The following is a 143,266-nucleotide window of genomic DNA, read 5'->3' as shown; positions in this document are numbered from 1 at the left end:
ACCGTGCAAAATGGGGCATCCTCTATAAGGGGAGATAATGGGGAAATTCAAATTCGATCATGGCTGCCGCCATGTTGGCCAGCATCGAAACATGTGAAGCGGTTATGGGGCCAGTATTGGTCAATTGGGTTCAGAAAATTTCAAGACTTGATTCCATCGAATCGTAGGGAGCGATTCTGATAGAAATAATCTCATTCGATTCAGAAAAAAATTAGCTTTACAATGGTATACCGTGCAAAATGGGGCATCCTCCATAAAGAAAGCATGTGGGGCCATTCAAATTTAACATTGGCGCGATTTGTGTTTGGAACAAGGTCCAGTATTGGTAAAGAAAATTCAGAAATTTTTAAAGATAAATTGCGTCAAATCGTAGGGAGCGATTTTAATGCAAATAGTCTTATTAAATTATATGAAAAATTAGCTTTGCAGCGGCATACCGTGCATAATGGGGCATCCTCTGTAAAGGACTCAAAAAGCATATTCATGCCCAACAAAGGCGGTCTGTAGATTTGGAACTAGTGGAACGAACTTGTTCGTGGACTGGTTCCGGTTCACGAGTTGGCGCCTCCCTTATCAATTAAAATCAATGGGGAACTATAAATCGATTTTCTCAAAATTGTAGGGAGCGATTTGAATGATTTTTGCTCCAGATATACTAGAAAAGGTGATACATCGACTCAACTACCGTGCATATGGGGGCCTCCTCTTAGAGCTTCAGAATATTAAAAACAATTTTTGGTGGTCATTTTTGTATGGGCCGTCAACGAGATTGGCCCACTTTTATCCGATTTTCTCCAAAACGTAGGGAGCGATTTTTATGAAACTTTTAGGAATTACCCTCAATATTTTGACCTATTAGCTGCAATATCGGGCTTTTTGGGGCCTCCTCTTATTTCTGAGCTAGGACCCAAAACAGTGTGGGGGCAATTTTTCAAATGTATTTTAATGGTATTTTTAGGTTGTTGATCCCGCCCAAAGTAAGAAAAAACTATAAATTATTCAATTCTTTACAATTCTAAACTTTATTTCAATCAATTTAGTGGCTAAACAGTAAAATAATTGAAAATAAAAAAATTCGTTGCTGTGTTCCGATTCCACCGTTCCACTTCGACGCTAACTAGGCGATGCTAATTTGACGGACATATAACTTTTCTGTTTTCATTAGAGCTGAAAAAACATCGATGGTGGTACCATCGATAGTTTTGATATTTTGCGGGGTAAACATCGATACTATCGCCCATATCTAAACATTTAAAATAATTCAAAATGAAAATTTGCATTTTCAATATTTTTAGAAAAATTTTCTGAAAGAATGCCCCTATTATACTGATTTACATCAGCATACACCAGTATTCATGTAAAACCAGTATAATAGGAGCATTCCTTCAGAAATTTTTTTCTAAAAATATTGAAAATGCAAATTTTCATATTGAATTATTTACACTTAAAAACACAATTAGTTTCATTTGATTAAACTTAAGAAAGAGCTTTTTAATTAACATGATAATTTTAACATTATTCCTTTGTAAGGAACCAGTTTTTGTAAATAAAGAACAGTTTATTAACAATCTTTGGTTTTAGCGATGCCTGTCGATCTGATATTGTAAGGCCCGCCTTAGAAAACATCCGTTCTGATTCCGTCGAAGTGGCCAGAAAGCAGAGACCCTGTTTAGCGCTTATAGCTAGTTGAGGCATCTATTGTTAATTTTTCTGCAGTTAGAAACAAAATATTTAAAAATAATAATTCTTATAGCATTTATTTACTCACCTCCCAATATTCCAATGGGTCATGAATTTCGTCTATGTTCATCTTTTCGAAGTACTGCCTAAGCTGTATAATGGACTCGACTTTATTTGACCTTTTTCTCAGCTCGATATTTTGTTTAACGAAATTAAAAAGCGAAGATTTTGCTTTGGGGGGTGGTTCCGGAGTTATAGTGGGTTCCTTGGCTTGAGGGAGAGACGATACGAGACGAGATCGTTTTCGTTACCGTTATCGCATTTTTCATGTAGACTTTGGACAAGTCCATTTAAAATGGGCATTAGGACTCACTTTTGAACTCGAAGACAATTGTTTGATTTCTTCATCAAACGGAGCCAAAACGTCTTGAAACATCATTTGCTGCCAACGGCTCCGGCGCCTTGGATAAGCTAAGCAGAACTGGAGAAATGAACTCTTTGGTTAAGAGTATGCGCTCGACCATTTTGAATGCGCTGTTCCAGCATGCGCATAGCTCCTGAATTAGGCTGTATTAGAGGTGGGCATGGGCCCGTGTTTTCGTCGTGGCACGCGTGGCCACTATTTGACAACTATTTGAGTAATGAATACAGTGCAGATACACCTACATATATTAACATTTTGGGAAAATGAACATAATTTAAAACTGTTGCGAATGTTGGCAAAACAAATTCTTAACATTTCCAGTTAGCTCTGCTACAAGTGAGCGCGTTTTTTCATGTTCAACGATCGTCGTACTAGACTTACAAGCTCTAACTTAGATAAAATATTGTTTTTAAATAAAAATATGTAAAATATTAATAAGATTTTCCTACATATACATAAAAAATACAATATGTATTAAGATACTTTAATTTGATTAAAAAATATATATACCTATGCCTATAAAAATAAATAATGTAAATATTATATTTCGTGTTGTGTATATATATATATATAAAACTTCGCTGTCGTGTCGTGTTGGGCCGTGTCGAAAAATTCAGCCCATGCCTCTAGGCTGTATGGTTTGCCGACACCTTGAGTCAGCTTAAACTTTTCATAAGCGATTATGCTGCATTTGAAAAATGTCACAATGCGCTTGCGTTTGGCCAAAACATTTTGAATTTCTTTTATAGAAAGGCAGTCTTTTACAACCAAGTTAAGGCAATGAGATCAGGACCCAGATCAGGACGGCCGAGAACTTTGACTGAGCGCGAACGCAGCCAAGTGAACCGCAAAGTGAAGGTGATCCAAAAAAAACCCGCAGATTGCCGCAGAGGTCAAGAAGGAGTTTGGGAAGGAAGTCCACCCCATGACTGTGTGAAGGGCCCTGCACGAAGCCAATTACCACAGTCGTGCCGCTGGAAGGAAGCCATTGAACTCGGAGGTCAATCAAAAGAAGCTCTTTGCCTATGCCAAGAACTTCTTAAACAAGCCAGTTGAATTTTGGGACCATGTATTGTTTTCTGATGAAAGCAAATTTAATAGTTTTCAATCAGATGGCCGTCAGTAGGTGTGGAGAAAGCCAAGCACTGCATTGGAAAATAAGAATTTAGCGCCAACTGTGAAACACGGCGGCGGAGGAGTCATGGTGTGGGAATGCATGTCATCTGCTGGTGTTAGAGAGTACGTATTTATTGAGGGGATAATGGACAAGGCGTATTATCTTAATATTTTAAAGGATAATTTAAAAGAAAGTGCCTCGAACCTCAATATGCCAAAATCGTTCACTTTCATGCATGATAATGATTCCAAACATTCGGCCACAGATGTGCGGCGCTCAGAGTCTGAGCCACAATCGATCGTTTTTTGTCACTATCGATGGTGCTGGCAATTTTCACATTTCGCGAAAGTTGCAAGAATTCGCGTAAGAAAAAGCCAACAAGTTAAATATTGTATTTCTATTAATAAAACTGCATTCTAGGCTAGCTTAAATTGAAGTTTGGTGGTGGCTCTAAACATGGAGAAATATTTAGTAAACCTCAAAAGATAAGGTAATTATATTTATTCTTTATAAGCAATGTACATTGTGTAATAGTTATTTATTTATGAATACTTAGATGAAAGCACATCAGAAATGAACAGGACAGGTAATCATGAGCTACAGTGGGGAGCAAAAGTGATCCCAGGTTCAGTATATGCATGTTCAACCTCTCATAAAATGAAGCAAACTATTTTTTCTGGATTACTTATTCAATTTTTAAGAAATAGACTTAAATACTACAATAATACAAGAAAAATTGTAAGAGATAGAAAAAAAAGAACAAAAAAAAGGCATGTACTCAGTTTTGCACATTTCATAACACTGTGCGACAACATTTAACAAAATCTTTAAGTTACTATGCCACCTTTGAAGTGATAAGATTTCTATTTTTATGATAAATTTTTATGATAAAAAACGCGCTTTTTTATAAATATTCCGTTAGACTTTTTTAACAATGCTTAAAAATTTTTTTAGCTCAGCTCTATACAAAAAAGTGACTATGGAGCTTGTTACGCGAGGATACCTCTAAAAAAACCAAAAAAAAACAGGAAACAAATTCCATTTTAGAAAAATAATAGTTTATTATAATATATGTATAGTATATATATATATATAATATAATATATATATATTATATATGTACAAAAAAATATTATTTTTTTTTTACTTTCAATAAACTATTTTAATAAACATTTTTTTTTCGCACAGTGTAATTTGCGAAAATTAGTCAGTCTGTGGTGGTCAAGGTGAAAAAAAGACAAAATGTTGGTTACGAAAATGTGTTGAATGGTCGCCCCCGTCTTCTAACGGACTCTGACGCTCGATTTATAATGTCCAACATGAGGAAGGATAAGCTTTGAACACCAACAAATTCTTTTACAGAGTTAAATAAAACCGCAAGTCGATGGACAGCTAGAAGAGCAATGGCTAGAATTGGATATGTCGCCTCTGTTAAAAAAAATAAAGCAGCTCTATCCGAGAAAAATGTTAAGGCTCGGTTACGATTTGCAAAGACACACAAAAACTGGACTATAGAAGACTGGAAACGTGTTATCTGGTCGGAAGAATTCAAGTTTAACCGTTTCCAGTCGGATGGTAAGCAGTATTAATGACATAGGCCCGGTGACAAGCTTCAGATACATCATGTAAAGCAAACCGTAAAGCATGGAGGAAATGTAATGTAACGTTGGGCCGTTGCACAAAATTGATGGAATAATGCGAACTATTTAAACATTTTAAAGACCCATCTTCACAATTTTGTCGATTAGTGTGCCTATCCTGAAGGGAAAATCACTTTCCAACAGGATGGGGATCCTAAGCACACTGCAAAAATTGTTAAAGAATGGTTGGCAAAACAAAATTTTAAAGTCATGGAGTGGCCAGCTCAAAGTTCCGACCTCAATCCAATTGAAAACTTATGGTCAATTGTGAAGCGACGGCTCAGGCAATATCAAGCAACTTTGACGATCTCTGGAGACGCGTGGAGATTGAATGGAACCAAATTCCGAAAAAAATATTATTCCGAATTATAGAGAATCTAGTTAAGAGTATGCCGAAGCGCATAAAAAATGAAATAGATAATAAGGGTCTTTGGACCAAATATTAATTTAATATTTCCTAAGATTTTTTCATAAAAGGAGCAAAACTGAGTACATGCCTTCTGGTTTTGTTTTTTTTTTTCTATCTCTTTCATTTTTTCATGTATTATTGTAGTATTTAAGTCTATTTCTTACAAATTGAATAAGTAATCGGGAAAAAAGTTTGTCTCATTTGGTTCATTGGTTTACGTTTTATGAGCGGTTGAACATGCATATTCTGAACATGGAATGACTTTGTCTCCCCACTGTACATAGCTACAGACATGCGTCCGTTTACAGTTGTAGAAGACACTGGATTCCGCGAAATACTGTAGGCTTTTGATCCGCGCTATAAATTACCATGTCGTAGGACGTTGCAAAGTGTGCTAATGGCAGAACAATTTGAAGACAAAAAAATTAATTGATGAAGATACTGCAGAAAATAGACTTTTGCGCTATTACAACCGATCTTTGAAAATCTCAGGCTAAAGAAGCATTCATTCGATAAGTGGAAAATATCGTCTTAAATTGTTGCTATAGTAACGGATAATGCGAGCTCAACCATTTACTGTGGACGAATTGGACATCCTATTGGATCTTCTAGAGTTACTTTCCCCATTTGAAAGTGCTATGAGGCAAGTATCGTCAAATACATCAGTGACGATATCATTATGTATACCAATAGCCAATGGTCTTTTTCACACTTTGGAATCCCTAAAATCTACAGGTCTGTCAGCCTGCGCGTATTTAGTAAAAAACTCCATAACGAGGCTGTTAAAATATGAAGAGCGTTCGTTGCCACGAATTGCTACGTTAATAGACCATCGATTTAAAAAAAAAGAGGAGGAGGATTCCGAACTCCATGCTGTAAAGCCACCACCACCTCAAAACCGCCAAGCCCTATTCCAATTTATGCAAAAAAATATTCAAGAACTGCCAAAAACAAAAAAGGCAGATGCAATTGTCAACCTACGGCAATATTTTCATTGAAAACATTCTGACATTCATTGAGAATTAAGCACAAAATATATGATATGAAATATACGTTCGAAATTTCTTATAATTTAAATTTTCATAAAGAGCCGCCAAAAAAACGATACTATCGAATTTTCGCTATGAAAAAATTGATCATATCGAATGGCACGACCATCGATAGTTTCCCAGCTGAAGCTCAGAGAGGTAAATATTCGATACCTCGATAGTGCCATCAATAGTTTCCCTGCTCTAATGTGCGCATGTGGCTCGAGCACCTGTAGGAGGAATTGGAAAGAAAGATTAGGAAACATGAAATTTCATCAAAAAATGATTTAAAAAAGGCTTTGCAGGAGGAATGGGTGAACATATTAAATTAAATAATATTATATTAAAAATATTAAATTAAATGTTAGATGTAATAAATAGTATAATTATATTAAGTGTGCCAAGACTTTTTTTCAGACGAAATATGTTCCATATGATTTAAAATTTTAGTAGCTTTAATAATATACACTTCTGGTCTTAGACGCACTCACTTTTATTTTAAGTAAAATGCTATATTTATGATGAAAAACGTTTTAATTTAGATGGCCCCGATGGGTTTCAATATTATTATCACGATTTGCGAAAAGATGAGATATATTTAAATCGCCACCACAGCCGAGAAGGTGAAGTAATGGTGTGGGTGCCATCACGTTTTATGGAACAATTGAGTTGATTTTTATCGATCAGAAGATGAACGGCGATCGCTTCAAAACATTGTTGGAGTCCGTATTTCCAAAATTAAATACTCTCTTTGGACCAATTCCTTGGATTTTTCAACAAGACGTTCATAACGTTCGAGTAGTAAAGTCGTTTATTTCGAGTCAAAACGTTAATATCATGACCTGGCCACCATATTCTCCAGATCTTAACGTAATTGAAACTGTTTGAAGCTGGCTAACGCGGAGGGTATACAAAGGAGGAAAGCAATACGAAAATAAGGAAACATTAACTGCAGCTATTAAACGTGCTTGGAGCGAGATTTCGTTGAAATACATAGATTCCCTGTATTATTCCATGAAGGACCGGATATATGAAGTTATTACTAACAAAGGAGGCAGAGGGTATTATAATTTTGGTCAAAAGTGTGCAACGCAGTGAAGGAGACATCTTCGACCCTATACAGTATATATATTCTTGATCAGGATCACCTCCTGAGTCGATACAAGCATGTCCGTCTGTCGGTTTCTACGCAAATTGGTCTCTCAGTTTTAGAGCTATCGAGTTGAAACTTTGCACACATCCTTCTTTTTCTTGCAGGTAGTACATAAGTCTGAACGACCGGGATCGGTCGACTATATCCTATAGCTGCCATATAACTGATTAATTGGAAATGCCATAGCTTTGGTGTTTTTTAAGTTAGAAAGATGGGACATGTTATATTTGACCAAAATATCTTATGTACCAAATTTCATAGGGATCAGCCGACTATATACTATAGCTGTCATAGAACGATCGGAATGTCATAACTCTGGAGTTTTTTAAGTTAGAAAGATGGGACTTGGTAAAGATTCCATTTTGGGCAAAATAATCTTATTTGGTAAATTTCATAGTGATCGGCCACCTATATCCAATAGCCGCCATATAACTGAACGATCGGAAATGGCACAACTGCAAGGGTATATCAACTTCGGCTCCGCCAGAAGTTGGCCTTTCTTTCTTGTTTTTTTAAATTAATAAATCAAATATTAACACCAACTAAAAATGTAAATTAAAAATAAGTTACTTTTTTTTAAAAAAAAATATTATGTCTAAGTGCGTCTATTCTATTGACCAAGAAAAATGTGCCTTATTTTAAGTACCTTGAAGAAAATGTTTGAAAACATAACTTTACATATTTAAAGTTATTTAAAGAAAACATATTTTTATAATATTTTGAATATTATAATTGAAGTATTATTTAATAACCAAGGTTTTCGCATATTAACTTTTTTCAATAATCATTGAAAAAAAATATAAATCAAATTTGTGTGGAAAGCTGAGTGCGTCTAACCCAGCAGTGTAACAGAAAATGAAAAACTTTTTGAAAAAAAAACCTTTTATTTAACTAAACCAAAAAAAAATGGATTCACTAAGTTGATAGACAAGCCTGAAAATACCATTTTAAGTCGAAAGTTCTAAGTGTGCCATCACTTTAGTGCGGGACTGTAAGTGAATTTTTATCTCCTAATATCTTTTGCATCCTCTTACTTTTCCCTCGTTGTCCATTTTTAAGTAACCACCGAAGCCACAATTTGGATATTTCTATCGAAAAAAAGATAAAATTATTAAATATTAAATTTTCCGTATACAAAATGTGCTTAACTTCTTATTATTTTGCAATCCAACTGAAGAAATTTATTTCAAAACTATCGTGATAGTCTGAAAAATATCGAAGACGGGTACCGACGGCCAACCATCGATACTATCGATAGTTTCATTGATTTTTTGCAGCTCTAGTTTTCATACCCGGTACTCTAAGAGTAAAAGGGTATTTTGTATTTGTTTGAATTTATTTAACAAGGAGAAGGAATTATCTCCGACACCATAAAGTATATATTCTTGATCAGCATCAACAGCAGAGTCGATATAGTCATGTCCGTATGAAGGCGTGAATCTCAGAGACTGTAAAAGGTAAAGTATGTTATCTCTGTGGACGGTAGTCCACGAGGTGATGCATATATGGTGTGCGATATTGACACTATCGATGTTTTCCAGGATTTTTTTCGCAAACTATCGATACTATCGCAATATTATCGAATTATATAAAAATAAAAACTTTAATTTTGTTTTTAAAATAAATTTTTTTAAAGAAAATAATTTCCTTCATTAGTAGCAAACCAGCCGCTAAATTCCTGCGTTAAAAATATTGTTGAAATTTTCGAGATCAAACACCAGTCAGTAATCCACTAATTTTTTCTGAAATGGATGAAAAAGAGGCCAAAAGTTTAAAAGCTGTTTTAAAACGACATTGCACCGACGACCGCAGTTTGTGACAATTGGAAAAAAACTTTTCATCTGAGGCAGAAGGATATGCAATGCAGCTATTTTAAAAGAAAAGAATCAGACCTGCAGAGTGGATGACATCAATATAAATCATTTAGGTGCAATTGTACGATTGCTGGAAGTTTTTGAGAATGTTTCCAAATTTAAAAAAGCTAAAGAAAACTTAAATTCCAATTCAATAGCCAAATTTTATCAAGAGATACTCCAAGTTTGACATAATACCATAACATAGCTTTGTTCCTTTTTCCCCCAACTAATTGAATTCTCACAAACTGAGAGAGAGACCATAATTAAAGATTGCAAAATTATTATAAGTCAATTTCTTCAAGACAATTCTGACCTCAAAAATAATGAATCCCAGTTAGTAGACGACGAATTTGCTTATTATTTCGATGTCCCCTAAATTGAGACAATACAGGACAAGGTGGAACAAGAAATTTCTTGATATTCTAATATTAATGTTGCATACACTACTGATTTTATTGCTTTAGCTTGGTGGCATTTAAATAAGCAATTTTTTCCGCTATTGCACAAAACAAGCTGCAAAATATTTTGCATCCCAGCGAGCAGCGCGGCTTCGGAGCGGACCTTTTCGAACGCAAGAAATTTAATAACAAAGAAGCGTTGTCAAATAGCCACTAACTCAGAAAATATCAACAAAATAATTTTTTTACACTCCAATTTAAATTACTTGTAAGTTATAGTTAATTTAAAAATAAATAAAATAAAAAACCATAAATATAAAGCTTTTCGGACTCGAAGAAAATTCACTGCATTTAATTTGTTTTTATTTCCTTTTATTTACATTTGCAGTTCGAATCATTCGAATGAATCGTCTCTGTTTTCAATGTTGCCAATTCATTCAATTCGTTTCCTTCTACCAGCTATTTGTGCAAATGAGTAAGCGTAAGAGAGCCAACCCTCTCACGCCATGTTGGCTTTGCTCTCAACTCAACTCATTTTGAGCATTGTGCATTAGGGATGTCGGAAATATATCAAAATATCAATATATCGATATATTTTCTCTTAAGAAAAATATTATTATCGGGATATTTTTTGGGCAAAAATAGTCGATAATAATATTTTTGAGTTGGTATTTCCGATATTTAATGTTTGGCCACTCTTAAGCCAGAAAGTGAAAAGAAAAGTGGTGAAAAATGAGTTCGGCAAGAGTTATATACTAGGGATGTGAAAAATATATCAAAATATCAATATATTGATATTTTTTGAGTAAAAATAAATATTTATATCGTGATATTTTATTCTACTGATATATAGAATATCGATATTTTTTAAAGATATATTTTTGATATTTCTTATTGGTCACACCAAGCTGAAAACGAACGAGGACAAGATTGTTTCTAGGCCTTCCATTTACATCGTGGGAGAGCGATCCCCTGGCTTTTTGGATTGCACAATCGGAAACCTTGCCAGGGCTTTCCAAATTAGCAATGGGCTATCTAATTACGCCAGGTAGTTCTGTGCCGGCTGGAGAGGCGGAGAGGCTCTGTCATCAAATGCGTTGTGTGTGACACGAGAAGCCGTATGACAGATCTTCACGTACCACAACGAGTATTCTTAATATCTTTGAAAAATGAATTTTGGTGTTAAAATGTAATTGAAAATATATATATTGATTGATTCTTAAAAATAACTTTGTCTATCTAAATACTAGGCATAAGAAATGTACAGAAATATTCAGTGACTGCACTAAATAAGTAAAATGAAATATTACAATTATAATTGGTTTGTTTTTCATTGTTTAATTTAATAAAAAACAAGAAAGGAAAGCTAACTTCGGGCGGAGCCGAAGTTTATATACCCTTGCAGTTGAGTCGCAGTCCGCTAGGTGGCGCCACACATCTTATATTATTAGATATATAGCGGATCGTATATAGTTGGCCGATCCTTATGAAACTTGGAAAATCAAATTATTTTGCCAAAAGAGGAATCCATTGAAACTCCCATCCTTCTAACTTGAAAAACAACGAAGTTATAGCATTTCCGATCAATCAGTTATATGGCAGCTATAGGATATAGTTGGCCGATCCTTATGAAATTCGACAAATCAGATTGTTTTTCCCAAAATAGAATCTCTACCAAATCCCATCTTTCTAACTTAAAAAACCCCAAAGTTATGCCAATTTCGATCGTTCTATGACAGCTATAGGATATAGTCGGCCGATCCTTACGAAATTTTGTACATAAGATGTTTTGGTCAAATATAACATGTGTAGAAACTCCCAACCCTCTAACTTAAAAAACACCAAAGTTATGGCATTTCCGATCAATCAGTTATATGGCAGCTATAGGATATAGTCGACCGATCCCGGCCGTTCCGACTTATATACTGCCTGCAAAGGAAAGAAGGGTGTGTGCAAAGTTTCAACTCGATAGCTTTAAAACTGAGAGACTAGTTTGCGTAGAAACAGACAGACGGACAGACGGACCGACGGACAGACGGACAGACGGACAGACGGACATGCTCATATCGACTCAGGAGGTGATCCTGATCAAGAATATATATACTTTATAGGGTCGGAGATGTCTCCTTCACTGCGTTGCACACTTTTGACCAAAATTATAATACCCTCTGCAAGGGTATAACAAGAAAGAAAGTTATCTTCGGCCATGCCAATATTCATCAATTAAAATAAACCTAATTATAACACTTTTGATCATAAAAACAACGAAACTCTGATTTCTATATTATTATTTTCAATCAATTTTCCGCTTTTTCCTGTGGAAGCTATATGATATAGTGGTCCGTTTGGGCCCGTTCCGACATATATTATATACTACCAGCAATAGAAAGAAGACTTTTGGTAAAGTTTTATGCAGATAGCTTTCATAATGAGAGACTAGTTTGCGCAGGACGGACAGACCCATAACGAGGCTGTTAAAATATGAAGAGCGTTCGTTGCCACGAATTGCTACGTTAATAGACCATCGATTTAAAAAAAAAGAGGAGGAGGATTCCGAACTCCATGCTGTAAAGCCACCACCACCTCAAAACCGCCAAGCCCTATTCCAATTTATGCAAAAAAATATTCAAGAACTGCCAAAAACAAAAAAGGCAGATGCAATTGTCAACCTACGGCAATATTTTCATTGAAAACATTCTGACATTCATTGAGAATTAAGCACAAAATATATGATATGAAATATACGTTCGAAATTTCTTATAATTTAAATTTTCATAAAGAGCCGCCAAAAAAACGATACTATCGAATTTTCGCTATGAAAAAATTGATCATATCGAATGGCACGACCATCGATAGTTTCCCAGCTGAAGCTCAGAGAGGTAAATATTCGATACCTCGATAGTGCCATCAATAGTTTCCCTGCTCTAATGTGCGCATGTGGCTCGAGCACCTGTAGGAGGAATTGGAAAGAAAGATTAGGAAACATGAAATTTCATCAAAAAATGATTTAAAAAAGGCTTTGCAGGAGGAATGGGTGAACATATTAAATTAAATAATATTATATTAAAAATATTAAATTAAATGTTAGATGTAATAAATAGTATAATTATATTAAGTGTGCCAAGACTTTTTTTCAGACGAAATATGTTCCATATGATTTAAAATTTTAGTAGCTTTAATAATATACACTTCTGGTCTTAGACGCACTCACTTTTATTTTAAGTAAAATGCTATATTTATGATGAAAAACGTTTTAATTTAGATGGCCCCGATGGTTTTCAATATTATTATCACGATTTGCGAAAAGATGAGATATATTTAAATCGCCACCACAGCCGAGAAGGTGAAGTAATGGTGTGGGTGCCATCACGTTTTATGGAACAATTGAGTTGATTTTTATCGATCAGAAGATGAACGGCGATCGCTTCAAAACATTGTTGGAGTCCGTATTTCCAAAATTAAATACTCTCTTTGGACCAATTCCTTGGATTTTTCAACAAGACGTTCATAACGTTCGAGTAGTAAAGTCGTTTATTTCGAGTCAAAACGTTAATATCATGACCTGGCCACCATATTCTCCAGATCTTAACGTAATTGAAACTGTTTGAAGCTGGCTAACGCGGAGGGTATACAAAGGAGGAAAGCAATACGAAAATAAGGAAACATTAACTGCAGCTATTAAACGTGCTTGGAGCGAGATTTCGTTGAAATACATAGATTCCCTGTATTATTCCATGAAGGACCGGATATATGAAGTTATTACTAACAAAGGAGGCAGAGGGTATTATAATTTTGGTCAAAAGTGTGCAACGCAGTGAAGGAGACATCTTCGACCCTATACAGTATATATATTCTTGATCAGGATCACCTCCTGAGTCGATACAAGCATGTCCGTCTGTCGGTTTCTACGCAAATTGGTCTCTCAGTTTTAGAGCTATCGAGTTGAAACTTTGCACACATCCTTCTTTTTCTTGCAGGTAGTACATAAGTCTGAACGACCGGGATCGGTCGACTATATCCTATAGCTGCCATATAACTGATTAATTGGAAATGCCATAGCTTTGGTGTTTTTTAAGTTAGAAAGATGGGACATGTTATATTTGACCAAAATATCTTATGTACCAAATTTCATAGGGATCAGCCGACTATATACTATAGCTGTCATAGAACGATCGGAATGTCATAACTCTGGAGTTTTTTAAGTTAGAAAGATGGGACTTGGTAAAGATTCCATTTTGGGCAAAATAATCTTATTTGGTAAATTTCATAGTGATCGGCCACCTATATCCAATAGCCGCCATATAACTGAACGATCGGAAATGGCACAACTGCAAGGGTATATCAACTTCGGCTCCGCCAGAAGTTGGCCTTTCTTTCTTGTTTTTTTAAATTAATAAATCAAATATTAACACCAACTAAAAATGTAAATTAAAAATAAGTTACTTTTTTTAAAAAAAAAATATTATGTCTAAGTGCGTCTATTCTATTGACCAAGAAAAATGTGCCTTATTTTAAGTACCTTGAAGAAAATGTTTGAAAACATAACTTTACATATTAGTTATTTAAAGAAAACATATTTTTATAATATTTTGAATATAATAATTGAAGTATTATTTAATAACCAAGGTTTTCGCATATTAACTTTTTTCAATAATCATTGAAAAAAAAATATAAATCAAATTTGTGTGGAAAGCTGAGTGCGTCTAACCCAGCAGTGTAACAGAAAATGAAAAACTTTTTGAAAAAAAAACCTTTTATTTAACTAAACCAAAAAAAAATGGATTCACTAAGTTGATAGACAAGCCTGAAAATACCATTTTAAGTCGAAAGTTCTAAGTGTGCCATCACTTTAGTGCGGGACTGTAAGTGAATTTTTATCTCCTAATATCTTTTGCATCCTCTTACTTTTCCCTCGTTGTCCATTTTTAAGTAACCACCGAAGCCACAATTTGGATATTTCTATCGAAAAAAAGATAAAATTATTAAATATTAAATTTTCCATATACAAAATGTGCTTAACTTCTTATTATTTTGCAATCCAACTGAAGAAATTTATTTCAAAACTATCGTGATAGTCTGAAAAATATCGAAGACGGGTACCGACGGCCAACCATCGATACTATCGATAGTTTCATTGATTTTTTGCAGCTCTAGTTTTCATACCCGGTACTCTAAGAGTAAAAGGGTATTTTGTATTTGTTTGAATTTATTTAACAAGGAGAAGGAATTATCTCCGACACCATAAAGTATATATTCTTGATCAGCATCAACAGCAGAGTCGATATAGTCATGTCCGTATGAAGGCGTGAATCTCAGAGACTGTAAAAGGTAAAGTATGTTATCTCTGTGGACGGTAGTCCACGAGGTGATGCATATATGGTGTGCGATATTGACACTATCGATGTTTTCCAGGATTTTTTTCGCAAACTATCGATACTATCGCAATATTATCGAATTATATAAAAATAAAAACTTTAATTTTGTTTTTAAAGTAAATTTTTTTAAAGAAAATAATTTCCTTCATTAGTAGCAAACCAGCCGCTAAATTCCTGCGTTAAAAATATTGTTGAAATTTTCGAGATCAAACACCAGTCAGTAATCCACTAATTTTTTCTGAAATGGATGAAGAAGAGGCCAAAAGTTTAAAAGCTGTTTTAAAACGACATTGCACCGACGACCGCAGTTTGTGACAATTGGAAAAAAACTTTTCATCTGAGGCAGAAGGATCTGCAATGCAGCTATTTTAAAAGAAAAGAATCAGACTTGCAGAGTGGATGACATCAATATAAATCATTTAGGTGCAATTGTACGATTGCTGGAAGTTTTTGAGAATGTTTCCAAATTTAAAAAAGCTAAAGAAAACTTAAATTCCAATTCAATAGCCAAATTTTATCAAGAGATACTCCAAGTTTGACATAATACCATAACATAGCTTTGTTCCTTTTTCCCCCAACTAATTGAATTCTCACAAACTGAGAGAGAGACCATAATTAAAGATTGCAAAATTATTATAAGTCAATTTCTTCAAGACAATTCTGACCTCAAAAATAATGAATCCCAGTTAGTAGACGACGAATTTGCTTATTATTTCGATGTCCCCTAAATTGAGACAATACAGGACAAGGTGGAACAAGAAATTTCTTGATATTCTAATATTAATGTTGCATACACTACTGATTTTATTGCTTTAGCTTGGTGGCATTTAAATAAGCAATTTTTTCCGCTATTGCACAAAACAAGCTGCAAAATATTTTGCATCCCAGCGAGCAGCGCGGCTTCGGAGCGGACCTTTTCGAACGCAAGAAATTTAATAACAAAGAAGCGTTGTCAAATAGCCACTAACTCAGAAAATATCAACAAAATAATTTTTTTACACTCCAATTTAAATTACTTGTAAGTTATAGTTAATTTAAAAATAAATAAAATAAAAAACCATAAATATAAAGCTTTTCGGACTCGAAGAAAATTCACTGCATTTAATTTGTTTTTATTTCCTTTTATTTACATTTGCAGTTCGAATCATTCGAATCAACGTTGCCAATTCATTCAATTCGTTTCCTTCTACCAGCTATTTGTGCAAATGAGTAAGCGTAAGAGAGCCAACCCTCTCACGCCATGTTGGCTTTGCTCTCAACTCAACTCATTTTGAGCATTGTGCATTAGGGATGTCGGAAATATATCAAAATATCAATATATCGATATATTTTCTCTTAAGAAAAATATTATTATCGGGATATTTTTTGGGCAAAAATAGTCGATAATAATATTTTTGAGTTGGTATTTCCGATATTTAATGTTTGGCCACTCTTAAGCCAGAAAGTGAAAAGAAAAGTGGTGAAAAATGAGTTCGGCAAGAGTTATATACTAGGGATGTGAAAAATATATCAAAATATCAATATATTGATATTTTTTGAGTAAAAATAAATATTTATATCGTGATATTTTATTCTACTGATATATAGAATATCGATATTTTTTAAAGATATATTTTTGATATTTCTTATTGGTCACACCAAGCTGAAAACGAACGAGGACAAGATTGTTTCTAGGCCTTCCATTTACATCGTGGGAGAGCGATCCCCTGGCTTTTTGGATTGCACAATCGGAAACCTTGCCAGGGCTTTCCAAATTAGCAATGGGCTATCTAATTACGCCAGGTAGTTCTGTGCCGGCTGGAGAGGCGGAGAGGCTCTGTCATCAAATGCGTTGTGTGTGACACGAGAAGCCGTATGACAGATCTTCACGTACCACAACGAGTATTCTTAATATCTTTGAAAAATGAATTTTGGTGTTAAAATGTAATTGAAAATATATATATTGATTGATTCTTAAAAATAACTTTGTCTATCTAAATACTAGGCATAAGAAATGTACAGAAATACTCAGTGACTGCACTAAATAAGTAAAATGAAATATTAAAATTATAATTGGTTTGTTTTTCATTGTTTAATTTAATAAAAAACAAGAAAGGAAAGCTAACTTCGGGCGGAGCCGAAGTTTATATACCCTTGCAGTTGAGTCGCAGTCCGCTAGGTGGCGCCACACATCTTATATTATTAGATATATAGCGGATCGTATATAGTCGGCCGATCCTTATGAAATTTGGCATATCGAATTATTTTGCCAAAAGAGGAATCCATTGAAACTCCCATCCTTCTAACTTGAAAAACAACGAAGTTATAGCATTTCCGATCAATCAGTTATATGGCAGCTATAGGATATAGTTGGCCGATCCTTATGAAATTCGACAAATCAGATTGTTTTTCCCAAAATAGAATCTCTACCAAATCCCATCTTTCTAACTTAAAAAACCCCAAAGTTATGCCAATTTCGATCGTTCTATGACAGCTATAGGATATAGTCGGCCGATCCTTACGAAATTTTGTACATAAGATGTTTTGGTCAAATATAACATGTGTAGAAACTCCCAACCCTCTAACTTAAAAAACACCAAAGTTATGGCATTTCCGATCAATCAGTTATATGGCAGCTATAGGATATAGTCGACCGATCCCGGCCGTTCCGACTTATATACTGCCTGCAAAGGAAAGAAGGGTGTGTGCAAAGTTTCAACTCGATAGCTTTAAAACTGAGAGACTAGTTTGCGTAGAAACAGACAGACGGACAGACGGACCGACGGACAGACGGACAGACGGACATGCTCATATCGACTCAGGAGGTGATCCTGATCAAGAATATATATACTTTATAGGGTCGGAGATGTCTCCTTCACTGCGTTGCACACTTTTGACCAAAATTATAATACCCTCTGCAAGGGTATAACAAGAAAGAAAGTTATCTTCGGCCATGCCAATATTCATCAATTAAAATAAACCTAATTATAACACTTTTGATCATAAAAACAACGAAACTCTGATTTCTATATTATTATTTTCAATCAATTTTCCGCTTTTTCCTGTGGAAGCTACATATATGATATAGTGGTCCGTTTGGGCCCGTTCCGACATATATTATATACTACCAGCAATAGAAAGAAGACTTTTGGTAAAGTTTTATGCAGATAGCTTTCATAATGAGAGACTAGTTTGCGCAGGACGGACAGACCCCTTCGCAAGGTTATAAAAAAAGAATAAATCAAAATTAACACAAAAAACAATTATTTTATTTATTTAAAAATAAAAACATTTTTTTTTTAATTTTTTAAAAAAATCCAGTAAAAAATACTGGATGTATCGATTTTTTTAGTGATAAATATTTTTATCAAATTGATATTTTTTCAAAAAATGATATATCATCGATACGATATTTTTTAAATATCGTGCAACCCTAGATTTTAATGAAACTGAATTATTTGTCTTTTCCGATGATCTATTGGTCATTCTGTGTTGTGGACGATCAATTGAATCTTCCTGGTGAAAAGATTATAACCTGACTATAATTTGACTTTTTTGAAACCTGGAATCGAAGTTCCATATTGATGTTTCTGAGATAGTGGATACTCTTTGCCTCGTTAATATTTTTGAAAATGAAAATGAAGATTTTTGAAGTTTGGAAAGAAGCTAGCCACCGACTAAAAACTAAAATCAGCTCCGACTTTAAATTTATACATACGTTCGGATAAATCGAAATAACATGTTGACTCTTAAAAAGTAAAGACTTGGTATTACGGAGAACTCGATCCCTGAAACTGTAAACTCAACGCTTCTCGAAGATGATCCGGAATTTCTGATCAGCGAAATACAAGGGACTGGACCTAATAGACCCAATCTGTCTTTAACATTAGAGTTGGATGAGGAAGTTTGGGGATCAATCGCTCCTATCAAAGGAAAAAATATAGGAGAAAGGGATTACAATATCTTTTGGCTTGCTCTCTCCACAAAAGACGCCTGCTAGCAATACAGGGTTCTGTTCCTGAAGTTCTGTTCTGTTCCCGAAATCTCAGATTTTTACAAAACGCCTTACAGAACACAGTCTTTCAACCGTATAAATTAAATTGTCCACATCATAAGTTGGTACATTACATATATGATTTATTCCAATTTATTTTGTAATTTTCATGTTATTTTAACAATTTTTTGGTCAAAATCACAGTATTAATTGACACTACCGGTCACAGTTGCCTCTAGTGAACGATCCTTCTCCGCATAGTTACGCACCCGGACTGGAGAGGAACGGCTGAATGGACGGTCGCTTCTTAACATTCACAGAGATCTGATTGTCACCAGCAGCGTTGCCAATTTGTGGGGAATTCTCCAAAGTGTGGGGAATTTTAAGTTGATTGTGGATTTATTGGGGATTGGCATTATGTGGGGAAAATGCAGGGATTTTTACATTTTTTGACATCTTATTCTCGTCGGTAAATATTTCATCATTCATTATCGACACGACATCGACCTTTTTTAAAAATATTATGTATAGCACATCTCTGTGACAGCACAAAAATTAGACGATGAATAGCGAGCTCACGCAATGCTGGATTGTTGTCAACATGGGCTTGAAGTTCAAAATAACATTGATGATGAATGTACTGGGGTAAAGTGTTTCGTCTGAAAAACGCTGCGGAAGAATACCTGTTTCCAAATATAAAAATTGTTATTTCGTTGTTGCTGATACTGCCTTTTTCTAATGCATCGGTCGAGCGCAAATTTAGTGTTCTTAAGAATTTGAAAGCTGAAAACCGTAATCGACTGAATACAGATACTGTTGTATCATTTATGGCTGCAAGAGAAGGAATTAAAAAATTAGGCGGCAGCGTCAAGTTCAACCCGTCAAACAAAATGCTATCCACAAAAATATGGAAAAGAATATGAATGTTAACTGTTTTAGTTTTTATTTTAATTAATTAAGAATACTAATATGAGTTATTGTCAGCTAGTAGAATGTTGTTTCATTTTAAAAAACCTGTGTGGGGAATCAGCGGATTTTTGTCCCCAAATTTGGGGAATTTGATCCCGATTTTTGGATCCCGATTTTGGATATCCAGAATTTGGTCACCAGTGATCAAATTCTGGATATTCTCGCAAAAAAAATAAGAAGAATCGACATCACTCTGTAAATAGTCTGCCTAATATTAAAGGCAATAGATCATATGCATTAAAATTTCATCGTTTGATTCATGCGCTGTCAATTAATGCTTCTTATATACACACACGTCCAACTTACACTTCTTCAATTTTCAAACTAAATAAAATAGTTCATAAACGAAGATTTTGCGATAAGCGATCTGCACACCGTTATTTTAAGCGAGGATTTTGCTTTGTACTTTCTTACCGCATCTCCGAATATGCTCACACATATGAGCTCTTTTGAGCCTATGCATAGTCCACATAGCACAGTGGCCGGATTGACCGATTTTTTTGCATAAATTCAAAAAATTTATGACAAAATAATCGAATATTGTCTATAGATTCTAAAAGTAGATTGTCCAACTAGATGTAAACAAATAATTTTATATGAATATGTGCAATCCTGAGCTTATACGAGGGCTGCAAAGTTCATTAACCGATCAGCTGGTTATCGGACAAATTTTGGCGGGAATCTGCACACAGACTTTAAACTTGCCTCGTTTTATAATACAAGCACCAATTTTACCCAAAAAAAATGGAAAATATTATTAATGGTATGTAAAATATAATATAGAGAATCCGATTCGTAATCAGTGTTACGTGTTTTTTCTGTGAATTGTTTTCGTGATGTCCTAAAATACTAAAATTTTATTCAAAGTGTCTGTGTATTATGGAGTATAACTAATTTTCTGTCACTTTCTGTCACCATCTGAGCTTGCAGAAGTGTTAATGTATATTTAATCTTTACAACGTAATTAAATACTTTTGCTCCTTTTTGCTCCTTTTTCTACCGTTGTCAGTTAAAGACAAGGTCGAGTTCAGTCACAGCACACTTTTTGAGGTTTGGCAGCGTAGCAATAAAAGCAAAGATGCGGTATTTGACTACATTTTGGAAAAACTTGGCACGCAAAATCTTGACTCCGAAGATATTCAGAACATTATGAAAAAAATAAAATCTTTTGATATATATATTAGCCAAAAACTAGCTAAATATAATAGGAATGTAACTCGCTTTAAAGAAAATAAGGCTGATTGGCTCAATTCTAAAATGATAATTGAATTCAGTGTGACAAGTTCACCTTCAAGCATCCAAAATGTGAAACGGGGAAGACCACAAATGAGCTATGAACATGGAGGTAAACGTCTAAAACATAAATTGGCATCTAACCTAGCCAACTGTGAGGATAATAACACAAGTTTGTTGCTGCACGCAGCTGCAGTTTCAGCAAAGAAAGCGAATGAAAAAGACATTGTATGTGTTTTAAAGAATTCCGTTCTATCGGAAAATGGAGCAAAAGAGGCAAAACGAAAACTATTTGTACCAGAGCCAGTACCCCTAACTCCTGACGAAGCTTTGGCATTTATCCTAGAAAATTCTTTGAGTAAATCTCAATATAAAAATATACGAGACACAAATAGTACTCACTTATCTGATATATATCCGCCTTATGACAAGGTTGTGAAAGCGAAGCTGGATTGTAGGCCTGAGGATATAATAGTTACCGAAGTTTCATGTAAAGTTACTCTGCAAAACTTGCTCAACCACACTGCAAGCAGAATACTACAAATGCAGGAAGATGTACTCAGGTCCTTTAAATCGATCAAAGATCTGATTTTAATTGTAAGCTATGGGTTTGACGGATCTACTGGGCAAAGCATATATAAGCAGAAATTCAATGATCATGAACCGGTTTCAAGCGATCATTCATTGTTTGTCACAACCATAATTCCACTTACATTAAAGGATAATATTGGTACAATATTGTGGATGAACCGGACACCACAGTCTGTAAGGTTTTGCAGACCATTAAAATTGGAATTTAAAAAAGAAACTTCAGAACATATTCTCTCAGAAAAAAAAGATTTAGATGAACAAATAAAAAGTTTGTCTCCTTTTGTACATCAAATTACTGATGACCAAACAGTTTTGGTTTCATTTGATCTTCATATGACGCTGATTGATGGTAAAGTGCTTAATGTTTTAACCAACACAAACTCTTGCCAAAAATGTCCTGTATGCGGCAGCGGCCCAAAGCAGTTTTTGGAGATTCATGACATACATTCACCAACATTTAAGCCGAAACCTGAAAGCCTTCAATATGGTGTGAGCCCACTGCATGCATGGATTCGATTTTTTGAGTTTCTCTTGAACATTTCGTCCAGAATTCATATTTGCAAGTGGCAAATTCGAGATGGAAATGATAAATTAATAATGGCAGCTACAAAGAGGGAAATTCAGGAGCGAATGCGAAGGGAAATGGGGCTAAATGTTGATAAGCCAAAACAAAATGGTAGCGGAAACACAAATGATGGAAACACGGCCAGAATGGCGTTCAAAAATGTCGAATTATTGGCAGAAATTCTAAAGATGGATTTTGATATTTTAAATCGTTTTAAAATTATTCTTATAACCATATCCTGTGAACTTTCAGTTAATGCAGGCAAGTTTCAAGACTTCTGTGATATTACATTTAAATTGTATTTAGAAAAGTATCGGTGGTACCCAATGTCACCTACGGTTCACAAAATTCTTGTACACGGTGCAGATATTATGAATAATTCAGTAGTACCTGTTGGCTGTCTAGGCGAAAGTGCATCAGAGGCACGGAATAAATTTTATAAGATTTATAGGCGATCTCACGCAAGACAGAATTCGAGGCTGAACAACATAATGGATGTGTTCCAAAGGTCCATGGACTCCTCTGATCCTTTATTGTCCAGCCTACATCTGAACAAAAGATTAAAGAAAAATAAAAGTAAAAATCTACCACACGAAGTTATTGAACTTTTGGAAATCCCTATAATTCCTTCAAATTTAACCAGCTGTAATACGACTGAAGATGAACAAAACAACTCCAGTTCCGACTCAAATAATTCATTCTTATTCGAACTGGATGCGGAAGAAAGTTAAAAAAACAGGCACAATAATATTTTATAGTTATCAGATTAAAAACAATAATAAATTTAACAACAATATATATGAAATGTACTTCTTTTACTATCCATGCTTACATGGGGTTTGTTCGAATTTATGGATTTGGGGGCGGCAAGTGTGGGCATGGCCAGATCGAATTCAAATTTTGGCTATAATTTTTTGGTGATCTTAATATCAAATGTGCCAAGTTACAACTCTGTAGGATCATTATTGGATTTTATGCAAAAAAATCGGCCATTTCGGCCACTGTGCATAGCTATGTTTAGTAGTCCACATAGCCCCAAATTTAAATAAACGTCGCTGGTTTGGCAGTTTTTTAACAAATGCAAAATTTAACAAAGTAATATGGAAATTTGCAACCACTTGACTATTGGAAGGTAATAATAAATGTAATATAATTATTTACATAATTAATATAACAAAAATCATTTTCTCTTAATTTTAGGAGCATACAAAGGATACAACTGCCGTAGCGATTTTATCGAAGAAGTATTTTTGCGTACCAGCGTCTTCCTGCGCTTCGGAACGAGCGTTCAACAGATAGTATCCGACAGGAGATGCGCTCTAAAATCCAATATCGTGGATAAGCTCCTGTTTCTCAACAAAAATAAAAAAAAATTATCTCAAATTAAAACAGTTTGTTAATTTTTTGTTTTAACTGAAAACATCGATGTGTTCCCTTAAAAACATCGAAAACATCGATGGCCTCAGGCATCGATTGTTTTCCAGCTCTAGTTGGTCATCGGTGAGAGACAGATGTTTCGTCAAACATCGATGCATCGGTAAAAAATCGATATAAACAAAAACCTCGAAAAACATCGCTAAAACAAACATCGATACTCGATGTTTTCAGCATCACTAATGTACGCGAGGAGACTCTATGTATATGCATATGTATAGTCGAATTAAAAATGTTCTTTATGTATCCGATCTGAATGAATTATATACCAATCAAAAGGTATTGTTTTAATTAAATAGTTTTTGGTTTGGCAAAAATTAGGATGAAAGTAAAAAATTTTGAATCACTTAATTGGGGCTGGTGGAAACATTTCCAGGTAGAAAATTTTCTTTTTTCTTCGCATTTTACTCCTAATTAGAGCTGAACATCAATGGTGGCAGCGTCGATAGTTTTGACATATTGCGGGGTAAACTTCGATACTATAGCGATATGCCCCTATTATACTGGCTTACACCAGTAGGTCATATAAAACCAATATAATAGGGGCATTCTTTCAGAAAATTATTTCTAAAAATATGGTAATCATGCAAATTTTATTTTTGACTTATTTACAATTAAAAACAAAATTAGTTTGATTTTTTTAAACTTAAGAGAGATCTTTTTAATTAACATGATAATTTTACTATTATTCCCTATTAAGGAACCAGTTTTTGTTAATAAAGAACAGTTTATTAACAATCTTTGGTTTTAGCGATGCCCGTCGATCTAATGGACAGAGAAATCAGAGAACAAACACCGAAACCACCAAAATTTGAATATTTGTGTCGAAGAGAGAAAAAATTAGTAAATATTAAATTTTCCGTATCCAAAATGTGCTTACCTTCTTATTTGCTTGCAATCCAAGTAATGGGAATTTTTTGTAATACTATCGTGATAGTCTGAAAACTATCGAAAACGGGTACCGACAGCCAACCATCGATACTATCGATAGTTCCATCCATGTTTTGAAAAAAAAAACTAAATAAAAACAAGAAAGGAAAGCTAACTTCGGGCGGAGCCGAAGTTGATATACCCTTGCAGTTCAGTCGCAGTCCGCTAGGTGGCGACACGCATTTTATATTATTAGATATATAGCGGATCGTATATAGTCGGCCGATCCTTATGAAATTTGGCACATTGAATTATTTTGCCCAAAGAGAAATCTGTACCAAGTCCCATCTTTCTAACTTAAAAAACTCCAAAGTTATGCCAATTCCGATCGTTCTATGACAGCTATAGGATATAGTCGGCCGATCCTTATGAAATTTTGTAAATAAGATATTTTGGTCAAATATAACATGTGTGGAAAGTCCCAACTCTCTTACTTAAAAAACACCAAAGTTATGGCATTTCCGATCAATCAGTTATATGGCAGCTATAGGATATAGTCAACCGATCCCGGCCGTTCCGACTTATATACTACCTGCAAAGGAAAGAAGGGTGTGTGCAAAGTTTCAACTCGATAGCTCTAAAACTGAGAGACTAGTTTGCGTAGAAACCGACAGACAGACAGACGGACAGACGGGCAAGCTCATATCGACTCAGGAGGTGATCCTGATCAAGAATATATATACGTTATAGGGTCGGAGATGTCTCCTTCACTGCGTTGCACACTTTTGACCAAAATTATAATACCCTCTGCAAGGGTATAAATATAGCATTTTTTGTCACAAAAATTGATATCGGATATTTTGGGCTTGGCATGCATGTTCGTCACCGGTATTTAACTCGTCAAGGGGTTTTTATATTATGAAGCGCAGATTAAGTTTGCTTTAGAGCCAGTTAAAAAAGTTTTGATGCCCAAATATTTATATTGCTAATTTATATCTGGAAAGCAAGTTACAGCTAAAACGGGCTATATTCTGATTCCAGGCTTGCAGTATTTTTGAACCCGTAGAACTTTTTGTATATATTTCGGACTATTTCGGATATAGCTATCAGATTTGGCACCTAGACTCCTATGATACCCACGCTGTTCAAGGATGTGTTAAAATTTTTCCCCGCCCCCTTTCGCCACCCAAAATAAAATCTTGATGTAGCGCCACCCAGTCGTGCCTGGCGCTCGCCAAACGCGCATCCCGCGGTAGGAAATAGGAGTGCGCGGCGCACTCCCATCTGCGGAAAACCATCATTCCGATTTACATTGGCGTGGCCGCTTTTCTCACCCAGCGGAGCGAGTATCAATATGCTTGGCGATCGGAAAAAGAAGGCGGTTCTCCCCTACCCGCAAGCTTACCGGCTAGGGGAGATCGGCGCGAAATCTCACCCAGGGATTTTCTGGTTGAAAAAAATTTCCCTTGCTTTTTGCTTTGCTTTTGGTTTTTGTTTTTGTTTTTCCCCAACCATGCCCATTGATTTTTACTAAATTCGAAGTGAGTTGTTTGTCATATTTTTTTATTATTAATTATATTTATTATTTATTAATCTTAATACATAAAACTGAAAAGATAAAAAAAAGAAATAAAAAAAAGCTAAAAATAAATAAATATTAAAAACAAATAAGATTCTTACAAATAAAGATATTGAGACGTCCAAATTTCTAGTACAGCCAGAACTGAAAATATTTGTTTAATGAAATAACGTTTATTCATCATTATCAACACAATAAAATATAAATAATTGAATGAACGGAGCAGTAAACTTACCATTTCACAATAATAAACCAATGCGACTCACTATGAACAACCCTATGTGACCGTTTCGATTTAGGTTGATTTAGCATAAAAACGCTGCACAAAACGCACACTAATTACGCGGGATTATTTTTGTGCTGCCCTCAGTTAAAGTAAAAAATAAATTCCTTATATGAATAATATTTTTCATTAAATATTGAGCTATGTTTAAATTTTGCACTTCAATAAAATATATAACATATATTTAAAATATAGAACATAAATTGGTAAACTTAAATAATATACGTTGAATTGTTCATGAAATAATTTTTTCTAAGTTAAAAGTCCCACGCATAAATTTTTCTAAGTCCCAAGCGAGACGAAAATTTTCTAAGTCCAGTTTTTTGAGAGCGAAATCTATGTTGAGAGAACAAATTCCCTCTCTCAACTCGGGGTGGGTGAGAACAAGGTACGAAAGATGCCTGCCGGAATGCACCGAAACGCTGCTAGCACCGAAAAGTCCGACTGGGCAGCTCTAGTTTTGTAAAAAAGTTTTGATGCCAAGCTATTCCAATGCTAATTTATAACTACAAAATAAAATTCAGCAACATTGGGCCATTTTTAGAGGAGTTATACTTTTTATTCAAATTACACAGGCCAACAGCAAAAAATCTCCACGCATAATTTCACCTGCTCCATAACCTTTAAGCTCCCCTGAACCAAAGTCCAGAACAAACATAGGTTCTATCACCCTGAGATAGAACCTAAAAATCTGAGATTTAAACTTTGGATGAGTATTCCAAAGATATGGTAAATGCTAGATACCATTTTTATAACCTTGCAGAGGGTATTATAATTTTGGTCAAAAGTGTGCAACGCAGTAAATAGACATCTCCAACCCTATAAAGTGTATATATTCTTGATCAGGATCACCTCCTAAGTCGATATAAGCATGTTCGTCTTTCTGTCTGTCTTTCGGTTTCTACGCAAACTAGTCTCTCAGTTATAAAGCTATCGAGTGGAAACTTTGCACACACCCTTCTTTCCTTTGCAGGCAGTATATAAGTCGGAACTATATACTGCCGACTATATCCTATAGCTGTCATAGAACGATCGGAATTGGCATAACTTTGGTGTTTTTTAAGTTAGAAAGATGGGACTTGGTACAGATCTATTTTGGGCAAAATAATCCGATTTGCCAAATTTCATAAGGATCGGTCGACTATATCATATAGCTTCCATATAACTGAATGATCGGAATTGGCATAACTTTTGTGTTTTTAAGCTAGAATGATGGGACTTTCTACGTAAAATCCCATCATTCCACTTTCTACGTAAAATCCCATCATTCCAGCTTAAAACACCAATGTTATGCCAATTTCGATCGTTCAGTTATATGAAAGCTATAGGATAAAGTCGGCTGATCCGTATAAAATTGTGTAGATAAGATATTTTGGCCAAATACAACATGTTTGGAAAGTCTCAACCCTAGCCCAACCTAAAAAACACCAAGATTATGTCATTTCCAATCAATCAGTTACATGGCAGCTATAGGATATAATCGACCGAATAAGAGCCGAATAAGAAATACTCTTGCAGTTAAATAAAAACTTATATTATATTGTATATCCTATGAGAATATTAACAGCAAAATAATTTCCTCAGGGAATTTCAGAAATTCAGGGAATATATTGGTTCAGCCATTTTCTCACATAAAATGAATTCAAATTATATAAAATCTCAGAATATGTGGCTTAAGGGCAGAATAATTCCTTAAATTGTGAAAATAATTTAATTTGAAAATACTTGAGGCACTTTCACGATTGGAATTTTCATCGACTTGCCTTGCACCATTAAAGGCCAATTTGTAACGCAAAACTTTCTGTATGCTCGATTTAATATATTGGTTTATGATTGCCTCTCGATAAACTTTTCGCACAATTTTATTGCCACCATATCGCAGACTCTAACGGGTTTCCTGCAACACACCAGGATATCTCCACCGACTGCATCGGAATTTTTGCATCTTTGAAAAACATATCCTGTCGCCCTTCGACTTCCTGGCAGCCACAATTTTTATGGCTTCCTGTGATGAGTTTAAATAGATGGAAGATACGTCTCCGGAATGCTCATATATGCACCTGTATCCATGGTAATTTAAATTGCCTCCCCGTCTGATTTGTACGGTTACCTGTGCTTTTGCCTGGCAAACTATAATTTTCTGTAATTTCATTTAAAAGGTTTCCCCGAGTGAACTTATGCACTTGAATTTACATTTCTTTGGCCACTAATATCGATTTTTATTTATTCTCCTGTTAAAGAGTGATAGATAAAATATAGTTTTAAAAAAAATTAGGTTTGTTATTTTTTGTAAGCTTTTTTTAACTCAATATAATGTTTAAATTGGTTTTTGCTATTTAAACATATAAACTCTTTTTTTTATTTTTTAATAGCATATATGGAGTGTTTAAAAAAAAATATGATAATCAATCGAAAAAACTACTTTATGATAGCCGGTACTCTTTTATTTAATTCAATGATAATGTTTCTTAGATAATGACTAATTTTTTAACTTGTTCCATGTTTTAAAACTTAAATTATAACCTAACATTTTTCAAATATGGTAAAAATAACGAAAAATTTTTTATACCGTTTTTTTACGTCGACCATTTCAAATAAATATTATTAAGAGATTTGTTAATAAGTTCATAGATGGGTGTATACATGAAAAACTATCATAAGCTTGAAGCAAGAAAAATGGGAAAATGAGAAAAATTAGGCAGTTCTTACATTAAAATTCTAACCACAAACTGAATCTGAAGGGCGAAGGAGTCCCGAGTAAGGAACTCAATTTTGGATCAGGTTCTGGTCTCTTTTTTGGATTTTTGCAACAAATGAAGTGAGAAATTATTTTTATTATTATTTATATTTTTATTACAGATGATGGGGTGGGGTGATGAGTGACACATCTCCTCCACCCCTTGAGGGTGAATCACGTATTCACAAAGCAAACAAACGCCGGAGCACGCATATATAAGCAGGGGCGGAGTGCCACTGCTGAGGGGAACGGTGGGCCAAAAGCCATGAAAAGTAATCAAAAGCCAGGAGAAAGTAATGGTAAACGGGGGGTGTGTGGTGGAGAGGGGGCACGAGAGCTAGGCACGGCAAGGAAATACGAAACATTGAAACAGCCGAGTAAAGTAAATTTTTCAGATGACGCCCATCAGTCACATCATTAAAATCGAGCGTGGCCCTCCGGGAGGCAAGGGTACACGAAGGGGCTCTGCCTAATTCGAATCCTTGCCACAAGATGTGCCGAGTTGCGAAGTGCGGATCCTGCAGGACGAGGAGGGGGAGTTGGGACGAGTCCTAACACACACACGCACATCCCGTCGAGGGAAATAGACAGGGACGGCAATTCTCTGGAGGCATTCATCAATATGCCAAACATGTTTTTTTATCATCAAATGGAAAATGCTTCATTTTCACGTACGAAGGCAATATGCACACGAAGAAAAATGAATCAATTTATCAATTTGGCAATTTCTACTTCATAACGACAATCCAAATAATAAAGGTTTTGTTTTTTTAACTATTTTTTTAATCATTTAAATTTGATATTTAATAAAATTTAAGCCTTCACTTGCAAACAAAATCTTTGAAATTGAAGAGTCGTATAGTAAACTTTGGCATAATAAATAAGTAGCTTGTTTTGATTTCTGAGACTCATTTGACAAAATTGATATGAAACTTTATAAATAATTTCCTGTAGTTCTATAACAAATTTTATATCGTGATGAAATTATATTGATCAGAAATTCCATTTAAAACATCTTAACAAAAATTGGCTTTGCAAGTCTTTTTAATGAACTTTATTAATTAGCCACCATGGATAGAAAAAAAATATATTCAACAGGTATTTAATGAAAACTAATGGGATGGTGGAGTGATTATGGGGTGGGTCCTAATAAAAATCTATTTATTTTAAATTGTTTTCTTTATTAATAAAATTTCATACTCTAATAATAATATTAATAAGAAAGGAAAGCTAACTTTGGAGGAAGCTGAAGTTAAGATACCCTTAAAACTCAATTTCTATACTATAAAATCAATTTCTTAAACAACACATTTGGAAAAAAAACCAAGCTTCTTTCTTCAAAAAGTTCATAGAAACAGACAGTTCACTTATATACGTGCTAATATGCCTCCTATATACATACTTTAAAGAGCCGGAGATGTCTCCTTCACTGCGTTGGATTCTTTTGACCAACAAATAGTAATACCCTCTGCAAGGATATAATAAAACGATTTATTTATTTATAACCTACCCTTCTTTTGTTGCATGTATATTTTATTAACATAAATTCATCTGGGGAAAGTCCTGTATTAACTGTAAATTTCGATTTTTGTAATTATGTTCCAAAATTGTATGTGTACCAACCTTTTGTTTCTGAGTGTGACGTGTGGCAAGTGGAGCGAGGCAAGGGAGCCTGCCACACAGAGAGACGCTAAACGCAAAGAAGGAGCATCAAAGTTGATGGCCACAGGCGGAAATGAGTGAGATACAGGGCCCGTTATTGCTGAGAATTCCGCAGGTGAATTTCCGGTGCCGCCACCACTTTCCACTCCGCTCCGCACCGCCCCTGTACTCGACACTTTTAGTATAATCCAGAAATCGACATTCAGCAGGCAAAAAAGCTGGCCGCTGTCAAAGCCCCCGAACTAGGACTTCAGAGCTTTGGCGAGAGCGAAACACATAAATTGATTACGAGGAAATTTCACAACAAATTCAGAATTTACAATGACGACGCACAACTGTGCCGTCAGGATCCCCCTGCCGGCCATCGAATCCTAACCACCCAGTCAGGGCAAGAGACAAAAGTCGCTGGAAGCAATATATTCGCAGAGCCTTTTGGAATCCGGATGCTAAGAGGTTCTGAAAGCGTCCAAAGGAGCCGAATCAATCGCGACAGCTGTTGAGAAGCTGGAAGAGATTTTACCGCCAAAGGACATTCGATATTTGATGCAAAAACAAAAAAACAAAGTGGCTTTAATTCTTAATATGTATATATATGCTTAAGAACTTTTTAGATTCATAAAAATAAATGAGAATTATAAGAATTATTAAATCTAATTTAAAAATACATTTCCTTCAATTTTGATTGAAGACCAATTATAATATAAAATCTTATTCCTGGATATTTTCAAGTGCATCGAAATAAAACAAAAGCTTACAACACGATAATTAAATAAATTTAAGATAAACCAACGAAGGGATCTTTTAAGTTTTTAGTAAAAATGTACATTTATAATTGATTCAAATTAATAATATAAAAAATAATATATTTATAATGTAAAAGTAATGTAGTATTTTGTTTTTGTTTTTACTAGACCATAGTAATTTTATTTATTTATTTATTGAATGTAACAATTAACTGTTATTTATACAATTATTAAAATTAATTATAATTAAGAGTTAGGCAAATTATTCTAATAGAAAAACAATTCAATTTTGGTAACAACTAAACCGGTGTTCTTGTTAAAGGGTTTACCCAGATACGTAGTAATAACACAGGCCAACAGCAAAAAATCTCCACGCATAATTTCAACTGCTCCATAACCTTTAGGCTCCCCTGAACCAAAGTCAAAATCAAACATAGGTTCCGTCACCCACAGTTTCCGCGGTACACCTAAGAGAAGAAATTGATCAAATTTTACCATATATTAAATTATGTATGCCGTGTATTGGCTATGACCATCATTGTTATACCCTTGCAGAGGGTATTATAATTTTGGTCAAAAGTGTGCAAAGCAGTGAAGGAGACATCCCCGACCCTATAAAGTATATATATTCTTGATCAGGATCACCTCCTGGGTCGATTTAAGCATGTCCGTCTGTCTGTCGGTTTCGACGCAAGCTAGTCTCTCAGTTTAAAAGCTATCGAGTTGTAACTTTGCACACATCCTTCTATTCCTTGCAGGTAGTTTATAAGTCGGAACGGCCGGGATCGGTCGACTATATCCTTTTTTTTTTATCGCGCGGTTCCCACTGCATACGTACAGCCCACCTCCCGCCCAACCGACCGATGGGCGCCTGCCGCATAGGGGAAAATCGAAGATTCCAAAGATAAGTTGAAAAGTTTTTGAAGAGGTTTGCACAGAGCCCTAGCACAGTATTTTAGCACACAGCCTGGTACTCCGTCGGGGCCTGGCGAATAAACTGGTACCTTTTGAAGATCCAATAATATATTGTTTTCAGAAAGAAAGGAAGCAAATATACGATTAGTTGGTTGAATGTTGTAAGCGTATAGCTGATCTGAAGTTTTAGGAGGTGAATACGTTGCTTGGAAAAATTTTGCAAATAAATCAGCAATGGCCTGATCTGAACTCGCTGATAAATTTTTATACGTAAGTAGGAAGGGAAAAGATACATGTTTACGCTTCGTGTTTACAAAGTTATAAAACTGCTTTGGATCCTGAGTGAACTGAATCCGACAGCGGCGAATATAATTTTTATAACGTTCGGCGTTATGCACGGGGAAATTTAGCCGAACTATTAAGTATCTTGAGAAATCTATGCTGCTACAGGTTCTTTTATATTTATTTAAAAGCCTGTCTTTGTCTGTTTTTAATTTTGTTAGGCACCTTGTAAACCAAGGAGGATTATTTGAAGCGGACGGATATTTCCACGGCACACTTAAGTCAAAGAATGTATTTAATGTCAAATAAAATTTATCTAGGATGATATTTATATCAGTGTATGCCAGAATATCGGACCAGTCAAAAGTATCGATTAATAAATTAAGTTTACGAAAATCAGCCTTACGAAAACAACGAATCTTCTTTGATGCGCGGGAAGGCTTCTGATTGACACTAGAATTGGTTTCAATTGAAACTTCAAGCGTAGGGTGGTATGGATCTTCAGGGGTTGAGAGGGGCAAAACTCTGGAAAGTGTGGTACCATCTGGATCAGATACAAAACATAAGTCAAGAAGCCGACTTAACTAATTTCTAACATGGTTGATCTGGCCTAGGGACAAGTCAAAGATGCCCGCCGTGAAATCATGATGGGTGGAAAGTGAGAAGAAAGTTACATTTTCAGTGATTGACCAATTGCGTTCTGGTAAATTAAAGTCGCCAAGAACTACCAGAAGGTCAATATCAGACATAAGATTGGAAACAGACTGTATAGCCGACAAGTGATACCAGTATGTAGGCGGCTCGGAAGATGGTGGAATGTAAGAACATGGAATAAACAAAGATTGAGCAGACAATATGACTTTAGCGCAAATGAATTCGAAATCACCAAACTCTGGTAACTTTACCTCTTCAGAAACGAAATTGGAGTCAATAGAAATTAAGACTCCTCCTCCTCTTCGCAGAGGTCTGTCACGTCTAAAAGTGGTGTACCTACTTGGAAAAACTAAGGAGCAAAAGAACTCCGGCTTTAACCAGGTTTTAGTAAAGACTATAATATGGGACGCAAAGGAAAGACTATCAGAAAAGAGTCTAGGGAGCTTGCTACGTAGACCCCGACAATTCTGATTGGTAAGATTGATAGAAAGATGTTAGTTTTTTGAAGAGTCGGATTGGACAGATGTTGGGAGCTTGACTCCAGCAGGCTTCGAATTTTTTTTCTTTACCTTACTCGGCTGATGCTCTTGTACAAATATGTCCTCTGGCCAGAAGCCAGGCGAACACAGCGTCACAAACATCGGCACTGGCACTCGTATCATGAAGGACATGCGCCTTGAGTAGGAGTATTTAAATTTAATGTCTGCCACTCTAATAACGGCCTTGGTTTTGGCTTTGAGGGGCTTGCCGTGATACAAATATTTGTCTAACAGGTGGGATTACCTGTAATGGTTTTGGTGCCACGGTCGGTAATACCGCGGCATCAGTCCGTTCCGGGGGTCCGGGCGGCGGGTTACCATTTCTAGTGGAAGCTATGGGGGTTAATTTTTTTTTTTTTTTCGCGCGGTTCCCACTGCATACGTACAGCCCACCTCCCGTCCAACCGACCGAGGGACGCTGCCGCATAACGTACGGCTCGAATCGCGGGGATAGATCCGAGAACGTTTAGGAGAAGAGTAGGGGTAAGATATTACGAGGAAGAGTGTTGCATAGATAAGGCGTTTAGTATAAAGGATTTAAGATTGTTAGTGGAGCAAAGTGGCAAGGTGTGGTAGAGACCATTGTAGTCCGAACATAATACCCTGAACGGATCGTGTTGGGCATATGTCGAATTACAATGGCTAAGGAGTAGAGGACGGAAGTTTCTAGTCCTTCTACTAGGAACGTTAAAATTTAAGCGTGTTAGTAAATGCTGACTGTCTACATTACCATATATAAGATTATATAGAAACATAACACCCAGCATCGTTCTACGATTTGTTAATGATGGTAAGTTGATTAATAAAAGTCTACTATGATAAGTGGGAAGGTGAAGATTTGCATCCCAATTAAGTCCCCTAAGGGCGAAAATCAGGAAGTTTTTTTGTACAGATTCTATGTGATCTCGGTGTACTCCATATTGAGGACTCCAGACACACGATCCATACTCAAGAATCGGACGAACCAATGATGTATATAACGTTTTTGTTATGTACGGGTCATTAAATTCTTTTGACCATCTTTTAATAAAGCCAAGCACACCCATAGCTTTATTAACCATGGTAGATATATGGTCGGTAAATTTAAGTTTCAAATCTAAAAGGACTCCCAGATCGTTAACCTGAGTTAATCGTTCTAAAGCGTTCCCATAGAGAAAGTACATAGCCTGGTGAGGACTAGTTCGATAAAAGGACATGAGTTTACATTTCGATCCATTAAGCTTTAGGTTATTTGCAAAACACCAATTTTGAAATTTATCCAAATCGGATTGAAGTCTAGATTGGGCACTAGTGAATTTATACTGAAGACAAAGCTTAACGTCATCAGCGTACATAAGTACGAGTGAATCAGTTAAGGCAAGGGGCAAGTCATTAATAAAAAGTGTAAAAAGTAAGGGTCCAAGATGGCTTCCTTGAGGCACCCCAGATGTGACGCGGACTAGACGCGAGGTAACATCTTTAAAGAAGACACGTTGGGTTCTTCCAGATAAGTAGCTCGAAATCCAGATAAGGAGGTCAGTTGGGAATCCCAAAAGACTGAGTTTACTTATAAGAAGCGAATGGTCGACAGAGTCAAATGCTTTACTGAAGTCAGTGTAAATGACATCTGTTTGTAAGCCATTCCGGAACCCATCCGTGATAAAAGATGTTAGCTCCAGTAAGTTGGTAGTGGTGGAGCGGCGCTTCATGAAGCCAAGCTGGCATGGAGATATTATTGAACTACATAGGTGTTGCAAATGTGGAGTGATAAGTTTTTCAAAAAGCTTCGGAATTGCTGACAATTTAGAAATGCCCCTATAATTGGCAGCGTCGGATTTTTTCCCTTTTTTATGAAGAGGAATAATGTAAGATTCCTTCCACATAAGGGGAAAGATCGAAGTCTCCAGCGAAAGATTAAAGAGTTTAAGGAGCGGTTTGCACAGAGCCTCGGCGCAGTTCTTCAGAACACAGCCTGGTACTCCATCGGGGCCTGGCGAATACACGGGCTTGACTTTAAGAAGACCCAATAACACACCACTTTGATCAAAAGAAGGGCAAAATATAAGGTTGGCTGATTGGATATTATAAGTGTAAGGCTGACCTGTACTGGTGCTAGGTGAGTATGTTGTTTGAAAAAACTGTGCAAAGAGATCGGCCATTGCCTGATCAGTGTTCGCATATGAGTTCTCAAACATAAGCATAGGAGGAGAAGATACATGTTTGCGCTTAGTGTTTACAAAGTTATAAAACTGCTTCGGATCCTGAGTAAACTGAGTCCGGCAGCGGCGTATATAACTCCTATAACATTCAGCGTTATGCACGGTGAAATTGGACCGAGCTACTAAGTATCTTGAATAACTAACTGTACAGCCAGATATTTTATGTTTATTTAAAAGTCTATACATAACGATCTTTAAATTTCCTAGGTGCCTTGTATACCAAGGCGGATTAATTGAAACGGACGGATATTTCCATGGCACGCAAACGTCGAAAAATTTATTCAAAGTATAATAAAATTTAATTAAGGCAATGTTTACATCTTCACATGCCAGTAGATTGGACCAATCAAATTCCAAAATTAACTTATTTAATTTCATAAAGTCAGCCTTACGAAAGAAACGAACTTTATGAGATTTAAGTGTAGGCTTAAGGCCAATTACGTTATTGTTTTCTATTAAAACCTCAAGAGTGGGATGATATGGATCCTCTGGGTTGGAAAGTGGTAAAGTTCTGGAAAGAGTAATTCCATCAGGATCAGAAACGAAACACAAGTCCAGCAGCCGACCTAAAGAATTTCTAACGTGGTTAATTTGCCCGAGTGACATGTCGAACATGCCCGCCGGGAAGTCATGGTGCGAATTCAGCAATAAAGACGGTGAATTTTTAACATTGGACCACCTGAGTTCTGGGATATTGAAGTCACCCAGAGCTACTAGCTGGTCACCATCAGACAGACGATCAAAAACAAACCTAATAGCGTCTAAATGTTGCCAGTATGTGGGCGGTTCGGACGAAGGGGGTACGTAGGAGCACGTAACGTATAATGATTTATCGGACAATATGATTTTAATGCAAAGAAATTCTATGTCACCAAACTCTTGTGATTTAATCTCTTCAGAAGCGAAATTGGAGTCTACAGAAATTAACACTCCTCCTCCCCTTCGTAGAGTTCTATCACGTCTAAAAGTGGTGTACTTACTTGGAAAAACTTCGGAGCTTAAGATCTCCGGCTTTAACCAAGTTTCTGTAAAGACTATAATGTGAGATGCAAAGAAAGAACTATCAGAATACAGTTTGGGAAGCTTACTTCGTAACCCTCTAGTATTCTGATAGGTAAGTGTTAGTGAAGGCATTAGTTTTTTGAAGCTGACGTGGAAGGTTGGTCAGTGGCTCTAACATGTGGGAGTTTCACTCCCACAGGTTTGGTCATTTTTTTCTTCACCGTACTTGGCTGATGTTCTTGGACGAAAATGTTCTCTGGCCAGAAACTGGCGGAACAAATCGTCTTGAACATCTGCGCGGGCACACGTATTTTGAAAGATGACGTATGCCTGGTGTAGTTATATTTAAATTTAGTTATATCTGCCACCTTTATGTCGGCTTTTGATTTGGCTTTGATGTAAGCCGAGAGATCAATCTCAGAAGTATCAGGGGCAAGCCGGGAAACAAATATGTGTTTCGATGGTGGGATCACCTGCAAGGGTTTTGGTGCCGCCGTAACGAGTATGGCAGCATCAGTTCGTACCGGGGGTCCGGAAGCTTGATTGCCCTGTTCGGTGACTTTTAAGGGGGTTTCAATTATTGGGTCTGGTGGTATCACTTGAAGCGATGCCACAGAGGACATATCGGAAAATTGCTCGTTTATGCTGAGATATTCGGAAACCGAATTTTTCCCAGGTCCGGCCCTTGGGGTGGCCAGAGATATGAGCGGCTGCATAGTTGTCGGCTGAATAGGCTGAAGACTTTTCGCCACGGGCACATCACTAAAAGCAGATTTCTTACGCTTTGGAGACTCATTTAGTAGTTGAAGACTACTAAACTGTGTATCTAGCGCACAGAGTTGGTCGTTGATTTTACGAAAACCGCTAACCAGCTCTTTAAATCCACTTTTAGTCTGTCTCATGAACGATCTCATTTCGTCCTGAACAGCACGACAACCGTCACAGCAAAAGTGGAGACCAGACCTACGTGAGATGGCATCCGAAACTGAGGCCGTGAACCCGGCACACTTAGCGTGTAAAACGTTTTCACATAGCCAGCAGTGGATGGTAGGCTGGGATGAAGAGATTGTCTTATTACAAGACTTCAAACCACAGACAAGTTTAAATTCCATTATGAATATATTATTTTTATTATTGACGTACCGTGAACCACTGTGCCAAAGAGTCGAAAAAGGGAGAATAAAGAGGGCGATTAGTGAGAGTTAGTATAAGAGCAAAGAATATAGATAAGAATCTAGTGTGAGACAAAAGAAGCAACACCGTAAAGGATGAAGAAGCAGAGCAGTGCTATGTTTGGAAGAATATTAATAAATTTATTATTTTACCTCCAAATATATCACTGCACACGCGAAGCGAATCGGATGTTTGGGATGAAAAGAATCGGGTTTATGTAAATAAATAAAAATAAACACCGGATTGTTTATAATTATTATAATAAATAAAGATTTTTCAAAACGCAGTGCGCACAAAAAAAACACGTCCGTTCGCTTTAAGAAAAAGTGAGGAAGTTTTGATTCTAAGTTAATTCTAGGGTATTCCTAGGAATCACTTGGAGTGATGCCATGGAGGACAAAGCAGACAAGTTATGCTCTGCTTCGGGTGCTGAATTTTCATTTACCGTCCCTGCTCTTGGAGTAGCAAGGGAAATGAGCGGCTGCATTATTGCGGGAGGATCCAGCTGTCCCGCGATCTCTGGAGCTGCAACTTCACTAGTAGCAGATTTTTTCCGCTTTGGAGATTCATTCAACAGCTGAAGGCTATTGAATTGAACATCCAGCGCACTGAGTTGATCATTGATTTTTCGGAAACCGACGATCAAATCTTTAAACCCACTCTTGGTCTGTCGCATGAATGATCTCATTTCATCTTGGACAGCCCGGCACCCACTGCAGCAATAATGGAGGCCAACACGGCGGGATGTGGCATCCGAGACACATGCAGTAAGGCCAGCACATTTGGCATGTGAGACACTTTCGCACAGCCAACAATAGATGCTGGCCTGGGACGAAGATATCGGCTTATTGCACGATTTTATTAAGCAGACAACATTGTATTCAATTTTAAAATATTACTATTTTCTATTATTTTTTTATTTTAAACAAATTAGCCTTCAACCACTGCCATATAACTGATCCTATAGCTGCCATATAACTGATTGATCGGAAATGCCATAACTTTGGTGTTTTTTAAGTTAGAGCGTTGGAACTTTCCACACATGTTATTTTTAGGTATCTTATGTAAAAAATTTATGTAAAAATTATAGCTGTGATAGAACGATTGGAATTGGCATAATTTTGGTGTTTTTTAAGTTAGAAAGATGGGACTTGGAAAAATTCTATTTTGGACAAAATAATCTAATTTGCCAAATTTCATAAGGATCGGCCGCCTTTATCCTGTAGCTGCCATATACCTGAATGATCGGAATTGGCATAACTTTGCTGTTTTTTAAGTTAGAAAGATGGGACTTGGTACAGATTCTATTTTGGGCAATATAATCCGATCTGCTAAATTTCATAAGGGGGACTACAGTGCCGCTCAACTGAATAGGTTTGAAAATTATTTCTTCTATTTTTATTTCTCTCTTTGTTCCTATGGCATTTGTGCATTCTTTCTTTTTTGTTTTGAACATTCATTTGTTTTCTCATAATATGAAAACAAAAATTTAACGGGTTGTATGCAACGGTAAATCAGAATTTTGCTTTCATCGTGAAATTCGCTAAATGTGTGTTCTATTTTTGGCTCATCTGATTAGGTTGGACAACTTTGACTTCACTTTGTGACTGACTGCGTGATTGAAAACATATAATTTCTTTTGTTTACTTAAATCTAAAGTAATTGCTACAATTTTTTTTTAATATGGGTCGCGGAAAATCTTTAACCGATTTTGAAAAAGGTCAAATTAAAGGCTATATTGAATCTGGCCTAAAACATAATGAAATAGCAAAGAAGATTGGTCGAAGTCAAAACGTGGTAAGCAATTTTCTTCGTAATGAAGCCGATTACGGGAAAAAAATGATAGGAGGAAAAAAATATGCTACGACGGCATCAGAGAGGCGATTAATCCTTCGAACTGCTTCGAATTCCCACCTGTCTGCCAGTAAAATCAGGGATGAATGCGGTGTAAATGCTAGTTTGGCAACGGTAAAACGAGTTATTCGGAGTGCTAAACACTTAAAGAGATTAAAAATAAAAAAAAAACCTCCTCTCAATGATGCACGGAAGGAAGCGCGACTTCGATTTGCGCGGGATCACATGACATGGAACAAGGAGTGGAAGGCTGTGGTCTTCTCCGATGAAAAAAAGTTCAATCTCGACGGACCGGATGGCTACAACTATTATTTTCACGATATGCGAAAAGAGGAATGCTTTTTGAGTCGTCATCACTCCTGTACAGGAGGCGTAATGGTTTGGGGAGCCATATCGTTTTATGGAACTTGCGAGCTGCAGTTTGTTTCATCAAAGATGAATGCAAATGTCTACAAGACTGTGCTCCAAAAGGCTTTTCCCCAGTTTTCCGAAATTTTTGGACCTATTCAATGGACGTACCAACAAGACAACGCCCCCATCCATACAGCCCGGGTTACAAAACAGTGGATTAAGGACCAGAATGTGAACTTGCTCGAGTGGCCGCCATACTCCCCAGACATAAATATTATCGAGAACATTTGGGGACTTTTATCCAGGAGAGTGTATGAAGGGGGAAGACAATTTCAAGACTCGGCAACCCTGGTTGAAGCGATTAAAAAAGCCTGGGCAACTATTTCACTGAGTGAAATTGAAAAATATTACGATTCCTTATCAAATCGAATGTTTGGAATAATTAAGAATAGGGGGGGTCATACCAAATATTAAATAATTCAGAAATAATGTCTTTTATTCTTTAAGTTACCAAGTACCATGAAATATTGCTGTGAATAATTTTTTTTAATAGTTTTGTTGGTCAAACCTATTCACTTGAGCCAAAAATAATGTAGGTTTTCAGCTATGTTTTTGAAAAAAAAATAAAAAAAATATAAAAACCAAACCAAAAAAAAAAAAACTTTTGTATTTTATAAAGAATTGATCGTTTTACTTAAAAAAAATTATTTGGTTTAAATCCGAGTGCTCGTTATGAAGATATTATGTTCTAAGTCTAAAAAAGAAGTCAAACCTATTCAGTTGAGCGGCAGTGTATATCCTATGGACGCCATATATCTAAGCGATCTGAAATGGAACAACCTTAACTGCAAGGGTATATCAACATCGGCTCCGCCCGAAATTAGCTTTCCTTTCTTGTTAATTTTAGTTGGTACACATACATTTCAAAAATGATATGTACTAAAAACAATGATGGTCATAGCCATTGCATGGTCTACATAATTCAATATTGTGGTAAAATTGTGGTAAAATTTGATCAATTTCTTCTCTTAGGTGTACCGCGGAAACTGTGGGTGATAGAACCTATGTTTCTTCTAGACTTTGGTTCAGGGCAGCCTAAAGGTTATGGAGCAGGTAAAATTAGGCGTGGAGGAAAAACAAAGTTGGATATTGTCAGCCTGTGTAATGATAACGCTTTACTTTACCCGATCAATTGTCAACTCTTAATTTCAGTGCTCTAGATTAGACCAGAAATTGGAATAAAAAAATATGTCCAGAATATGAGTATTCTACTTTATATTAATGAACAAATCAACCATCAAACTAAAAAAGGAAACCCCAAATGGAAAAACAAAATCTACGAAATTTTTGCCAAATGCTTTTATTATTGAGGCTCTAATATGGAGGATTATTTTTCCTGGTATGTTTACCAACTGTTGACGTCATACCACTCGGAGTTAGAGCAGAGATTACCGAACTCGCCGTTGCTTCCAGAACTGCAGCCCTGGGATCCGTAGTCGCAGCTCGAGTAAATCTCGCGGCCGATCATGTTCGTGGTAGCGTAGTTGCATGCCACAAGGACCTGGTTCCATCCGTCGCGGTTGTAACGGGCAGCGGCACAGCCCAGACGAGTGTTCCTCTCGGACATCATCACGGTGAAGTGACCAATAGCACTAAGGGTTCAAGAAAGAGAATACAAAAAGTTTCCATTAAAGTGGAATACCGTTCAATAAGATAGGATTTTGTCGAGAATATATATCAAAATTTTTTATTGTGCTCGATGAATAACATCTTGAACTACCTACTTGTTTTCTTTATGAAAAAAAAAATATCTAAATTTTTAATGATAAAAAGTCTGTTTACTCAACAACAAATTTAACTTCTTGACTGACTGCTTGGTCCATTAAATCTAGATTCGTCATCGGGCTTTGACCCTATTTAAATGCATTTTTTGTGACCCGTGAGAACTTTTTTCAAACTTGTTCAATTAACAACCACTAATAAATGAGACTTTAAAATAATTAAAATTGTTATCAAAGGTCTCTACAATCTTTGTATATAAACACCAAGGTTAAAGGTTTAGCCACTTAAACTAAAACCGAAATATTTAAAATAAATATAAAAGATCTCTTTTTATTTGTAATCTTTGTAACTAAGGTGTTGTATTTTTAATTTAGAATATAACTTTTAGTTGTGATTCAGTTTTCAAGGCTCAATTTAAAATACCTTATCTTGCATATAATAGCAAAAATATATTAATTCAAACAAAGAACTAGAAAAATTCGAAAGGCGAGATAACGTATTCATGTGGGAAAATTGCAAAAACTGCCGTGTTGAAAATATCGTCCTGAAATCAAAACTTCTTTCTTTTAATTATTTGTTTTCCCACTACAAGTACCGTGTCGGTAAAAGATTAATTATTTACCCTTGCATGGAATTTTAATTTTTTTTAAATGTTTGTAAAGCAGTAAAAGCATTTAGCATTTTAGCTATTTTCTCGTTTTTCTTTTACTATGTCTAATGTGTCTAGCGAACAAATTAGGGGAAAAAATTAGATGCGTCTGAAAAATAAACTGTTTTTAAATTTGACTTATTATCTTAAAAGAATATAATAAATCGAATATATATCGAAATAATCTTAAGTCAATCACTTTGTATTATAGCAAATATGAAACAAAATTGGGTCGAGCTAACTCTTGTAAATGCTTCAGAAAAGTTATTGTATTGTTTTAAAAATGCAGTCTTAAATTTTAATAGCCTCTTGGCCAAAATTTGCAAAAAACTATTTTCAAAAAATCGGATGGAATTCTTCTTGTTACATAGTCGTTGATGAACAAGCCCATGTCGTTTGGACTTATAAACTTCAAGCTCAACAAAAAATGGGTTAGCTTTAGAAATAAGGATAGATAGGATAGTAATAGATTCTTTCGTAGAAACAAACAAAATTACTTGTCGAAGCGAAGGCTGATACTTCACTGAAATCGCCACTCCACTTCAGCACTTCGGCACTTCAGTAATAATATCTGTGTATTTTTATCTGTGGCACATATTTAACTTCACTACAAAAAAAATTACAAAAAAACGTATCCTAGGCAACTGAACCACTTCGCAGTAATACTTTTGTTATCGACAGGAATTTCAAATCACAATCAAATCGTTTTCACTTACGGTCCACTGTAGCCAGCGGGGTAGCCTCCGGAGATTATGCCACTGTTGGAGTTGTGGACCTCATCGAACCACATCTGGACGCTGTTATCGAGGATGTAGCCCATGTCGGGCAGATCGCCGGAGTAGGCCTGCCACGCCAGGTTCTGCCCGGAGTACTTGAAGGAGTCGGTGTTGTGGCAGCTGTCGTGCACCATGTTGCACTGGCGGACGTTGAGGGAGGCAAGGTAGGCCAGCTCGTCATCCCACTCCATGGTGGCCATACGGCATGCGGCATTATGGTTGGGATCGTATCCGCCAGCGATGTAGTTGCGCTTGTCGTTGTGGGAGTGGACAAAGACCCACTTATAATCGTCGTTGATGTCGATCAGCTGCGCATCTCCGGGGCAGGCGCTGTCCCACCAGTTGCTGTGCCCGCAGGCGATGTGGCTGCCACCGTTGCAGATGTCCCACGAGCAGTAGTCGGTGGCCCGGGACACTCCCAGGACCACCACCATCAGGATTGCGAACAGAGCGAGCTTCATAGTGCCTTCGATTTTCAGCGATTACTATGAATCTCCTCTGTAGACGGTGAGCTTATATGGCTCTTCGAATGGCCACTTATCACCTAAGAGTCACCGTAAATCATTTGCCGACCTAGCCGAGCTCCATTCAAATTGCCGCACATGGCAGACACACAGGTGTAATCTAATCACCGCACTTCATATACGGGTTACTTATTCTGTTCTGTGCCAATCGGTTTCCTCCGGTGGTGTGATGGGAATATTTGCCAAGGTTCCTAACAAAACAAAGCAGGGAATGAATCGTAAGGCTGCAAAATAGGTTTCAAAATATGCTTACATACATGGGCATTACCCATTGTGTTTTCCATGTAGACATCATAGTGCGATTTTATGACCAAGGTTGAATATTTTACTTTTTAACCCTTTTCACAAATCTGGACATAAACCTTAAAAGTTGATATCTTTTTAATAAACATTCAATAATGCAAGATCAGTCTGCCTCCGTCTTCGATCTAGGCAGGACTCTCCCTTATTTACATATTTTTTTTTTATTTGGATTTAAGCCTTTAATATTATAGTTTTCACGCCAAAACCCGTATTATTTTGCGGTGGACGTACAAAATCCACCATCGAGCGCCTCTCTGCTTTTCTTATTTTATTTGTATTTTAAGGAAAACCAATCGGTTCCACCAATATGAGCCGCATTATTTCCTCCTTTACTTTAAGGATGAAACTTAACTGTAGCTACTAGCTTCCACCACAAGCTGCATTAGACTTTCGAAAATTTCGTGGTATAAATAGCATGTAGAACAAGCTTTATGCGTTAAAGTAATCCTTGAAAAGTTTGACGTTTTCACTATATTTTGTCATTAAGAACCCTCTGACTTTTCGGTCTGAAATAAATATTTAGATAAAAAACAAATGCCACCTTTTCTCCTAATTTAGAAAATCTTTTCAATTTCCTCAGGAGATGATCCATGGGTATCTAAGAAGTCATCATCAGTATACATATTGCGTATAATCCGTAGTGTTCGTATATTGTTAAGTATAATCATCACTCACCCTTTATCATGTCAAAGAAAATCAAGAGGTATCACTCTTAATAAAAAGGTTTGCTTAAACTATAAACAAACTAATTTAATTTTTATTACTTAAAGAATAAAAAAAAGTCGGTAATCTAATCATCCAACAATATATACTGGTGGCAATTTGTTTGGTTCTTAGATTTGGATAAGGTCTAAAAATGGCTTCAATTAAAGAATGCTTTTACATATAAACAACAAAACATATTTCAATAACTTTAAAATATTAAAGAAAGTTTCGAAAAGTTCCCAATCCTCATAAAATAATCAAATAGAAATGAGACCGATAATACAACCAAAGGGTGTCTTGGGGTAGGTTGAAACCTATTTCCAGACCATTACCGTCGTCGTGAAACTTGAACCTTATCCGAACTGATAGATTCAATTTATGGGCTGCTTCCTCAGTTCGCAGCGCTCGTGTTTAATTTAGTAAACAGCTCTTGACTATCTTTAATTAGTCACAAATATATGGCCGCCATTTAATTAAAACCACCGGGTTCAGTCCAATCTTTGCAGAAGAGTTGTTGATGATATTCCGAAATATCGATAAATTAGATTTTTATACACTTGCAGAGTGTATTATAGTCCAAGATGTGTAATGCATTGAATCTCTCTTTGACCCTATCAAGTATGTATTATATGTATGTAAACTAGGATCTCTGTTTTAAATCAATCGATCCTTAAACTTAAAAGGTTTAAGTTAAAACACATCCTTCTTTCCTTTGCATGTAGCATGTAAGTGCATATGTAAACGATTTTTTTGATCTGATTGATCGGAAATGACATAACTTAGGCGTTTTTAGAGCTAGTAAGTGTCTCAAAAAACTTTCTATATATCTACAAATCTACTAAATAAGATCACGAGGATCGGCCATCTATATTCTGTAGCTGTATACAATTTGTATTTTATAAAAATGTATTTTTTCTGTAAGATAAAATTCTAACCACGACCAGACAACTACATCCGGTATTTGCGATACGCATCTCATCTGATATTTATCTTATGAAAGACACTACCACTTCACTGCAAGCTTTTCTTTGTTGTTTCAAAGCAGTGGTGGTAACAAATTTAAAATATATGTTATCCGAAAACCTATGTAAGTGGTGATGTGTCCTTAACTAAGTTGCGCACTTTTGAATACATTTATATTACCCTCTCTAAATTTATAATAAAGGATATGATGGAACCCTCTGAACACGGCCGTGCATTAAACTTGAAGACCTAGCCCATATCTTATCTCCCAAACACACAAATCTCTTAGCTGCCGGATATGCTGCCGTTATATGCGTTTATTTTCGAGAAAACTTCCCAATTAATAGAAGAGATTGTTGACGTCGTAGACCTCTTTGGAGCTGCACAGGTACTTGTAGTTGGGATTGGTTCCCGTTGTGCACTTGGAGGCGGGAGCTTTGGGGCAAGAGCTGTACATCTTGATGCCCAGGACGTTGGTAGCAGCGTAATTGCAGGCCATGAGGAAGGCCTTGTAGGGCTTGCCGGACACGGAATAGGTAGAGACTGCACAGCCTACTTCCGTGTTCCGGTCCGCCACCAGGACGGTGAAGTGACCGATGGCCGGACCCTGGTAGTTCGAGGGGTAGGCGTCAATGTAGGCCTGCTTTGTGTAGACTGCTTCGCCGTACCACATATCGACGCCCCACTGTACGTAATGGGTCACGTTGAGGGGACTGTACCAGCCCATCCAGGCCAGGTTCTGACCGGACCAGTCGAAAGCGTCTGTGTTGTGGCATCCATCGTGGCGCATGGCGCAGCTCTTCACATTGAGGGAGGCTAGGTAGGCCAGTTCGTCGTTCCACTTGATGGTAGCCATGCGGCACGCGGCACTCAGGTTGGCGTTCAAACCCCCAGCGATAATGTTTCGGTACTCGTTCGTCCTGTCCACGATGGCCTGCTTCTCTGCGGCACTGAGGGTCAGCAGCGTGGCGTCCGAGGGGCAGCTAGAGTCCCATGCCTACAAAGATCCCATAATTAAATTAAATAATCGACTAAATATTCAACAATATTCATTGCCGCGTTCACACAAAGATCATTTCTAAACAAGAAAGGAAAGCTAACTTCGGACAGAGCCGAAGTTGATATACCCTTGCAGTTTAGGTTGTGCCATTTCTGATTGTTTAGTTATATGGCGGCTATCGGATATAGTCGGCCGAACCTTATGAAATTTTAACAAATAAGATTGACCAAAATGAAATCCGTAGAAAGAACCATCATTCCAGCTTAAAAAACACCAAAGTTATGCCATTTCTGATCGTTCAGTTATATGGCAGCTATAGGATATAGTCGACCGATCCTTATGGAATTCGGCAAATCAGATTATTTTGTTCAAAATAGAACTTAAAATAAATAGATCTTTCTAACTTAAAAAACAACAAAGTTATGCCAATTCCGATCGTTCTATGACAGCTATAGGATATAATCGGCCGATCCTCATAAAATTTTGTACATTTTGGCCAAATATAAAATGTGTGGAAAATCCCAACCTTCTAACTTAAAAAACACCAAAGTTATGGCATTTCCGATCAATCAGTTAGGCAGCTAGTATCAGTATCAGGCAGCTATAGGATATAGTCGACCGATCCCGTCCGTTCCGACTTATATACTGCCTGCAAACAAAACAAGGATGTGTGCAAAATTTCAACTCGATTCAACTCGTTTTAAAACTGAGAGACTAGTTTGCGTAGAGCCAGACAGACGGACATGCTTATATCGAATCAGGAGGTGATCCTGATCAAGAATATTTATACTTTATAGGGTCGGAGATGTCTCCTTCACTGCGTTGCACACTTTTGACCAAAATTACCAAAAATTTTGACCCTCTGCAAGGGTATAATGAGTGATACGCTTCCAAGTTCCAGGTTAATATTTTTGATATAATAAATTATTAAATTGTTCATGATATTTTTTAGAGAAAAAAAACTTTGGTTGTATGCCTCCATGTATGTCTACCACCCGACACCAACTGAAACTCCCTAAACCGATCGATAGGCTTCTTCGTAATAGAAAACTCACCCCATTATTGTCGCATCCCAGGTTTTTAGTGCCGCCGCAGCTCTTTTTGCAGTAATCGGTGGCGGAGACGACCCCCAGGGCCAGGAGGCAGACGATGGTCACAATGGTGTTGCGCATTTCTGTTGCCAGACGTAATTGCTGGCCCTTTCCGCAGCGTCTCCTCCTTTTATGGAAAAAACTCGCCGCCGCCGATATGGGGGAACTTTGGTTGCTCAGTTTTTATCAACATTTGATTAAATATTTGCCAACAGAATGTCTCGATTGTTCCCCAGCTGAGTCAGGTAGTACCCCCCTTGGGTTTGCGGGATGCTCAAACAACGATCCCCCCAATCGTCCCCAAAATACGTCATCCGATTGGAGTGATACACAATTCAACGTCGGCATCGTAATCACAACCGATTGTTTTTAATTCTACGAGAATGGGGGCAGGTGTTATGCCAGTAGACCCAAGTAATACGCAAAACAAGTTGAAAACAAAACAGAATCTTTATTCAATCCTCTGCAGTGAGTAATTTTCCATCATCAGCTCAGAGTAAAACGAATATGCCATTCAATGCTGTTATAGGAAATTGTTTGACTTTTTTATTTATTTAAGAGATATTTTAATGCAAATATTTTGTACCGTTAATCAAAGACGGCTCTCTCTTATGTTTTTTCTCAAGATTTATTTGAAAGCCCTATATTTGATAACCCTTTTCTTTGTAAACCTTATCACTATATAGGGTATAAAAATTCTTTTAAATCCAACAGGAAATTTGAATACCCTTTCAATGGTTAAATGTCGAATTAAATTATTTTTTAAAGATTTTTGATAATATGAATTTCGAAAATATGCCGTTCCGACTTTTATATTAAGGTAAAAAGGTTCCAAGTTTTAAGACGTCTCCTTGACTCCGTTGCACATTTTTGACCAAAATTGTAATACCGTCTGCAAGGGTATAAAAATGAAGCCTAGCACTGAAAATTATTTTATTTATTTTATATTGCTCCATTATCTTAGAGATTGTGTGGTAATAAACAAAAGCAACAGTCTTGTCTGGAGTTTCTAAGAAGGCTCTAGTATTTAAATAGTAATAGTTGTGTACTTCATATTGTTTCTACAGCCCTGAAATTCCCAGGAATTATGAAAGCTATTGATGAATTATGAAGCTATATGTACATATAGATTATAGATGAAATCATGATATGATCATATATATGAATTAATTGACAGTTTAAAACAAGAAAGGAAAGACAAATCGGGCGGCCGAAGTTGTATACCCTTGCATTTAAATGGACTCCAATTGCGTATTATATGCAATTTGGGAAAATCCCAAGTTGTAATTTTCACAATTATAAAAGTTTGCCACTTCCGATCATTTATTTGTATGCAGCTACATAAAATCGCCCGATCCTTATGAAATAGATCGGTCGATCGGACAGTTAACCTTCTTATTTAAAAAACACAAAAGTTATGAAAGTTCCGATCAATCAGTTATATGGCAGCTTTATACAGTCGACCGATCCTGGTCATTTTGGCCGTTCGGACTTTCATTACTTTTGACCAAGAAAGGATACTTTATCCCTCTGCAAGGATATACCTAGAAATCTTCGTATAGAAAGTACCCTTAAATAATGTCCTCAAATAAGAACCGGTTTTGTTATTTCCTTAGAAAAAAAAACTGCGACAATTCACTATAATGTAGTTTATAAGCGAATAAAAATAGTCTGAAGTGTAGTTTCGCATATGCAAATATATTACATAAATACATAAAATAAATATTAATATTAATTGCTTATGTTAGGGCACGTGCATAAATATTTTCCTTGTTTACGCCACACAAATGTTAATTCAACTGAAATCACCTAGAAGGTAATTAAAACTTGCAAAAACTAAGTGTGTTGCTGCCATATTTAATCAACTGTTAACATTTCACTTTGCGAAAAATTTAATTGTGATTTCCATCCGGTTACACATTATATACCTCAGACACCTTGCAGAGTCCCGGATAGTTTACATTGGTGCCCTTCTTGCAGCCGGAGGCCTTGACACCCCTTTGGTAGACCGGCTCACCCACCCAGTTGGTGGTGGCGTAGTTGCAGGCCATCAGGAACCAGTTCATTCCGTTCTCGTAGTAGAATGCGGCGGCGCATCCACAATGTGTGTTCTTCTCCTGCGCCATCGCCGTGAAATGTCCAATTTGCCTGATAAAAAAATAATATACAAAAAATTGGGTGCTGTTAGAATATTTTTTGTTAAGAACTGGTGAGGTATGTATGTATGTACTATGTAGTACTGAATAGAAAGTTATAATATTCAAAATATTTTCAAACTCAATATCATACCTACTTATGTACATATTGTATACATAGTTCTTAAATATTTTCAAGCGTTAGTGATAAAAATAAATGCTTTAAATATATAAATATACATCTATATAATACACCTATAGTATTCAATTACATATATGTATATGTATGTATAAATTCGAAAATATTTTTTTCTAGTAATGGACATACATACATATGTATGTATGTACATGAATTAGCGAATAACTTACGGCCCGGACCAACTGCTTGGATACTTGTTAATTACAGCCATGTTGGCGTCCTTCTTCTCGTTCCACCACATATTAATGGATGCGATGATCAGCTCCCTTACTGTCTTTCCTGACTGGGGCCCCGAATAGCCGTATATGGCCAGGTTCTGGCCACTGGCCTTGAACTTCTTCGTGTTGTGGCAAGCGTCGTGGTTCATCTTGCACTGCTTTACATTGAGGGCAGCCAGGGTTGCCAGTTCGGCGTCCCAGCGCATGGTTGCCATCCGCTTCGCTGCCTTGTACTTGGTCAGGAGTCCGCTGGCCAGTCGGTTCCGACGGTAGTTGTGCATCTTAAGAATCAGCTGCTGATCCGAGGCTCCAAAGTTTTTGGCTGTTGGACTGGGACTGGTAGGACACGTCGATGCCCACGCCTGTTAAGCACAAAACAAAACAAAAATTGCAATTTTTTAAATTGTCACTTTATGGTAAATAGTTCCACTACGAAAGTAAAAAAAAAATGTATCCACATTATGTTTAGGTTTACATTTTACACATTTTTTGCCATTTTTGTAGAATTTCAGAAGAAATTCAATTTACGGACTAAATATCTCAATAGATTATTCAATCTCAATTTTTATCATTCGATAAAAATAAACTGACATTTGTTATACAATTCCCGGTCGATCTTACATCTTCAAATATTTTATACAAAAGAAGAGCAAGAAAAAATGTTCTATATGGTATATAGTTGTTTTTTCATATTTTTATCATTTTAACAATCATTTCATTCTCCTGAACTGTTTTGGGTTATACAACCACACTACACAGCACTATTTATCCAAACACTTACACCATTATTGTTGCAGGCAATGTGCGTGGAGGTGCCACAAAGCGAGGGGTCACAGTAGTTCGTTTGCCCGTAAGCCCAGGACGTCAGGCAAATGAGGGGGAGCAGATTCTGAAGCATTCGCGGCATCTCAATAAAGTTTTTGGTGGAGTGTCTTGTGGAGCGGCTACCTTTTATAGCCAGCAACGGTACTCAACTCACTTCTGAAAGACAGCCTAATTCGACAATATGCCATTGTTCGATAAAAGCGTGTCTAAAATATTTATTTTTTATATTATGCGATTAAAATCAATATTTGCTGGCAGTCCCAACTGTATTTGCAATAATCTTTTGAAACAATGGATCTATGTACATAGGTGTATTCAAGAGATACCTGAATTCGAGACAATCTCATCATCTATAATTTAAATATATTTAGAAAATGTTCTAAGCGAACTTTTAAATAAAGCATTTTTTATAAAACTTTTGAGCAACAGGAAATTTGGATAAGAGGATCAATAAACTTTAATAAAAAACTTTTGGTTTTTTTGTAACGTTATCGTACTTAACTACAAACACACATTGTTATCGTCGGGACGTATGGCTCCTACGTTTCTTTAGCAAACACACAATTTCTCTTAATAATAATCTTTATTAATCCATATGCGTGCCACGAAAAGTGTGAAAAGCTAAAAAATTCGTATTTTTTCCACACGTTATCTTCACCGTTTTTTCCTACCTTTTTTTATAGCGATGGCCAACGCTTTGCCTTCTTTTGGCCGTTACTAACCTATCGATAAGTTTACATATGTGTGCTTATTCTAACAATTCAAATTTAAATCAAAAATTCTATTACGGTGGCAACATTCCCTCCCCCGTAATTGATCCCAGTTCGTGGTCAGTTACCATCCTCCAAGCCGACGTCCAAAACCGCTATCTTCGTTGCTGGTCGTTCCAAAACGCCGTGCTGGGTCTTTATAGTCACTCGTCGAACTTGCCCATCCTTGGCCATCATTGTCTCGATCACTCGTCCTTTTAACCACAAGTTCCTGGGTAGAAGCTCATCTACGATGACTACGATGCTCCCAATGGTTATTGGAGGTACCTTTTTAAACCATTTGGTACGCCTGGTTAATACGGGCGCATACTCTTTAATCCATCGCTGCCAAAAACGGTCCCCGAAGCGCTGAGTCTCAATCCATCTACGCTGCAGATTCATCCCTTCTTTTGGCAGTGGCTTGTATCCATTCGCTGACCCCAACAGTAGATGGTTCTGAGTCAGAGCGGCGTCATCCTCAGTGTCCAGACTTACGAACATGAGCGGTCGCGAGTTGATGATAAATTGTGCCTCCATCAATGCGTTTCTCAAGCCCTCGTCGTTGAAGGACTAATTTGGGCAAATTTTCTTCAAAATTCCTTTTGTTGTCCGCACGAGTCTTTCCCATGCTCCACCCATGTGTGGTGCTCCTGGTGGGTTGAATCGCCACTTTATACCATCAAACTTAATGGTGATCTTATCGTGCTCGATATTTTTCAGCTCCTCTCGCACGGCTTTTTTCGTGGCTCTGATGTTCGTACCATTGTCTGAGAATATTTCCTTTGGCGTCCCTCGAAGCGCCATAAAATTGGAGAGGCACATGATGCATGAACTTGTGTCAAGACTATGGGCGAACTCAAAATGCACCGCGCGCAACGTGAGGCAGGTGAACAGAGCTACCCATCTCTTCTCCTGCGCCTGCCGACGTTCACCAATAACGGGCCAAAATAATCGATGCCTGTGTAGGTAAACGGTCTCTGGAAGCTTCCTATTCTCGCTCTTGGAATCGGTGCCATCTGGGATGGTCTGGGAACTGCACTGTCAACCTTGCATCGTTGGCATGTACTACGCACGGATTTGTACAACACTCGGAGGCGGCTGATGTAAAACGAAGCCTTGATGTCGTTTATTGCCGTCTCGTGAGCGAGATGATGGAACTTCTCGTAAAAGCTTCTCACTATTAGGTTAGTTATCCGGCATCCTGGAGCTAGTATAATTGCGTCTTCGGCTATGTCAATTGAGTTCAGTCTGCCTCTAGTCCGCAGTACTCCATCGTTGTCTAGATATGCGTTCAAACCGACCAATCTGTTTCCTCTGAGCAGCGCCGCTCCCACGGATAGCACTTTCAACTCTTCGGCGAAGGCGATGGCTTGAGATTGCTTATAAAGTAACATCTTCGCCTTGCTCACATGGGCCATCGTCGTGGCTGCTGGCATGTCTTGCTTGGCCAATTTCGCTCATAATCGATCGAAGAACAGGAGTATTAGCGCCACTGCTCTATACAACCGCTGCCAGTTCGAGAAATAGTGCGCATTGAACGTAACCGCTGATCTCGAACGCGTTGTCATCACATGCTTCCGTATTTCTGAAGTATCCATGATGCTCTCCTGCTTTTTCGGTGTTAGCCAATGGCTGGATTCAGTTTTTAGGAAGCCAGGGCCCGTTATCCACGTCTTCTGCTGGGTTTGGTCGGTGATCTTGTAGCTCCGTCTGCTACGTTCAGCTTCGAGGGGACCCACCGCCATTGCTCGGCTTGCGTTGTTTCCAGGATTTCGGCGACTCTGTGCATCACGAACTGATGAAAGTTACGGGGGTCCATAGTTAGCCACTGCAGTACTGTCTTTGAATCCGACCAGTATGTGGCGTTGTCGATTCGGAGGTTGCGCGTGCTCATCACCTTGTGGGCTAAGTTTGCTCCCATAACTGCTGCCTGCAGCTCCATACGAGGAATCGAAAGTGGTTTTAAAGGTGCCACCTTCGACTTCGCTATCACCAAAGAGACGTCGACCTTGTCATCCATTGCTACAAGCAAGTAGCAAACAGCAGAATACGCATACTCGCTGGCGTCGACGAATGTGTGGAGCTCCGTTTGACGTGGAACTGATGTGCCTGGGGAAAAGCATCTAGGCACCTCAAAAATCCTGATCTGCTCTAAAAGAGTTTTTCAAAGGCGCCAGTCTTCCAGAATCTTCTCTGGTAGCTCCTGATCCCAGTCAATATTTAGCCGCCATATACGCTGGAGAAGTATTTTCAGCCCAATCGTCTGGCACGACAAGAATCCTAATGGATCGAAGATCGACATAAGGACTTGCAGAACTTCTCGCTTGGTCGGGACTACCTTCTCTGCCAGAACGTCGCATTTCAGCCTTGAAAATCTGCAGAGAAACTTAAACACATCCTTATGTGGGTCCCACGACATACCAAGTATATTTTCAGTGGTCAAAAATCCACAGGTTTTTGGCTACCAACATTGCCATTACTTTGCATGCTCTTAAGGACTTCTTTTGAATTTGACGACCAGTTGCGGATCTCGAATCCGCCTCTTCGATGAACCTCTATGACTTGTCTGGTGGTCTGGATGGCCTCCTGTTCGTTTCTCATGCTATCGATATAGTCGTCGACGTAGTGCGCCTTTTGGATGGCGCTTAAGGCCAATGGGAAATCTTCTTGATGGGCTTCTGAATTTTTATCTCGAACGAAGTGAGCGATGAATGGTGCGCAACTAATCCCAAAAGTCATAGCCCACATAACATAGGATTCTACTTTATCGCTGCTTCTGTCATACCATAAGAATCGTTGCGAGTGCATATCCTCCTCGCGGATGTTGATCCTGTGAAACATTTCCGCAATGTCTCCGCAAATCGCAATCTTGTTGACACGAAAGGCTTGTAAGACCTCTATGAGTGGGTTCAGGCAATCTGGTCCCTTGAGTAAGTAGTCATTCAGTGCACATCCGTGTGACTTCGCGGCTGCATCCCATACCAGCCTTAGGTTACTCGGCAGATACCATGTACGGCTGTTCTCACGGCAGGTTTCCTCCTTGGGTAGCTTAACCGCGTATCCTTTGTCTAGAAGCTTCCTGACTTGCGCGTCAATCTTTTCGTACATATCAGGTTCCTGAGAGATCTTTTTCTTTATGCAGGTAAGGCGCTTCAGAGCGTTACCGCGGCTCTCTGGCAGTTTGTCGATGCCACTACGCCACGGAAAACCGACTTCGTATTTTCCTGACTTCTCTTGGCAGGTGGTCTCCAATATTTTAACTGCTAGCTTATCTTCGGCTGAATATAGCGTACGTGCTACGAGCGTCTCAAGGCTGTAATGGTCTTTGATGTCGTCATGAAGCTCCTGCCAATCGCAGTCGCAGTGATGCATGACAATGGATCGTTGGGGGTTCGTCGATCCTTGGATGGTCCATCCTAGCATACACTTCGATGCTATCGGTTCGTTCCATTTCCCTTCTCGGATCCTGCGAGGGACTGCTACTAGCAGTCTGCTAGCTTCCAATTATTCGACCCGATTAGCAATGCCGGCTGGGCAGAATAGGACTCTGGCAGTAAGTCTTTCAAATGCTGGAATCTGCTACGCAGTTCTTTCATTTCGACTGTCTTTTTTGGCAGTGCTAGGTTCTGAACGGTCTGGACGTTGTTCAGCCAATAAAATCTATCGGAATTGATTTCTGAGATTTGGACTGACGCTTTCACGGATTCATTCTCAAATCGAGTTGTTTCTGCGGTCCACTGTAAACACATTGGCGCAGCTTGGCCTTGTATTCCTAATCTTTGGAACTAAGGTCACGGATGATCCTTCGTCTAGGAATGCATAGATTTCGATCATCCCGCTGCCATTGCGTAGCTTAACTGGAATGATGGGAAAGAATTGGCTTCCGTAGTTGTCGTCTTGACGACATCCGTGTGAAGTAGCTCATGGTGCCTCCTTGTACATCCGTTAACTCCACAGTTTCCGGTTCGGCATCTATTGCGATGTACTTTGAGGCAGCAGAAACATGCTTTACTCGATGTGATTATCTGCCACCTGTGCTCCGTGTCGAGGTTCAAGAACACCTGACATTGTGGTAGGCGGTGACTGATGTCGCCGCACGCTACGCACCCCTATTGAACTTGCTGCTGAGCTGCTTTCGTTTGGCTCGCGTTCGATCGTGCTTGTCCTCGTGATGGTCCAGGCTCATCCGCCTCTTGCCTTTGCGTTGCGCGACTGTTGTGAGTATTAACTGCGCCTGATTTGTAAAACGATGGCGCCACTACTGAAGATGCTGCCTCTGCGATTTTGTACAACCAATCGCTGAATGCTTTAACTGCTGCTATCCTATCGTCGCGAGGTTGCATTGCCAGTTTAGCTTGTGTTGATTGGGAAGCTTGTCTAAGAGCTCCTTAACCAGCATTGGATTGTTAAGAAGTGCCTTCAGATCGCATGCCTCCATAATCGCGCAGACGTTGCGAACTGCTAGCGCGTACTCTATTAACGCCTCCAATCTGTCTTTGGGTGGTGCCAGTCTTCGCACCTTTTCCACCATTCTTTCTAGGATATGCTCTGGTCTGCCGAAGAACATCTTCAGAGTGCTGATGACATCTGGAACTAGGTTAGGAAGTAGAAGTTTATCCCTAATCAGTTCACGAGCCTTTCCTTTAAGCGACTTTTGCAGACGTAGCATGTTTTCCACGTTAGTGTATCCGGCTGCTGTGGTGCTGTGTTCGAACGTGCTGATAAATAACGGCCACTCCTCCGGATCTCCACTGAATGTTGGAAGATCTTTGGATATAGCTTGCCGGGCCGCTATTTGACTGCTCGTTGGTGAATCTGTAGCTCAAACCATCCCGGCTTCCGGTACATCTGTGGGATTCATCTGCATGAGAAGTTTATACTTTTCTTTTATAAACTTTGCCTCCGATTGCCTTTTCTCCTCTAGCATCTTTAAAAGCAATTGGTTCCTAGTCCTTTCCGGATTTCCTTCCTGCGCGTGTGTGTTCTCTCCGCTGCCGGCCGTATCGATTAGAGTATCGACAGCTAGCGCTTTGTCGTGCGGTTCGGGGGTGGTCATTGCGTCTTCGCGTGTTTGAGGCTGTACCGGTGATCTTTGCATACTGCCGTACGGTGCTATATGGCTGCAACCCGCGAGGCAGAAATCGCAACTCCAGTCCTTGCTCTCAATGTCGTCCTCTACGCCGGCACACTCAAAATGGTACCACCTTCCGCAAACGTCACACTCAACCCAATTTTCTGACGCTGTCTCGTTTTTGTTCTCACAAATTTGGCACACTTCTATGTTCATGCTGCGTGTTCTGACGCGTCTGCATGTATACGTGTGCTTCTTCGTTCGATCTGAGTGCTTACCTAGCTTTTCTTTCTAGGGCAGCCACGCCTTTACCTCTGCCTTGATCCATAAGAGTCCTTTCGTTCCTGTAATCGACGTGATCAACTCGACCTAGCTGTTATCTGCTAGGAATCCGACGCTTTGATCCGTAGGTAACGAAGTTTTTTCAGAACGAGGTTTTATAAACGAAGTTTTTTAGAAATGTTATCGCCGGGACGTATGGCTCCTACGTTTCTTTAGCAAACACAATTTCTCTTAATAATAATCTTAATTAATCCATATGCGTGCCACGAAAAGTGTGAAAAGCTAAAAAACTTCGTGTTTTTTCCACACGTTATCTTCACCGTTTTTTCCTATCCTTTTTTATAGCGATGGCCGACGCTTTGCCTTCTTTTGGCCGTTACTAACCTATCGATAAGTTTACATATGTGTGCTTATTCTAACAATTCAAATTTAAATCAAAAATTCTATTACGGCGGCAACACACATGATAATATTAATTTAGCGATATTTTAGAATGATAAAACGGCCAATTTAATTATTATAACATAAAATAAAGCCAATATTATTGGTTAGATTTGAATTAAATAGTTTAATAAAGGATATTATTATGTGTTACAACAAAAAAAAGCTAAATCATAATAAAATGTAAACTTCATGTGTTTTTAAGGAGACAATTTACACACTATTTGTGTTTTTTTTTATAAATTTTTATTTAGTAAATACTATTTACTTGTTATAATATACCTTTACCTTTTTGATTATCCAATTAAATGTCTGAATGGCTTCTCTTAGATCAATGTTTCATCAATTCAACCTTTTCAATTTATTATTTAAGCCTCCAATGCTAGTCCGGTTTAATACCAGATCAGACCCAAATCCTAGTACATATGTATGTATGTACAGATATCGCAAAACACCATTGTACGCAACACTATGTAACTATCGATAGTATACACATCTGCCCCAAGCGCATGTTCTGTCATAATTATGGCATAGAGGTGGAGAAACATCGATGTTTTAAAAAAAAACATTGATGAAACATCGAAACTGAACTCAATAACTTCAAATTTATACTAGTTATTCGATGTTGCCTATCAACCACATCTGCTTTAAGCCTGGTGCGGTGATCTGATATTAATTCACCTTTCTTGCTGAAAACCCTTTCCAACTCGAATATGAAAACATTCATATATTAAAAATACATTACATTACATATGAAAATAACTAATTAAAATTGAAAAAAGTATGTAACTTTTAAAATCCGTTTTTTTACATAAGTGGTGCGACAAAAACATCGATGGTGGCCACAAAGCTTCGATTTTTCAAACAATTTTAAAAACATCGATGCATCGATGTTTTTTCACCTCTATTATGGCATCTTATCACTGCAGACGGCAGTCCACGAGGTGACGAACTCACCTAATATGTGACGAACTAATTAAATATTACAATTTAAAATAATAACGAATTTAAATATTCATTATTATTTTATTATTAATTAATTTAATTAATTTGTAGTTATTTATAATTTTTTTTAATTTTGCCTTTTCAGCATCAATTTCAGTAAGTTTCCACTTCTAACTCCGAAAGTTCTGGCATCACTGTTTCTAACATAGCGTTTTGCGCACTTTTTCAACTCTGACATGGTCCGCCAATAACAAAAGTTTAGAAGTTGAAGAATTTTCTAATAAAGATGAATTTTGTCAATGGCTTATCAACCGGAGAAAAGGTTACGGTAAGTATTCAGATTAATGATTTATGTCTCAAAATTAATAAATTTGATGTTAGGTGGTGGCCGAACGATTCATTACGGAGTTTCTGCGTGCGGCGACACTGGATCCAAAAAATTGGATGGCCAAAGCGTCGCATCATTTTGTGGCACAATGTTTCCATGTTGTTGGTCTAAAGCTCGACGTTAGTGTGAAGGAATTCAGCCGGACGCAAGATCATCCGTATCCCAAAGTGAATCCCGATTACGTTTTCGTTCCCGTGCCGTTTGTACTGGAAGCAGTGGACTCGTTTTTTGATGTTGTCCCTAATCTGTTGGCCGAAGTTTCTGTGGCCTTGGAGAAGGATTTAAGCCGAAAATCTCAATACGATAAGGGGGACCCGTTCCTTCAACGGACGCACCCAATGACTTCCTACATTCGACTGATCATCAAGTGGAATGGAGTGGTCCATTCGGTATGCAAAGACATAAAGAAGAATAGATATTACTGCGAGCCCCTCACCAGAATATGTAGGTACCGAAGCAAGATATGTTAATTTTTTTCCAAATATGTGTAAAGCAGTAAGGCTTAGTTTCCAACCCTAAAATATACAGTTATAATTCAGGATGTCAATTTCTATGCAAATTAGTTAATAGTTAATTTTAAAGCTAATTAAATAGTTGAGACTTTGCAAAGCCCTGAATTCAGATGCCTTACGAAAGGTCGGTTAAAATTTTTTAGGACATTGACTTGGGTTTTCATATTTAATTAGACCTTTTACTTATCTTTCTCTTTTGTACTAATTTTTTGCTCAAGTATTTTTTATATCTCCATTAGAGAATTGAGGGTTTATATAATATACAACTAATGATTGGGTTTATCTTTATCCATACAAAGCTTTCAGTATTCTAAAAGGTATGTCTAAACTGCTGCCAAGATTCGCCAACTCCTTTGCTGGACTCCAAGGGATATGTCACGCTCTCTCCATAGATGTTCGCCTCGGGATCTTGTAAGTAACTTGTATTCACATACATCGTCACTGATTTTTTAAATACTCGCAGATATCATGAAACCTGTCAACTCATCTTGACTCCCATGTTGAACATGTTTCAAGAGAACTTTAGAACGTTTTGTGGTGTGAAAAAATATGGTATCGACTTTGTCTACTTTGTGTTAACCATTCAGGAAAGACTCGTACTTCCTATTCGAAAAAGAACTTCAATGAACTTAATTTCAGATGAAAGATGATGATTGTTACATTAAGGCTTATGAGTTTCTAAACACAATGATACAGGATTTTTACAAAAAGAAACCGCGCGACGAAAACAAGAACCTTTATTTACGTATATTTACTAACGAATTGATCACAGAAAAGTTTCTGGCTATGCAATTTGAGGACCTTAAATCCAGTCGGTCTAAGCCTCTTCTCTCTGCCATTTTAGAATACTTATTGACGCTTCAAAAGTAAGACAAAATTGCTGTTTTGTAATAATTATATTTAATTACTAAACTTACTAAAACTTAAATTAAGATTGAATCTCGTTGGAAACATTTTTCGTGTATAAATTTAAAAAATTCAACATTTTTCAGCCATGTGGTCAGTACGGAGTGCTTTCGGGACAATTTTCATGAGGTATTGCTTGCGCTGATCTTGCGAATGCCGCGTGCTTCTTCTGGTATTAGTTTACTAGCGGCTAATCTTTATATAAAGTTATCCAAACGAAAGTACAGAAATCACGAAATAGTTTATCATATATTGGAGGCATACATAAAGACGCCGCATGCCACCCGAGAAAATACTATCTACGATTGTTTCAGAGTTAAACTTTCTCGCTACTTAAAAGAACTGATGATTTATTTTCCTGAGCTTCAAAGCTTCGAGTTTCACGCCTTAATACTGACGACTCCAAATGCGCGAATCGAATTAAGCCTAATATCTGCTCAATCCCTAAGCATAATCTTTGAATTGCATATGGCGCAATATTCCATTTCACAGGACTCACGTCAACAGGTGCACCTCATATTGCGATGTTTACCAGCTCTAGTGACAACGCCATCACTCCAAAGTGGCGCGCGGAATATTCTCTACAGTATCTACAGTCTCACTGATTTCCGATTAGTGGCAGAGCACGAAATTGAGGTGAGTTATTTGAAATGAAAATAAATTAACCTACATTGCCCGGTTTTTTTCCAGGCGCTGCGTGATCTCGAACATTTCTGCCTGAACAGATTTCTAACCGACGACACTCTTGACCACTCAGAGTTCCAAGGACTTTTTGGAAACATATCGCTATCTGCTGCTGTAACTGGAAATGAATTAATGCACCCAACAGTAGCAACCACTTTGCGCACTCAGCATGCACAGCTTTGTATCCAGTTGAATGACGTTGATTCGGGGGCCCCTGAATCGACAGAAGTTCTAGAGGCATATGTAAAGAATTTACGGCGCATACACAGCCTCTTATTGTTAGACAAGCTTCCGCATAATTATTACAAAGATATTTGTGAGTCGCTGGCGCAAATTCTGCTGAAAAAGACCTTTCAACATGAAGATTTAAGTAAGATTAGTCACTTTTATGTCTTTTTATGTTTATTAACTTTACTTTGTTATCTTTCACGATTTCAGTTATGTACGGCTCTGAGAGTTTAGCTTTAATTCTCGTCCGGCAATACAGTACAATTGATGTCTTAGACGATGAATCGGGTCTAAGTATATCAGTTCTAGCACAGGAGCTCCTAGAGTTCTGTCTAACTGAGCTTACTAAAGCTAAGGAAGACATAAGGCGGTCGATGTTTCTTTTTTGCTCAATTATCGAACTATATATTGGTCGGATAGACTGCTTAACCCTCGGTGCTGATGCATATGAAGTGATTATAGAATCGCTGATCACACTGCCGCAAACTTTTCTACCTAAATCAAATCCACTCATCTTAGAGTGTATGCCAGATATGTATCATATGTTCCGAGAGCTTTTAAAAGTGGATCACATTGAATTGACAAATAATCGCATATGGAAGATTGTCATGCAATATCAAATGGTGAGAGTCGGTATCTTAATAACTTCCCTATTTGTTACCTTTTTTTATAATTTCCAGCCTGGAAGCACTTTAAAGTATTTGGACCCCGAACTTAAGGAACTTATAATTGTTCTTATTGAATATAAGATCGAAACCTACGTCCATTGTCTTTCAGTTATACTGTTAAAACTAAATAACGATGAAAGAAGTCTGAAACACGCTTTGGACGTACTATCGGCACACTTGAATCTGATTAAAACACACGCCAGTACTTTGGACTCCTGGGTACTTCCGTTAATTATCTTTCAGAAGTCTCTAAATTTACTGATCAAAAGCATTCGCGTCCGACGATCACAAGTTACCGGCTCAAAGAAACAAAATCGTCTTCTGCCACTTAATACTTTTTCACTTCTTATAGAAAGCTTGCGGCTTGAGGCACCACATTTTATGAGAATGTAAGACATTTGAATTTTTCAACGATATTATTTTACAAATTATTGTTTTTAATAGGGCCGAGCTTATGAACATTATTAAAATGGAGTCTTATGGATCCGTGGAAAATTTAGAGATAGATAAGTTTATAATCCATGTTAGCGAGCTCAAATATAAGTGCGAGGATGAAGCCTTGGCATCTACTGGCGATGCATGCTTTGAGGGTAAGCTCTTAGCGTTGCCGGCTGGACCGTTAAATTATTGGCAGCATACTGCTTTGGAAACAATGGAAAACTCTCAACTATAATCATAAGTATCACATGAGGAAAGTAAATTTTATTTTTGTTATTTATAGTTTTCGGTAACAGGAAATATTAGAAAATTTTCCAATTATCTGAATATCTCATTATCTTATTCCAACAATTATCTGAATATCGTCCTCGCTTAAAAACAAAAAATGCATTTTCTCATGGATTCCTATTGTGTAAACTCAGCACACAAATCTTTTAAATTTTCCAAAAGTAGAAGTTTCTGAAATTTCATTATTTTTAAATTTGTTGAAATAAAACTATTAAAACAATATACCGACTTTTTGTTGTTCCTTTAACCCCTATCTAAAAATCTAGAAGTTTAGCTATCATTTTCAGCTGTCAGCATTTGTATTTTTCGAAAAGAGTACCAAAATATGGCCAAAAGTGTGCAACGAATTGAAAAGACAGCTCTGTCCCTATATAGTATACATATTCTTGATCAGGATCAACAGCCGAGTCGATAAAGCCATCTCCGTGCGTTTGTTTTTATAAACGTTTATATCTCAGGGACTCTACCAAAAAGATGGAGCTCTAAGAGTGGCTTTTAGACTTCTATAATAACCACGCAGCTACATTTTTTTTAAAGCTCCAGTATAATGACAAGTTTTGATAGCAATCTATTTCAAAGGCCAATCTATTTCTGGAATACAAAATAGAGTCAAATGCAAAAAAGTATGGAAAAAAATGTGGATTTCTTTAAAAAATTTGTTTAATGAAAAATAGCTTTTATTCTAGTAAGGGTGTGAGGTGGGAGGAGAGAGAAACGGGTCGTATACAGTGAGGTAATTCGACTATAGCCATTCTTGTTCCAAAGGTTTTGTATAATTTATGTATTGTGTTATTGGTTTTTTTCTTTTTAAATTTCGTTTTCTAAATTTTTTTACATTATACTTCATACTATGTATTCAAAAACTCATCCGGGGACTGAATCCTTGCTTGCGAGAAGTTGCTTTTTCACAAAAAAATGTTCGACATAGGTCTCAGCAGTTTTTGTTGTTCGGGAGAAGTCTTACAAAATTAATTCTCTTTAATTAATTAATCTTCCAAAACTAAAGAACTTTCAAAAACTAAAGAAAGAACACCCAGAAATAAAACACATATTGAATACATTTTTGTACATATATAGTAGATATATTATTTTTGTTGACATATTTGATATGTTGCCATTTTATTTATTTAAGTTTAGTAAATTTATATTCTTAAAGTAGGCCTGCCATCCGCTTAGTTGCGTGGTGCGGTGATCTGATATTAATTCACCTTTCTTGCTGAAAACCCTTTCCAACTCGAATATGAAAACATTCATATATTAAAAATACATTACATTACATATAAAAATAACTAATTAAAATTGAAAAAAGTATGTAACTTTTAAAATCCGTTTTTTTACATAAGTGGTGCGACAAAAACATCGATGGTGGCCACAAAGCTTCGATTTTTCAAACAATTTTAAAAACATCGATGCATCGATGTTTTTTCACCTCTATTATGGCATCTTATCACTGCAGACGGCAGTCCACGAGGTGACGAACTCACCTAATATGTGACGAACTAATTAAATATTACAATTAAAAATAATAACGAATTTAAATATTCATTATTATTTTATTATTAATTAATTTAATTAATTTGTAGTTATTTATAATTTTTTTTAATTTTGCCTTTTCAGCATCAATTTCAGTAAGTTTCCACTTCTAACTCCGAAAGTTCTGGCATCACTGTTTCTAACATAGCGTTTTGCGCACTTTTTCAACTCTGACATGGTCCGCCAATAACAAAAGTTTAGAAGTTGAAGAATTTTCTAATAAAGATGAATTTTGTCAATGGCTTATCAACCGGAGAAAAGGTTACGGTAAGTATTCAGATTAATGATTTATGTCTCAAAATTAATAAATTTGATGTTAGGTGGTGGCCGAACGATTCATTACGGAGTTTCTGCGTGCGGCGACACTGGATCCAAAAAATTGGATGGCCAAAGCGTCGCATCATTTTGTGGCACAATGTTTCCATGTTGTTGGTCTAAAGCTCGACGTTAGTGTGAAGGAATTCAGCCGGACGCAAGATCATCCGTATCCCAAAGTGAATCCCGATTACGTTTTCGTTCCCGTGCCGTTTGTACTGGAAGCAGTGGACTCGTTTTTTGATGTTGTCCCTAATCTGTTGGCCGAAGTTTCTGTGGCCTTGGAGAAGGATTTAAGCCGAAAATCTCAATACGATAAGGGGGACCCGTTCCTTCAACGGACGCACCCAATGACTTCCTACATTCGACTGATCATCAAGTGGAATGGAGTGGTCCATTCGGTATGCAAAGACATAAAGAAGAATAGATATTACTGCGAGCCCCTCACCAGAATATGTAGGTACCGAAGCAAGATATGTTAATTTTTTTCCAAATATGTGTAAAGCAGTAAGGCTTAGTTTCCAACCCTAAAATATACAGTTATAATTCAGGATGTCAATTTCTATGCAAATTAGTTAATAGTTAATTTTAAAGCTAATTAAATAGTTGAGACTTTGCAAAGCCCTGAATTCAGATGCCTTACGAAAGGTCGGTTAAAATTTTTTAGGACATTGACTTGGGTTTTCATATTTAATTAGACCTTTTACTTATCTTTCTCTTTTGTACTAATTTTTTGCTCAAGTATTTTTTATATCTCCATTAGAGAATTGAGGGTTTATATAATATACAACTAATGATTGGGTTTATCTTTATCCATACAAAGCTTTCAGTATTCTAAAAGGTATGTCTAAACTGCTGCCAAGATTCGCCAACTCCTTTGCTGGACTCCAAGGGATATGTCACGCTCTCTCCATAGATGTTCGCCTCGGGATCTTGTAAGTAACTTGTATTCACATACATCGTCACTGATTTTTTAAATACTCGCAGATATCATGAAACCTGTCAACTCATCTTGACTCCCATGTTGAACATGTTTCAAGAGAACTTTAGAACGTTTTGTGGTGTGAAAAAATATGGTATCGACTTTGTCTACTTTGTGTTAACCATTCAGGAAAGACTCGTACTTCCTATTCGAAAAAGAACTTCAATGAACTTAATTTCAGATGAAAGATGATGATTGTTACATTAAGGCTTATGAGTTTCTAAACACAATGATACAGGATTTTTACAAAAAGAAACCGCGCGACGAAAACAAGAACCTTTATTTACGTATATTTACTAACGAATTGATCACAGAAAAGTTTCTGGCTATGCAATTTGAGGACCTTAAATCCAGTCGGTCTAAGCCTCTTCTCTCTGCCATTTTAGAATACTTATTGACGCTTCAAAAGTAAGACAAAATTGCTGTTTTGTAATAATTATATTTAATTACTAAACTTACTAAAACTTAAATTAAGATTGAATCTCGTTGGAAACATTTTTCGTGTATAAATTTAAAAAATTCAACATTTTTCAGCCATGTGGTCAGTACGGAGTGCTTTCGGGACAATTTTCATGAGGTATTGCTTGCGCTGATCTTGCGAATGCCGCGTGCTTCTTCTGGTATTAGTTTACTAGCGGCTAATCTTTATATAAAGTTATCCAAACGAAAGTACAGAAATCACGAAATAGTTTATCATATATTGGAGGCATACATAAAGACGCCGCATGCCACCCGAGAAAATACTATCTACGATTGTTTCAGAGTTAAACTTTCTCGCTACTTAAAAGAACTGATGATTTATTTTCCTGAGCTTCAAAGCTTCGAGTTTCACGCCTTAATACTGACGACTCCAAATGCGCGAATCGAATTAAGCCTAATATCTGCTCAATCCCTAAGCATAATCTTTGAATTGCATATGGCGCAATATTCCATTTCACAGGACTCACGTCAACAGGTGCACCTCATATTGCGATGTTTACCAGCTCTAGTGACAACGCCATCACTCCAAAGTGGCGCGCGGAATATTCTCTACAGTATCTACAGTCTCACTGATTTCCGATTAGTGGCAGAGCACGAAATTGAGGTGAGTTATTTGAAATGAAAATAAATTAACCTACATTGCCCGGTTTTTTTCCAGGCGCTGCGTGATCTCGAACATTTCTGCCTGAACAGATTTCTAACCGACGACACTCTTGACCACTCAGAGTTCCAAGGACTTTTTGGAAACATATCGCTATCTGCTGCTGTAACTGGAAATGAATTAATGCACCCAACAGTAGCAACCACTTTGCGCACTCAGCATGCACAGCTTTGTATCCAGTTGAATGACGTTGATTCGGGGGCCCCTGAATCGACAGAAGTTCTAGAGGCATATGTAAAGAATTTACGGCGCATACACAGCCTCTTATTGTTAGACAAGCTTCCGCATAATTATTACAAAGATATTTGTGAGTCGCTGGCGCAAATTCTGCTGAAAAAGACCTTTCAACATGAAGATTTAAGTAAGATTAGTCACTTTTATGTCTTTTTATGTTTATTAACTTTACTTTGTTATCTTTCACGATTTCAGTTATGTACGGCTCTGAGAGTTTAGCTTTAATTCTCGTCCGGCAATACAGTACAATTGATGTCTTAGACGATGAATCGGGTCTAAGTATATCAGTTCTAGCACAGGAGCTCCTAGAGTTCTGTCTAACTGAGCTTACTAAAGCTAAGGAAGACATAAGGCGGTCGATGTTTCTTTTTTGCTCAATTATCGAACTATATATTGGTCGGATAGACTGCTTAACCCTCGGTGCTGATGCATATGAAGTGATTATAGAATCGCTGATCACACTGCCGCAAACTTTTCTACCTAAATCAAATCCACTCATCTTAGAGTGTATGCCAGATATGTATCATATGTTCCGAGAGCTTTTAAAAGTGGATCACATTGAATTGACAAATAATCGCATATGGAAGATTGTCATGCAATATCAAATGGTGAGAGTCGGTATCTTAATAACTTCCCTATTTGTTACCTTTTTTTATAATTTCCAGCCTGGAAGCACTTTAAAGTATTTGGACCCCGAACTTAAGGAACTTATAATTGTTCTTATTGAATATAAGATCGAAACCTACGTCCATTGTCTTTCAGTTATACTGTTAAAACTAAATAACGATGAAAGAAGTCTGAAACACGCTTTGGACGTACTATCGGCACACTTGAATCTGATTAAAACACACGCCAGTACTTTGGACTCCTGGGTACTTCCGTTAATTATCTTTCAGAAGTCTCTAAATTTACTGATCAAAAGCATTCGCGTCCGACGATCACAAGTTACCGGCTCAAAGAAACAAAATCGTCTTCTGCCACTTAATACTTTTTCACTTCTTATAGAAAGCTTGCGGCTTGAGGCACCACATTTTATGAGAATGTAAGACATTTGAATTTTTCAACGATATTATTTTACAAATTATTGTTTTTAATAGGGCCGAGCTTATGAACATTATTAAAATGGAGTCTTATGGATCCGTGGAAAATTTAGAGATAGATAAGTTTATAATCCATGTTAGCGAGCTCAAATATAAGTGCGAGGATGAAGCCTTGGCATCTACTGGCGATGCATGCTTTGAGGGTAAGCTCTTAGCGTTGCCGGCTGGACCGTTAAATTATTGGCAGCATACTGCTTTGGAAACAATGGAAAACTCTCAACTATAATCATAAGTATCACATGAGGAAAGTAAATTTTATTTTTGTTATTTATAGTTTTCGGTAACAGGAAATATTAGAAAATTTTCCAATTATCTGAATATCTCATTATCTTATTCCAACAATTATCTGAATATCGTCCTCGCTTAAAAACAAAAAATGCATTTTCTCATGGATTCCTATTGTGTAAACTCAGCACACAAATCTTTTAAATTTTCCAAAAGTAGAAGTTTCTGAAATTTCATTATTTTTAAATTTGTTGAAATAAAACTATTAAAACAATATACCGACTTTTTGTTGTTCCTTTAACCCCTATCTAAAAATCTAGAAGTTTAGCTATCATTTTCAGCTGTCAGCATTTGTATTTTTCGAAAAGAGTACCAAAATATGGCCAAAAGTGTGCAACGAATTGAAAAGACAGCTCTGTCCCTATATAGTATACATATTCTTGATCAGGATCAACAGCCGAGTCGATAAAGCCATCTCCGTGCGTTTGTTTTTATAAACGTTTATATCTCAGGGACTCTACCAAAAAGATGGAGCTCTAAGAGTGGCTTTTAGACTTCTATAATAACCACGCAGCTACATTTTTTTTAAAGCTCCAGTATAATGACAAGTTTTGATAGCAATCTATTTCAAAGGCCAATCTATTTCTGGAATACAAAATAGAGTCAAATGCAAAAAAGTATGGAAAAAAATGTGGATTTCTTTAAAAAATTTGTTTAATGAAAAATAGCTTTTATTCTAGTAAGGGTGTGAGGTGGGAGGAGAGAGAAACGGGTCGTATACAGTGAGGTAATTCGACTATAGCCATTCTTGTTCCAAAGGTTTTGTATAATTTATGTATTGTGTTATTGGTTTTTTTCTTTTTAAATTTCGTTTTCTAAATTTTTTTACATTATACTTCATACTATGTATTCAAAAACTCATCCGGGGACTGAATCCTTGCTTGCGAGAAGTTGCTTTTTCACAAAAAAATGTTCGACATAGGTCTCAGCAGTTTTTGTTGTTCGGGAGAAGTCTTACAAAATTAATTCTCTTTAATTAATTAATCTTCCAAAACTAAAGAACTTTCAAAAACTAAAGAAAGAACACCCAGAAATAAAACACATATTGAATACATTTTTGTACATATATAGTAGATATATTATTTTTGTTGACATATTTGATATGTTGCCATTTTATTTATTTAAGTTTAGTAAATTTATATTCTTAAAGTAGGCCTGCCATCCGCTTAGTTGCGTGGTGCGGTGATCTGATATTAATTCACCTTTCTTGCTGAAAACCCTTTCCAACTCGAATATGAAAACATTCATATATTAAAAATACATTACATTACATATAAAAATAACTAATTAAAATTGAAAAAAGTATGTAACTTTTAAAATCCGTTTTTTTACATAAGTGGTGCGACAAAAACATCGATGGTGGCCACAAAGCTTCGATTTTTCAAACAATTTTAAAAACATCGATGCATCGATGTTTTTTCACCTCTATTATGGCATCTTATCACTGCAGACGGCAGTCCACGAGGTGACGAACTCACCTAATATGTGACGAACTAATTAAATATTACAATTAAAAATAATAACGAATTTAAATATTCATTATTATTTTATTATTAATTAATTTAATTAATTTGTAGTTATTTATAATTTTTTTTAATTTTGCCTTTTCAGCATCAATTTCAGTAAGTTTCCACTTCTAACTCCGAAAGTTCTGGCATCACTGTTTCTAACATAGCGTTTTGCGCACTTTTTCAACTCTGACATGGTCCGCCAATAACAAAAGTTTAGAAGTTGAAGAATTTTCTAATAAAGATGAATTTTGTCAATGGCTTATCAACCGGAGAAAAGGTTACGGTAAGTATTCAGATTAATGATTTATGTCTCAAAATTAATAAATTTGATGTTAGGTGGTGGCCGAACGATTCATTACGGAGTTTCTGCGTGCGGCGACACTGGATCCAAAAAATTGGATGGCCAAAGCGTCGCATCATTTTGTGGCACAATGTTTCCATGTTGTTGGTCTAAAGCTCGACGTTAGTGTGAAGGAATTCAGCCGGACGCAAGATCATCCGTATCCCAAAGTGAATCCCGATTACGTTTTCGTTCCCGTGCCGTTTGTACTGGAAGCAGTGGACTCGTTTTTTGATGTTGTCCCTAATCTGTTGGCCGAAGTTTCTGTGGCCTTGGAGAAGGATTTAAGCCGAAAATCTCAATACGATAAGGGGGACCCGTTCCTTCAACGGACGCACCCAATGACTTCCTACATTCGACTGATCATCAAGTGGAATGGAGTGGTCCATTCGGTATGCAAAGACATAAAGAAGAATAGATATTACTGCGAGCCCCTCACCAGAATATGTAGGTACCGAAGCAAGATATGTTAATTTTTTTCCAAATATGTGTAAAGCAGTAAGGCTTAGTTTCCAACCCTAAAATATACAGTTATAATTCAGGATGTCAATTTCTATGCAAATTAGTTAATAGTTAATTTTAAAGCTAATTAAATAGTTGAGACTTTGCAAAGCCCTGAATTCAGATGCCTTACGAAAGGTCGGTTAAAATTTTTTAGGACATTGACTTGGGTTTTCATATTTAATTAGACCTTTTACTTATCTTTCTCTTTTGTACTAATTTTTTGCTCAAGTATTTTTTATATCTCCATTAGAGAATTGAGGGTTTATATAATATACAACTAATGATTGGGTTTATCTTTATCCATACAAAGCTTTCAGTATTCTAAAAGGTATGTCTAAACTGCTGCCAAGATTCGCCAACTCCTTTGCTGGACTCCAAGGGATATGTCACGCTCTCTCCATAGATGTTCGCCTCGGGATCTTGTAAGTAACTTGTATTCACATACATCGTCACTGATTTTTTAAATACTCGCAGATATCATGAAACCTGTCAACTCATCTTGACTCCCATGTTGAACATGTTTCAAGAGAACTTTAGAACGTTTTGTGGTGTGAAAAAATATGGTATCGACTTTGTCTACTTTGTGTTAACCATTCAGGCAAGACTCGTACTTCCTATTCGAAAAAGAACTTCAATGAACTTAATTTCAGATGAAAGATGATGATTGTTACATTAAGGCTTATGAGTTTCTAAACACAATGATACAGGATTTTTACAAAAAGAAACCGCGCGACGAAAACAAGAACCTTTATTTACGTATATTTACTAACGAATTGATCACAGAAAAGTTTCTGGCTATGCAATTTGAGGACCTTAAATCCAGTCGGTCTAAGCCTCTTCTCTCTGCCATTTTAGAATACTTATTGACGCTTCAAAAGTAAGACAAAATTGCTGTTTTTTAATAATTATATTTAATTACTAAACGTACTAAAACTTAAATTAAGATTGAATCTCGTTGGAAACATTTTTCGTGTATAAATTTAAAAAATTCAACATTTTTCAGCCATGTGGTCAGTACGGAGTGCTTTCGGGACAATTTTCATGAGGTATTGCTTGCGCTGATCTTGCGAATGCCGCGTGCTTCTTCTGGTATTAGTTTACTAGCGGCTAATCTTTATATAAAGTTATCCAAACGAAAGTACAGAAATCACGAAATAGTTTATCATATATTGGAGGCATACATAAAGACGCCGCATGCCACCCGAGAAAATACTATCTACGATTGTTTCAGAGTTAAACTTTCTCGCTACTTAAAAGAACTGATGATTTATTTTCCTGAGCTTCAAAGCTTCGAGTTTCACGCCTTAATACTGACGACTCCAAATGCGCGAATCGAATTAAGCCTAATATCTGCTCAATCCCTAAGCATAATCTTTGAATTGCATATGGCGCAATATTCCATTTCACAGGACTCACGTCAACAGGTGCACCTCATATTGCGATGTTTACCAGCTCTAGTGACAACGCCATCACTCCAAAGTGGCGCGCGGAATATTCTCTACAGTATCTACAGTCTCACTGATTTCCGATTAGTGGCAGAGCACGAAATTGAGGTAAGTTATTTGAAATGAAAATAAATTAACCTACATTGCCCGGTTTTTTTCCAGGCGCTGCGTGATCTCGAACATTTCTGCCTGAACAGATTTCTAACCGACGACACTCTTGACCATTCAGAGTTCCAAGGACTTTTTGGAAACATATCGCTATCTGCTGCTGTAACTGGAAATGAATTAATGCACCCAATAGTAGCAACCACTTTGCGCACTCAGCATGCACAGCTTTGTATCCAGTTGAATGACGTTGATTCGGGGGCCCCTGAATCGACAGAAGTTCTAGAGGCATATGTAAAGAATTTACGGCGCATACACAGCCTCTTATTGTTAGACAAGCTTCCGCATAATTATTACAAAGATATTTGTGAGTCGCTGGCGCAAATTCTGCTGAAAAAGACCTTTCAACATGAAGATTTAAGTAAGATTAGTCACTTTTATGTCTTTTTATGTTTATTAACTTTACTTTGTTATCTTTCACGATTTCAGTTATGTACGGCTCTGAGAGTTTAGCTTTAATTCTCGTCCGGCAATACAGTACAATTGATGTCTTAGACGATGAATCGGGTCTAAGTATATCAGTTCTAGCACAGGAGCTCCTAGAGTTCTGTCTAACTGAGCTTACTAAAGCTAAGGAAGACATAAGGCGGTCGATGTTTCTTTTTTGCTCAATTATCGAACTATATATTGGTCGGATAGACTGCTTAACCCTCGGTGCTGATGCATATGAAGTGATTATAGAATCGCTGATCACACTGCCGCAAACTTTTCTACCTAAATCAAATCCACTCATCTTAGAGTGTATGCCAGATATGTATCATATGTTCCGAGAGCTTTTAAAAGTGGATCACATTGAATTGACAAATAATCGCATATGGAAGATTGTCATGCAATATCAAATGGTGAGAGTCGGTATCTTAATAACTTCCCTATTTGTTACCTTTTTTTATAATTTCCAGCCTGGAAGCACTTTAAAGTATTTGGACCCCGAACTTAAGGAACTTATAATTGTTCTTATTGAATATAAGATCGAAACCTACGTCCATTGTCTTTCAGTTATACTGTTAAAACTAAATAACGATGAAAGAAGTCTGAAACACGCTTTGGACGTACTATCGGCACACTTGAATCTGATTAAAACACACGCCAGTACTTTGGACTCCTGGGTACTTCCGTTAATTATCTTTCAGAAGTCTCTAAATTTACTGATCAAAAGCATTCGCGTCCGACGATCACAAGTTACCGGCTCAAAGAAACAAAATCGTCTTCTGCCACTTAATACTTTTTCACTTCTTATAGAAAGCTTGCGGCTTGAGGCACCACATTTTATGAGAATGTAAGACATTTGAATTTTTCAACGATATTATTTTACAAATTATTGTTTTTAATAGGGCCGAGCTTATGAACATTATTAAAATGGAGTCTTATGGATCCGTGGAAAATTTAGAGATAGATAAGTTTATAATCCATGTTAGCGAGCTCAAATATAAGTGCGAGGATGAAGCCTTGGCATCTACTGGCGATGCATGCTTTGAGGGTAAGCTCTTAGCGTTGCCGGCTGGACCGTTAAATTATTGGCAGCATACTGCTTTGGAAACAATGGAAAACTCTCAACTATAATCATAAGTATCACATGAGGAAAGTAAATTTTATTTTTGTTATTTATAGTTTTCGGTAACAGGAAATATTAGAAAATTTTCCAATTATCTGAATATCTCATTATCTTATTCCAACAATTATCTGAATATCGTCCTCGCTTAAAAACAAAAAATGCATTTTCTCATGGATTCCTATTGTGTAAAGTCAGCACACAAATCTTTTAAATTTTCCAAAAGTAGAAGTTTCTGAAATTTCATTATTTTTAAATTTGTTGAAATAAAACTATTAAAACAATATACCGACTTTTTGTTGTTCCTTTAACCCCTATCTAAAAATCTAGAAGTTTAGCTATCATTTTCAGCTGTCAGCATTTGTATTTTTCGAAAAGGGTACCAAAATATGGCCAAAAGTGTGCAACGAATTGAAAAGACAGCTCTGTCCCTATATAGTATACATATTCTTGATCAGGATCAACAGCCGAGTCGATAAAGCCATCTCCGTGCGTTTGTGTTTATAAACGTTTATATCTCAGGGACTCTACCAAAAAGATGGAGCTCTAAGATTTTGCTTTTAGACTTCTATAATAACCACGCAGCTACATTTTTTTTAAAGCTCCAGTATAATGACAAGTTTTGATAGCAATCTATTTCAAAGGCCAATCTATTTCTGGAATACAAAATAGAGTCAAATGCAAAAAAGTATGGAAAAAATGTGGATTTCTTTAAAAAATTTGTTTAATGAAAAATAGCTTTTATTCTAGTAAGGGTGTGAGGTGGGAGGAGAGAGAAACGGGTCGTATACAGTGAGGTAATTCGACTATAGCCATTCTTGTTCCAAAGGTTTTGTATAATTTATGTATTGTGTTATTGGTTTGTGTTATTGGTTTTTTTCTTTTTAAATTTCGTTTTCTAAATTTTTTTACATTATACTTCATACTATGTATTCAAAAACTCATCCGGGGACTGAATCCTTGCTTGCGAGAAGTTGCTTTTTCACAAAAAAATGTTCGACATAGGTCTCAGCAGTTTTTGTTGTTCGGGAGAAGTCTTACAAAATTAATTCTCTTTAATTAATTAATCTTCCAAAACTAAAGAACTTTCAAAAACTAAAGAAAGAACACCCAGAAATAAAACACATATTGAATACATTTTTGTACATATATAGTAGATATATTATTTTTGTTGACATATTTGATATGCTGCCATTTTATTTATTTAAGTTTAGTAAATTTATATTCTTAAAGTAGGCCTGCCATCCGTTTAGTTGCATAAACATTCTCAAGCTGCGAGTCCCGCAGACGCCTCTTCAAAATACAATCTGATTCCCGAAAAGTCCAGACAGACTTTTTGGCTATAAGGCCTACGCACCGATAATTTGTATATGTAGATATATGTGACAGATGACTGTCCTTGCGTGCACTTCCTTTGCTGTGCCTTCGCACTCTTGGTTTCATTTGGTTCACAAAAATAAATATTCATGCATGCATATGCGATTTCCTAAATATTTTTTCATCTGTTTCAACTCTATGTACATATACATATTTAGTTTGTATAGTGTCTGCGGCAGATAGACCGATCTGCGCTGTTTGTGTCTTGTTTCTGTTTTTATTTGCATAAGAAGTTTATCTGTGGGCTGTTTGCGGTTTAGCTGTGGTTGTAAATTTTATTGCTTCCGTGGCATTTTAATTGGTATTTAGTATTTCATTATATTCGGCGCTCCTATTAGGGAGACTCAAAAATTTCACACACAAAATATGGATTTATTTGTTTGCATTATCCTAACATTTGCACAGCTGAACAATGTTTGTCTCTCAGTTTTCGCCCGTTTGGCTTCGAATCCGGCAACAATATCAAGAATATTTTATGTATTTCCCCGCCCTAACCTTTAATATTTGCGAATCAAACTCAGGTTCATCATATCGAGTATCCTATGTACAGATCTTAGGCCAAACATAAATATAGTGTACGATTACAATTGCGATTACGGTTACGATTACGAGTACGAATACGATGCGTGTGGCAAATGGCAAATAAATTGGTTTGAAAATTGTGCGGGGACTCTGGGGGCTGAGGGGGACTTAGAGTCGCTCTTCCTCGTCCTCCAGCTTCCTGGGAACCTAATCTAGAAATTCGCAAAACAAAGCTTTGCCTTTTAGCCCGACAGTGGCACAAGATGGTAATCAAACGCTTGGCGTATTAACAGAAGGGAAGCATTGGGATTGGTGTCCGAAAAAGCGGGAGCTTACGTATATTTATAATCTGCTCTTGGGGGCGGGATCTTAACTCTCCTAATCAAGTGGTCTCAACGGTTGGGAATTCTCGGTGTTCAAAAACTCAGCTTGAACTCAAGTCGCAGTCTATGGGCGATTAATAGCCTATGGTCTAGATGGGTAAATAATAATTGTAACACTTAGCTTTATTTACATCATGTCATGCATTGGTAACTGACTACCACATCTTATTCGATTACTTAAATAAAGACTCGTACTTAAATAACAAATAACTAAGTCCATGGGAGGTCGTGGGTCCAAGCGCCGTGGATGTCTCGAGATGCGGCTAAATATCAATCGAATTTCGCAGGGATACTGGAACTCTTATAAGCAATGATTACACAGGTGTTTAGATACAATACACATATGCATTAGAGATTATAGATAGTTATGCATATACTAGGTATATGAATATATTCACTACTGCCACAGTAAAACCATGTTCCGTCTAGTCCGCATTCCAAATACCGAATAGGTCTTTAAGCAGCTGCTTCTCTATCTCTCGTACATAAATATATATATATATCTGTCTCCTAGTCTAGCTTAGGTTTACACTAGGTAGCTCTATTCCTAATTAATAGATACCATTTGCACGTGGCAATAACAACGTTTGAGTTTTTACCGCCTCCTTATCCATAAGTACTTGTCCCCCTCACTCTCCCAGCTCCTCCACGGACTGCACTCTTGCCGCAGTCTGGTTTTGGGCTTGGTTGGGGGCTTGGGTTGCACCTTGTGCCTGGGATGGTGCCTGGGTCTGCTGCTGCATTTGCGAGGACGATGACAACTGCTGGGCCGGCGAGGAAGGAGGCCCAAACTTGCTAGTGATCTTGTGCGAGACACTGACAATGGCCAGCTCGTGCTTGGAGTCCATGTCGCAATCGTAGAGGCCGCTCAGCGAGTCCAGGCTGAGCAGGCGAGAGCTGGCCCGGCTGGACACCGATGTGTCGTCCACGTCCGGAGCGTTGTACAGTGAATTGACGTCTGACAGGGCGCCCTCCGCGTCGGTGAGGCCAGCCTCGTTCAGTAGCGATATGTTCTCCAGGCCGGGCTCATCCGTAATGTAGCCTGTGGACTCGGCGCCACCTGAAAGAAAAGGAATTGATTGTTAGGGTTTTGCGTAAACAGGTTAAGGAAACTTAATGGCAAATAGTATCTTCTGTACAAATTACAGTCTATATATTGCTGGGTTTCTATAAAAAACCCAGTCGAGTATATTAATATTTTCCAAGTCGATGCTTGTGCCATCTAAGAGACAATAGTTGCTAAGAGTCGATAAATGATGAAATAGTTAAGTCAGTGAGATGAGATTTCCGCTAAATTCCTAATAACATATTTTTCTCCTCCTATGTAGCTTTTGTAGCTATGTAATGTCGATTCCAACTTTTAATAACTATTAAATACTGAAAGTTCGAATATGAGTTAGAGTTTTAAATTGGAGAAAAACGTTTTTTCCGACAAAGGTTTAAACTTTTCTGAGGAGAAAAGAAGGATCTTTCAGAAAAAAGGAAAATTGTTTTCAATTTTAGAGAAATTTTAAATAGATGTTTCTCTTTTGAAACCATGCAGAATACGGTTGGAGAAAAGTTTCCCCTTAAAACTATGAGCAATTTTTTATTCAAAAATATTTAATTTGTCTCACAGATATGAGGTTACTAAAAAGATTAAAACCTTTGTTCAAGTATGTATGTTATTTGGAGAAGGAATCCGTCTCCAACCCCATAAAATCTGTCCGTTTGTGTGTTTGCCCGCCTGCCTGTACCAACGCGTGGATCTCAGAGACTATAAGAGAGCTTTAGGACTTTTCATGAAGACTCCTATAATACTGCTATTAGTTCCTTGCAAAATTACAAAAAAATTAAGATTAAGATCCCATCAATGGGAAAAGCATCATATTTACGGGCACCTCCTGAAACTCCTAATAGTAAATATCCTAATAGCTTCTTACCTGTGGCCTCCTCGCGGCAATCGTCGTCCGACCACTCCGACTGGCTCTCCAAGGGATTGGAGTCTATGGACTGGTGGTTCATGTGCGTCGCCCCATACTTCAGCTCGTCGTTTATCACATTCGCCTCGAGGCCGCGATGGCTGCCGTTGGTTAGCGGTGCCGCCTTGTGGTGTCCCTCGTCTCGCTCCTCTTCCTCGTCCTCCTCCTCGTCGTCCTTCAGGTGCGCCCCAACACCCGCCTCCGGCCGCTTATGGCTGAGGTCCAGCTTCTGGACACGCTTTTGGCGCACATCGCGACCCACCTCGTCGTCCTCGAACTCCTCGTCGGCCAGGTTGTCCTCCGTGTCGTCACGATCCTCCTGCTCCTGCATGTGGTTGTAGCGCTGTTGCTGCTGCCTCGTCTGGTGGTGATGGTGGTGGTGGTGGTGGTAGCGTCGCTGCTGCTGCGGCGGCGGTGTATGGCCCGCTCCGTCCAGGCTGTCGTGGCTGTACTGGAGCTCCTTGGATCGCGGCCTCTGGCGGTGTGTCCTCTGCTGCTGCTGTTGCTGTGGATGAGGATGAGGATACGGATGGGGATGAGTTCCTCCGTGCAGCTCCTTGGCAGCTTGCATTTCCAGCAGGGTCAGCACTTGGAAGTGATTGCGATTCTCGTGCAGGATCTCGCACGATTCCGTATCCGAGGTTTGCCTGCAAAAGTCATATCGATGCGATTTAGAAAAATATAAAAAAAAACAAAAGAATCGAGACACAAGGCCATCCACCAACCGATCGTGAAAGCTTTGAACCTACACCACACAATATTGAATGGAAAGTCCCGTCGAGTACAATGATATAAATATTAATAGGATGCTAAGTGTATCCTTCATCATGGTAAAGCAATGCCAATTTCTAGGTTATAACAGGTAACAATGAATGTGGGAAATCCTTGGGAAAATGAGACAGTGTAGTGTTTTGAATGCGAATATTAAAGTGTTAGAATTATAAAACTGAATAATACAAAATAGAATAACATAATATTTATGGCCTGTACAAAAATGTTGGGTTGATTAACAGCCTGTTTATTGCTTAACTTACTTATTTGTTCTCTATATAAATATTGTTGTTAAATAACTCTTCACATATATTGCTGAAATTTTAATTTCCAAACTAAGTTGGTGAATATATTTAAATATTTTAAGCAATAAATACAAAAAAAAAAAATAAAATAAAATATTTTGCGGAGCTAGTCGGATATAAAACTCTGGATCGTATGACCAACATCTCATAACCATGATCATAAGAAATTATAAAGCTTTATATACAACTTTTATGTTAAAACTATTTTAAAGGGTAACACCACAACATAGAGAAATTTTATTTTTTTTCTTAAAAAATAGTTTTACTATCCTAGAATACCGTAAAAGGAAAATTGAGGAGAAAAACAAATTTATTAGGCCTTCATTTTAAATTTAGTGTGGGAGAGCCCTTCCTTCCCAAAGGAAGTTGGAAAGTTTATACGTTTTACTCAAATCACGGTTTTTAAAATTGTCACGCAGAACAATTTTAGGAACAATTTTCAATATTTTATATATTTTTAAATAAGTTTTCACTTCATATTTTTAAATTGACCGCGAATATGAAGTGAAACCTGTATAGATTTTATGATACACTAATCGGGCGATTTTTATTAACGAATAACTTCTCCAATTTTAATTAAATTATTACTTTTTTACGTTTACGTTACGTTTTTCACTAGCTATACTATACTATACATTGGTTACTATGGGGTTACCCCATAATTAATAAATTTCCTTACTTCCTGTAACTTTTAAAAAGTCAGTAGTAGACTTTTTTTTTAGTAATAATAGACTCAGGTGCAGATTTGAAGAACCATAATAGACTCAGGTACAGATTTGAAGAACCAAAGTAAATTTTATATTTTCTTAGTTATTATTCTTGGAATTCAAGGGCTGCGGGTTCCGGACCAAAGACCGAATCTACTCTCGACAAACTGCACACTGGCCACCACTGGACTCAGACTACTCACATTTGGCTCGACTCCGAGGGGTTCTTGTTGCGCGTTATCTCCTTGATGGCCTCCAGGCCCACCGGGTGCTTGGAAATGACGAAGCTGTTGCTTGCGGGCAGCTCCGCCGTGGGATGCTGCTGACTCAGTTGTTCCGACCGGAGGTCTCGGTTGCTGCTCTGGTTGTTGTTGCCGCTGTTGGAGTTGGTGCCACTGCCGCCGCTCAAGTTGCCGTTGCTGCTGCCGCTGCCGCCGCTGCCGTTTCCGACCACCGACCCGGATCCTGCGGTTCCTGCGGCCACATGGCCATTAGTGGAGCTCAGCTTGGAGTTGCTCAGCGAGTAGCTCAACTCCCGACTGCCGTTGCTTGTTGTGTGGTCAGTGGTGCCAGTGGTTCCAGTGGCCGTGGTGGTGGTTGTGGCCGCCAGGCAACGGGCTCGCGAGGATTCGTTGAGTAGACGCTGGAGCTCCCTTTCAAAGGGCGACTTGGTGGCTGTCGGCAGCCCGTTAGAAGCCACTCCGCCGGCACCACCACCGCCTCCTGACAGCGCTTTCTGGTAGTCGAAGCTGCTGCAGCTGTCGCCCTTGGCCTGGGTGTTGCTGTTTGTGTGGCTGGTGGTGTGCTGGCCCTGGCTCTCGGTGGTGGAGCTCTGGTCAAAGTCGTGCAGCTGAGTCATGTCTACCACCGGGGAGGTGGGGTCCACCTGAATGTCACAGGGGTACAGCCACTGTAGCGGGTTAACCAGCCCCCCGGCGGCGCCTCCGTTCCGGTGATGTGCTGGCAAGTGGGGCAGGTGGTGGCGCGGCGAGTCCTCCTCGCATTCGCCCTCACCCTCGGTGGTCTTGGAGTAGCTCTCGTCCGAACTGCTCATCGACGGGGAATGCGGGCGAGAGCTGAGATCATCCGTGGAGGACATCTCGCGGTTCTCCTCCAGCTCCGGCGGCAGTTTCGGCAGCGGCTTCATGTACGTCCGGATGCCCGGCGCCGGATTCGGAACGGGCTTCGGCGGCAGCTGCGGCAACGGCGGCTGCTGCGAATACAGTGCGTACTGGCGCTGCGACGGATGTGCCACAAACTGGTCCTGCCCGGGATTCAGCTGCTGCTGGTGCGACAACATGGTGTTGGGAGAAGTGTAACGTGGTGGCTCATACTTTGGCGCATGCTGCATGGGCATGATCTGGGGGCGTGGTTAGTCGGAGTCGGTGTCGGTGTCGGTGTCGGATGAGCAAGAGATAGATGTGCGGGCATGCAAAGAGCGGACACAGAGAGTTAGACACATTGGTATACACACATATTCAGATATTTGTTGTGGGGTTAATCGGGGGAAGGGGAGAGCAGCGGGGCTGGAGGCTGGGGATGTGGCGGCAGTCACCGGAAAATAAACCATTTGGTTTGTGGCAACTACATTTTTTCGAAACTACTTCAAGTTAGTCTAATTTGTCTAAAATGTATGCTCTTAGTGAATTAATTTGCCTAATAGAACATTTTTAAACAAACACAAAGTCCTGTAAAATAAAATGCTAACTTTGTCTCACATTATAAACTAACTTGCAACTTTTCAACTTAAGTTAGTGTATAGATCTAAGTACCGGTTATCTATGCCTGAAATTTAGATCCTGTGATCCTATTTTATACGCTTATCATTGATTTTCCTAGTTTTAAATGTTTCAACCAACTATGTATATTCTAGGTTGTTTCACTCACAAGCATGTGCCTATTTTATTAACTATGTCTATAGATAACACTAGTTTACACCAAAAATGAACCTCCATAAAAAAGTGTTTTTTATGGTAATTTGGGGTCGGAGAACACGAAAATGACATCCGTTTATTTTTCTTAAGAACCGTTTTTGAGATATTTTTGAAAATCGTGTTTTTGAGGTCCTTTTTCAGTTTTTTGGTAATATCTCATGAAAAAAACTGTTTACAAACAAAAAAAGGATATTGATTGACAGGTATTGAAGTAACGTTTACGTGGATATATAATATGTGCAGATTGAATCAAATCTCTGTAATGCACAAGCGAACAAAGTACAAAAATAGTGTCATTTTCGACCAATTTTGAAAATTTCAATTTTTCAGATCGATTTTTGCCAAAAAAAAACATTTTTTTTTCTAAGGTTTCAATATTTGAGGGAAAAGATTTATTATTTACCAACAATTTAAGCCTAAGATTATCCAAATTGAGTAAGAAGTTTAAAAGTTATAGTAATATTAACATTTTGACATTAACATTTTGGATGCAAGTGCGTGAAGAGAAAATTGATCACAAACGAAAAAATTTGAGTGATAAATGTTTTTTTCGACCTAATTTATGAAGTGTCAAAATGTTAATATTACTATAACTTTTAAACTTCTTACTCAATTTGGATAATCTTAGGCTTAAATTGTTGGTAAATAATAAATCTTTTCCCTCAAATATTGAAACCTTAGAAAAAAAATTGTTTTTTTTTGGCAAAAATCGATCTGAAAAATTGAAATTTTCAAAATTGGTCGAAAATGACACTATTTTTGTACTTTGTTCGCTTGTGCATTACAGAGATTTGATTCAATCTGCACATATTATATATCCACGTAAACGTTACTTCAATACCTGTCAATCAATATCCTTTTTTTGTTTGTAAACAGTTTTTTTCATGAGATATTACCAAAAAACTGAAAAAGGACCTCAAAAACACGATTTTCAAAAATATCTCAAAAACGGTTCTTAAGAAAAATAAACGGATGTCATTTTCGTGTTCTCCGACCCCAAATTACTATAAAACAATCATCAATTTTAAGGTTCACTCGATTACATTTAAATTTGTAAACTAGTGTAATTAAACTTGTGCATACAGAAATTCTATAAAAACATCTTTCAATAAAAGAAGTAAAAGTCTATTCAATAAGATTCTCATGAAAAAATCAGAGATCCAAACACGAACTATACTTCACTATTTCAAGATCAGTATATGATGATTTCAATTTCCATTGCCATGCAATAATATTAACGTGTTCTATGGCTGTCCTACATACTTGTGTCTACTCTATACTTCATTCATTTCAGCAATCATGTTTATGAATAGGAAGTACCTAGCTAGTGCTTTACAAACATAAAAGTCTATTCCGGATCATGAATGTTAGTTACAAAATGGGATGGGGTTTTGGTGTAACTGGTTGGTTGCTTGCAGCCACTTGGAGGCGGGGCAGGGCGTGCTGGTCGGAACGGGCTGTTCAGAGGAGGATCTCCTTGCTCCAGAGCAGGTGTTCGGCCTCTTCACTCACCTTGGCTACCGGCGCGACGCTACTGGCATGCAAAAGCGGTTCGCTCTCCCGGCAATGGCCATAGCCCGGGTTGGTAGACGATGCCGGGTGCTGATTCTGGTTCTGGATCTGGATCTGGTTCTGATGTGGGTTCAGAGTCGGATTCAAATGGAGGTGATGCAGTGGATGATGACCATGCTGGTTATAAGGCGACACATAGGTACGTTCTCGATCGCGTCGCGGCATGATGAAGCAGTCGCCGCCTTGCACCCCGGCACTGCCGACACCCATGCCCATTCCCATTCCCAATGCCATATTCATACCCGTGTTCATGCCCATTCCCATACCCATGCCCATTCCCACATTGAGACTGCCGTGGTGCAGCGGCAGCTGCTCCATTTGGGGATGCCGGCCGCCTTGAGTTGGGTTCTCAGTGATATTAAACTCGCGCAACATTACCGAAGGAACGTGCTGATTCTGGAGTTGGAGCTGGAGCTGGTGCTGGTGCTGGAGGAGGATCTGGTGCTGAACTGGGGGTGGATGAGGGGGGCACGGTTGCTGGAGAGGAACGGCCACCGCAGCCGTTGGGTTCATCGTGGTCGCCATAAAGCCGCCTCCGTTTCCGTTGCCATTTCCCATATGTTGCTGTTCGCCATTGTGTCCATTCTCCCGGATGTTGGGCAGTCCGCCGTTGCCAATGAAGATCGGGTTCTTCTGCAGTTTGCTGTTGAGGCGCTGTTGCTGCTGCTGGTGCAAGTGGTGATGCACTGGCGGAGGCGGTGTGGAGGCAGGAAGCGGCAGGGCTTCGGACTGCTTCTGGTGGTGCTGCAGCAGGAGCTGCTGCTCCTCGCCGCCTCCAATGGCTCCAGCGCTCCCGCCACCACCGCGGACTCCGTATAGGTGGCCATTCTCCTTCTTGCTGTAGGTCTCCGTATTGACGCGGTTCTCCGGGAACTGCGAAGCCTTCATGTAGTAGTCTGGTCCATGGAGACCCTGTGGCAGGGACATGGCGTTCCGCACCTCCCCGTTCAGCGACTTGTTGCCGCTGTCGCACAGGAAGTATGTGACCATGTCGCCTTTGCCCTTCACCTTGATTGTCCCTCGACATCTGAAACGGATCATATTTTATTTAAAGGCAGATTCATACTTATTCCTTTAGCCAGCTCACCGAAACTCAAAGTGGGAGCCCACCAGGCTGTCTACCACCTCCTGTGTGACTTGGGAGTACCCCGGCACTCCGGTGGAATCCATTCGGCTAGCCACGTTCACCGTGTTACCCCAGATGTCGTACTGCGGCTTACGGGCTCCGATCACTCCGGCCACCACTGGTCCAATGTTGATTCCTGCAAAGAATAGTCGGTTAGCAGAAATCCGGAAATTGTAACTAAAATTTTTCAAAGTGATGAAGCCGGGCCCTATGCAAGGATTTTCATTTGCAATTACATGCTACAGGAAGTTCCCGATCCAATATTTGTATTACATTTTATATTATGATGCACGATGAAACGAATTAGCAGATCAAGCAGCAAAGTTGACCAATAAAAGTTCACTAATCTTTACATCAAATGTAAACCCTACAGATATTAAAAGACAACTCAAATCTAAACTCAAGGCCACTATATTAACGACCATTTTAGACAAACCCACCAAAACTGGAATAGACTCGACCAAACTAAAATGACCCGACTACGTCTAGGACACACCATCCATAGCCACCAACACTATCTGAACCAAATTCCAACACCACCTTGCCCTCTCTGCAAGCCAAGCAACTATCTTCCAGAACTCCAACCCGCTACATCTTCTCAATGACCTAAACCCAGAAAACATAAAAAAATACTATTCCTAAAAACAATATAATTATACCAAAGAATCTAAAAATAAAAATATAATAAGACTAGCTGCCTAATTTAAGAAGATCAATGTATAGAATAGAAAACGGTTAAATATTAAGTTAAGACACATACATGTATATATAACATCCCTTAAGCACTAGCAATTGACATAGCCGAAGGGCACCTTAGCCAGCGCCATAAGTTAGTCTAGTTTTGTAAAATGTTGTATCTTTTATAATAATAATAATAATAGTATTATGATGCAAAGATCACATTGTTTATAGATTAAAAAGCCAGTATTCCCGGTGCTTACCAACACGAAGCATAAAGTTGTTGTAGGAATGACTGTTTATTTCCTGAAGGGAGAGTCGCATCGCCTTCACATATTCGATCAAGGCAGTCATGTGTCGACGCACCGAGTTGGGATCGTTGGGCTGGATCTTGTACTCCGGAATGAGGCCAACGACGGCCATGTAGGTGCTGCCCACGGTCTTGATTTTGTCGATTCCCCGGAAGCGGTCCTCCTTGAGCAGCTCGTCAAAGTCGGCAATGATCTCGTTGAGCAGTCGGAGGCACTCGAGGCCCTGGTCCGAGCCATCCATCTCCGTGTAGAACTCGTTGAAGTTGGGCACGCTGGCGAATATGACGCCCACTTTGGCGTAACTTTGATGGTAGAGTTCCTGGTTGGGGGAAGAGTTCAAATCAGTGAAATAAGTCATATACAAGTACAATGATATCCTCCTCCCTGCTGACTCTGGTACTGGGTCAGTAGGGAAGGAACGTGTAGAGAAAAAGGACTGAACGGCGAGTCTCACCATGTTGTTGCGGAATTGCGCATCAAGGAAATGTGCAGCCACATGAGCGGGCAGCAAATTATGCAGTATCCGTTTGTTCGACTCCTGCAGCACGTCCATCTCCTTCTTCTCCTGGGAGGCCTGCAGCTGCCAGAGGAAGTCCAGCCGGGCGGTGCCCTCCACCAGGCGGCCATGCACCAGTATGGCAATCATGAAGATGGCGATGCGGGCCAGTGAGATCAAGTGAAGCGGAATCGAAGCGCTGGGGAGAGTGGGTCAGTGGGTAAGCGGGCTCAAAAACAATCAATGGGCCAAAAATATGCCAAACATTAGCGGTGACCTACTTGACCCTGTTGTCGTAGCACTCGAAGATATTCTGGTGCGACATCTCGATGAACAGTCCGTAGATGGTGCCCATTCCCAGCACCAGCAGCGACTTGAATATGATTGGTAGCCTGTGTGGGATTATCGCCATTAGGTTCTACTCCATAGAACTAGCTAAGACGCGGCACTCACCTCAGAAACACGGACACGGATAGGAAGGCGAATGCCGCCGACAAGGACACGTATTGGGGCAGGGAGCACTTCCGGTGCGAGTCATTCGAGTACGAGAAGAATGGGGGCTCCTGCGGCACCTGTCGACTGGTCCAAGCCGGAATAGTGCCGTTCTCGGAACAGGGGTGGTCGGAAACGCAAGTGAACTGAACGGAAAGGAGAGAAATTTAATTATTAAGCATTTAATTCTAAAAAATTTTCTGAAACCTATGTATTTATAAATTATAATTTATTTTTAATAATTATTTTTTCAACATAAAATTCTGATAAAGATTTCTGATTAAGAAAAGCTTATTCAGATTTATTGATATATGTTTTTCAATTCTTTATTGAAGTAGGATCACATTTTTATTGCCTTTTTTATCTTTTTATAGCGGAATATTTAATCTCAAGATTTTTATGGGTTAAATGCATTCAAAAATTCACATATTACTGTATTCTTACATAGTGTGATTATAGTATAATATTATACATATTATTATATTATCATATTAAAATAAGATCACATATGATAGGAAGAGTGAGAAATCAACATCGAATCTATTTTTCTACTTTCTTTTCTTAATTACAAAATTAATAAAAATAGATCAAGCGTCAAACTTAAAGCTTAAATTGAGAAATTGATTTTGCATTCAAATATGTTGACTTCCACTACCATATTAAATACTATGAGTAGTAGTCATTATTGAAAATAAATGTATCCATTTTATCACCAAACAGACAATTTTAAAATAAGACATTGAAAATCTGAGTGGAAGTTAAAGACAAAATAATTACGAGCTATGTATGTATTTTACAGGAAAGCAACCTTTACTTACCACGTTCACCTGGCCCACGGAGTAGATCAGAATGATGGTGAAGATAGTGATGGCCATGCGCAGAGTGAAGCACTCCGAGATGTCCCAGATGATCCACTTGAGCCGCACGGCCAGGAGGAGCATCAGGATGGCGCTCACCCAGATGAAGGCGGTGAGGAACAGGAGCAACAAGATGAGAGTCCGCGGCAGGGCAGTCACCTGGAGCGCAGCCCCCAGAATAAGCAACAGCAGGGAGCAGCCCATGGCGGTGGTGAAGCCCAGGTCGAAGTCCTTGTGGTACTCTCGCTCCATGTCGCTTTGCCGGAACCGCAGCGTCACCCTGTCTACGTGCTCCGACTTGTCGCAGTCCACCGAGCGGGCATTGATCGCCTGGGAGAGGAAGCGGTTGACCCGGTTGGTGGGCTGGTGATGGGCGGCCACAGAGTGTCGCTTCCGGAAGGGCCTCTTGAACTTGTCCGCCACCTTTGACTGTGACTGCAGATGCGAACAGATCCGGATCCGGCGATGCAAAGGCGCAATTTCAATCGAAAGCCATGCAAAAGGGAGCAGAAAGACAATAGATTGTTAGAGGAGCTTGCTATTCCGGCGTCTTTCTCGCTGGCTGTCGCGTGAACTGGCTGCTTGAGCTAAAGGCTTATACTCTAAGATTGGAGGTTGAAGAAAGAGTTCTACAGATGTTCGGTCGGGGTTATGGGGACTCCAACTACATGCTGGAGGCCGTGACATTGCGCAGCATGCTGGGTGAGAGAGCTGGGCAAGCAAATTCTTAATAAAATTCGAAATACGCCTGAAACATGCATGCTCGTTATTTGATGAAGAATGGAGTAGTACTGGAACCAAAGGGTGTAAATCCTTTGGGTTTAATATTAATTTAAGAAATAACCGATCTTAAAGCGACCAAAACACATATAATTTATCAATTTTCAATTCAAATAAAACTATTTACCTAATCGTGTATTTAAGAATTATAGTTTATAAAGGATACGTAATTGATATATTAATAGTAATTGGAAATATTATACTATTATCTATTTCAACTATCAAGTAAGTACGTACAGGACCATTATATGCACATTTTTAAGCACATTTTATATAGTTTTTTATCGACTTATACCTTCTAAAGACATCTAAGGTTCTATCTAAGATAAAAATATCTCCTAAATACCTTATATTTTCTATTCTGAACACATATATAAATATTTTCATTAATTTAAAGTACCTAGAAGTATCTACAAAAGAGTTTTAGGTTGATTAGACAATTTTGAACCAATTGCCAAAACCTAACGTGATGGAATTCTGAGGCTAGGCGAATTTTGAGGTCTTTTTAATTGGGCATAAGATGGGCTAACCCCCTGAAATAAAATTAAATAAAATAATATTTGGGATTTTATAAAATAGACTACTACAATTGATTACATATATTACTATATTACACTACTATAATAATATTATTATCTCACACCCTATTCTAAATCTATCATATTTTATCGGCAGTCTGAAACCGAAAATTTACAATTGTTTAAGCCTTTGTTTCTAATCATAAAGTTTCCAATAAGAAGATTAATCCTAATATATATAAAAAAATCAATTAAACATTTGGTTGGATATTAAAATTAAACGAATATCTAAAATCAAAACAACAAAAAACTTTTACTGTTTTCCATATCATTTTAAAAACGACTTTCACGGCTCTTGGAAATAAATAAACAAAAAAAATCATGACATTTGAAAACTGGAATTTATCTTATATTTTAGTAAAAACGAAAAACAAAATAAATACACAACGAAGAAAAAAATCATATAATTTCAATTGAGCACAATTTCAACGGTCAATTTAGTATCTTTTTAACAGCTCAGAAACCAACTAGATACTTTTCAATCAATGACCAATTGCAATCTCAGTCACAATCTCTTTCCTTTCAGACTTCAATAAAAGTTTATTTAATTTAAACTAATTTACGGAAAAAAAAGGGCATAAGAGACCTTGTTTCTTAAATATTAACAAAGTCAAAAAAAAAGTCAAATATATTTTCGAAATTTGCATTATCCATGCTCAGAAAATTTATTCTGACAGAAATATAGATTGGAATATGTTTGGGATTGGAAAGAACGAAGAATAAAATAAGTGGCAAATTGCAAATATTTAAATAAATTTATCTTGGAAACATAAATAATTTATAAATGCTATAAGATCCTACCAGAACAATTATTTCTATATATGCTATATGTTCTAAAGAAAATGATTATAAATCATTTATTGAGAACAAACAGGCTAAAAAATAAATACTTTAGTAATGTAATCCCTTTCCAATATACTTTTTAAATATGTTCTTATTAAAACATGTTAGGATTTAAAATTTGCTGTACAGGATTACAATAAAATATTTAAAAACATTTAGAACCAGCTTTGAATTCCAATAATTCCTTGCCTTGAAGTTCGACCCCGCACTGAAGAAACAACCTTTTTCGTGGGAATGCAAAAAATGATGAGAAGCTTGTTTTATTTGAAGTAAAGCCATAACTTATTGAAAAATATGTCGATTGAAGGTGCCTGGAAGCCCTTGAAAAGCGGAACTCTATGAAAGCAATGAATGGACGAACACACTTATGGAACAATCAGACTTAGCACATATATTAAAAACGAATGCGATTGAATGATTGAAAGAACGTGCAAGAAAAACACATGAACGACACAGAGAAACTGAAAGGCTTGAACGATTGAACAATTGAACTATTGAACGATTGAAACAAACGATTGAAGAAAAGATAGGATTGGTTTGCTTTTCTGGCTGTTCTGCTCACTTTATTGGTCTTGTGATCGTGCCTACGTATGCGACTAATCGTACTCGCTGTTGAGTTGGGATTTATGCCTACGGTCACTTGTACACCACTGCCCCCACCACATCCACTTCCACTTCCACTTCCATTTGCACTTGCACCACCAGCACCACCAACTACACCGCCAACGGCGACACTGCCGTAGGCCATGGAATGCGATGGCGGTGCTGCATGCAAAATCTTTTGCAGCCGAATCACCTAGAGATCGGAGAATATACACAGTTTCATGTAAATCTTAGTGAGCATTTCAGTGTTGTAAGTGTTTTTTTATAAACTTATCGTAGTGTCAATAGTGTCGAAAAAATTAAAATAACAGTAGCAAGAGGTACTATTAATCGAAGAACATGGTGCTGTAAAACATTTGATTTAAAGTACCGATGACATTACAAATCTGAGAAAATCGGAAATGTAAAAAAATAGCAACTTTCGAATAATGCCATAAATTCTTTGAATAAGCTTTGTTGTTAATCTTAAAAATTTCTTTAATTTGCTTGCTTTTTTGGGTAAATATTTAATGTGTTTATAGCATAGATGACTATAAAAAGCTTTATACAAAAATTATTTCGATCCTTGAAATTAATCATAAAGGAAGGTTTGAATTAAAATAATTTTGAAAACTTTACACAACATTTTTGTCATGAAAAAACAAAACAACAAAAAAGTCATGAAAGGCTCATAGGTAATGTGAGTTGCTATTTTTAAATGAAATACGATTTTATTGAATTTTTGTAAAAATAATCTTTAAATAATGTATTATTATAAACATTTTCGCAACCTCAGTTTTAGCAGTTATCGGTTTTATCAAATTACTATCAATGTTTTTTCAGCACTATCGGAGCGGTGTGAATAGTTAAGAAAAAAGAATGCATTAGGAGAAATTAAATCTTAGCTATAAAACTAAAATAGGGAGCATATTGTAGCAGCAAAACTGTGCGCAAGCCTACGGTATTAAAAGTCAATTAAATTATAGCCTTCTCAATGCGTTGATACTTTGAAATTTTATGAAACCAAAACCAACTTCAAGTAAACTACTATTAATATACTTTTACAATATTGAATTATTTTAAACTATCAAAATTAATTTATTTAGTTTTAAATAAGCAACTTTATCTAAGACTGTACATACATATATATTACTTCATCTTTATTTAATATATTTAATTATTTCCTTGCTACTTTCTTTTTTTATTTTTTGTGTGCATATAAAATAAAAATCAACTGCCACAATGGGCAGGCATTTTTTTAAACATTTTGAATTTAGGAAAAGACTTCAAGCCTCGTTTATCAATAGAAGAGATAGATATTTATACTGAAAGAATTTCGATGGAGGAGCCATACCATATAATAGATACTATGCTTTTTAGATACTAAGGTTTATAGTTACTAAAGGCATCAAAACAATTTGAATTGATTTTGCATTCGGACAAAATGACAGATGAACGAGGCATATTCCAAAGAATACTTAAAAAATTAAAAGTATTGCTATTTTTTGCTCAATATTCAAGCTTGAAAATGTTTACTATTTACCAACGAGAGTGTAACCTCCAAGCTCTAATGAGAGCTATCGTGTATCTACGCTCGAACGGATTCGTGCTAAACGTATTTGTGTTTTTCCGTAACTATAGTACTGCCTAGAACCGAAAGATAACGTTGTTGTCTCCGCAGCCGGGTCATTTAAGTTAACCCACCTTAGAATAATATGCACGTTGGCGGGTCAATTACTTCTAGAACCAATCTACAATATACGCGCACAACACCGAGGCAAATGCAATCAACGAAACGTATTTAATATGTTTCACACTACAGCAGTTAGTGGCGCAGCACTTTGGACTACGATTGCCAATATTAATATACGTATTAATGCTATTGGAACGGATACATAGTACTTATAAGTCGGCATAAATAAATAATAATTCAAATTCGAATTCAAGGCGACTACGGAAAAGAAGAGCCTAAGATGTACAGAAAACGAAAAACTCAAAAGAGAGGCAACTGAGGCGGAATAACGGTAACGGTTATGTTATCGGTAACGGTTATGCTATCGGTTATCGGTAACGGATTCGGGTTTCGACTGGTGGCAGACATACTTAGACATGGGCGAGGCAAACTTACCGCATCCTGAAATAGAACGAAAGGAAACAAATCAAAATACGAAATTAAAGGGAGATCGGGGGGTTGGGACCTCCGGGATATGGTACTCCACCTGTCAGGCCCTCCATCTGGATCACCTGCCACCCGCAACCCGTAACCCGTACCCCGAAACCCATCATCCGTGACCCGTGACCCCAAAACCAACCCGGACATGCACAGAACTGGAGCTATAGTAACAGAACACAACCGAGCTACAGGAACAGGAACTCTTGAACTCCCAACACAGATACACCCCCCATCCCGCTCCCAGGGCGCCGTTCGGCGGATGGGTCAGGCCACTTACCTTGCGGGATCCCTTTTCCGACACCTGGACACTGCCGGCGTTCGCCTCGCAGGTGCTGCCGCGTGCCACGCCCACCGCTCCGACCCCGCCCCCCAGGGCACCAGCCGCCGAGGGGAAGGACCCGGTGGCGATGTTCGAGAACGGCACTGGCTCCGAGAACTTGATGGTGTGCAGCAGTTGCATGACCACGTTGGACACGTTTCGAAACGACAGCTTCCGCCGACTGCCAATCGCGGATCGGACGCCCAAGGTGTTCAGCATGAGAGGCTAGAAGAGGAATATTAAGAACCATTATTTAGAGATTAAATAAACAATGATGAGATGTAAATATAAAAATAAACCTATGAGATGTAAATATAAAAATACTTTAGTTTAGCTCTTTCATAATAGATTGAAATTGTCAAAATAAATAAATTAGTAAGTCAAAATCCCCCTGTTGGTATTGTAATTCATCTTAAACTTAAGCCCAAAATGGCTATATTCGATAGCTAGCACTCTCCTCTATAATCTTAAAAAAAAACATGTTGAACAAAATTAACAATAGTTGATACTGCTATAGTCAATAAGTCTTGCACTCCACGCCGCTTCTCTAAATATGTTTTTAATGAAATTATTTACAAAATTCTCCTTAATCGTCCACTTAGGCTACACTTTTATTTCTACATATAAACTGAAAAGCTATTGTTGGGGGGGTTGTTATAGGAGTATGGCATATACATATGTATATAATTTATAGTACAGGGTGCTCCATCTTTTGTGTCGGTATGTAAACATGGAATAACTTTGAGAAAAAACACCCGATTTCTATAAGTAATGTATTTTTATTCAGTTTGGTTCCTACCAATTTTTTTTGGGCTAGTTTTTGAAAACAATATCAATTAAGTGGCCACCTTTATTAGCAATTACAAAATGACTCCTTTTTTCTGCGTTTCGTTTGTATATATTTTTAAAATTTGTTTTCGTTTGTAATTTTTAAATTATTTAGAATTTCTATCCATATTATCCATATATAGCTATATTCTAACAAATAAAATATTATCTATCTTATTGAGACTATCAGACCATGATACTGAATTGAATCTTGAACTCCAAGCATGTTCCATGCCTCCAAGGAGGTGCTGGACTCACCTTGCGGCGATGTGGCGGTGGCACGATGAAGAAAGTGTCCACTCCATGGTCACGGAGGTACGAGGATCGCTCGTCTCCGTGGCCGGCCTCCACCTCGTACTCCCCAGAGAGCGAATCCAGGGTGGCCCGCGTAACATGCACCCGGCCGGGCTCCCCGCCCGACTCCATGTGGTTGGCCAGGGTGACGTCGTTGGACCAAACGTCGAACTGCCACTTCCGGAGGCCCAGAACACCGCAGAGCACTCGGCCCGTGTGGATGCCAACGCGCATGTTCAGGATGACGTCAGTGGCCTCCACCACAGTGCTGTGTAAAGTGAAGGGAAATAATTTCATTAAAACGCATGTGGAGGATGCTTGTAAGCCGTAATATGGATTAAAATGTCATAAAATCAGATAGCTGCTATCTTAATGGAATGAAATGAAACAAAATGTTTGAACAAACGGTCTCCTTACGCAATGGCATCGATCATATCGAGTCCCATTTCCACGGCGCACTTGGCATGATCCTTTCGAGGTTCTGGCAGGCCGGAAACGCAGTAGTAGCAGTCACCAAGGATTTTAATTCGCAAGCAATGGTTGTCCTGGCAGAGCAGAATTATATAAAGATAAAATGTTTATTTTAATTTTTTTAAAATTTTTGTGCGTAAATCTTAAACTTCCATTATAAATATTTAAAGTACGTTAAATATTGTCTATCTTGTCTAAATATATTGCCTAAATATATCCATATTTAATTTAGTTAAAATTGTAATTTAGTAATTAATAAAAAAAATAATAATTTTGTTAAAATTCTTATTTTAAAACTCCTAAGCAGATAAGCTTCGTTTTAAGAGATATCTTTGAAAATTCTATTCCATATTTTAGAAGATATCTGGAGATATATTATATTTCCAAGTTTCCAACAGCCCGCACGGGACATTTGTACGCCTTCAAAGTTAAAACAACGGCAAAAAAGAAACGATTTTTCCTGATGAAATACTTAATAAATAGTTTTTTATTAGCTCTATTATTGAAAATCAAGAGACTCGCTTGTGGCTTGTGAGGTCAACCAATTCCAATGCCAATTTCAGCGAGCCCAGAGGATATTGCCTCTGAAATTTTGCCTTTAATGAAATTAAAATAAAAAATTAATTTTAAACTTTCGTGCGTTGAAGCTTCTTTGAAATGGATATGATGCCTTGCGTAGTTTTTAAAATTCTATTTATAGTAAATCGTGCACGGAACAAAGATTTCCATAAACTTATTTGCAAATTATCTTGTTCAGTCAGTGAGATTTTTCAACAACTATCCTAAATCCACTCTAAACAATATAACCAGGATTATAAATTAAACGTTATAATATGTTTTGTTTGCATGCAGATGAAATTGGAAGATCCAAAGATAGACCAATTGATAGTGCGAGTGCAGTGAAATTGGTAAAGAGAGTGAGTCCCGACACAGACTTAGGTGCTAAAGCTCTCTAAAGATAGGCTCGTTGAAGGCGACCAACTACCAACTACGGCAATAAGAACTTGTGACAAATATCTAAACTCAGTATGCTTCATTTAGAACGATGAGTGGCGGCTGCTGCCTGACCCGACATACATACATATCTATTAACTGAACCACTTTTTAGGTGTTTTTGAATTTTACTTTTATAAGACACCTTATAAGGAAATTTGGTATAAAGACAGCAAAAATGTCAATGATATGAAACTGCCCTTGAGCTAAAAATAAATAAAAATCATTTTTTTAATTTTACATAGTAAATGGCAATATTCTCTTGGGCATAAAAGTGGTATGTACTCTGAAACATATTTTAAACATTCTCTTATAAAAATGCACAAAAAAATTCTATTCTATTCTATTATATAAATTTCTATTACATAGAACATTATATTTTTCGATCCTGGAGGACCATTAATACCATGAACCATGAACCAGGAACTCTGTAAAAGCCCATATATCCCTATACTTTTATTTAATTCCTTTAAAATACCCTCTGCTTACATGGGCCAGTTGGTCGAAGCGGCCAAAGAGCTCGTTGAGCAGCCGGACCAGCTCCTGGGCGCTGCACTGGGAGGAGAGGACCGTGAAACCGACGATGTCCGCAAAGAGGATGCTCACGTTCTCGTGCTTCTGGATATAGATGCGATGGAACTGGCCGGCCACCGGCGAGAGGATGTCGTTCTTCATCTGCATGGCCACGTGCTGGGGCAGGACGGAGAGGAGCAGGCGCTCCAGCTTCTCGTTCTCGTCCTGGATCTCTAGCCGGGCGGCAATGCAGTTACGGGTGTCGAGGAAGGTGCGTCGCTGGGCCCGCTCCATCATGATGTTGACCACCAGCCCGGCCACGTTCACGCCGATGAAGATGACGATGTTGGCAATCAGCTGGTTATACTCCAGGTACCGGAGGGTGTCCGTGAAGATCTTGTATACCGTCAGGCTGATGTGAACCGAGGGCAGGGCTATTCCGAAGGCCACCGCCTCCCAGATCTGCAGCGGCATCATCGCGTAGGCCAGGAAGACCACGAACACGATCTGCCAGACACCCTCGGCCATCACCTCCTTAGTGTCCACCGGGAAGACACTGCCCAGGGTGGGCATCGACACCACGCAGATGCTGGCGGTGAAGAGCAGGATGCCGTAGCAGAGGGTCGGCAGGTGGTGGTCCTTGATCACGGAGCACTGCAGCAGGACCAGGATCACTGCGAACAGCACGCACACGATGGCGTTGAAAATGTTCTGTGGGGATGTGAGAGTGGATGTTGATGTTAGTGTTGGAAGCTCACTTTTTTTTCCAGTGCAATTACCTGGAAGGTGGGCGCATTATTGAAGGACAGCGACAAGGCCGCCATGACGCCGCAAAGAACGACGACGAGGGCCACCACGCCCAGCACCGAGAAGCGCTGCAGCTTGAGGGTGTACCGCTGGTAGAGACATTCCAGCTCGTCGTTCTCGAACCGCAGCGTGTTCAGCGGGCGGCCGCGGGTCGCTTTCACGGCATGGTCCATGCGGCGTCGCCGCCGCTGCCGCTCGTGGGCGGCTGCCTCCGATGTTCGCCAAAAGGGGTGTGTTGGCCTGGGCTGTCGAGAGAAGAGTAAAAAATAAAAAGAATTATTAAACGCGTAGGTTTTAGTTTGTGGCTTAAATATTAAAAGTTTAGGGACTCTTCTCTGCCAAAGCGAGAATTCTCTCTCCATTCATCTCAGCATCGCTTCAGAAGCTTGAGAACCACTCAAGAACTAAACGAAAACTTTGCCAAAATCAGTGGCAAGACGGAGCATAGACTCTGTGCCACAGAGAAAAATTAAAAATATTTCATCTTAAACTCATCTAACATATATTGTACAATATTATTCATTATATTTTCCATATTTGAAATTCTCTGGCTTTTTAGGCCCATTGTTGTCGACTGTACTGATACCCAGTACTTTTCAAATGTTATTCTAAACTCCCACAAAACCAGAATTTTCTGCAGAACCATATTGCTGACTTCTTACAATTTTCTCTTCTTATCCAGTGACTGTCGACTGTGTGTCCCTAAGGACTGTGAATAAATCGAAAGTTTTGCAAATTAAATAATGAAACTTTGAAAAAAAAATTGAAAAAAAATTTAAAATTTAAAAGTCACTTTAAAGTGAAAAATGACCATGAAAACAACTGAGATACTTTATAAAACAACTGTATAATGAATATTTGGATTTTTCTCTATAAGAACATACTGGAAAAATTCGACGATTTTCAACATTTTGATCCTGGTTGGCCTGTATCTGGAAATGCGCATATGATATATGGATGGATACTACCATATATCTGTGTACAAAGTTGTTAAATTATTTTCATTTACCAAAAATCTGTTTCATAAGCTTGCACGTAATTTATTTTATACACTCTTTGAAATTAAATGGCGCTGAAAATGTGGACCGTCGCCAAAAAGAGCTTTGTATGGAAATATTTATTTCGTTTCTTTATAGGTGAGTGCTTAACACTAAAATTGCCTTTTACAGATTCATACATTTAGTTGTGAGTATTATTTTTTAGCTTGTATATTTTACACGTAAAAGGAGAACTAATACACTTCCTGTTCATCACAAGTACAGGGTATCAGCACTCAAAGGGTCCCGGTGGCAAGCAAACTAAAAAATACGGCAAATACGGACAAGAATTTCGAGCAGCTGACCTTCAGCCGCTGCACGCTGGCCATGTGGATTGGGGTGGTGGGTGGCTCTTTGGGGAATGGGAAGTGGAAAGTAGAAAATGGACGTATGCTCGGTTCGTGGCACGCAACCAATGGAGGGGAAAGCGTCAACCTGAACGACGAACGACGAGCGGAGCAGCCCGAAATAACCTCTCCTGCTGTGCGCCGAAAATATCGGCTAAAATTAAACAGCCACAAGCTGACGTGAAATCAATCAGTGTTCAAAAACATGTCCCAGCGATGCCAGTGGACAGTGGGCGGTGGGCGGTGGTCAGTGGTCATCCCACGCAGTTGAAGAGGCCCGCAGAGCACACCCGAAAGAGTTCTGCTGACAAGGGTCTTCGTTGGGAGATTAATGGCGATTAGTATGCGGCGATCTACCGAATTCATTAAAATATTCTGCAAATTAATTTCGCAAATAAAATCCGTAATTAGCCGGCTCTAACGAGTGCAGCGTGGAATACCTGGCCGCCGCCAATGGATCGATGTCTATATTCGGCCGGGCCAGAGACGTTAAATCAATTAGGCATGAAAACATTTATAGGCAGCGCGGCTACAGGCAGTTGCCACACACCCCAGCTCGCTGCTGGTGGAAGGTGCACGGTATAAGGTGTGCGCCCACCTCCTCGGGTGGCGGATGATGTCAAGCTGCAGGCACAGCGGTCTCTCGCCAAGGTCGCCTTCAGGTGTCGCCAAGTTGCCACCAAGGGATAAAGGATTTACAATGGAGTTGGGCTGTAGCTGCCCTGCAAGCCACCCATCACCTACCAACAATAACAAGGCATCCTATTAGAAATATGTAGAAAAAATACTCTTAAATACTTGCCTCAAAACCCTATTATTATTTTTAATATTTTTATTTTTAATAATTTATATTATTGTTATTATAATCTATTAAAGTTTTTACGCAGGAGCCGGTCTTAAGCCGAATTAGAATGCCAGAAGATTTATATTATATATAGAGATGCAGATATATGAAATATTATTTTTGAGTTTGAAAAAAAAAGGATTAGAATTCTACAATTCTTTGTCCTTGTGCAAAGACAAACCAAGCGGAAGTTGATATACCATTGCATGACTTTTTTAAAATATGAGATTAAAAACTCCTAATTAGTTGAAGAAAATATTGCTTAACTAACTATAATAAATTCAATAAAATTATTTCGAGTTTTTCCTTAAATCCAAACATGGTATGATCTACTGATTTCAATAAGAAAAAAAAATCTTCCATAGGAAAAAGTTTTGGGGAGAAAGCATCAGATTTCAGTTTGGATCAATATTCCAAAGATATGGTAACTGCTGGATGACAATTATTTATTTTAGTTGGTATACATACATTATAAAAATTATATGCATTAAAAAAAATGATGCTCAACGCATTTAAACGGCCTAAATAGTTCAATAAATGGTAATATTATATTTGATAAATTTCTTCTCTTAGGTGTACCGCGGAAACTGTGGGTGATGGAACCTATGTTTGTTCTGGGCTTTGGTTCAGGGGAGCCTAAAGGATATGGAGCAGGTGAAATTATGCATGGAGATTTTTTTCTGTTGGCCTGTGTTATTTATTGAACAAAAGTAAGAATTCGAATTTGAAAATTGATGGAGGATGCGCATAGATTACACAGTAATCTTCAGAAGTGATTCTGAACTTTTGAAGTGACATAGTAGGAATTGTTCATTGGGTCGAGTATATCACAAAACCATTTTTGAAATATTTTTAACACCCTCAAAATCTTGATTTATGGTTAAAAAACCGTTTTTCGGGACTTGTTTGCGCTTAAAAATTCCTGAAGGCGTTTTTTTCAACCGATTTCAAAATTTTTGGTGTTTTTTAATAGTGAAATGTTGTATCTTTTGAAAAAAAAATATATCTTCGATTTTGTTAAACAGAAAGAACAAAATTTTTACATCTGAAACTGAAGTTTTCGACTTTCGTTCGTGTTTTTCGGATTTTAATGCCAGTTTTTTGGTACAACTTAAAAAAATTCTGTCATTTTTGCCACATATCAATGTTGTCTCATTAATTCTGAATAAAATTAGACAAATTTCATCAAAAAATAATGAAAATTGGTGAAGTTATAACGCTTTTCCCAAAAAAAGTCAATTCAACCTAGCGAGCGCTCCGGAGTACCTGTGTGTATAAGACAGGAATATGCTCTTCCTCTTATAGTGCTCCCATGGTTTTATTGACTTTTTTTGGGAAAAGCGTTATAACTTCAACAATTTGTATTTTTTTTTAATGAAATTTGTCTCGTTTTATTCAGTATTAATGAGACAATATTAATATGTGGCATAAATGACAGAATTTTTGTCAGAAGAAAGCAATATACTCTTATTCTTATACACATTGTTACTCCGGAGCGCTCGCTAGGTTGAATTGACTTTTTTTGGGAAAAGCGTTATAACTTCACCAATTTGCATTATTTTTTGACGAAATTTGTCTCGTTTTATTCAGAATGAATGAGACAACATTGATATGTATCAAAAATGGCCGAATTTTTTTAAGTTGTACCGAAAAACTGGCATCAAAATCCGAAAAACACGAACGAAAGTCGAAAACTTCAGTTTCAGATGTAAAAATTTTGTTCTTTCTGTTTAACAAAATCGAAGATATATTTTTTTTTCAAAAGCTACAACATTTCACTATTAAAAAACACCAAAAATTTTGAAATCGGTTGAAAAAAACGCCTTCAGGAATTTTTAAGCGCAAACAAGTCCCGAAAAACGGTTTTTTAACCATAAATCAAGATTTTGAGGGTGTTAAAAATATTTCAAAAATGGTTTTGTGATATACTCGACCCAATGAACAATTCCTACTATGTCACTTCAAAAGTTCATTCACTTTTGTCATTTTTGTAACACTGTGTTATCCTTCAAAAACTCTAAGAACCAAATTTACTAACTTTGCCTTGAACCAAAATTCAATGGATTTATATTTTATTCTGAATATATCTTTTATTTCTGAATAATATCACTTAATTTTTTTCATTATTTTCATTTCATGTTTTATTTAAATAAAATGTTATTGCATTAGAAATATATTTATTTTACTTAAAAATGCATTTTGTACACTTTTATACTTAATTATTATTATTATTAAATTATTTTACTTTTAAATGCAGTTCCTTACTTTGGAATTTAGAAGCTTTGGAATTAGTTTAGGACCCATAAAATTTCGATTGGAGTCCGCTTATTACAAAAGCTTATATGACTTGAAAATTTTTTTGTTCCCAACGTGGGTTCTACTTACGACGCATATACTGCTCCAATTTATGGTCTATCTTATATAATATTTTTCGTCGAATTTAAGCTGCAATGGAAATGGCTTCAGTAAGGACTAGGATCTATTTCAATTTATGTTTCTAAATAATCTTGGGTTGTACTACGGAGCTTGTTTGGTGCTAACTAAATCAGATAAATAGATTTTATTTATATATCTGCTGATGACATGTTTGATTTATTCAATTTAACTTTATTACGGAGCTTGTATCATTCTTCGTCAGTTTATTCCGTTAATAGTATATATACTGTACCCTTGCATTATATTATTATTATAATTATACAATAATAATAATTATAATTATAGTTTTGATAGAAATGTACACTCTCCTTATGAGTTTAAAAACTATTCATTTAGCTCTGCTGTAGCATCGATGGTACGATAAGATATAGATGTACGTAATATCAGACTTTTAGCCTAGCTTCGTTTTCACCTTTAACAATTATTTACCTCTGACAGGTTTCAAAAGCCAAACATAACATTAAATTCGAAAACAAAGCCGGGAAATGCAAACAAACAAGCTTGTTTGGTAAACAAACGAGCAGTTCAAGTCTGGGAGTGATGGCAGCCAGCGATCGCCTGGAGACTCAAACTCAAAGATAGTTTTCGTAATTATGAATCAATAGAACTGCCAAACAGACAGAAGTCTTTTCATGACCACACTTACGCAAGAGCCCTTCGGCGCTGGGCACTTTCAGTTTCTGGTCAACAACCTCTCCAATAGCGATCGCGCAGAGCTCTCCCCTGCGGGCCCCCAACCCATCCAGCGGATCATGTTGGGCCTGGTGTTTGAACAGTTGTCGCCAAGATCCCGCCGAATTTAGACGTCAAGAAAGAGCCAGTCACTCAGTCAGTCAGTCAGTCAGTCGGTCGGTCGTTGATTCGTCGCCAATTTGTTTGCCTGTTTGCTCGGCTCCACTACATGTGGGCTGTTTGAATCGCTCGGGATGTGCGCATTTCGAATTTGCATTTTCGCAGTGACATTAATATAATGAGACGTGAATATTTTCACATTGCGTCCACACACCCGCAGCCCATAGCCCCATAGCCCCATAGCCGCGGCGTTTGTCCAAAATTTGTTTATTCTACTTGTCCGAAGGCATTTCTGAGTTATGCAAGTGCCAGCCCCCTCTCGCACATCGCACGGCCCGGGCTCGAAATCGAACTCGGACTCGATCCGAGCCACACCACTGCCAGCAAAAGACCAAAAACAAGCCGGAAAATCGCTGCCCTGCGCCGCCATTACACATTCATATCAAGTGGGGGCTGCGTGCGTATTTTGGAAATGATATTAATGCGTCCTACATGTAGTAGGTGGCGGCGAGATGTCGTTCTCCCCAATGCCACTGCGGCACTGAGCCAATTAATGCGTACGATGGCCCTCCATTGATCGATGAATCGAGTTGGTTGTAAGGGGCTTGAGTAATTCCAACAGCAGACCCACCCATCCACCCACACTTCCCATCAAACACCTCGATAGATGGCCATGTCACTGAAAGAAATCAAACAGATCCAGGGAATGGTAGATCTTCTGGCTATGCGTTGGGATTCAAGCTAAAGTCTCTTCTCAAATGAGAAGATTTAAAAGATCTGTTTTTAAAAGAGTCTATAAGCCAGGCATAAAGTCTATAAAGTCATCTAAAGTAACAATATCACTCCCCTACAGCGACACCTGATTATACGAGAATTGTGGTTGAGAGTTTGACTGTTGAGCACTCCAAGTATACAAGTACTTGTGGCTAGAAAACATCTTTAAGTTGAAGTTGATTAGGAAACCTTTTTGGTCTATTATCTGTCAACAATTGTTGTATTTATTTTATTTTATTTATTAATCTAAAGCTAACAAATAGTTCTAAACTAAGAGCTAAGAGCTAAGTATAGCTAAGGCCTTTGGTTCATCTTGTTTTATGGGTTATGGTATTATACCATATTATACCATGGGTTATGGTAATGACCATATTTTGCAATGGATTCAGATTTAAAATAACTGTTGTGCATTTATAATTACTAGATATTTTCTTTATACATTTAGAAACTCTCTAACTCTTCTCTAGAATGTTGAGGATGTTTTCCGAGTTTTTATTTGTGGGGATGGCTATTGTGGTAATATGGTTGTGGAGGAGAACGGAACGTTGTATGGTAAGGGCGGGGCAGGTAAAGTTATTATTCATTTCATTTATTAATAAACATAAATTGATTCAACGAGTACGAGTCTTAGTCAAGAGAGCCGAATAAAAAAGAGTTTGATATTTTTCTAACTTCCAACAAAAAAATAAACTTTCCAAACTAGGGTTGGGTCCGGCTGGACAAGATTTAGGCGCCTGTAGCCATCCGAAAAATGAAAAAATGAAAAATTCCCAATATTAATGCGATAAAGATTATACTGAAATAATTTAATAATAATTAATTGGTTCTTAGTGACATCATAGTGACTATCTAAAGCTAAAATAGAACAAATTTGTTGACTTTGTAAAGTTTTTGAAAAATATTAGCAATTTTAAATTCAAAATTCTTAAATATTAGAACTTTATATATCGTACCAAGCGGATCGAAGAAGTAGTTTCAAGAAATTCTAAACGACGAAACTAAAACGGCTTTTGGTTCAAAAACAAGAAAAATTTAAAAAAAAATCCCTTAGATATATATTCTTCATTTTTAGATTTTTTCAAATTTCTAGATTAGAAGACTATAATTTTAAATCTCCTTGCTCAAGTATTTGTAGTTTGTACCGGTTGCATAAGTAATTAAAAGCTTCATAATTAATAATAATCATTACTTGAAGGCTAGTTTAAGGTTAGTGATTAATTAGGAGTCTATTTTATTCAAATTCACGAATTAAAAACTGCAGTGCCTTGCAATTATTTAAATTTCTATCAAACATGCACACATTCCGTGGCATTATAAAATACAAGCACATCCATGAAATAAATAGAAATGAGAGAAAATTAAATTTTTGGAAAGAAATCAGGTATATGTATGGCCGTTCCAATGTGCATTTGTTCGTCCGCCTGAAGTCCACCTCGCGCCAAATGAAACTTGACAGTTTTTCGTGTTTTCGAATGACGGACACTCACTCTCGTTTGGGGGCCACTCGCGGTTCTTTGACGGCAGCCCCGCCGCCCCAAGATCACGGCGAGTACAGCGAGGGGCTTTGGCCCTTTCCCTTTCAACCAAGCCGAGGGAGAACCGAGTGAGTTCTCCACAAGCTGATGGACCCAGCACCAGAAAATGCCTCGTTCTAGCGACTCCCGACCAATCAATCAAAATTCAATTTCCAATTTTCGCGTTCGACGTCTGGCGCCCCGCCGCAGACCGAGCAAAAGCCATAAAAGAGCCAAGTGACGCAATTTGGCATTAGAGAAAAGGCAATCCGCATCTCCTCCGCTATAGAACACGGTCTGTGTGGCCCCTGAACTGTCTCTGCATAGAAGGAAGCCTGCGCCCGAAGAACAAATCAATAAAAATCAGACATAGAGCCAGAAGCGGGAAATGCAAAATTCCATTCGGTTGGGGCACACATTGGTCCCAAGATGGATCGCATGTATCATCCTTACTACGGGCCCCATCCATCCATCCAGAGCACCGAGCTCATCCGCCATATGGCAAGAAAATTGATTTCCAACCCACCACCCACATCCGCGGCGGGCGCTCTCAAAGGAAAGCGATAGAACAGGTTCTGGTGGACAACAAAGTTGTCTCTTGGCGGCCACTCGCACAAAACTAATTATATCCCAGCCGGAACCTCTCCGCCGTATTCCATTACCCGGCCGGGTTCACAGAGGCCCACAAGTCCCCTTTTTGGCTCTGGCCTTGCCGGCGGCCGAGATAAAATCAATTAGTGCATCCGCTGCCGGGTTTCGCCGACCACTTTCACGGCTTCTCCATCGCGAAATAAACAAATTATTTCGATTTAACTATAACTATACTATAGTGCATTTTGGGTTTTCTATAATGGATTCGAGAATTCAAAATGCGGAAAATCATAAAAGGGGTTTCTCAACCAAGATATGGCTGTTTTGAATTTTATTTCAAAAACATATCGGAAGAGGAATAAACAGTCCCAGTGTCGGACCAACAGAATACTATATACTTAGAAATACTAAGTTTTCTTCAGCTTAAATCTTCAAACTTTGGTTTAGTAAATTTTGATTGGCGGGAACACTTACTAAAGTCTAGACCCCGAAGCCTAGTCTTGAAATTTGAAAAAGATACAAAACGAAATGCTTTTTCATAATTCTACAGTTTAGATGTCCCTGAAAGGATTTTATTTAAAATAATTGTATTTTCACTTTATCGCACAACGAAAACTATTCATTTACAATTTATAATGTTTTTCAAAAAAAAAAAATTAGTGAACAAATTTATTTTTTATAGCCGCTATTTTATCGAAAAGAAAATTATTTTCTTAAGATTATAATCTAATTATTTCATTAAGATTGAGACTTCACTCTTTTCGATTTCGGCAGGAGTCTAAAGCGGGCCAAGCAGGTTAATAACTCCTTGTCCCCTCCCTACGTGGGGAGGCAGATCTTCATGAAATATAAGTATTTTGTTTTTTGAACTTATTTTGTAATAAAAATTGTAATAAAATTTTAAATTATAAATAATGTTATAAATTTGGGCCTCTTAACACATTTAAATTTTAAACTATATACATATGCCACATTTTTTTATACCCTTGCAGAGGGTATTATAATTTTGGTCAAAAGTGTGCAACGCAGTGAAGGAGACATTTCCGACCCTATAAAGTATATATATTCTTGATCAGGATCACCTTCTGAGTCGATATGAGCATGTCCGTCTGTCTGTTTCTACGCAAACTAGTCTCTCAGTTTTAAAGCTATCGAGTTGAAACTTTGCACACATCCTTCTTTCCTTTGCAGGCAGTATATAAGTCGGAACGGCCGGGATCGGTCGACTATATCCTATAGCTGCCATATAACTTATCTAAAAAATACTTAAAAAATGACTAGTTATATCATCATGATGAGTCTTATTCGTTCTTATTTATTTTATTCTTTAATGGATTCCGAAGGTCACTAATTTAAATATTTTCCATATATTTATTTTTTCATAAAAGTTCGAACCTTTCAACTACATATGACCTTACTAGCTAGTAGTAGGAAGTCCCACTTGGGCTCCCCTGCTATACTACTATGATGTAGTTGCTTAATATTTTCAAATATTTCATATTTTATTTATGTATTTCTAGCATTACGCCTTTAAAGACAACTATTAATGGAAGCTATGACTTGAAACTTTCAAATCGAAGGGTTCTCTTAGAAGAGCTACCAAATTATTGATGTAAACAATAGTTACAGTAATTACCCCCTATTCTATTTTTAAGCTGCACTTGCCTTTCTCGCAGTGTGCTCTCTTATCTGGACTGTCTACTTGCCACTAGTTCCGAACAGAAGTCATCTCCGCCGCATCCATTGTGGAGCCAGGCAAGAGGCGCGCGGAGGGCAGCGTCAACTGCCGGCTTATCTCTCAGGTAGACTCAGGTGGGTTCCGCTGGCCCAACACCTCTGTTTACGTGACTCTTCAATGCAGTGCAATGCACTGCCAGCTGATACAATACCTATGTACAAAAAAAAAACAAAAAAACAAACTTTGGAAACGCAGCCCCCTCTCGACGTCTTCCCCAAGCCACCCACCCACTCACCCACGCTCCCGAGCGATGAGCTCAGTAGCTTTTTGCCTTTTCAACTGAAACTGAAAAGCAGCCCAACTCTGAGAACTCTTTCAACCTCATCGATAAATCCAACACATTTTCACTGAAATTTCTTCTGAAAGCTTACATCTTTAGTTCTTTGGAGATAATATTTATAGTGGACTTTTCCTCTTTGTTCCTTGTTTATAAAAACATACACCTGTTTAATAGTTTCGAGGCAATCGATCACCAAAAACCTGTAATTACAAGAACTCCTTTTTTCACACATTATGGTAGAAGCTAACCTCGATCTTTGGAGGGCTTCTATGTTTTTTTAATTATTTATTTTTATTAACTAAATTATCAATCATGCTAATACAGATTCAATCATTTAATTTATCTTGGGATTCTCTAAATAGGCTGAGACTCGGTCATTCATTCTTAAGGGGTTAGGTGGGTTTGGCAGCTTAAAAAAAATCTATTTTTTTTTTCTTATAAATTTATACACTATCTCGAGAATATTATCCAATATTCGAATAAAAGTTTCGGAGATACAGCCTTGAAAAGGTGGACGCTCGAGGTCAGGTATAGGCAGAGCGCAAACTTTAGAAGCGTTTTTCTCAAAACTACATATGTTTTCAAAGTCGGTTGTCAAGATTTCTCGGAAAATACTCAACCGATCTTGATAAAATTTTGCACAGGCCTTCAAGATACGATTCTCGATTACTTTAACGAAGGATTTTTTTTTCGTTGATAAAAACTATTTAAAACAAGAAAGGAAAGCTAACTTCGGGCGGAGCCGAAGTTTATATACCCTTGCAGTTGAGTTGCAGTCCGCTAGGTGGCGCCACGCATCTTATATTATTAGATATATAGCGGATCGTATATAGTCGGCCTTATGAAATTTGGCATATCGAATTATTTTGCCAAAAGAGGAATCCATTGAAACTCCCATCCTTCTAACTTGAAAAACAACGAAGTTATAGCATTTCCGATCAATCAGTTATATGACAGCTATAGGATATAGTTGGCCGATCCTTATGAAATTCGACAAATCAGATTGTTTTTCCCAAAATAGAATCTGTACCAAATCCCATCTTTTTAACTTAACAAACAACAAAGTTATGCCAATTTCGATCGTTCTATGACAGCTATAGGATATAGTCGGCCGATCCTTATGAAATTTTGTACACAAGATATTTCGGTCAAATATAACATGTGTGGAAAGTCTCAACCCTCCAACTTAAACACCAACACCAAAGTTATGGCATTTCCGATCAATCAGTTATATGGCAGCTATAGGATATAGTCGACCGATCCCGGCCGTTCCGACTTATATACTGCCTGCAAAGGAAAGAAGGGTGTGTGCAAAGTTTTAACTCGATAGCTTTAAAACTGAGAGACTAGTTTGCGTAGAAACAGACAGACGGACAGACGGACATGCTTATATCGACTCAGGAGGTGATCCTGATCAAGAATATATATACTTTATAGGGTCGGAGATGTCTCCTTCACTGCGTTGCACACTTTTGACCAAAATTATAATACCCTCTGCAAGGGTATAAAAAAAATTTTTTAACAAGTTTTACCAAAATTTGAATTTTTTTTTCAAAAGGTGTCCAAAAATCACTTCTTTTTTTTTTCCTTCGTTCAGTTTCTAGTTTTAGGTCTATACTAAAAGAAAATATTCTTTTCATTTCGGATGATTCTGTCAGGAATTTTGCTGTCAACGCGAAAGCACCTTTTTTCCGACGGGTCACCAGAAATTACGTCTCAATGGCAGACTGTTTAATATTTATTTCTGAACACTTCAGAAATTGTTCTTCAAATATGTATATTTAATAAACTTAAAAGTTGTAATAAAATTTTTCATTCTTTATATAAAAAAAAAAAATGATTAAAAATAGCCTTTTTTTGCCGAGTAAACCCACCTAACCCCTTAACAAACGCTCACCACATCTGTCCACAACGCAACAAGAGCAAATAGACGTCAGGCATATTCTGTGCTTCTGTCCAGCAATCGCCAACCAACGTGCCTCTTCCTTTAGCGACTTAAACCCTATCCTAGCTCTAGCCAATTCTAAAGAAACCGATTCCCAAATAATTTTGAATCTGCTATTTCCTGCAAAATTGTATACTATCTGCCTTCATAGAACAACACACGAATTAATTATATTAAGCCAACTCTATTCAATAAGATGAGGTGAAGGCCACTAGTCGCTATTGCTCTTCCCCACCAGTTAACTATTAGTTTTAACTTTAAGCTAGTTTTATATAAATAAATAAATATATCTAGGGATAGTTCAGGGGATATTAAATGCGAAAATAGGTTGTCATTTTTACAAATAACTCGAAAAGAATCATATTTTTTCATTGAAGTTTTCGTATGGAAAATGTGTGCTGAGAATATTAATGCAATAATTATTCATAATTTATGGATAATATGTAACATTGCTATTAAATATTCAATCTCCATACACTTTTTATAGGTTCAGTCAACATAAAAGCCAAAGAAACCTTCATTAAATCGATTAAAAATAATACACTTGCGGAAGTCTATTTATATTCAGATACTCCTTGAATATCTATGTCTCTGGTAACCTTGAGTTTGAGGTAAAAGTATCTTGCATCTACAAGTATTGTACTTTCTAAGCTCAAAATCTTTATCTCTTCTTTCTTTCTAAGATACTTTATACTATACTTTAATCTCCCTTCAATTTAGACTATTATAGCTTCAGATCTCACTGAAACTGCATTTTTAAATTAATAAGATTATAACTTAACAGTATGTGATTATATACCAAGAGAGTGGAAGAAATTCTTCAATTATTTTAAAACTGAAAATGATAGTTTTGAACTATGTATGTCTAAAATTCTAGCCCTGCCTGAGCAGTGGAAGGTGAAGTATTCCAGTGTTTTGTATCAATAAATAATGAAGATATCTATTTGAATTATGTTTAAAAAATAATTGTGATTGTTCTTTAAAAAAATGACAGGTCTTTGCACAAAGCAAAAATTGTAATTCCAACAACGTCTTTATTTTCCTGTATTTATTTAAAAATAAAAAATAACTTCAAAAAGTTCAGCAAAAAAATAATGATTATTTTCAATTTTTCGCTTTTGTAAAGTTTTTAGTTTGCTTCCCTGATTAAATTTAAATTTTGTTGTTTTCGCGCAGTTACTAAAAATGAAAGACGACTTCCGCCAAATATAAACTCGAAAATGTATTGCAGTGTCCGAGCAGCCTGTGGATGCATTACTTTTCTTCATAAATTAGTGCTTGGATGTAAACAACTAGTGGAAGCTACCTCCAGGCGGAGCCGAATCTTAAACACCCTTTCTGTGAATTGGCGTTATAAACTGTGAGATATGTGCATCCTTAAATTATATTTTTATGGTTTTACTTATTTTTATTTCAATTTATCAATTTAAAAATAAATATATGTTTTAGAGAATAAAAAATAAACGTAGTAGAATTATTGAAAATTAAAACTATCAAATTTTTAAAGTGAAATATTGGCGCACTTATGCTAATTCCCACCCGACAACACAAAAACTTTTTAATTTATGAATAAGTCTACTATTTACTGCGTTTTAAGATACAGTTTTAAGAGCTCTTATAATTCTTTTAACATTATTCATAAACATTAAAATTTTCTATTTATCTAATACGCAAAATTGGCTACAAAGTGGTTTCATGGTAAAAATTTTACATATTTTATGGTAAAAAAACTCCTATACACATAGTATGTATAAGAAAGGTTTCTGAACAGCATTTTTGACAAATTTATAGCGCTAATAAATAATGGCATTTGTCGTCTCAGGGGCTGATCATGATCAAGAAAATAGACTAGTTTTAATCAATATGTGTATTTGTGTGTTGTTGAAACATTGTTGAAAAAAAAAAACAGAGTTGGGCTTGCTCCCTAGCCTATTTTTTCCCTCCCCTAGTTGGGTCTATTTTAAAGACTACTTTATTTTGATTCCTCTTATGAGGTTCTCCCCAAATGTTAAATTTATGAAAACAAAACAAACTCTGTATTTTATTGATCATTGGGCTTGACGCATAATTGGGAGATTGGTGTTTCTGCTTAATGTTTCTTATGTTTTTCAATGAACTCTTCCTCTGATTTGTTACAAATGAGGTGCCGGATGTCAAAGTGTCCATAAATGGAGATGTTTCTATCATTGTGTTGTTTTTTATTTTTTCCATCCAGACTATTCCAGACTAGAGTTTTTTACAAGAAAAACCTAATTGACAAAAGCCATACATATCTGTTATGCGTAATTATTAAGAGTTTTTTTTTTAAATCACAAAAACATCATCATTTTCTGAGAAAAGTTTCTGTGTTTTATCCCGTTTTATCTCATTTTTAACGGTACGGATGATGGTACATAATTTGTACCTACATATGTATATACCCGGTCGAAGGAGATATTCAATCAGATATCTAAAATATTCAATAAATAGACCGAAATCTTGAGTTGAGTGATGTTTCGAAGAACAATGATTATTTTCCGAGCGAAAAAATAAATCAATTGATAATGATTTTTTTGTGAGTTTTAAAATAAAAATCATAACAAAAGTCATTATTCACTGTCTCTGATTTTTAAACTGTGTGCCTATGTGTTTCATAAACGCGTGTTATTGCGAATACATTTGTGTTTCATTCAAGAAGCCGACTTGTACCCTTGTACCTTGCAACGAGTACCGGGTATTAAAAATGCCCAGAGACGCGTCAGGAATACACATGTTGAAACCGCAGGCCGTAACCGAAGCCGGAGCGTGGTTCTGCATCCACAATGACTGCCGGCGGCGGCGGAGGTGTAGGTGCCAAAAGGGGCGGAGGGCGTGGTGGCATGGTGGCGCGCCAATGAGCCGATTGGCAAAGCCGAGTGCAACGCAAGGGCGCGCTGGAAGTGACTCTGAAAGGCCACCGCACAAAATAAAATCAATAAAATTTTATTTTTAACACACTCCGGCCGGAGAGTGCCGGAATATGGGAGTATTAGTTGCCCCGAGGGGTAATCTTGTGTGAATGCATCTCCCCCTGAGCTGTTCCGGGTAAAAATACAATCCGTGGAAAGCGCGCTCCAACTCACATTTTCATTTTTCGTCGAAACTTGGAGTTCAACTCTTAGAACTCATTGCAGAACGATGTATGTATGTACGCAGAGGTGTGTAGAGTCTTCCTGGCTGAGATCTGTGCTTCCACTCGAACGGATGATTGGTTGCCACGCCACTGTCTAGTTCCAAGTGACAGGCGGAGAGATGGACAGGCGGACAGTAGCCTCGTTTCTTGGTCAGTCGAAGCTGTCAGCGAAAGTGTCGAAACAATAATGGAAAATGCGGTTCTAGAAGGGCCTAGCCATTTTACTCATAACCTACGCGGCCAGGGCCAAACATTAGTAATTGTTGCTTCTGTTGAGGAACTGCAAGTGTTTACAGGCCGAGCAGATCGTCTGCCCGAAACTACTCATCCGCCAACTACTCATAATTAAATTCTCTTTCCAGTGGCTCTAAACAAACACTTTGCATTCCCACTGGCAGCAAATTAAATTAATATTATTGGTATCTGCTTGCGTCTTTGAGGCTTCGAGATTTTCAATTCGAAAGTTTTCCGCTTAATGGGATGCTTAAATCAAGGAATTATTAACAGGTTTTATCGTTAATATTCTGCATGTTTTCTGTTCGAAATACTTAGTCTGAACTACAAACTATCAAATCCACACAGATTAATTCAATATACAAATGTACAATACTTGCTATTTAAATAAATTATAACCAACAAATAGTAGCTGGAAGTGGCCTAAATAACAACAAACTTAAGAATAAAAATATTTAATTCATATTTTTGATGCTTTAACACGCTATCTTAAACACTCAATAAATCTTAAACAATAAATGTTATTTTTTAGAAAATTGTATTGCGTAAAAGAGCGAGAGGAGAATGCTATAAATAAGGGAAGGTATATGATCTAAATGATACTAAACTAAATGATACACCAATCGAAAGGTATAGCTTTAATCAGACAATTTTATCAAAGCATAGCTTTGATCATTTTTGAATTGGAGCTTGAACATTGGACAAAATAGTTTTCTCCAATCACATTCTACTTTTGGCGTGGGATGACACCTCAGCCATCCCAATCCAGTGTTTCGCTCAACAGATATTCAAAAACACACAGCATTTTTCCAAAAAATCTAGTTAGAAAATATTACATCTAGTTAGAAAAAAAATATAACGAAGACACATGCCGCCTAAGAATGCTTTTTAATGCTTTTTAATTTAATGTACAATTTTGTGTACGTTTTATAGAATTTTTTTTGTATTTTGACATATAAGATATTTTGGGAATTACAGACGCGTTTGTCACCAGTATTTTACTTCGAAAAGAGGTTTTTTATTTGACACCAATCAAAAGCTACTGTTCTATTTCCAAAACTGTTGTCCAAACAGTTGAAAGTTAATAAATTTTGATTTACTTTATTGTAGTAGGGATAGAGTCTGATTTGTCCATCTGTTTCGATGTCTTTTTTAATTTATTACACTATAATCCTCAACAAATTGTGTTTTTTAATAGCTTAATAAAATAAATAAATAGATCTTATAGATTTTCTTAGACAGGAATTGAACTCTGGCCATTTGCGCAGAGAAAGCTTCGAAAATATTGTTAATTTACTTTGTCTTACTCTATTGGATTTACATTGGAATTGGATACTAGACATTTCGGTCTTGGCATGTTGCTCGTCACTGGATACAAGCTCAAAGTCTTGTTTAAGTTATTATTACAAGAAACTAGTTATATCCGATATTTGCAATAAATATCTTACAATAGAAACCTCATTTTTTTATTTTTATTTATTTATTAACAAAAATCTTAATGTCTTGAGATTGAATAATTTTAGATTTAATTAGATGTAGGGATCAAGGACAAGAAAAAGATCATTTTCGGGGAAACTAGATCTACAAATCGGCTCTATAAAGGAGTCGGAAGGACCTAATCACCCTGTTAGAAACATTAAACCAACAAGTCTAAATTTTTCATATTTTCCATTAAAAAAGGCTTTTGAACAGACTCTACACCCTTTTGATGATCTAGGTGATGCAGTCTCTAAACGCATGAGAAATATTCTAGGATAGACGAACCAGAGAGACATATAGAGTCTTAGTGGTGGAAAGATCCTCGAACTCTTTTGACCATCGTTCGAAAAAAGCTAGCCACTGTCGATGACATAAAATATGTTCTTTACCATTGCAGTAATGGTTTGCCCAAAGTCTACCCACAACTCTGCAAAAAAACAGTCTCTTAGTTGAAGGAAAAAGCCATTCGCAGGTCTGAGGTTTAGGATTTTGTTGGAACTGTCAAAGCCAAGCCGCCAAACTAGTTAGTTTACAAGTCAAGTCAGGAAAAAAATGAAAAATTGTCATTAAAAAGTTGTCTCTGCATTTTAAGCTCAAAAAACAAGCTGTTTCAAAACTAATTGAAGTTTTGCCAAAGAAAGGCAAAGAGAAAGGCCACTTTGAAAGGGCTGTTGGTTGAACTTGAGCCTTTTCCTAGGGCACTTTGAATGAAATTAGACGAATCAGTAATCGCGCAAGTTTAGGGGCAATCATGGCTAATAATCCCACTTAGAAGTAATTCAAGCCAGCACGAGTGTGCGGTTTAATGTGTAGGCTAGTGCTAGTTCAAGTGTCTCATTACTTTGGAACAAAGTCTGGTACGTGCAATTATTATCACAATGTACCATGGAACACTTGACCACTTTTCTGTCCAAAAAAACCTTATTTAAATAATCAATATTCAACCAAGGACAGCCTTCCGACCGCAAAAATCATGATTGAGAATATACATAAATTTAATTGCAGCTTCAATGGACAAAAAACGGCAGTTTGAAGCCTAATACCCAAATTTTTTTGAATGAGTTTAAATATGTGCGGATTATATTATGTGTTTGTGACCATAAAATGTTAAAATCACATGTATGTATGTAACTAAGAAAACGTACTTTTGGATAAAATCTGATTTTCGAAAAGAGATATAAAGTGAGTCCAGCGGAGTCCATTCATGAGATGTCTTGTCTTTTGAAGAAAATTTAATTGTTTTTCATAATTTAATTAATAATTTTTTAAAAACTTTTAAATAAATAATATTTAAAAAAGGCAATCTCTAAGCTTTTTATCTGCATCTGTTAGCATTAAATTTGAAAAAAGGCCTATTTTAAACACTCAACTAATATCTTTTTGCTAAATTGATTAAAATATTAAAAATAAATGGAATATTTTAAGAGATTTAAAAGAGTTCAATTAAAATATCGATAAAGAGGATATTAATTTTAAAGTAAATTTCATATAAATTTAGGGAATTAATTTAAATTAAAACCAAAAAATTATATTTTTGTGAAAATCTGTCACGCCCACTTTTGGCTTAATATTACACTTCAAGAACCTGCATTTAAATATCTTTATTTTTAGAAATTAATTTTTTTTCAGAAAAAGTGGTGAAATTGCCCACAGTGAAATGTCTTCTTCAAGTCTTCTAAGCTGCTGCCAGTTTGATTGAAAGTTTTCATTTGCAAATACAATAGAAATGGGAAACTGGATTAATTCTTTGAGGAATCCATCACCAATGGCAAACCATACAGCCATCAGTTGGCCACTTCAGAGCCGTAACCAACGCCTTTGACAGCCCAGGGACCCGCAGACGGAGTGGTTTCTCCACAAAAGAGGCAAAGCCACCTCCAGGCCAGGGCCGGGTTGTTGAACCGAATATGCAAACTGGATTGCAGATGTCCTGGGTGCAGCGACCTACCGACGCACACAGGAAGAGCGCGCCCCGGGCAAGGAGGCCGCCAAGTGTCCTTGTTGTCGGCGGGAGGACATGTGGCCAACCGCACACTTGAGGTACCACGAGCTCGCGGTGCTGATGACCCTTGGGCGGCTACTCGCTGGCTGGCCCACAGACCTGCCGACAAAAACTTCAAGAGCGACAATGGCCGACAGTGCTGGCGGAATTACCGACAAGGAAACATGTTGCCGGCAGATGTTGCAACACTTTTGACGGCGCAGCCCAACCAGTGTTGCCAGCTCTTCGGGACACAAACTAAATAAGCGTTTAAACAACGTTTATTTTTTACAGTAACTGCCACAGCACTTCCCATCGTCAGCTGCATCTAAGGGCAAATAATACTTGGATGCAGTGTTGCATCCACGCTTGGCGCGGATTTTGTTTATACATATAACTTATAACAAGAAAGAAAAGCTAACTTTGGGCGGAGCTTAAGTTGATATACCCTTTCAGTTGAGTCGCAGTCCGCTAGGTGGCGCCACGCATCTTATAGATATATAGATATATAGCGGATCGTATATAGTCGGCCGATCCTTATGAAATTTGGCATATTGAATTATTTTGCCCAAAGAGTAATCTGTACCAAGTCTCATCTTTCTAACTTAGCCGGCCGATCCTTATGAAATTTTGTACATAAGATATTTGGTCAAATATAACATGTGTTGAAAGTCCCAACCCTGCAACTTAAAAAAACACAAAGTTATCTTCCTCCAAAGTATCCTCCAAAGTTATGGCATTTCCGATCAATCAGTTATATGGCAGCTATAGGATATAACGCGACCGATCCCGGCCGTTCCGACTTATATACTACCTGCAAGGAAAAAAAGAATGTGTGCAAAGTTTGCGTAGAAACCGACAGACAGACAGACGGACAGACGGACAGACGGACATGCTCATATCGACTCAGGAGGTGATCCTGATCAAGAATATATATACTTTATAGGGTCGGAGATGTCTCCTTCGCTGCGTTGCACACTTATGACCAAAATTATAATAGCCTCTGCAAGGGTATAAAAATGCAAGAACATCTACATATGTTGTTCGATCGACCATCGATGTCTAATCTTATCAAGAGAAAAAGCAAAGGAAAGGTACATGCATACATAACAATGCATAACAAGAGCAGATTTCTTTTATTTTTTTTAAATTTTTTTATTAGGCAGAATATAGAAACTTTAAATGAGCCTTAATGAGTCGGCGAGCCGTTATAATATTGGAAGCTAAGTTTCAAAATTGTTTAAATAAAATGGTAAAATAAAAAATGCCATTATTTTTTATCAACTAAATATACTTTCAGGAGTCTTTATTAAGTATGACGCCCTTCAAAGAAGTTGCTCAGAATTTTCCACTTCCTGATAGTCTGGAAGAGCCATCAGCAATATTAAATTATACTCAATTATAAGATTTCTAAGATTTTCATGAGGCCAAGTGAATACCTATTTAAATTTATTTTTAATTTTAATACAACCATCAGAGTGCATTTCAATAATTTTAAAAATATTTCAATTTTTAAAAATATTAATGTTTCATCGATGTTTTGAGAGGAAAATATAAAAAAAATTAATTTGTTTGGCCTCCTTGGGCATTTTCACTTGCGATCGATTATTCATTGTGAAGTACCGGATACTGATGGTATATTATTAAATTAACAAAGGCGTGTGTTTAGTTCAGCTTTATTCAACTTCAAGCAACACGCAAGACGCCCCCTTTTTGGTATAATGACATTTGTATAACTTCTTTTTTTGATTTTGCGGCAGACTTCTGCCTGCTGATCTACGACTCCCTCCTTTGAACTTTAAACCCTGACTCGATGCCGATGCCACTGCTAAATAGCAAAGGGTTTACTCTAACCTGCTGATCAATTTCCATTGTAGATACATACATTATGTTCTGAAACCATAAAATGCTTTTATGTTTAATTAAATATATTAAGTTAAGTTGAATATTTAAATTGAATAAAAAATAATTTATTTTATTGGGGATTCGTAAAGCTTTGAAGTACATTAAATCAATAACTAATATTCAAATGCTTAAATTACGCCAATATTTATTTTAAAGTAGCTATTTTTCTCGCAAATACATATCCCGCATTTGGTTACATACGGTGGGAAAATAGCCTAATTGGCAACACTAAGCCCACCAGATCCCCTACAAACAAAAACAAAAGCTAATAGGGACTAAGAGAGTTTCTCAATTATAGATACTCGATACTTGTACATCTTTCCTATTACTTTTCCTATTTTCGCAATTATTTTGTTCGAAAAAGTCTCAAAAGTTCAACTTGGCTGGAAAGACCACGTATAGAATTTAGCCAATTAGGCTTAAACTACTATAAAAAATAGATGCAATTACTTGAAAAACTTCATCAGAGCAATAAAAATCAGAAAAGTAATCGATTAAAAGCCTCCCCCCTCGATAGAGAGCCGTAAACAGATAAGCCCCCAGATGCCGCCCTTCGGAGGGAAACCCTTCCCAGAATTATGGATCTGTGGAATGGGAGACCCCTGGTTGCATCATTTGGGCAACAGTGCTCCCCCGACCTTAACACGCCGTCCTCCCGGCGCATCTGGCCGCGCACATCCCCATGACATCACTGCCGAATCGGCGAATCGATAAAAGGTTTCTGCTCCGGCCCAGGCCGTAAACAAAGTCGCCCCCCGACGTCGCGAGACGTCGATGGTAATTAGTGTGCGGTTGTGTGTGTTTATCAGTTCCTCCAGCCCTCCTTACGTAGACGGCATGATTATCTATCTCTTCTCGCTTATCAACTTGCCACGCCACTTCAAAGCGACGGCTCCGTGACCCCCCGCGAAAAGGGGCACAGCAAATAAAGTGGGTCCAAGAAGGGCGTAGCAGAAGCCCAGATACCCTTCTTACTTTCTATTTTTGTTGATTTTTTACTAAAAAAAAATGTATTCAGAAGACTATCAAGCAGAGACCGTAAATAATGACTATTGTGTTATGATTTTCACAAAATAATAAAAAATGCAAAAAAAATTAGATAAAACTGAATAAAACTCAGACACTTTGCTCAGAAAATAATTATGATTTTGTGACTTTTAAAACCAAACTCATAATATTTACGGTCCCTTCTATTAAGTCTTATTCCCCAACTGATTTATAAACAGACTCTCAGCTGTCTGATGCGGAAACAAGTGACACCCTGAGCCCACAGAAGGAGATTAGAGAGTGCGTATGGCCGAAGAAAAGCTGAATATCTTCCCTATCGACTCAGCTGCTGATGCTAATCAAGAATATCTAAATACGTAAGTACGGCGGAGACTTGTCACGACTGTTCGCTGAATGCAGTGGCCAGGGCCTGGGCCCAGATCGGGAATACCTGCCATCGAGAGCCTGCCACCTGCTATCTAATCTCCCGAAAACGCAGTGCACATTCTTGAGAGCTACATTGAATTTAATTTAAAACTGCAGAAGAGGGGAATGGCCTAGAACTGCTATTCGTTCGAACGTACTTTTTGTCGCTCAGCTCTGCCGGCAGGGACTACAATTTCCGGCGCAGTTCCTGTCGGCTAATGGGGCTAATGTCATTCCCAGCCCTCGCCAATTCTGCCACTGAATGGAAAATCAATTCCGCCAGAGTTCAAGCTCCCTAGTATGTATGTACTTGGTGTCTACTGAGGGCTAAGTCTCCCTCACGGAAGTGGCTCCTACTCTGGAAACTCAAAAAGATTGGAGAGAGCTCCGATAACTCTCAACTTCTACCTCAAAGACAGATAACTCAAGGTTTCTTTTTCGGGTACTGCACAGCACATTCATATTTCTTAAAAAAGACAGCCGTTCTTGAATCAATACCTTGATATTGATATTAATCTTGAATATAATTCGGAATCAATAATCAATAACACTCTTTGGACAAGGGGCTGAGCGAATACTATATCATATACACATATGAAGCACCTAAAACTAAAACTTTAAAGCAGTTCGGAGCAACAGCATAACTTTAGGGGTTGTATGGGTTTCGCGGTTCCAAAAAAATCAATTTACTTTGTCTTGTTGAATTCAATAACATCTCTAGAATATTGTTTTAAATTTTTATAGGCAGGTATCGGCAGAGCGCAAACGCCATTTTCTCGAAACTATGTATGTTTGCAAAGTCGGTTGACAAGATTTCTCGCAAAATACTCAACCGACCCTAATGAAATTTTACCCAGGTCTTTGAGATATCATTTAAAAGGTATTAACCGAAATTAGAATTATTTAAAAAAAAAAGGCGAGAAATTTCATCGAAATAATCAACCGATTGGAACAAAATGTTTATTTAATATGTATCTTTTTTTTAAATATTTCATTTGTTATATGCAAAAAAAATTATTGAAAAACGCCCTTTTTTATCCCAGGACCCCTTAAGAAAAGTTTTCGCGCGAAGTTTTCGGGTACCCTGAAACAACGGTAGAATTCTCGGCTGATGTGTAAAGGGTAACCCTAGAAGGTTCAAGGTTCAGTATGGCACTATTTATTTATTTTATTTTTTCACTTCATATTATTTCTGTTTTATTTATTTTTGTTATTTTTTTTTAATTTTATATTTCCAATAAGACAAAATAAGGCCCCACAGTGATATTTCGATTTAAACAATAGCTGATTGGTTTAAAATTCGTAAATCAATAATTTTTTTTCTCAAAATCTTACTTAAGAGGAAAATTTTGCACTTAAATTGGAAATTTTTTTATTTCAATTATTATATTTATATTTATTTTAAATAAAATGAATGTTACCTATGTGCACAGTTATGCTAGTTATGTAATGTTTTGTGCCACACCTTTTACGACTTATGCTGGCAGTATCTGGAATGTTTTTTTTAATTTAAAGTCTACAAAATGTATGCAAATTCATTGAATTTAGGTTCAGGGCATAGAATGTTTTGATGAACTCTGCAAAGTTTGTTGTCTTTTAAATTAAGTTAACTAGGAAGGGCCTAGAGGCCGAATAATTTTGATTAAAAAAAAAAAAAGAAAATGTTCAATCATTAATAAAATACCAATAAATGATCCAAATCATTTTCTCTCAATAAATTTTTAAAAATTGGTCTATTTGAGGAGAAGGCTCCCTTGAGTGAAGTCATTCTTGGTCGACTTCCGAGTGGTTTATGTACAAAATTTTTAGTTTTTCTGCCAGTGTATGACCAACAGATCAAAGGACTAAAGTTTCAGAGATACACAGTCGAGTCGGCGCCAGATCTTAGCAGTATTTAATCTCCAAATCGCAGTTGAGGGCACTACCACATTCTTCTCCAGAATCTACCCTCTGAGCTGAGTCTAACAAAAAAGACAGAAAGCCGTGGCCTGCGAAGGAAAACGATTACTTCCTCCCTCAACAATGCCTCTGCAGCGGCTGAGCATGATATAACGCAATAATTGATTTCTGCCCCAGAGTCTGTATGGACTGCGGATCGATCTGCCCCGCAGACAGTACAGATCAGTACATTTCAGTTCAGTACTGTAGAGTGTAGTGTAGTGGGCCGTGATTTCGCTTTCATCTTCCTAGTTGCCAGCATGTGTTGAACAACTGACGCGGAGTCTCTGCCCTGTCACGCGAATAATGAGCAATGCCAAACAATGATTTATAAAAAGACGCGCGGCGCTGGGGAGCTCAAGAGCCTAGAGCCCAGCAGCGGGGCAGCGCTATAATTAGATCCCCGGCACTGACGCGCTTCCATGGAGAACTTGTTCGTTTGCGCCAAGTTTGGCGATCGCGGTTGTGATTGCGATTTGTTTTGGGACGTGCCTCGGCGATTAGCGGGCCAGCAAGTGGCGTTCTTAATCGAGCCATTTGTATGGGCCGCGGTAGCATCTCGAGCTTCTGATTTTTTTACGACTATAATAATTTGGCCGTAAGATGCCTACCGTTCTGTCAGCGATTTCCAGGTAATGGCCCGCCTTGTTCGGAGTGACAGCCTCGTAAAGAGCCGCCATATAAGCTTCCAACTATCCCATTGTGTTGGCGCCTCCTGGACTAGATGTCCTGTTCACCTGCCCGTTGTGCCGCGAAGGGTAGCCCACCATTGGGCTAATTATCTTCGGAAGAGCCCTTGGCGAGAAGTGCCGGGCAAACAAGCCACGCGACAGCTTCCCGACAGCTTCGAGAGGCTGCTGAAGGCGAAAAACAATAGGCCATGTCCGCCGGGGCTGGCCAGAGGCTCTCGGCTCGAGTGGCAGGCGCCGACACCAAGTGCCAACTTTATCACGCAACTGTGATACTGTGGCCTGCTGGCCAGAGGCCACCTTGCTGGAGGCAGGGACCTGATTGGCAGCTAATTGTGTTCCGAGGGCTAATTACGGGCATAAACAAATATTTGTGCGCCGGGGTGTGTGCTGGGTGTGTTGTGGCGCCACAGGGAAGGAAGATAGATTTCAAAGATCCCCAGCAACCTGCACTTGTGAGTGCGACTGAAGTACACAACTAGTAGAAATAAAAGTTTTTTAAATTTCAGATGTTTAGAATAAGGGGTAAGCGATTTTCTAATTAGTACTTTAAGATACAGTAGTTAGATGTTCGAGCTGGAGCTATTCGAGCACTGAATTCGAGTCCAGTCGTTAAACTTTAAACTCAAAACCATCCTCATCCTCAAAAAGACTGAATAACTTGAAATTCGTGAAATAACTCAGCTTATCGAAATAACTAGAATAAATGAAAACTACAAAATTGGATTTTGTTTGGCAAAAAAACAACAACAAAAATCGAAATTCGCATCACTTTGATTCAAATGTCTACCATTTCCCCATTTTCAATCCAATACTCTAATATTCCAGATCATTCCGTGCATGCAAGTATCTAGAAAGATATAACTTGTTTAAAGAATCCAATAACCCGGAATCGTGGGTGAAGTTTGAGAAAAATATTTTTCATGATTTTGGAAATAGTTTATGAAAGAAATAATGAAGCAATCGTCGTGAAACAGCGGATAAATTTAAAGGAAGTACTTCGAAAAATATTAACAACATTTTTTTAAAAATAAAAATATTACAAAATGGCGGACGTGTGGCGTACGTGGCACAGCGCTCCGATCTTTGAGTTTCTCTCTTAGGGACACGCTGGAGCTTCGTCATTCAGAAATAAAAAAAAAGAATCATTGATTTTCATTACAAGTGGATAGGATTATCTACTATTTAAACCAAAAAATGTAAATATTGTTTAATAAAATAAATTTAATAAAATAAAAAATAATAATAATAATAAAAATAATATAATAATAAAAAAAACTTTTTGAATAGAAAAGCAGGTTTAGGAAGATAATTCCATACTGACGACCATAATTTTTCATTCACTCTGATATGTGGCAAGGTTTCCGCTTCCATAAGGAAGAAAAAAAATGAAAGAAGGAAAAGGAGCCGTCTAAAGTTTAACATATTTAAGTTGTATGTATTAAGTATGTATTAATGTATTAAGTTTAAAAGATACATATAAAAAGATAAATTTTCTAATTAGATTTTAATCTGTTATTATCTTTAAACTATTTTAGGTTTAAAATTTAATTTTGAAAAAATTGACAAACTATTTTTTAAATTTTTATTATGTATGTATAAAAAAAGTTGTTTTTTATTACCATTTTGGTGATGCAATAGAGGGTTAAGTTCATAAAGTTTTAATATTACAGTGACATATTCCTCTCTTACATGCGCGATTTGAGGCACTTGGAGGTGGAATTCAAACTTAAATTTTTTGCCTAACTGTACAAATATTTACATATGTACAATATAAACTATTTTGTAAAGCACAAATTGTTAAAAACAAATAGTTGGTCAACAAATTTCGATCATTCGAAATTTGCAACTCTTAAGGGGGGATATACTACAAGTATAATTTATACTGTACTCACTAGTAATTATATACTGCTTGCTTGAAAAATCATGAAAAAGGAGCATTATCCTAATATTTTGGAGACCAATCTCCCAGGCTCCCGGGACAATTGTGCTTAGCCCATTGAAGAAATCATTTTCCAACAAAATAAAGACCCCAAGCACACGGCTAAAATCGAAGAAAATTGGCTAAGAAACCGAAGATTTCAGATTATGCAGTGGCCAGCTCAGAGCCCGGATTCGAATCCGATTGAAAATCTAGGGGATCTGCTAAAAAAAAAAGACTGGCAAAGTACGATATTGTACCGAAGGGCTCTGGGGAACTGTGGGTCAGGATAGGAACAAAATGTAAAAATATTTCAAACAAAATGTTGCAGAATTTTGTCGAAAGTATGCCTAGGCGCATTAAAAGTGTCATTAAAGCTAAGGGTCTGTGAACAAAGTACTAATATTGTTAATATGGGAAAGACCACGAAAAAGCACAAACGTCCAAAAGCATACATGGATTTTTTTTAAATAAAAAATAATATGAATATGTTTTTTTTATGTATAGTAGAAATGAAAAGGGATTATTGGCAAAAAGAAATTTTGGCGATTAATAAACTTTTACCGCTTTTATAACACTTTGAACTCAGAAGTGACAAATATGTGCTCACCACTGTGTATCCCCCCCTAAGAGTTGAAAGCACACTCTCCACTAGACTGAATATCAAAACATCAACAGTCATTAGCGAATCACACAACTCTGCACTTGCCCGCCGCGCAAAATCATAATCAGCTTCCACACTTTGTATGCAAGATACTCTACAAGATACAGATACTTCGTACGTACGAGCGTAGCTCAGACACTGGCTGGCCATTCATCTCAAACCGACTCAAGACTGTAGACTGTAGACTCTAGAGGCCAGAACTCAAAGACGTTCGTCCGGCCGGCCGGCTGTCCGCCAGTTTCTTGTCAGGGTTGCCAGCGTGAGTTCATTTTAATTGCCGGCGCATTCCGTTGTTCGCACAGAGGCGCAGTTCAGTTACTCGCCGTCTATGTTTGGAGAGTCGGAGTGGAGTGGACAGCGATCGGGTTCTTGGGCAGTGCTGGAGCAAATGATTCGCTTCGCGGCGGGTCTGAAATCATTCGTTGGTCCCTTGGACTTCTCCTAGTACTACTACCACTCTGGAGGGGACATTTTTAAAGACAGTTTTGAGGGCTTTTTTAAAAGTTACTCCAATAACCAATCTGGAGGCTTCATTTTCGGTTAAATAATTCTGAAACTATTTGAAACATCTTGAAAATATGACTTCTCCAGAATCATACAACAACTATAAGGCATTCTTGAATTCCAGAATAAAGTCCTTCAACAAAATGACTTTGACAAAATAATTGTTGACTAACACTAAAAACAGTGTTGACTAACAAGTGCTTTGTTAACCCTTAAGGGGTTATATACAGTCAGGATTTTCAAAAAATCGATTTTTTTTTTTTTGCATTTTCTTAAAGAATATATATTTCTCTGTTGTGAAAAAAATTTTTATGAAGATTCGAGAAATATTTCCCAAGTTACAGACAAAACTAGAAAAAATTTTTAACTCAATGTAAGCTGTTTGTGAAACTTTAAAATCGTTTTTCTCAAAACTATGTTTCTCAAATCGGTGAACACGATTTCTCGAAAACCACTGAACCGATTTAGCTCTAATTTTCACACAAAATTAATAACTACTTTTTGCTGTCTTTAATCGAAGATCTTTTAAATAAAATTAAAATTATAATTTAAATCAACATTTGAAGTCGATTTTTTTTCCATAAAAATGAACTTTTTTTTTTGGAAGCTGCCATTTTGTCAAAAAGTGATATTTTTTTAATTCCTTCGATTAAGGACTACATTTTTTAATATACTAAAATCATCTTTTTGAATTTTTGATTTCCGATGATTCTGCAAATAGTTATTATGTTCACCGCGAGACACTTTTTCTTCGAAGACCATTGGGAGATAAGCTGCAGAGGCCAAAGGAAATAATATTTTTACAGATATAATATATTTTTTTAAACTTTAAAATATGTAAAATAATATAGAAAAAAATTCAACTTTAATAAATAAATATTTCCTTGAAAAAAAAAATACCCAAAAACTGCATTTTTTTGACCGCCTGACTGTATATAACCCCTTAAGCCTAGTCTTAGGGTTAACCCTCAAACCTAAAGCATCAGATCGACAGAATTTGTTATTCAGCTTTGAAAAAGATAAAAAATAAGAAAAGAAAAAAATTTTTAATATGCTAAAAAAACCTATGGTTTTACAGCCAAGTTGTTGAGAAACACCATTCGATACCAGTTCCATGAACAAATTGTGGGATGCAGTTAAAAGGTGTTTAAGGAAAAGTTTTACTCGCAAAAGGTATTTAAAAATATAGGTAATTCGCAACATTGTCTATTTTTAAATCCAAATTGAAATTAGTTTGTCAACAAGCACACCAGATTGGTAGTAGAAACGTAGGTTAACTTTTTTGCTCTTCAAACATGTTTTTCGATCTGATTACTAAGCTTTGGACGGCGCTATAATACTATAATAAAAAGACTAAAAAATACTATAATATAAGAATGTTCTTTTTAATTGTTCTCCATATGTTTCTGTAATTTAATTTCCTTGCTTTTGAACAGATAATTTTTTGTCTAAAATAAATTCTATTTTTAGAATAGAACGCTTTTGCATCTCTCTCTACAAGATGTACATATAGGTAGATATCTGATGCAATTCTTTTACTATAATCTTTATTAATCAGGAACGATAATCATGAGTTTTATTTAAATCACAAAATAATGCTTATTCTCTGAGCGAAAAAATCTACAATCTACAAATCTACAAAATAACAAGTTCCCTACTTTTCCTTAAATCCAAAATTAAAAAATGCTATGATTCTTTCTACTGATTTCGATTAGGAAAAAACATATCTTCCATAGAAACATTTTTGGCGATACTAATTTACAAGTTTTTTTTCAGTTTTTTCTCATTTGTAAAGGTGGGTGAAAGTGTGATCGCGAAAAAATCATGGTGTTATCTTGTACCTCCATACTTGTTCTAAGGATGCAATCAAATATTCAAAAGTTTTCCAACAGCCTGCTATCTTGAATTGAGTGATATTTTTGTGATTAAAAAATAAAAATCAAAAATGATCATAATTTACGGACTCCGATAGTAATAATTATACCACGCTCATTTGGATTGTGGCTTCGCCTCCATAAATTGTACTCCTGGTATCAGTTTGCAACAAAAGTAGAAACAAAGTCATTCGCACACAGAAAGGGTTAAAATTCGCGTTCGAATCAGTTTTTGCTTTGCAACACTGGATGCTACCGGAATTAAAATTCAACTATAGAGGATATATGTAGATATATGTAGGTAGACAACGATGAGACTGCCTTATAGCTATTGTATCATGATTACGTTTGAAACAAGTGCTTTGCTTCAGAAAAAATAGCTAACTAAACTAAATAATAAAACTTCTTAGATACTTTATTTTAATGATTGAAAATACCTGATTAAAATACCTAAAAACTGATCATAGAATTGTGATGTTATGGATTAGTTAATACTAATTACAAGCACTCTCCCCTGGCTCCCCGATGAGACAACTTTGTAGCTATTGTATCATAGTTTCGATGGAATTGCCTTCAGAAACAAGTGCCAATTAGACTAGCGCTCGCTGCTGAAGTATTTTTCATTACAAGTGATCGAAAAAGCAAAGACTGATCGCAGAATTATGCTGTTATGAATCAGTTATAATGCTAATTACAAGCACTCTCCACCGGCTTCCAACCCAATCCACCTTCGGCTCTGCCGGTCCCCTTGAGCCAGTCGGCATGCCATGATTTAATTAAAGCTCGTAGAAACCCAGCGATTTCTTGAGCGGCGCTTAGCCGACTTTGTCGCGATCGACGTTTGGCGTTTGCCGTTTGCCGCTTGGCGGTTGGCGGCGAACAAATTAATTTTTGCGCCTACATACACTAATTGACTCGCGCATTGGCGTTGCTCTGATCCGCAGCGGCGATTAGTAATCCGCTCATAAAGCGCTTTTCATCTCTGCGGGCCGACCGCCCACGCCGCCCGGAAGACAGAGGCCTGGCCGAGACACGACTTGACCTACAAATGTCTGAGGAGCGATAAGCACATAGGTGGCACCCTCGTTTCTGCCCCAAAGCGGCACTGCAATGAGAAGAAAGCCCATTTGTTTTAGTCCCGGGACATTCATACCCTTTTTATAAGTTATTTTTAACAAATATGTACTATATACTCCTCTTTACTATACACTCTATACTCTATATTGTACACTCTATCTATACTCTATACAGTATTCTGAATCCTTTATGAACAGAAAATTGTTTATCTAAAATAAATAATATTATTCTATATTCTATTATAGTCTATATTGTATACTCCTATTCTATATATTAATCTATACCCTGTACTCTCTACTCTATAAACTCTACACTTTATACTCTATAATATTATTAAAATATACTTCATATCGATGACTTATTAGTACTATAGATATATACACTGCGTTGTAACTTTGCCCTTAACTTAATACACCAGAACTGATTGGATGTGTCTTAGGAACTTGGATCTAAAAAATAAGAAAAATAAGAAAAGCTTAATTAAAGCAGCAATTGAAAGGGGAAGTTTGCTGTATTGATTGTAAATACGGAGTGCGGTCAGTGTCTGTTGATTTCTTGGACGATCGAGGATTAAACTTTCAACAATTAGTAATACAAGTATTCTGATAGATTCTGATAATAAGCCTACCTTCTCCAAGAGAACCGGGTATGAATGCTACAGCGTCTCAAGGAATTCTTTGCATGGACAGATCCCTGTCTTTCACCTCCAGAGCCCTCTAGCTCTACTACCCAATACCCCCACACACTTAACCAGGGTATGGCAACGAGGTTGGGGCAGGTCAGGGCGGCGGCACATGGAACAGAAGCGGATCAAGTGTCCACGTGAGAACAGTCACACTCACACTCGAGCACTGGCACGCAGCTCGGCAAACAGTTAATTAGAAATCAATTGAAATACACAAACGTATGTATGTATATGTGTCTGCTGGTAATTGGCAAACAGCGGCGGGTGCTGGCGGGTGGAGGGCGGACTGGAAACTGCAACTGCCACTGCCACTGCCACTGCAGTTGTCAACTGAGGCTGCTCACTGGCTGCCAGCAGCCGGCCGGCCAGCCAACAATTGGATGTGGCATGCAAACCGCGGCCAGTCGAGAACCAGTTTTCGCCACTGCCACTGCCCCAGCCACTCCTCCCTACCCCTGCCCCTATCCCCAAACACTTTTTTTTACTTTCGGTTTGATTCTAAAACCCATCTATTCGCAAAAGTCTAATTTATAGTTTTAAAAAATGAAATTATTAAACGAATTAGTCAAGATGAAGCCTGAAAAGCTGTGCAAGATGTGTCCTTTCCCAGAGGATCTTCAGGATCTCTACAAATGCTAGAACTTGCAAGTACTCTTGATATTTTTAAAGAAACCTTTTTTTAGAACCTTTTGGTTCGGTCTGCCAAGGAATCAAAAGAGATACGAACATTAACTTGTCCTGTGAAAGAATATTTTATAAATAAAATAATCTATATACATACAATATATATAATCTATATAATCTAGATTATAAATAAAATAATCTGTAAATAGTTTATATCCTTGGACAGCTGTAGGAAAGAAGTTTTAGAGAAAGGGTAGTTCGAATGTTGTTTTTTTAAATAAAAATTCATATTATTAAATACTGATGGCGTACAGTATCTTCAAAGAACACCTAAATAAACTTACCTACTAATTAAACCTACCCCCGTAAATTAGACTGTTCAATTAACAACCATCAACCATCCTAAACTATATCTCAAAATATCCTCACAAACAATGAGTTATATGATCGGAGAAGTCGTCTTCAGCAATTCCAATATTCAAAGCGAATATATTTTTCAGATAAACCTATTTAATCTACTACTTCTTAGGATAAAGATAAAGATATCGTCATTCAATTTCATTGAACCCAATCGAATTGAGCCAAGCACTCCCAGCGCCCAAAGGCAAATAATTCTTTATCTCCAGATTAGAAGAACAATTTAGTGAATCATTTTAAATTCTAAAATGCCAAAATATCAAAACAAACAAAGATGAAAATTAAATTTAAACGCATATCAATAAAACATAATTAAATATTAATATGTAGGTAGTTCATTTGCAGATACTTTTAAACAAAATTTTAACCAAAAAGCTAACTTTTCCGTTCCATTGTTTAGTCTAGGGATGAATTCGAAATAAAGTAATATTTTATGTTAACACCTTATTGTTGGCATCAACTTTTTTGACTTATTTATGCCCGATTTTTTAGTTAAAAAGTGAAAAACGCAGGAATGTCCTTGATTACGGATTTCTGATCAATGTCCTGCACATTTTCCTTTAGGTTCTGAGGATAAAGCACCTATATTTATTTCAGATTTTATTGCAGACTAATATTAATAATAATAATAATAACCGTAAAAATAAATTAAAGACAGTGAGAGCATAATAGTAATTGAATAATAGTCTTAAATAAAAGTGGGTCTATCTTTCAAGTCTTTTTTATGAATTTTAGGCTCACACTTGTCAACTAAAAAAGACTCGATGACTGTGAAGTGAATTCTTCAAAGAAAGCTCCAACCGCACTTGTAGATTTGCTTTCTGGGGAGCCAAGTGGATGGCACCAATTCAGAAACTGGCAATTGTTTATAAACAGAGGGCTAGTGAAGCGGAAAAGGTGCAACCACTTGGGGAAAGTTTACAAGATTAGTGCTTGTCCTTCACTTGATCCCAGAACACCTTGAAGTCAAGCTCAACATTAGCTTACTGGGGTGTAGGGGTTTCCAGTGGAAACTTTCCACAATTTAAATTTAAAACATTTAAATAAATGACTAAATGGACAAATATATTTTATTTTATTCCAGAAGAATTTTTATCTCCAGAACCTCCAGAATTTTTAGCTCCATAACTACTATAAAGGGACAAGTCTTAAACTTTTTTACGCATTTGTTTAAATGTTTTTTAAAATTATGCCAAATCGATTAATTACGAATCGATTATTCAACGATAATTTTAATTTTGGATTTTAGATATTTTTAGATTTTAGATTATATAGCGTTCAATTAACATAAGCCTTACAAGTATTGGAAGCAATAGCCGTGTTTGTTTATATTTATTCATAAATTTGTTGGTTTTTCAAAAAAAAAAAATATAAAAAATTCTCATTTTTCCATGCCCTCTAAAGGGGGTTTCCCGTGTGATGGTCCCAAGAACACGATTTTTTTCATAAATTGATTTCTCAACATGTTTGTGTTTTTGTTTATAACGCGTTTTTGGAAAATTCGCAGTCGAGCGCTGAAAATGAAGTCTTTAAAATGTATGTCAGTGTTTGTCAAGTTTAAGTTAAGTTTGTCTCAAAACATTGTTTTCAGAACTTTCCTCCATCGTAACTCCAAACGGCTATACCGAATGGCCTTTGCAGAGAACAAATCAAAGAAACTAGAATAAATAAAAAATTTAAAAAAAAATTGCTATAAACACTCTTTACACTTTACACACTTTAATATTAAATTCGTAACTTTCTAAAAGTACCATTACCTGAGATGGCTTAAAATTGTTAATTAAAGCGTTTAGTTGAAATATATTGAAAAATAATATGTATCTAATATATATCTACTATATATTTACTATACTATCTATATATTTGAGAAAAAAAAATAAAAAAAAAAAACTGCATGAACCCCCTGATAAATTACAACTCATTTCATTTGAAGGCCAAGAACATTGTCGGTTTTAACAAATTATAGAAATACAAGTTATTTGAATTATAAACTTAATAAATTTTAAACTTTCTTTGCAAAAAAAAGCCAAAAGCTAATCAGTCCCTCCTTTACTCTTCCGCCTTCAAGAAAGTATCAAAAGCTGTGGGAAGTGGTGCTATTGTTATTTCGAGTCTGCTTCAGTCTGCCAATGACACACCCGCCCCCGCCCCCGCCCACGCCCACGCCCAGGCCCAACACCCTGCTTGCCACTTGCACTTTTGCCACCAGACCAGTTCCCAAGACCATTTTGTGCAATTTAGAGGCGACTCACTCTTGCGCAGCTCCGGAACTGATACCAGGCCGGTAATACTATGCGGGTCGGTGTATGGGGATGGGGCCTGGGAGTGGCGTAGGGGGGCTTCATTCTGCCCTCGAACCGAAGCGCAGTGCAGGCCACATGCTCCCCAACATCACGCAGCGACGCACAATTAGACAAGAACTTGAAAACTTAGTAAGCAAGAATGCGTAAGGTTAGCGCGAGGCCAAGCCGAAGTTCCTATGCCCTCTAGTTTTTTGTATTCTATTTGCAAGGCATTCAAGAACCTAACAGCTATTTAAGGGGTTAACCGCAGCTGCCAGACCTAAAAAGGGCCTTTTTAAATGCAAGTTGCTGTTTACTCTGGCTAGTGCTGGCTAGTTCAGAAAGATAAGGAATATTTACTTTTGATTATATGTATACCTATGTATGTATTTTAATAAATATTTAAATTTAAATATTTAAAAATTATTTTTTTTATTCAAATGCCGGAACTTGGCAAACAAAATTTCGTTCTTCTTTCGTTCTTCCGTTCATTTTTCAACTAAATTGCATAAAAATAAAAAGTAACATAGTAATTTCAATTAAAATTGTTTAAGATATCTTAAAAAAATGTGTAAAAATTTGAGATCAATCGTTTTCAAGAGGTTATGAGAAAACAGGGTTTTGAGGCGAGGTTCCTCCGCAAAACATGTTTTTGTAAATAACTTTTATTCATATTACAAAAAATAGTTAAATAATAATATAAGTTCTGACTACAGAGACACATTTTCAAATAAAACTGCGTTTGGTTTATGTTCGTGATGTTCGTTATGTTTCTGGTATTTTTTTTTAACAAATACATATAAAGTTTTTTGAATATTGTTGGAGGAGCCTCTTTCGTCGCTAAATTCTCTATATATGTTGTTTGAGTAATTAAATTTGCCTTAAAGTTTAAAAACAAAAACATTTACAAATAACAAATTTTTAGAGCTTTATTATTTAACATTTTATATATTATTAAATTATTTACAATTATAAATATATTTTACGTATTATTTTAATTTTGTAACTTTATATTCCTAAATATATGAATATTCAAAAAATTTAAATTAAAAAAATTGATTTTTTGAAGATCCTAACCGCGTGTAACCCCTTAAGGAGCACATAAGTATAGGAGCTCTATAGTCTCTACAACTATCTGTAACTCTATAATGAAGGAATAGAATTAAACAATTAAAAACAAGAAAAATATGAAACTTTGTTCCCCATAGATTTCCACCCTTTTAAAGCTGGAAGTGTCTCCTAATAATGCCTTTCTTGTGGCGTTCTCGCTCGGTTGACAAAAGGGCTTTGGCTTTCGGGGGGAGCCACTTGGCCCACATTCTTGAACTCTGGAGGTGAACTGCGCCCCGAGTGGCCTTTTTGGGGCAAACAGCATAATTTTAATTGCGCGTTTAGCGGCCAAGAAGGGGTAAGTGCATTTAAATGGCCAAAAATTCAAATTCCATGGTCCTTGGCAGTAACAGCCTCGAACTTGAAGGAGTCTTGGTTGGAAAAGCCACTGATTTCCCAATATTTGCGTCAAATAACTGCTAAAAATGCACGATTTAATTTGTGACGTTTGTTCAGGCATTCATGTGCGTTTGAGGCTCAGTTACGTCACAAGTTCGACCCTAAACACATACTTTTAATTGAAGAGTGTCTGGATTTGTTTTTTTTTTTGAAACCTAGGAAGAGGCACGTTCTCGAACCATTGGATTGCAGTTGCATGAATGAAAAATAGCTCCAAAAGTGATTCATCGGGAGGGGAAAAATTTCCGTTTTGGCCCGAATGGGTTTTGGCCAAAAGAAGACGCTAGTCCTCGTACGAAAAGCCAGCTGGCAGGCCCAGCCACTCCAAGTGTGAATTACGAATTCATGAGGGAAGAAGACAGTTCCCTGGGGAAGGGACTTTCCCGATTGAGGTTGAAGTTGAAGTTTAAGTGGGAGGGGGAAAGAGATACAACTAAGACTTACCAGAAAGCACCGACGTCGTTTCTGGTTCTAGTTACTGGAGCTGTTGTTGTAGTTGTTGCTTTTGTTGGTAGTGCAGGAGATTGGTAGAGATACGGAGAAGACGGCCTGTGAAAGATACAGATAAGAAGAGGGAAAGAGAGGGATAGAGAAGAGTTGGCATGGGGGAGGGAGCGAGTTAACCGTAATTAAGTGTTTGGCTTTCGAACAAACATTAGCTGGGGGGAGGGGTGGGGGAGCTGCAGCTTGCAGCTGAGACACTCATGCATTCGCTTTTCCGGCCCTCTCTCGGCATCGGCTTTCCCCAACTTCGAACTTTGTTTATGGCGACAAGTTCGTGACTTCGGTGATTGGGAACCGGGGGGAGCTCAGTTTGAGAGTAGGGAATAAACTTGACAGCAAAGAACGTTAAACTTTGGAGCAAAAAATGTTGATTTCGCACGCATTCTCGGCCGAAACGTAAACATTGCTAGGATCCGGCCCCCAGGACAGATGCGAGGCGGAACAGAAGCTTCGGCTGCCAATACCGTTATTGATTTTTTGCGAAGCTTGTTTTGGAAACTGAGTCTGCTTCTTGCTCTGCTGCTGCGACAAAGACTGCCACAAGACGTGTGGCAAGCCCAAGTGCATGGCAGCTCATGCACATGCCGCAGGAGGGCGGGGGGGCAAGACTGAAGGAGGAGAGAGAGCGAGAGGCAAGAGAGCTGGGAGAGAAGAGGAAAAGCCGAAAAGGCCTCAACCAAAACGAGTTAAGAAGCAAACAACGGCCAAGACAATGCGTCGCAGGCCAAGAGAAGATAAAGCCAGCAGCAGAAAGAACATCCACAGCCGCAGTCGCAGTTGCAACAACAACTACAACAACTACCAGCCAGTCGGGCGTTTTCTTCTGCTGTATTTTATTTGATTTAAATTTTTTTTTTGGAAAACCTCGAGCTGGACTTGAAATTTACTTTCCTTTCAAAAGCTGCGGCTGGTGGTCAGTTACCCAATCTCTCAGATAGTCGGAGCTGCCTTCTTTGCGCGCGCGCATTTCCTGAAAAGGGGCAGAGCAGCGGAAGGGGCCAAGGCACACACAGAAAACTTTATTTTTGTTTTAAAAGAACTGGGTACCACAAAAAAAATAAAAAAAACTTCACAACAGGCACGACGCGTTTGTATTATTGTGTTATTTAACGGCTTTTCGACGCGACAACTCCACTGCGTTGCGACCGCTCCACCCAGTTCGCCAGTTCGGTGCGGTTCCGATTGGTCCAATTCAGTCCAATTTGGCTTCAGTTGGTCTGTTTTCTATTCTCAACGAGTTGCAGTCACAGCGCGCGACTGCTTGCGCTTGCCCGGTTCGTACTTAACCGCCCGGTTCGCTTTGTCGCTTGGTTCGCGAAGGAGGCGCAGACAGACGCTGCCACTGTGTGGCCGTAGGCTGTCACGCCAATTTGCCAGCTTCCCAAATTACTGGCGGTATTTTTTCATATACCATAGCTGCATCCCACTTTGGTCCGCAAATTAAACGCGCCATGTAACCAGCTCCATTTTATTATTCTTTCAAAAAAACACCGATGATATAGAAAAACCATATTTACAAATGTTGTTGTTAATAGCTACGAAAAAATTTACAAATAACCAAACATAAATGAATATTATGCATAATGTCTGTAATAACAGTTACTAAATAACAGTTCTGTGCACTTCAATGTTCTATTTTAAACGACTTTTTTTTGAAAAACGGACTGATTTTCAAAAAAATTCGGAAAAAACGTGTCTCTTGAAATGTTTTTTAAATATTTATTTGAAATTTTTTCTGCTTGGTCACTCTAACAGGGTGCTCGTTGAAATTAACAGGGTGGTTATTCATGGTATATTATTATATTTTTAGTATATATCAAAGATAATATTTAGATTATATTTATTAATATATCAAAGATAATATTTAGACTTTTTCGGGTCTAAAATTCTGATTATAAAATCTTAACAAAATATTAAATTATTCATTCAACATATTAATGTTATAATTTTTGGAACTATTTTTCCCGTATTCAAAATTCCAAAATCGACTAACAACTTCTTACTAACTAACAAATTTTTGTCTGAGTAAAAGTCGCCAGGTTGTTATAGCGATTCGACTATTATCTAACATTTGCCCGTTTTTAAATTCAAATTTACCGCCCACTTTGTGTTATCGGCAGCCTCAGATTTAAGCTTGAGTAGAAACTGCTGGTTTATCGATATCACACGGTGGACCATCTGGCTTTGGCTATTTGTATTTATTGAAATTATTTTAAGGATTTAACCATATTCTTTATACAACGATAAAAACACAAAAAAATGTAACTGATTGTGCCCATCTGCTGCAAAAACAACAGAAACGCGCTTGTCAGCTGTCGCACCCGAGCTTTCAGCTGGCTAAAAGCTTTGTGCGCGATTGCCATGGAAGAGCTTTCGGAAGCAATCAAACGCTGACTTAATTCTGCTCTTGATTGCCTCCGTGTGCAAATGAATCAAATTGGCAACAGCAATTGACTTCTCGAATCGGTGCAGTGCTCCATTGGGTTCCGGCATGCAAGTGCCCATCTCCGGCAGGCAGGGAAAACTGTGAATACCTCGAGGAACACCTATCAGCGCCCACGCAGCAATGTCAACAGAGAGCAACACGCCCGTGGATCCGAGGGTGCAGGTACGTAGGAGGTGCATGGCCATGTGTACCTCGCCATGTCTATTGGCGTGATAACCCAGCTAACCCCATGGAGAACCGCAGGTCGAGCTGGAGAAGCTGAACTCGGCAACGGACAACATCAATCGGTACGAGGTGGAGCTCGACGTAAGTGGCGACTATTGATTTTTCCCCCCCATCGAACATTGACCCGATTCTCAAATCAAAAATCCCAACTCCCAATCTCCCCAAGGAGGCCAAGTGCGAGTTCAAGCGCCTGCTGGCGGAGAGCGTGGTGCGGATCAAGGCCTCCGCCCACAAGCTGGGAAACTCCATCGACGCCGCCAAGCCCTACTACGAGTCCCGCATCTACGCCGCCCAGCTGGCTAAGGAGACGCAGCAGGCTGCCGCTAACCACGAGAAGGCCAAGTCCATCCATGCTGCTGCCAAGGAGATGGTCTACCTGGCCGAGCAGGGCCTGGGCGAGAAGGCCACGCTGGACACCGCCTGCCAGGAGATGCTCAGCCACGCAGCCAGCAAAGTGAACCAGTCCCAGCTGGAGGTCACTGACACCCGGAACACCCTCAAGATGTGTCAGCTGAAGCTGGAGGTGGCCAACAACAGGGTCGGCAAGCTGCAAGGCCAACTGAAGCAGGCCCTGCGCGCCTCCAGGTGAGCTCCTAGGTTCCTTCCCGAGACTCTTCTCCTATTCGGTTTTCGTTTTTAATCAACTACCTTTCTAGAACTTATTTAAACTAAAGTTATTTATATTCTGTTTTATGTTTATTTTTTAATTATTTATTTTGCGTAGAGCCAGTATGCAGTACCTGTTCTATTATTTTGAACTCAAAAAATGGAGATAGGAGCACTGTAGTTTAAAGCCACAAATAAGTACTTTCCCAGCTGGAATCTATCACTTTTTTGTATAACTTCATTTTACGTGGAATGAGTGATTTTGGTTGTGGTTAATTTTAATGCTGATCCCTGCAGTCTCAAAGATAAGTGGTTTCTGACAGGCACCTCCAACCTATCTGACACAGATCCACATCACAAGCACAGGATTCTGCCTGGGATGTCGGTATTCCATCTTGACCCCCAAGACTCATCTTTGAATTTTTGGAAAGTTCGTTTTTATACCCTTGCAGAGGGTATTATAATTTTGGTCAAAAGTGTGCAACGCAGTGAAGGAGACATCTCCGACCCTGTAAAGCATATATATTCTTGATCAGGATCACCTCCTGAGTCGATATAAGCATGTCCGTCTGTCTGTTTCTACGCAAATTAGTCTCTCAGTTTTAAAGCTATCGAGTTGAAACTTTGCACACATCCTTCTTTCCTTTGCAGGCAGTATATAAGTCGGAACGGCCGGGATCGGTCGACTATATCCTATAGCTACCATATAACTGATTGATCGGAAATGCTATAACTTCGTTGTTTTTAAAGTTAGAGGGATGGGAGTTTCAGTGGCTTCCTCTTTGGGTTAAATAATTCGATATGCCAAATTTCATAAGGATCGGCCAACTATATACGATCCGCTATATATCTAATAATATAAGATGCGTGTCGCCACCTAGCGGACTGCGACTCAACTGCAAGGGTATATCAACTTCGGCTCCGCCCGAAGTTAGCTTTCCTTTCTTGTTAAGTTTCAACTTGTTTAATTTTCATGAATTGAATAGAAACTGAAAATTAAATCCTTTATCTTAATTTATCACTCTAATTACATGATAAATGATAAAGAGCAGATTTATTAACGCGATTGAATGAGTTTTCGTATTAGTTTTTGAGAGAAAAATTAATAAGTAATTGCTAATAGTATTTGATGACGGAAAGTGAAACAGATCCACAGACTTTCAGGTTTCGATCGATTTAACTTTATTTTAAATTTTTGTCAAGTCCTTTAGTTAACCCCTTACTTACTGTTTTTAATTTCTGATTATATTTGGTTGTCTTGTTTATTTTCATGGTGGATTTGGCTCTTCTTTCGTTGGCTCTTTGCGGTTTTGTTTGTTTAGATTGCAGCTCAAGAGCAGTTTACTATTATTGAGATATTTTAGCATAATGCACGCTTTGTATTGTACACTATGTTCGTGAGTATGGCCCCGCACGAGCCGGTTCATGCTGATCCACTAACCGGCCATTTCCGCTCCAAACTTGCCCGCAGGCCCTACTACGAGACACGAGCGAACTACAACGGACTCCTGAAGGCACAGAAGACGCGTATCAACGAGCTGGAGGCGAAGGTCAGTGCGGCGAAGCTCACCTACAACGAGGCGCTGAAGAACCTCGAGCAGATCTCCGAGGACATCCACCGGCAGCGCCAGCAGCGGAACAACCTGCTCAACTACGAAGCCATGCTCCGGCAGGTCGACGCCGTCGACGCACTGACAACGTGCCTCAAGCCTGATTCGGATGTGTCCGCTTTGGCACGGGACGGGGAGGTGGAGCCGGAGGAGGAGGAAGAATACCTGCGCATGCCGGAGCGCCTGGGCGGCAGTGCGGCCACTTCGCCCCGCCAGTCGCGCTCCGATCCGCACGACTGTCCACACTTGCTGTCGGACTTCGATGCGGTGCTCACCTTTCCGCAGAAGTTGGCGGGCGGGATGCATAAGTCAGCCAGTACCAGTGCAACGGACCGGGAGTCCGGGTTGTTCTCGGCCCATGCCCAGGGACTGCACGCCGCCTACGAGGTCAAGCTGGGCTCCCAGGCTGACAGTGGTTCCCTAGAATCTGCCTCTGTCTCTGCCTCCGGCTCGGTGTCTGGCGCGGCAGCCCCGGTGGACAACGACATCGAGCAGTGGACGGAGATCCGATTGTCCCACTCGGACAGCACCAGCTCCAGCTACTCGAACCAGTCGCTGTTGGACCAGCATGGCCTGGACTGTGCGACAGGCGGCGGGCTCGGCAGTTTCGGGCAAGGCCGGAGTCACTTTGACGCGGACAGCCAGTCGCAGCACTCAACCTCCTCGTCGGACGAGCCCAAGCGCAAGGTGACGTGCACCACGATATTCCAGGATGACAACGGTGGCATCGGCGGCTCCGGTGGCCAACAGATGAGCCGGAAGGCGAGCCTGAGCCAGTGGCTGTCCCGCTCCAACAGCTTCAAGAGCGGCGGTCGGCGTCAGAGTCTGGATCTGCTGATCGACGCCGGTGATAAGGTGAAGGACGTGTTTAGCTATGGATTCCAGAAGGTGGGACGCACCCTGGAGCGGCGGAACAGCGAGTCGGAGGTGGCCGGCGAGGGCGGCGCAGAGGGTGAAGCTCTGCTAGGCGGCGGCACTGTGGCTGCCATGACGCTATCCAGTGGCAGTGGTGGAACTACCGGCGGAGGCGGTCCTCCTGGAGGCGGAGGAGGAGCCAGCAGCTCCAGCGGCGGTGACTTTTTCCTCTTCAGCAGGTCAGTAAACAGTGGCGGGGAGAGCAGTGGTGGTAGCGGTGGCAATGGCGGTGGCGGTGGCGGTGGCGGTGGCAGCGGCGGTGGTCGCAGTCTGCTCAACTCACTGCAGAGCCGCCTGACCCGGCTCATTTGAGCCATAAAGAATTAGCCACAGACAAGAATAGCAAGCAACTTAGAAACCTACCAACTTAGCAACCAACCAACCACCCCACCCACTCAACCAACGACGCTCATCCAGATCCAGCGCGAACTTTGCACCCATCTATCCACCAAATAATTGTACTGCAACTACAACAGCCACATCAACTACAACCGCAAAATTTCAAATCGAAATCAATTGGCTGGTTTAATTTGGTCTCTGCTTTTGCTACTTTGATTCTCATAATTATATCTTCCACTACTAACTGCAACATCAACTACTACTACTTAGTACTACTCCAACAACAACAATAACAACCAGAACAACAACAACAACAACTACAAAAATTAACTACAATAATAATTATAATAATAATAATAATAATAACAACATCAGCACGAACGCACACTCGCTTTAACCAAAAATTCTGTATGTACTGCTCAAAACGAAAATTCAAATCCGAAAGTATCTGTTGTGATTTAAATGCTCATTTTGTGTGTCTTATGATTTTGAATCATGCTTTGACATTCTGGCTCGCTATTTTCATTCATTATTCGTACGTATCTTGGCCTATCATGCATATAGGTGTTTTCAATACCCGGTGCTTTTACTTCTACTTCTAGTTAATTTCTTGATACATTTAATATTTTCTAATAACGGTACACAAAGCTTAAATTGGTAATTTTTTGTTTAGCATTAGGACTTCAATGGTCAGGATAATCTAAACATTTATTTATTTTATTTTATGGAAGCGAGCTAGGCACTAACTTCAGTTTATAACAAGACAATTTAGTTTTAGTTTTAGATAAAATATCTATTATCAGAGTTACATATGTGTTTTTAAATCTTAAATATAAGAAGATTAAGTTCTGCAGCATGTCTTAAAAAAATGCTTTCTATGTTCATTTGTGCTTCTTATTTATATATTATATTACTCGATGTTATTGAAAGAATAGTTCTAAAAACTGTGTGTTTCCAAGTTTTTTTCAAACTTTAAATTATCAATGCAAAGATATAATTTTACAGGCCTATGTTTTCCGAAAACATAAGCCCATCTTTAGAATATTTTCGGCAATTTCTATAGCATTAGGTCAGCGATTAGAGGTTATTGACTTGTCGCACCAATCGAAGGACCTAAAACTATCAGTATTTGATGTTTTAACACCAACTTGTTACTAACTTAACCTATGTTTCTGTTTTATCCAATCGCTGTCTTCTCGCCGATCACTGTCGTCTAAGCTTTGTGTTTCGCAATTTTTTACCAAAGAGTACCTACATTATAATATACAAACATTGCAGATCGTCAGAACCCAAAGAACTGTTGTCCGATGAGCAGGTCGAGAACTTACTGTTAAATCACACTGTGGACGAAAACGGTGTCATTATAGTGGAGGAACTCAAGTCGCCAACGACCATAACTACACACCAATTCCAGCAATATTCCAGCAAAGACAAGCAACATCCACAGAAGCAGCAACATCAGAAAAACCAGCAGCAACAGAAGGCGCTAAACGTGGGAGGGGCTCTGCTGTTTTAACCCTAACGTTTAATCCATCTGGACACTGGCCCACTAGGAAGAGGCCTCCTTCACACCCACACCCTACACTTACACGTTCACCTACAGCTACACCACAAACATAGCAATATTTTACTCTATGAGTACTCTTGCGAAAAGCACCTAGTCGGAAGCGTAGCGTACATATCATTGGAAACATCAACCCCAGACCCAGACGTCGTGGGGAACTATTAATTGTTAAGCAGCGGGAGCTGTTATAACTTATATGTGCAATAATTTAGTTTTTTTAGAGGCTTACAAGCGACTTGCATAACTTTATGCTGTTGACAAACATAATTAAAAGCTAGTCATGAAACGAAAATCAGTAGACTTAGTGTGTTAGTTAAACATTCAATGAGACCCACAAATACTTCAGATTGTACAAAAAATAATGTTAATGTGGCGTGCGCAGGAATCAAGTATGCAGACGGGACACTTGGGATCCTATCTTAATCGCAATTGTTAAGGAATTTTACAAATTAAAGTACTTTATCCATTGTCCTCGTAACCCTCAACAACTCTTGTGCGTATGTCACAAAATGTTAAATATAAAATATTAATACTAATACCTGCATACAATTACATGAATAGTATTTAATAATATAATTGTTGTTTTCATTGGGAGAAGGGGAGTCTGCGTGCCAGGAGTGCCTGGAATGTCACCCAAAAGGCACTGAAGCCTATATTTTCAATCTAGGTCACTTGAAAGGCCACAAACTGGCAGAGGAAATACAGGAATGCGCTTCTAAGAACAAATGGTGTGGCTATTACACCCCGTGATAAAGTGAATCATTAAGATTATATGAAAAACAGGCTTGGCAAAACAAAACAACACCTTTATACACCTATCGTCGAGATTTCTTCCAAAGTTTTCATTTTACAACCAAAGTTGACTCATTTTACGACGTTTGAACCATAAAAAATTTTGGTAAGTTGTTTGAAGATGTATTCGAAAATCAATTCGTTATTTATTGAACATTATAAATTTCTGTATTTGAAAAATAAAAAGAGGGTCTTTTCAGCATTTGCACTAATAAAATGTCAATCGCCCTAGGCCATCATTTTCCAGTTGCTTAGTTTTTAATAAATTTCTAAAAATTTTTTTTTTATAAAAAGCCAAAAAAAAAAAATCATAAAATTGATAAGGAACTTTAAGTAAGTAAAGTAAGTTAGTAAGTCTGATAAGTAGACCTCGGAATTTGCATATT

At 37.8% G+C, this 143,266-nt stretch overlaps 9 protein-coding genes and 2 long non-coding RNA genes across 26 annotated transcripts; 4 read left to right on the top strand and 7 right to left on the bottom strand.

Annotated features, from left to right (window-relative positions):
- Positions 1–1,768: 1,768 nt before the first annotated feature.
- On the bottom strand, positions 1,769–2,433 carry LOC116655315. Its single transcript, XR_004310444.1, has 2 exons — positions 2,054–2,433; positions 1,769–1,950 (listed from the first exon to the last, which is right to left on the bottom strand). It is a non-coding gene; the product is annotated as an uncharacterized LOC116655315 (long non-coding RNA).
- Positions 2,434–19,154: 16,721 nt separating this feature from the next.
- LOC123257629 lies at positions 19,155–20,337 on the bottom strand. The gene is made up of 2 exons (XR_006507745.1): positions 19,737–20,337; positions 19,155–19,659 (listed from the first exon to the last, which is right to left on the bottom strand). It is a non-coding gene; the product is annotated as an uncharacterized LOC123257629 (long non-coding RNA).
- A 21,687-nt stretch (positions 20,338–42,024) lies between these two features.
- Positions 42,025–44,923, bottom strand: LOC6504273 (antigen 5 like allergen Cul n 1). The gene is made up of 3 exons (XM_001967352.4): positions 44,672–44,923; positions 43,835–44,609; positions 42,025–42,339 (listed from the first exon to the last, which is right to left on the bottom strand). Exons 2-3 carry the CDS (start codon positions 44,353–44,355, stop codon positions 42,093–42,095), a joined length of 768 nt encoding a protein of 255 aa, XP_001967388.1. The 5' UTR covers positions 44,356–44,609; positions 44,672–44,923; the 3' UTR covers positions 42,025–42,092.
- Positions 44,924–46,674: 1,751 nt separating this feature from the next.
- LOC6502398 (antigen 5 like allergen Cul n 1) lies at positions 46,675–48,617 on the bottom strand. The gene is made up of 2 exons (XM_001967351.4): positions 48,445–48,617; positions 46,675–47,386 (listed from the first exon to the last, which is right to left on the bottom strand). Exons 1-2 carry the CDS (start codon positions 48,559–48,561, stop codon positions 46,730–46,732), a joined length of 774 nt encoding a protein of 257 aa, XP_001967387.3. The 5' UTR covers positions 48,562–48,617; the 3' UTR covers positions 46,675–46,729.
- A 1,540-nt stretch (positions 48,618–50,157) lies between these two features.
- LOC6504271 (antigen 5 like allergen Cul n 1) lies at positions 50,158–52,050 on the bottom strand. Its single transcript, XM_032452985.2, has 3 exons — positions 51,814–52,050; positions 50,985–51,394; positions 50,158–50,628 (listed from the first exon to the last, which is right to left on the bottom strand). Exons 1-3 carry the CDS (start codon positions 51,937–51,939, stop codon positions 50,394–50,396), a joined length of 771 nt encoding a protein of 256 aa, XP_032308876.1. The 5' UTR covers positions 51,940–52,050; the 3' UTR covers positions 50,158–50,393.
- A 637-nt stretch (positions 52,051–52,687) lies between these two features.
- LOC123257676 lies at positions 52,688–54,042 on the bottom strand. Its single transcript, XM_044717499.1, has 3 exons — positions 53,680–54,042; positions 53,222–53,524; positions 52,688–53,176 (listed from the first exon to the last, which is right to left on the bottom strand). The coding sequence occupies exons 1-3, from the start codon at positions 54,040–54,042 to the stop codon at positions 52,688–52,690; spliced, it is 1,155 nt and encodes a 384-aa protein (XP_044573434.1).
- Positions 54,043–59,515: 5,473 nt separating this feature from the next.
- Positions 59,516–63,670, top strand: LOC6504246. Of its 2 annotated transcripts, XM_001967349.4 has the most exons (10): positions 59,516–59,673; positions 59,727–60,177; positions 60,545–60,656; positions 60,709–60,832; positions 60,885–61,111; positions 61,238–61,787; positions 61,842–62,205; positions 62,274–62,686; positions 62,744–63,120; positions 63,176–63,670. In XM_001967349.4, the coding sequence occupies exons 1-10, from the start codon at positions 59,632–59,634 to the stop codon at positions 63,402–63,404; spliced, it is 2,889 nt and encodes a 962-aa protein (XP_001967385.4). In that variant the 5' UTR covers positions 59,516–59,631; the 3' UTR covers positions 63,405–63,670. The 2 variants fall into 2 exon arrangements, with proteins under 2 accessions (XP_001967385.4, XP_044573245.1); XM_044717310.1 differs by lacking the exons at positions 60,709–60,832; positions 60,885–61,111.
- Positions 63,671–65,099: 1,429 nt separating this feature from the next.
- Positions 65,100–69,254, top strand: LOC116655306. Of its 2 annotated transcripts, XM_032452951.2 has the most exons (10): positions 65,100–65,257; positions 65,311–65,761; positions 66,129–66,240; positions 66,293–66,416; positions 66,469–66,695; positions 66,822–67,371; positions 67,426–67,789; positions 67,858–68,270; positions 68,328–68,704; positions 68,760–69,254. In XM_032452951.2, exons 1-10 carry the CDS (start codon positions 65,216–65,218, stop codon positions 68,986–68,988), a joined length of 2,889 nt encoding a protein of 962 aa, XP_032308842.1. In that variant the 5' UTR covers positions 65,100–65,215; the 3' UTR covers positions 68,989–69,254. The 2 variants fall into 2 exon arrangements, with proteins under 2 accessions (XP_032308842.1, XP_032308843.1); XM_032452952.2 differs by lacking the exons at positions 66,293–66,416; positions 66,469–66,695.
- A 1,429-nt stretch (positions 69,255–70,683) lies between these two features.
- LOC116655313 lies at positions 70,684–74,847 on the top strand. 2 transcript variants are annotated; one of them, XM_032452978.2, is made up of 10 exons: positions 70,684–70,841; positions 70,895–71,345; positions 71,713–71,824; positions 71,877–72,000; positions 72,053–72,279; positions 72,406–72,955; positions 73,010–73,373; positions 73,442–73,854; positions 73,912–74,288; positions 74,344–74,847. In XM_032452978.2, exons 1-10 carry the CDS (start codon positions 70,800–70,802, stop codon positions 74,570–74,572), a joined length of 2,889 nt encoding a protein of 962 aa, XP_032308869.1. In that variant the 5' UTR covers positions 70,684–70,799; the 3' UTR covers positions 74,573–74,847. The 2 variants fall into 2 exon arrangements, with proteins under 2 accessions (XP_032308869.1, XP_032308870.1); XM_032452979.2 differs by lacking the exons at positions 71,877–72,000; positions 72,053–72,279.
- Positions 74,848–76,931: 2,084 nt separating this feature from the next.
- On the bottom strand, positions 76,932–134,427 carry LOC6504270 (Ca(2+)/calmodulin-responsive adenylate cyclase). 12 transcript variants are annotated; one of them, XM_032452969.2, is made up of 18 exons: positions 134,324–134,427; positions 97,207–97,479; positions 96,404–97,138; positions 94,868–94,995; positions 94,415–94,718; positions 93,287–93,553; positions 92,965–92,970; positions 90,817–91,050; positions 88,015–88,488; positions 87,158–87,342; positions 86,986–87,096; positions 86,663–86,903; positions 86,161–86,527; positions 85,181–85,355; positions 84,034–85,120; positions 80,791–81,947; positions 78,766–79,451; positions 76,932–77,903 (listed from the first exon to the last, which is right to left on the bottom strand). In XM_032452969.2, exons 2-18 carry the CDS (start codon positions 97,405–97,407, stop codon positions 77,473–77,475), a joined length of 6,789 nt encoding a protein of 2,262 aa, XP_032308860.1. In that variant the 5' UTR covers positions 97,408–97,479; positions 134,324–134,427; the 3' UTR covers positions 76,932–77,472. The 12 variants fall into 12 exon arrangements, with proteins under 12 accessions (XP_032308860.1, XP_032308862.1, XP_032308865.1 ...); XM_032452971.2 differs by having other exon boundaries at positions 80,791–81,869; XM_032452974.2 differs by having other exon boundaries at positions 84,472–85,120.
- Positions 134,428–136,667: 2,240 nt separating this feature from the next.
- Positions 136,668–142,659, top strand: LOC6504247 (SH3 domain-binding protein 5). Of its 2 annotated transcripts, XM_014903709.3 has the most exons (6): positions 136,668–136,991; positions 137,073–137,135; positions 137,221–137,639; positions 138,983–139,057; positions 139,132–140,364; positions 141,803–142,659. In XM_014903709.3, exons 1-6 carry the CDS (start codon positions 136,950–136,952, stop codon positions 142,038–142,040), a joined length of 2,070 nt encoding a protein of 689 aa, XP_014759195.1. In that variant the 5' UTR covers positions 136,668–136,949; the 3' UTR covers positions 142,041–142,659. The 2 variants fall into 2 exon arrangements, with proteins under 2 accessions (XP_014759195.1, XP_014759196.1); XM_014903710.3 differs by lacking the exon at positions 138,983–139,057 and having other exon boundaries at positions 136,670–136,991.
- The last annotated feature ends 607 nt before the right edge of the window (positions 142,660–143,266 follow it).

This window comes from Drosophila ananassae, chromosome XR (assembly GCF_017639315.1).
Source record: "Drosophila ananassae strain 14024-0371.13 chromosome XR, ASM1763931v2, whole genome shotgun sequence".
NCBI lineage: Eukaryota > Metazoa > Arthropoda > Insecta > Diptera > Drosophilidae > Drosophila > Drosophila ananassae.
Note: the sequence above shows the minus strand (reverse complement) of the source record. Positions and strands in the feature narration are given on the sequence as shown.

Coding starts and splice junctions, on each gene's coding strand:
- LOC6504273 (XM_001967352.4), bottom strand. CDS start 44,355: ATGAAGCTCGCTCTGTTCGCAATCCTGATGGTGGTGGTCCTGGGAGTG. Junction 42,340..43,834: donor CCCGCTGGCTACAGTGGACC/GTAAGTGAAAAC, acceptor TTGAACCCTTAG/TGCTATTGGTCACTTCACCG.
- LOC6502398 (XM_001967351.4), bottom strand. CDS start 48,561: ATGCGCAACACCATTGTGACCATCGTCTGCCTCCTGGCCCTGGGGGTC. Junction 47,387..48,444: donor TGGGATGCGACAATAATGGG/GTGAGTTTTCTA, acceptor GGATCTTTGTAG/GCATGGGACTCTAGCTGCCC.
- LOC6504271 (XM_032452985.2), bottom strand. CDS start 51,939: ATGCCGCGAATGCTTCAGAATCTGCTCCCCCTCATTTGCCTGACGTCC. Junction 51,395..51,813: donor TTGCCTGCAACAATAATGGT/GTAAGTGTTTGG, acceptor TGTGCTTAACAG/GCGTGGGCATCGACGTGTCC. Junction 50,629..50,984: donor CCAAGCAGTTGGTCCGGGCC/GTAAGTTATTCG, acceptor TTTTTTTATCAG/GCAAATTGGACATTTCACGG.
- LOC123257676 (XM_044717499.1), bottom strand. CDS start 54,042: ATGCCAGCAGCCACGACGATGGCCCATGTGAGCAAGGCGAAGATGTTA. Junction 53,525..53,679: donor TCCGAGTGTTGTACAAATCC/GTGCGTAGTACA, acceptor GAACGTCGGCAG/GCGCAGGAGAAGAGATGGGT. Junction 53,177..53,221: donor GTGGAGCATGGGAAAGACTC/GTGCGGACAACA, acceptor TGCCCAAATTAG/TCCTTCAACGACGAGGGCTT.
- LOC6504246 (XM_001967349.4), top strand. CDS start 59,632: ATGAATTTTGTCAATGGCTTATCAACCGGAGAAAAGGTTACG. Junction 59,674..59,726: donor CAACCGGAGAAAAGGTTACG/GTAAGTATTCAG, acceptor ATTTGATGTTAG/GTGGTGGCCGAACGATTCAT. Junction 63,121..63,175: donor GCACCACATTTTATGAGAAT/GTAAGACATTTG, acceptor TGTTTTTAATAG/GGCCGAGCTTATGAACATTA.
- LOC116655306 (XM_032452951.2), top strand. CDS start 65,216: ATGAATTTTGTCAATGGCTTATCAACCGGAGAAAAGGTTACG. Junction 66,417..66,468: donor ACTTTGTGTTAACCATTCAG/GAAAGACTCGTA, acceptor ACTTAATTTCAG/ATGAAAGATGATGATTGTTA. Junction 68,705..68,759: donor GCACCACATTTTATGAGAAT/GTAAGACATTTG, acceptor TGTTTTTAATAG/GGCCGAGCTTATGAACATTA.
- LOC116655313 (XM_032452978.2), top strand. CDS start 70,800: ATGAATTTTGTCAATGGCTTATCAACCGGAGAAAAGGTTACG. Junction 72,280..72,405: donor TACTTATTGACGCTTCAAAA/GTAAGACAAAAT, acceptor AACATTTTTCAG/CCATGTGGTCAGTACGGAGT. Junction 73,855..73,911: donor TTGTCATGCAATATCAAATG/GTGAGAGTCGGT, acceptor TATAATTTCCAG/CCTGGAAGCACTTTAAAGTA.
- LOC6504270 (XM_032452969.2), bottom strand. CDS start 97,407: ATGGACCATGCCGTGAAAGCGACCCGCGGCCGCCCGCTGAACACGCTG. Junction 87,343..88,014: donor CCGTGGGCCAGGTGAACGTG/GTAAGTAAAGGT, acceptor CTTTCCGTTCAG/TTCACTTGCGTTTCCGACCA. Junction 77,904..78,765: donor TTGCCGCGAGGAGGCCACAG/GTAAGAAGCTAT, acceptor CTTTTCTTTCAG/GTGGCGCCGAGTCCACAGGC.
- LOC6504247 (XM_014903709.3), top strand. CDS start 136,950: ATGTCAACAGAGAGCAACACGCCCGTGGATCCGAGGGTGCAG. Junction 137,136..137,220: donor GGTACGAGGTGGAGCTCGAC/GTAAGTGGCGAC, acceptor AATCTCCCCAAG/GAGGCCAAGTGCGAGTTCAA. Junction 140,365..141,802: donor GACTTTTTCCTCTTCAGCAG/GTCAGTAAACAG, acceptor CAAACATTGCAG/ATCGTCAGAACCCAAAGAAC.